This window comes from Tachypleus tridentatus, chromosome 10, assembly GCF_004210375.1.
Source record: "Tachypleus tridentatus isolate NWPU-2018 chromosome 10, ASM421037v1, whole genome shotgun sequence".
NCBI lineage: Eukaryota > Metazoa > Arthropoda > Merostomata > Xiphosura > Limulidae > Tachypleus > Tachypleus tridentatus.
In genome coordinates this window covers 106,229,701-106,339,102 of record NC_134834.1, presented here as the reverse complement: position 1 = coordinate 106,339,102, position 109,402 = coordinate 106,229,701, and the positions used below count along the sequence as shown (strand labels likewise).

Here is a 109,402-nt window from a genome sequence, read left to right as displayed (position 1 = left end):
AAACAATAAAACTTCACAAGGTTAGGAGCAGTACAACAATGTTTTAATTCTAATATTATTATAGTTTACCTATGAAGTTTTTATTGAGATCGTGACCTTTATACATCTTGTACAGTAAAGTTACTTTGGCACACAATACATAATCTTACGATACAAAGTTATTAACCCACAAACAAACGGTAGTTTCGTCATATTATAAACCACGATGAAGGAAAAGGGACGTCGTGCACAGAAAACGATCCATCATCTTGATCAGATTGAAAATAATTTCTGGCAGGACAAGGAACACTTGACCAACTACGGTGATGGAGAGAGTTTCAAACTTGGAAGACTAATGTTACAGTTAAGTTTTCTAAAATCACTTCTGGGGACATCTACAGATGTTACACGAACCAGGTAAAGCAATTAAAAACATACTTGAAGTCTCCAAATCTTTTGGGAAAGAGAGAGAAGAGTAGCACATGTTCTGTAAAGTACTGGCTACAACTGTCTTATGAACAACCATGAGGCTTCATAGTGTGTTTATACACACACAGTAAATCTTAAGGTAAAGGAACACAAAAGATATACAGACATTAATACCATATCATATTTGTTATTCATTTCTACACCCAATCTCTTTCTGACTTCATAAGAGCTCTGTTATAATTACAGTACTGGGACTAGAGTCAAAATGTGTTGTTACCTTAACGATGCAATGAATATTGTTTAGTATATATTCTAGTTTTCAGTTTTATAACACTGTTTCAACACACAACTGTTTTAATAACAATACAAGTCAGAAAATGTTTTTTACAAAACCGTTTGTTCTTTTTGAATGGAGGCAGTGTTTGTAAAACAAAGTAATTTTGTTATTAATTGTAAGCTGATGATAATTGGGGTGTTTCTTTCTTTTGTTTACTTCTCATAAAGTCCCAGTGTTGCTTTGTAGTACAAACAAATAGTTGAAAAAATTCAAATGTTTACATGTGGATTTAAGATTATTAAAACAAGGTGTGTTAAACACAGAGGATTTGCACACCTTTTGCACATGGGTGCAATGCCATTGGTTAGAACTTCTTATTCACATGGATAACAATATTCATGTGCAAACTATTTGTTTACACAATAAAATGCATCTTTAACAGAAACTAAACAGAATTACGATTAACAAGACGAAATAGATTATTCCAAACTTTAAAATGACTACTTGTCTTTCAAGTTTCTTTAATGTAATATAATCAGGTTACATCAGGGAGTAAACAGAAATTAGAATCACTTGTATAATGAAGCTACAAGAACCATACATTAACAAGAAGTTAATGGATAAATTAACTTAAAAAAATATTTCCTGACAGCCATCACAACTTTGTTTTACTGCAGGTGAAACTGAATTATGCTCAGTACCAACTGGAACAAAAATATCTATTATAATTATTGTAAGTTATCCATCGTAATAATATTTGTTTATATTAAGTTTTCTAAAGATGAAACAAGCTTTTATATCTTACACAACAGCAAATGTTCTGCAGAGATTCAAAAATACGTCACAGTTTGACGAAACAGTTGTTCAGAACTGTTTTGTTACTGAAACCTGATTCAGGTAGTAAATTTTACTTCAACCATATTTATTTTATTTAACTTGAAAGCCTGGATCCTAAACACATGAAGCTACTTGTGACCTTAGTTAAAATTACGGGTACCTGTGAATTGTATCCAAATGTTTGTCAGTCAACACTCTTGAGAAATGGTTTTGATGGGACAACCATTTCAATCACTACTAAAAGATTTCTTAGGCGAGGCTTTTCTTCATGATTAAAATCAACTTTACTCCAATAGAAAAACAAAAGAAAAAATTCACTCCAGTTTTACAACTTTTTCCTGTGCTTGGTTTTTTCAATAACTTAATACTTCATAGTAAAGACTCTCCAACTTTCGTGCCTAGAACTAATTGTTAGAGAACAGTAGATATGCAAGCTGAAATATTCAAATTATTTTACTCAGTTTTCTCAGGTAAAGAATGGGTTACTATAAGCTGCTTTTTTTCAGAGGTGGTTGACCAGCTCCGAAGTTTTATTAGTGCAACTGTGATGAAAATAATACTGCAGTGGATTGCACAAGTTCACAGAAAAAAACACATCAATAAGTTTAGACATGGATGCCTTTTGCTTTAGGCTGGTAAAATATAATTTGAATGGTAATGAACAGTATAACAAAGGCACACTATAAGATACAGGAAGTGGCTAGAGGTTGTTCTGTCTCATCTCTCTCCAGCCATTTTTAAAGTTGGTCCCCAAAAAGCATGTGCAAAAGCAACATATAATAAACATTCTTTATGAGAATCTATACTAATATGTCTTATGAAAGTAATGTGCATATTAATTTCTAAACTGAGAAAGTTTGTGTCGGCAACTAAACTATATACCCCATGCACATTCTAATATAACTCTAGAAACCAAGTACTGTTAACAGTTGCAAGTATTAGCCACAGGCTGAACATTTATTTCATATAAACCCATATCACTGCAATATCACATCAACTGACCCATCATCACCTTGACCATTACAATTCTGCTGTAAGGCCATGACAATAAGTCCAAGCAAAAAGCCATTTTGCTCTTGTCAAGAAAAAAAACAACAAAAACCAGTGACTACAGCTCCTGCTCATTAATACACTGAATACTCATACAATCAGGTGTTAGCTGACGGCCTGCAGTGGTAACGTGGTGGTTACTGATGTGCCTGTAGTTTCTGGGATGTAATAACGACTGAAAGTGTCCTCTATCAGTGAGGCAACTATCCCATGGTCACCCTAGAAAATAAATCATACAATGTAGGCTATTTATTGAAGAGGGTGAGAGAACATTAGACATTAGAGATTTTAAAAATTCTTACTGAACAAGGTAAGAATGTTCAGACAATACATCACCAACATGACGGTTCTTCATATTTCACTAAAGTTTATCAGCACACTTTTTTTTATTACTTCTACCTAAGAAATAACTGATATTTGATTACATGTTCTATATATTTCATAAAGTATATTTTGAATGTTATAAAAATCAAATACCTATAAATTGTAAGCTCCAATGATGTGTTAAAAGCATGAAACCTAAGGTTATACAATGTGTGAACTCCCTCAATATGGGCTTGCTCCCAGGAACCAACCTCGTAATCATTTTACAGTGGTTATAGTTTTCAAACTATAATTTTTAATACAGTAAGCATATCTTTTAAAAATTTTGTAGATTATCATTAAACATTACAAGGCTTTTGTTTACAAAATATTGAATTTTTAAATTAAGTTTAAAGAGTTGTTTTTAAGTAATGATTTACCTGTGCATGTTTTATTTTTGATTTTTTACTGTCCAACATGTGAAGGAATTTTGATACTGAGATTAAAAATACTTTTATAATTACAAAAATTGTCAAATTTCACCTGCTAAATCACTATAACCTCCAGATAATTATCAAACATTTGTATAGAATAAACTTGTATATTTTGTCTATTATTTTCAATAGGTTTATACAGATTTGGTCAATTTGTTTGACCTCATAACCAACATAAAAAATTTGGAAATAGATACAAGTTACACTTTTCTCTTCTACAATGACTACTAATCATAACACAAAACCACAAATGTGTAGTCATAACAGCCTCAATCTCATGACATTATACATCTATATATATTTTACCGATTCTCCAGCTACGTCTAACTAATGTTAAGAAGATGCAATATGCACTCATGTTACCACATCCAATATTATGAAACTGTCCTTTCAAAGTGACCTGTCTTTGATTTGCTCCAGTGAACAAGTATTTTATAAAATACTGTCACATTTTAGTTATAATACATTACACATGTACATATATTATTACTATATTATTATTATACATATATTATTACTACTTAAAATAGGTTCCTATATTTCAGTTATGTTTCTAAAAACATAAAGCAGTGAATAAAGAAATAGATAAACAATAACTTTTTTGTACTGATAAACTTTGTACTCGTTTGCCACTTGTAATTTGCCAAGCCTTGTCAAATTTCGTACATGGAGGATGTAAAACAAAATAATTTTCTTAGGATTTTACATTTGGAAATAACCAAATTGTCATACATTACTATATCAATACCACAGAGTTCCACTGTAATTTATCAGGCTTACTAAATAAATTGTATTTGGGTAAAAAAGAAATGTTTTTTATGCAACACTTTCACATAACCACTCCCCGATATTTGAGACAAAGAAATAATACTGGGAACTTCCCACCTCTTAGAGACTGAAAGAACCACATGGGAGATATTCTGAGCTTTCAATTGGTTATTCACATGTCATAAGACAGAAACAAGTGTATGTAAACAAGTATTGGGGCCTACTGTGTTTGATTTACTAAATGCTGTGATAGCTTATAGAAAAGACAGGATGTTCTTGTTTTATATTCTGATTTGTCAATATTGGTAATTTGGCATTTTAATTCACTAGAAAATATAGACTTTGTATGTGGACATCACAAACACCCAATATGAACAAATACTGCAGTTAACATACTACATGACACACAAAAACTGACATCTAAGAATTTTGTTTTAATATCCACTTTTAAAATAAGAAATTAACTTAACATATGACACTAACATTTAAATTATAACCTAAAGTTTGATACCAAACTTATAGATATACATTCATAAAATAATAGATCAATAAAATTTTGAATACAAGTCTACAAACATCACGACACACTTTTTGAGGTCATATGTGCAAGCTCTGTAATTATGATAAAACAACAAAATCATATCTGTGTGAGAAACAAAAGGTGTAAAATGCTGGGAATTTCTCTCATTCATCTTCCTATTAAGATTTCTACTTATTTGGTATTTTTATTTTATTTTATCCTTAAAAATAATAATTTATACACTTAAAAAAGACAGTATCTTCTGTAATGAAGCACTGTTATAATCTCTCACTTCTCAACCAAATATGTAAAGTATTTTTACACTGAATGAAAGTATTTTTAGGCACAGTTAAATAATGATGGGGTTGAACTTGTACAGCCTCAAATGTATAAATGTTAAGATATATTTCAGCACAAATAATCTCTGCATCTAATTTATTTAAAAAATAATAATATTTGACTACACTTTCATACTAAATGTTTCAGGTATTAATAATTTTGTTATACAGAATCAAAGTTTAATGATAAATAACAGGACATTGGCAACAACAATGAACATCTGATGACACGTGTATGTACAGTAAAAAAACATTTAATTTTTGGGTGTTTTGGAATATGCATATGTACTGAATATGGTACAGACGTAATATAAAGTTTAAAGACTCTGTGGGAGTATGAAGTTGAACTGGTAAAAATTATTAAAATCACCTGACTCCACAGTTCATGTACGTTGTGAAAACACCAACCATCCTGTCTTGATTATGAATTTCAAAATCACCTTATTTGGATCATCAAGTGCTGAATTTTTAATTAAAGAAAATTCATTTATTTTAAATAAACTCCCAAATTTAAATCATAACACAAATTCGTTAAAATTAAGTCTGTTTTAAATACATGTAGAATATTGTTGCACTTTTTTATTCTCTGTTTACTTTATTGTTTCTTAATTTATTTCATATTTTATGATGTACTGTTTATAACATGTCTGTACCTAATAATGTACCATGTTCAATATAGCTAGCTGAAGATAGAATATGTATATTCTGAAACATACAAGAATTAAACGTTTGTTGCTAAACATATGCATACCATCAAATGTTCATTGTTGCTTCCATGGTCCTGTTATTCATGACAGAAGAAAGAATAATGACTCAACAATGAAAAAAACAAAACAAAACAAAACTACATTTGTGATTAAATCTGTATATCCACAATCACTGAACTAGTCAGCACTATAAATGTTTCAAATATCCACCACTGTTATCCATCAAAGGAACTGCTGTATATTATGAGTGTTTGAAATATCCACCACTTATCCATGAAATGAATCAGTCAACATTATAAATGTTTGAAATATCTACCACTGTTATCCATGAAATTAATCAGTCAACATTATAAATCTTTGAAATATCCACCAATGTCATCCATGAAATGAATCGCTCAACATTGTACATTTTTAAAATATCCACCAGTTTTATCCAAGAAATGTCAAGTTCCAAATATCACAGATGTAACAATATCTTTTACAAACAACAAGTAAAACATATGCAAGCTGTGTTTATGAAATACTGATGTCCCACTAATGTTATACTGTGTAGGAAACTCACTCCAACCTCCTCTTTCACAGACCTTAATTTTTGAAAGTTAATCACGTCTAGAGATTCGTAATGTAGTATCTACTGTAAAGTTTGGTCAGCATCTATTTAGCCTTTATTGAAATATCATGCCCACAAAACTGAGGAATATTTTCTGTTTACCAATGATCTTTTGACCTATTATCTACCAAAGGACAAATAGCTATGTCCTCCTGACTACCCCATGTGGTACATCTAACTAGAACATTTTTGCTATGGGTAGTAATAATGATGAAAATATCCTTGTGTGAAGTCAGATCTTGCACAATATCATGCTAAATATCCTTGTGTGAAGTCAGATCTTGCACAATATCATGCTAAGTTTCTCAGTGAATTAGTAGCTATTTAACCAAACATTCACTTTTCTTACTTTGTTGATAAAACCATAATGTACAAGTTCTCCAGCTAAGGCACCAGATGTATCTTGGCTGGTCACTTCACATGACAGCTGACGGTGAATTTTATCATCCATCTGTAGTAACAGGGTCATCTGGAATAACAAAAATGGCAAAATGCAAAACTGATAACTAACGGCGCACACAAACATACAGTATGTCAATACCACTAGTAGTACTTAGTAATATAAAGAATTAGTTTAAAAAACAAAACAGGAAATCTTTATCATTACTTGGTTCCAGTTTTACAAACATTTTTGCTATGTGGTAGTTTAAAGACTGATACAATTAATCAAGTCCAATATTTTTGGTGTTAGGGTAGAAAAATGTAGTAGATAAAATTTTACTGAAAATATACCTCTGATATTAACTCTTTTCACATGGGCTAGTTTTCACTGACTGACTTTTCACATGGGCTAGGTTACACTGACTGACTTTTCACATGGGCTAGGTTACACTGACTGACTTTTCACATGGGCTAGTTTACACTGACTGACTTTTCACATGGGCTAGGTTACACTGACTGACTTTTCACATGGGCTAGGTTACACTGACTGACTTTTCACATGGGCTAGTTTACACTGACTGACTTCGTTGCCACTTTCTACTTGTTATAGTTTCCATACTATGACTTGTAATACAGTATGTGTATGTTCACAGACTTGTCAAGCTTTCAGTAAACATTACAAGTCTTTTGTACACAAAAAAATCAGATATTTTAATTTAGGATTTTTACTGAAGATTTTTCCATAAATGTATCAACTATTGACTAGTCCAAGTGCAAAAGGATTTTCATGCTAAAATTTAAAATACTTTTCTTCCTCTCAAAAATCTCAAATTTCATTTACTTAACCTCTGAAACCTCCTAAATAAACATGAAACATTTTCAGTAAAACTTTATATTTTACAAGTTATTACTTTTACCTCAACAATATACTTGATTCTTCAGCCTATAAATGAATCATCACAGTATAATGAAAAGTTGTAAAATTAACAATAAAATTATCAGTTATGGCTTTTCTTTTTCCCTTACTGTTTAAAAGTATTTCTCTTGAGAGTTTCAACTGCTAAACATTTCAAATATATTTTCTGTGTTTATTTCACTGTCAAAGAAGGAAGCAGAAACCCACTGAGAATAAAGCAATAAATTGTCACTTGTATTACTGGATTATCTATGTTGCACTGTAATTCAATACTCTCAAAAGCAACAAAGCATATGCGAAGAGATAATCGATTTGACCCCCTGTTCCGAGAACACTATGTCAAATGTATTAGACTGTATATCCAAAAATATGTTTTGGAAAATTCGGAGTAATCATAATGTACTAAGAATCAGTGAAAATGTTTATGCTGACAACAGGATGTGGAATTTATCAGCTTAGGTATGTACCCTACAGACTTTCCAACACAAATTCTTCAAAGTAATAACAATGCACTTGGAATGTACCAAAATGTGTATTATGTGGTTCAGTGCAGGTACAATTATTTGGATACCAGTAATCCTTTTGGGTTGTTTCAAATTTAGCACCATAGGTGTACAAAGATGTTATTTGCACACATGCTTATAAAATCATATTTCCCTTTTCAGTACATTACCAATAAACACTCAAGTTTCAGTACTACTATTACACTTTTTTAATTTCACAAGCCTTATAAGTCTAGTCATCTTTAGAAAACATTGATTTTTGAAGCTAGAGAGTAGTTTCAAAGTTCCCTTGCAGTTTTACAAACTATCTTGGGTTGTTACCAACTTCAAAGTAATCATAATGATGTTTATAGATTTAACAATTTAGTCTAAAAGCTATTTTTTTTAAAGTTTTACTATTTTGTAAGTGGAAAGATTATTTATAATTACCCATGGTGCCAGTACATTAGATTTATGTGTGATGTATTCATGGTGTCATATCTGCACCCTGAGAATGGAGAAAAATAAGGTATTTCCATGACAAAATCAGAGGCAAAATGGGAAATTCATGACCCCATATTGCAAATTTACATGCACACAAGATAAAAATTACTTGAGGTTGGCAGTTGTACATTGCATAACAAAAATGTTTTTCCAGTATCATATAAGCAATAGTTCCATAATAGTACAACAGAACTACATCTCTTCTTTGCCAAGTTCTGGTTTTCTTCTTCAGCTCTTTTGGTTTATTTCTCAGTGGTAGGTTAGATTCCATTTTTAGAGAAAAAAACAAAACAAAAACACTACATGTACAATATATGTATTCTCTGTTGTGTATCATCACACGTATATTATTTATTATGTTTCTACTACTGTGTATAATTAAATATTATGTATATTCCAGAAAGTGTTCCATAGATTTCTAGAAGCATTACATAATATGCTAAAATACAGAAAGAGCTACACTAGATTTAGTCTAACAACCATACAACAAACTTATTTTACAGATATTTGTAAACCTTTTTTCTGAAAATGGAATATAACCTACCACTGAGAAATAAACCAAAACAGATGAAGGAGAAATGTAGTTTGTTAAATGTATTGTTATCAACCAATGAAGAAGAGATTCTAACAGGGAAATCTGATGCTGAGAAAGTTCTGATAATGTTTCAATGGCTGTGACAAAATGTCTCTACAAAATCAAAAATCAGTTCTTCTTGATTCTGCCTTATGGACAGGTCAGGTGAGTATGTTGTGGAATTACTCAGGCAAGGTATGTCAAAGTAACATATACCATCACCACAGAGAAGAGGCAGGGAAAGAGCAGAGCTCGTGTCAATCATTACTGTTTCTTCTCAGCAGAAAAGGCCTTCACCTGTGTGCAGATTGCCAAAAAGTACCCTTCCCACATATTTCCATTTAAAAAAGGTGAACCTGTGTCCTGCAAGTCACTTCTACAAACAAAATTAGTGATTTTTTAAACTTTTATGTGCCACTGAAACTTTAACCATACTATTATTGAAACAAGTCAATAGCCACAGTAAGACGATGAATCCCTAAGGGGAAGTCAAATGGACTAAAATGACTTGTGAAAATATTTTAGATATATTTTGGATTAACAACAGCTATGAAAGCCTTATCCTTCTCTTTCAAACTTCTGTTCTACCTGTCTTCCTTTTCATAATCCTTTGTTCTCTAACGTATTCATCAGGGACAGGTTTTTAGCTATCCATACTAACTTATGTTTGAATAACAATACCAATACTTTTCCTAGATCTGACCTTAAGTGTTACAAACATTTTAAGGCTAGACCTATTAAAGACCATTTACACTAAACTATTTTGTTTAGCACTACTCTCCTAACATGGAACTAACTGAACATGAGAAGGAGTTAGGAATAAAATTTAAAATAGGTGTTACAAATATTTTAAGGCTAGACCTATTAAAGACCATTTACACTAAACTATTTTGTTTAGCACTACTCTCCTAACATGGAACTAACTGAACATGAGAAGGAGTTAGGAATAAAATTTAAAATAGGTTTTTTTCTCCAGTATTCACCAAAGAAACCTGGAAATAATGATCGACAAATTCTCTTTTTATTAGCACAATATTTTTGCAGACAATGAACCCAAAACAAGTTTGAAGATTTCAATCAGGAAATGGATGAGTCTTCAGGCAGGTTCTTCAAAACTCAACCAGTACTGGATTATTTCCTCAATAAATTCGAAACACCATACAAACCAAAGCAACAGTGTTATTGGATGAGGACATGATTCAAGGGGCAGGATGTCTAAGATTCCCAATCTATAACCCTACAAAAATTACAAAGTATTGCCTGCTAGAGAGCCTGGTGTATGAGAGTGACACAGGCTATATTTGAAACATGAAGATTTATAGTGGTGAGGGTAAAAATTGTATAAAACTATTCTTTCAGTTTTTACTCTGAATCTTGGATTGTCGCACCAAGTATACCAGGACAATTATTACAATAGTACTTCATTGTAGAACATAAAACATCCTGTGGAAGAATCAGTGTGAATAGAGGGTTGCTGCCAAGCCTGAAAGCTTAAGTTTCGACAATGAAAACAAAAGGTAAAACAACTTACTGTAGAATAGGTGATGCTCTCATTTGTAAAAGGAAAGATAAGAGAGAAGTGAGAATGGTTTTAACCATCCATGACTCATCAGTTTCTACCACAGGAAAGAATAGAATAACTGGAGAAGAAATAAAAACAAACAAACCTGTATTTGTTCTTCAATACAGGGCCCACATAAAGGGATTCTTATGAAAACAGTGAAATGGACAAAAAAGTAGTACTTTATCTAATAAAATGTGGCATTTTTCAATTCATATATAATCTACAAAGTCCTGAATAAACAAAACAGAATAAAGTATAAGAAGTTCCTCCTCTCACAAGAAGGGATTACTGAGAAAGAGAAAGAAGTCTCACTGGAACTAGAGAGGAATAATCCATCACCTCAAGGTACAAAGGATCCCCCAGAAAGTCTGTCTTGTAACATGAAGCACCGTAATCCTGTGATTCAACTACAGGAAAAAAAGGAATTTCCTGCAGAGTTTGTACTGTCCATGGGAAAAGAAATGAAACACAAGATACATGCAAGTTGTGTGAGGTTCCACTCTATGTACGAAAACTTTTTATAAGACAGCACACTTTACAAATTTACTAGATGTCTTCATGTACATACTGTGTAAGTTTGAAATAAATAATACAGTTATGAACAAAATAAAATCTAACTCTTTTCAAACTCAATGCTTTAATAAATGGCATGCAAAGTTGCTCTGCACAAAACATGAATACACTTGTGACCTATCTGTGCTGTGTTAAGAGTTATAATATGCATAGCTTCACAGTTTCATGGTGGTTACAAGGTTGGTCATAGTGATTAAGTCCATACAGAGAAGGTTAAGAAAATTAAAACTTGTATGATATTAAAACTTGATTTATAAACTACATTTTGATGACAAGTTTATTGGCATACACTTATAATAAAGCAATTTACATTTTGAATATAAAAAGGTTTTGATATATGCTCATATACACAGGGTTTAATATGTTATACTGACATAATTTTGAATATCCAATCCGTAAGTCATTTGACAGCCACAACTGATATAAAAGTACAAAGAAATTTTGAGATTCTTTGGCATTTTGTAGGTAGTTAGTGGCTACCTAAAACTGAAGGATCTATAACAACTCTTTTCAGATACTGAATATTCAAAACCATAGATTATGAAGATGTGTCCATATCAATCAGTTAGAATTTCCAAGATGTAGAAACTCTGGCATTGGAGAAAACAGAGTATATCCCAGAAAAGTAAAGTGGGGTATCTTATCACATGTGAGAATCCACAAACATGAAGATTAATGTCAAAAGTAATCCATGCACCCCAGGCAATAGCATGCAATATAATAAAGAAGAATCTCTACCTGGAAAACTACATATGTAACACATACTGTATTTCCTGGTGTCAAAGATGCTATTTTACCCCCAAAATAAGTCTTAAAAATGTTACATTGAGTCTTCCAGGCCGAAGATTACATTGCTCATAGGCCTAAACCTAAGCCTAGAGGAAGCATTTTGATACTAACCCCTTCATATGACCCAAGAATAAAAAGTACAAGTTAGTTAGTATTAAATAACACATAAATAAACAAGAACAGGTCACCGTACATATGGTGCTGTAATATCAGCACTCTTTGTAACTCCTCAGGCTTAGAATAACATTATTACTGGTAATAATATAGATACTGCAGTGGTAATATAAGGTATACACTTTCAAAGGTAGATATGATAAACATATAACTCACAGAAAATGAGAAGAGGACATGAGGATGTACGCACTGTAAGTTACTAAATAATCTACAAAACATCTTGGTAAGATTGGTGGAAGTGCTGCAACCTTATTATCATGTTTATCTTTATTTTCAAGATTTAGCTAAACAAAATGGGGTGTGTCTTTAATGCCGGAAAATTCGGTACTTTTACGATATAACCATTACCCTGTCACATGCCAGTAACACTTGTGGATGCAATGCCAATGGATTTCTGACAAATCAATCTATTGAAGTGGGGGATGGCAAATTGCTGACCTTATACACTAGACATATGATGAAATGCATGCAGGGAGGACTGATGTTCTTTGAACATGGTAGTCTTACAATTGAGCCTTTTTCACTGAAAACTATGATCCGGCACTAATGTCAAAATGCACAGTTCACAGATAGAACATGACTTAATGTGACAACATGGTTTGTGAATAATGATGTAACAAGGTTACAAAATAATTTTAATATTTTCAACCTGTTACATCTCTCACATCATTCAACCTGTTACATCTCTCACATCATTCAACCTGTTACATCTCTCACATCATTCAACCTGTTACATCTCTCACATCATTCAACCTGTTACATCTCTCACATCATTCAACCTGTTACATCTCTCACATCATTCAACCTGTTACATCTCTCACATCAGCACATGCAAACTAATAAGATGCATCTTTTTCTGTTCATTAGCCCATTCTTAATGATGAATAATGTTTAGCTCCAAAGTAATAAACCAAGTTCAGCGTACACAGTTTTAAGCATCTTTCTGAATAAGTGACACAAGTACAAATATATACACTTACTAGTAAGTTTTGTCCACTCTCTTGTGGTTTCACGTCACACATCAAAGTTACAATACGCCGAGTTTCAACATCTACTGATTCAGGAGAAAAGGACTTCACTGATTCTGAGGCGGCAGGAGGGCAAGGCCGTGGCCTAACTACAGGAGGCTGCGGCATAGCGAAGGCAGTAAGTGGGTATATACCATTTCTGGACATGAAAGGGAAGAAATGGTAGCTTAATAAAGATATAACAAACTCAAACAACTGTAACTGTTTCACTCCCACATCTATAGACAACTCTCTTAGTGATAGGTTTATTTTCATATATAAAATAAAAAGCTATGCCTTAATACTGGTAAATTATGTAAAGTTTGATGGATTATCCATTTACTTACAAAATTCCCAACTAATGCAGCAGTGCTCTAGAAGTAACTGCCCATGCTTTAAACAAGCTTAAAACCAGAAAATTCTAAGTTCATCAAAAACCAGTCTATAAATATAATATTGTAAACAAGTTCTAAACAAAACAATTATCTGTTGATTGTTTTTTAATATTTATTTCATTTTAGATTTAAGGAGCCAAAAAATTAGAAGAAATAAAAACAGAATATCATATTCATAAAACGTGCAGATAATTTTAATCAAGTGATTCCATTTGTTCTTTGTGTTGGGTATCTACATATTCACATTTACCTGGTCTTCACACTTGCACATAAACCAACACTGAAACAAGTACACGTTGGTTTATGTAACACTATATCCTTGCTCATGTTATATGGTACTATCCATGACCTGCAAAACACTTGTTGCAGTTTTCATGCTCTTCACTTGAATTTTCCTTATTCTATCATTTTCATGCACAGCCTTTAAGTTATGCTTTCTTGCAAGTACTCTGTGTTAGATTGATAAATCATAGTACATTTCAAAAACTTTTACGCGATCAAACGAACAATTTAGTGAACACAACTATTTAATAAAACCACAAGTAAAAGTGAACAATAAGGTAATGGAATTTATAATACTGTAAAGGATATGAAACAGTTATAAACATTCATTGTTTGACATGGTTTTATTACTTGAAACAAAAAAATAAACATTTTAGTCAAAATACACCAACAGAATTTTTAGATATGCCCACAAAATTGAGATGGATTCTCTATGTACCACTGACCTTCAAACGTTAACTAGGTCTAGATCTTTGTACATAGTTTCCATTACATAAGTTTGGTTAAAATCCATCCATACAATCTTAAGATATACTGCTCACAAAATTAGAACGAATAAATAAACAGGGGCAAACCATGAATCCCTATTTGGCTCTACAGTGAGAGCATAATAATAATAAAGGATAATAACAACTTTTCTTACAAGTTTGATAAAATATAATTTGTTTTTATGTGATTTACTTGTTCGTCTGATATACGCGAGATGATACTTCTTGTGAAAGTCACAACTGAAAAAAAAATTGCATTAACACTTATCCAACTAACAATCATTAATTAAGAAGCAATGATCCATGAGTTAAAGTTTTGAGATACATGTAGTTGGTTCCTAAACTAATTATTTTTAATTAATATTAGTTTCCCAAAGAGTGAAACAGGAATTCCACTAAAATAAAAAGATATATTTTACATACTGTCCTAGCAATAAGAAATGTTTTAATATGCACTTGTGCAAAGTAATGTTAAGCCTGAATCAACATCTACAACAGACTAGTTCATTGAAAACTTAAAACCAAGATGTACTAAAATAAAAACACAATAGTGACAGCTCCTGTACATTTAATAAAAAAGTGATGCTTAACCCATAAAAACTAACAATGACCAAATCTCATTAAAAACAAATTACAATTAATTTACATGACAGTAAATCAAATATTCTGTGTGTAGCACACACAAGATAGTAATTTCTAAATAACAACACTTCTACCCATGAGAGCTATAATTGATTAATGAATTCTCTGATATCACTGATTAAACACATGATTCATTGATACATATAAGAACATATCAAAAACATAACTTTTACAATCTGATATTTCAAATGTTTTATGTATGTTAAAACATGAAATATGGCTTCAAGGTGGGGAATAAATTATATTTTTCATGTTATAATCAGAAGAAGAGCAGTTACCTTACATCTTCTAACAGCTTTTCAAGCTCTAACTTTGGAGCATCACTCTGACAAAAGATGACTCCAGGTCTTCCATCTTTGTGTTGGATCTCCCCAATTACATTGTTTTTACTGCATCTTGACTTAAAAGCTTCGTCAGTTAGCTGATCTGGCTGGAAAGCTAATTAAAAAGCAACAAACAGAGATAAAGCAGTCAAGCTTCACCTTATTTCTTAAATGAACGTATTACAAGATACATCAAGTATTGGTAAGCTTAGACTAGGGTAATATGGTATTGGAGTACATCTTCGTAATAAACAATCATTCTGAAATTATACTAATGACATTTTTAATTGCTTCTTATAGTAACATTTCCTCTACTCTGGACATCTGGAGATTTTGAGGAACATGCCATTTTTCACTGAAATTTCAGATGTGTAGACACTACTTACAAGCATGGTTGATGATAGTATTGGCCGTAAGGAGGCATAGTGAATGCACTTCAAATATTAGAGGATGGAAGAGAAGTTCTCTTGCTTTTGGACGTTCAGCTGGGTTTTGACTGAGACATCTTCGAATAAAATCCTTAACACATAAGAAGAAAAACATTACTGCTGCACCAAAGTAAGCTAATACTTCCAATATAAACAACCTGTTAGGCTTAAACATAAAACAAGAAATATCCTCCCAAACACTACCTTCTGCAAAGGATCCTCCAGGCAGTCTATAGTGTTTTTAATAACCTCACTGGTAATCTGTATTCCAGAATCTCCATTTCCTGGAATTATTAGTGCTGCCATCTAGATAAAAATAAATAATTAACCTATTTCAATCTTTTGACATTTTTATGGCAGTAAATTACAAATTTCAGGCAGTGTTCATAGTGTACCTTTGTTAGTAAGACTAAGATATTTAAAAACAAATTGTCCTGATAGCTTTAAGAGACAGTAGTTTAACAGCTTACATATATCATTTGATATCACCACTCATTTCAAGTTTCAGTTCCATAAACATGGAGAATGGTTCGTATAGTCCAAAAAATATGAATCTTTAGAAAACATCCTGATACAAGTTTTTTGTGACCAGGCTTGATTAGTGAAGGCTGTGTGGAAAAAGCAAAGAAAAAAAAATCTATTTCAATGAAAATATAAAACTTCTGAGCAATTTAATACAATTCTCCATACAACAACTGTAAACAGGTAGCTTCATTAGTTTAATAAACAATAAATAACAAATTTGTTGAGATTATCCAAGCAAAACCTACCGAAATGAAATTTAATGATGAAAGTATAACTTATATAGACCTATAAGTCTATCATGAGAATAATACATTTTAATTCATTAAGAAAGTCCCCCATAATGCTTCATATATATATTTTTCATATAATTGCAATTAATAAACAAATATATAACATTACATGCACTACAAATCATGTAGAAAGTCAACTAGTCCATACAACTACATGAAGGAAATAAATTAACAACCTGGTCTTGGTCAAATTCCTCTTTAAAGAAAGAGAAACACACACATAATACATATTTATGTATTATATTTTTACCTTTCTAAGTGGGTAACTGTTATAAGAAAAACTACTAGTTTTGCTTCTAGTACTTTTGTCCAGATATACAGTAAAGAAGACATCAACCACAATGCCATAATAAAGTAGTGCAACCTGTGTTTGAGAAACAATCAACCCCCTCCAACTAACATTAATCTATATATTTAAGTCCCCCAAACTAACTGTTTTTAACATTTAATCTTCAAAAGTTAATCAGGTCTATGTGGTTCCTGTTCAATAAGTTTGGTCATATACATTCATTCTGTAATGAAATACAATGAACATTTCCTGTGTTTCAGTTACCTTCCGATCTACGAATGTTAACTAGTTCCACAACTTTGTACGTAGTACCTCTTGTACAAGTTTGGTGAAAATCCACCCATACATCTTAAAATACCTTGTCCATAAAATCAGAATGGACATATAGGTAAGGGTAAATTAATATGATCCACTCTGATTTGTAAAATAGTGGAAGTATAATTAGCTTACAAACACAAGAAGTAAATCTGTGCTGAAACAGAAGCACAATCAAAGTGACACACTTCAATACTTCATTTCAGACTATTCAAAACTGATAGTTTTCAACTATTCCATGCAAGTGGATCAAATGAAACTAATTATATGCATGCTTTCACATAGAATCATTCTGTTATAATACAAATAAGTGTTAGACACACAAAAATGTCATTCTTATTAAAAATAATTAATTATCAATGTTAAATTCCTAGTTCAGGCTAGTTCTCTATTTAAAAAAAAAAAAAGTGCATATCTAATGTTGAGATGACAGAAGACAAACTAATTAACATTATATTTCATGCTATGTTTGTCTTATACCCAAGGTTTGAAGGGCTCTTTTGACACATTCACCTTAACATAGTTGATTAATAACATAGATTCCTTCTAACAGATTAACTATTGATGACAAAAATCTTACTTGAAATAAAAATGTATCTCAGAATGGCTGGTATGGGTATTAACACTTTTATTGATAAGGAGAAATGTTGTTCTCTTCTTATCAATAAGTGTTTGTACCCATATTAGTCATTCTGACACACAACAGATTGACTGTCAACATACAAACTGTTAGAGCATTTTTCAACAAGTTTAGCCAGTAAATAATATAATTACAAGTATTTATTTAAATAAGTTTGGTAAAAATGAAATAGAAACCCTATAACCCAAGCACTTTAGAAAGTTGGGACTTTCTTCTTCAGGGGCAAACTGAAAGTGGTAGCATGATTGAATAATTGAACAAGTGACATATATAGAAGGTATTTAATGGCTTCATGGGGGTCATCCAGTTTTCTGGGAATTATTTCTTTCTATGAGTATTGTTGCGAGTGTCTCATTTCCAGTGCAATGTAGCTGGTGGTGAGAATGCGTGTGAAAAGGTGTTAGTGATATTTTAAATTTGAAATGACTAAGTGCATGTGTATTTTAAAAAAATGTATGCTGAGGTGTTTATGTAAAACAAAATAAAGATAACACATCGATAGTGATTGAAAAAGATATGTTATACAAATCAATTTTAAAAAACCAGCAAGGAATAAAGGTATTTTTCTTTTTCTGACAGAGATGAAACCAATGAATGGAGATCGCTGATTCCAGGATCTGTGTTAATTCTGAAAGATTGAACAATGTTTAGAATAGCAATCCAATAAGCTTCTTTTATTTCTCCATCTGCTTTAGTGTTAAATCGTGTTTCAGTGTCAATGAGAGTAACACCATCATCAATAGAATGACCAGGTTGGTTAAAGTGTTGAGCAACAGGAAGAGTTTTATTTAGTGTTAACAGAAGATATATGATTGTTGAAATGTTCTCTAAGAGTTCTTTCTGTATGTCCTACATGCTGAGGATTGCATTTTTAAACCGTATAAGATAAATGGTGTTTTTTGTTTCACAAGTGCTATCTTTACATGTTTTAAAGTTTTTTCAATTATGCTTATCAGAAAATTATGCATGGGTTACAACTATTTTGGGGTGAGATGTAATTTATTTTTGTGTTCATATGTTTTAAAGTTCTGTTTTTTTGTTTATTTTTGTGTGCATATCTTTTAAAGTTCTGTTTTTTTGTTTATTTTTGTGTGCATATCTTTTAAAGTTCTGTTTTTTTGGAAGAAGACAACATGAACTTCAGGAAAGATCTGTTTGAGACAATGGTCAAGCTGTAGCAAATGAAAATCTTTTTTTTTTAGAACTTGTAAAACATTTAAGTTTAAAAAGATAGTTAATAACAAGAAGAATTCTATTTGAAAGTTTAGTATTACTCTGGTTCAGGATCTTTCTCCACTGAGTGTTAGCCTTCTCTATTTACTTTTCAATATTTTATACCCTCTTTGTAACATGGTTTGATTTAGATCCTTAGTGTGTTTTTTGTTGTCTGTTTCATCTGAGCATATTTTATTTATTCTAAGAGCTTGACTGTAGGTAATGTTTCACTTAGTGCAAAAGGGGTGACAGCTTTTATAGTGAAGATACTGTGGTCTGTCTGTATGGTTTCTTTGCACAAATCAGTTTGTAAAGTTTCACTTTTTAAAAAAATTGCAACATCAAGGAAGTTAAGCTGTGTAGGTGAATAATCTCAAGTAAACTTGATTGTTTCAAGAAGGAATTTGCAAGTGTGATAAATTCTTTAAATGATTCATGATTATCTGTCCAAATGAAAAATGTGTTGTCCATGTAATGTTTCTATATATGGAGTTTTACAATATAACCCACAGAAATGTTGGCATAATTAGGAGCCAATTTGGTACCCGCTGCAGTACCGTTAACCTGTATGTAGTGCTCATTATTAAGTTTGAAGCTGTTCAGAGTTAGAACTAGGCTGGCAAGATCTGTTTACTGTTTGAGATTCTGATGGGCTAGAGAGGTTTAATGAGGGCTTTAGAGTTTCTAATCCTTTATTAAGTGGGATGTTTGTGTAATGAGAAAAAACATCCATTGTACAAAGAAGACTATTTTGTGGTAACTACGTGCCAGTGTTAATATGTTCTATGATGTTGAGAAAGTGGGTAGTACCCTTTGTGTAAGAGGATACAGAAAATACTTTTACGTGTTGGTCAACAAAAGCAGACAGCTTTTCAGTAGCCACGTTTATATTACAAATTATGGGTCAACCAGGATTGTTTGGTTTGTGTATTTTTGGTAAGAGATAAAATTTACCACTTGAAAAGCTTGTCTGGGTATTAAATACTAAAAGGTTTCCTCTGTCAATTTTTTGAGGAGTTTTTTTAAGCTTATCAGTTATGGTTTTAGCAAAGTGAGTTGTAGGATCATATGAGAGTTTTTTTTAAAGAAGTTAATGTCCTCTAATTGCTAGTTGGTTAAAAATAACAACAGCTTCACCCTTGTCTGCTGGCTTTATTATGATATTGTTGTTTGATTCAAGATTGTTTAAAGCATTTCTTTCATTGTGGTTAATGTTATTAGGACATTGCTTGGAAGATTTTAAAATCTGTATTATGTCATTTTCTACTGCTTTAATGTAACTTTCTAGAAGTGGTTCTCTGTTTGGTAGAGGTGTCCATAAAGACTTTTCTTTAAAGTTAGGTGTATGTTGATTTTCAAATGGAAAGGGGTTTGTTGTGAAAAAATACATTTCAAATAAGTTTGATCAATCAACAGATTAAGTATTAGAAATTATTTAAAACGATGGATGATCAGTCAGCATGTAACCATTAGAACTTGTTTCAACAAGTGAAAAGTCAACATATTATGTGTTAAAAACCCTTTTAACAAGGATGATAACTCATACCAAACTGTTAAAATCTCATTCAATAAACATAACCAGTCAACACAATAATTTCTATGATCTCTTTAAATATGTTTGACTAGTGGGCATAAATTGTTGGAATCTCTCTTAAACATATGGTCCTAGCTCTTTTGTGCATGTCACAACATTTCACAATAAGTGCATTTAAAATGTAAAGAACTTAATGATTAATAAATATCGATCAAATCAGCAACAGAATATAGTCTATAATTGCAATCTTAATATTCTTTATGTTTCAATTAACTCATTTCAAAAGCAAATGTCAATAAAAATTCTCAATATCTGTACCTCACGTGATGCACCTGCATTCTGAAATCTCCACTTTTAGTTTATATACCTTCAATATTAAAGTGACTATACTATCTGCCTTGCTTGGACACAATAAATAAACAATTCCAAAGTCAAATTTACAGGTTCAATCTATTAACTTCTTCTAGTAAAAAGTAAATAAATCTTCTCAATAGCATAATAACTTCTTCCAGCAGTGAGAAATAAATTTCTTTCAATTCAAGACAGATGACAGCCCATCTCTATGTAACTACCAAGACAGTCTTCAAAACAATGTGCTTGATATAAATGTTTATAATCATTTGAAATAGCTTATTCTAAACTACATGTATTCAATGATCCTGTTGAAAACTGTGCCAACAGATGTTAGACAGTAGAAAATTTGATTAGGTGTTTAACAGTAAGCCAGTTGATGCTCAGAGAATTTAATAACTTTTTTTCTACCTTAAGTAGCTTTATTATAAAAATCAGTCAGTTTACAGTTGTTTTTAAGACATTCTGTTTTAGTGATTTATGTGTTTCACAGTGCATATCTGAAAGGTAATTTTTCTGTCAACAAAGACTTAGGGAACAAATAAAGTTAGGGTTAGGTAACTACAAGTGCATGAGTTTCAAACTAAATGTGCATACAATGTAGCCACATGGAAATGTTCCCACTGTGAACATCATATGGTTCAGACAATAAAATTATAAAGTAGAAGCAGAATATAAGAGAAGAGGTATAAAAGTTGAAATTCTTAAAATAATGAAATTGAAGATATGGTGATTGTTAAGGAGATTATAAAAGCTATGTAAATGAAACATGAAAGCTTTTTTTTTGTTTTTGAATTTCGTGTAAAGCTACACGAGGGCTATCTGCACTAGCTGTCCATAATTTAGCAGTGTAAGGCAGCTAGTCAATCACCATCCACTGCCAATTCTTGGGCTACTCTTTCACCAATGATTAATGGGATTGACCATCACATTTAACCCCCCCATGGCTGAAAGAGCGAGCATGTTTAGTGCGACGGTATTCGAAAACCACGACCCTTGGATTATGAGTCAAATGCCTTAACCCATCTGGCCCTGCCGGGCCCCATGAAAACGTAAGGAAGTATTCTTATTCTTAGCATGAAAATCCCATTTTACTCAGATTCAATCAGTAAAGGCTTTGGAAATTCACATACAAACTTTTACTATAGGTACTTCATTAAAAAATTCAATTTTTTGCACATAACAGACTTGTAATTTTTAGAAACACGTTGTCAAATACATCAGTTACTGTAATAAAATGTTTCAATACTTTTATAATTTATGTAGCTTTTTAAGTAAATTATAAAAAAAACTTGAGAACTCTGTTAGCCATTTGTATCAGAAAAACATTGTATATTCATTAAGCGAATAGCTTTTTGCCAAGTTCAGAATAATAATTACAAACTTCATATGGAGAAGGATCTATTCATTCAGTTGGTTACAAACATGTTTATTAGACATGTGAAGTTGATTAGTGAACAATTACAAAAGTCAGAGAGAAGAAAGTGGTTTGATAAATTTGACTTCTTACCACATAAAGAAATTAAGAGATTTAAATTTTAATTATTGTTTGTGCTTTTGTATACTTTGTTTTTCTAATTGGTTGGAAATTGAAGCAGCTTTTTTTATTTTATAAAATAAAAATTCTTAAGTAAATTCTAAGCTCAAATGTTTCAAGTGACACAAAAATTAACACTGAGATATTTTGTAGCATTTATTTTTGAAATTAAAACTTTTTTATAACATAGATATATGGATTTTAAACTACATTTTCCTGCAAAGTTTATTAATATGCATAAACAATAAAGTTATTAGTTATATTTTGATTGTAACACTGCAAAATTATGACATGCATACTTTCAACCTGCCACAAGGAAAACGCTAACAAAATATCTTTTAACACATTTAATCAGTAAAGATGAACTGTTAGAAGATCTATCAACAAATAATGTCCAAAGTTAAGAAATTAACTGTTAGAATATCTGTCAATAAGTAATGTTCAGAGTTAAGAAATTAGCTGTTAGAATATCTATCAACAAGTAATGTCCAGTCAAGAGATGAGCTGTTAGAATACCTATCAACAAGTAATGTCCAGTCAAGAGATGAGCTGTTAGAATACCTAACAACAAGTAATGTCCAGTCAAGAGATGAGCTGTTAGAATATCTATCAACAAGTAATGTCCAGTCTAACAAATGAGCTGTTAGAATACCTATCAACAAGTAATGTCCAGTCAAGAGATGATTTGTTAGAATATCTATCAACAAGTGATGTCCAGTCAACAGATGAGCTGTTAGAATATCTGTCAACAAGTGATGTCCAGAGCTAACAAATGATTTGTTAGAATATCTATCAACAAGTAATGTCCAGTCAAGAGATAAGCTGTTAGAATATCTTGCACGAAGTTGTATCAGAACATTTACCATTATTAAAACACAAGCTGCTCAGACATAATCAGGCTTTCAGCAAAAGTCCAAATGTTTAAGAACAAATGAATTTCTATTAAATAAAATGTGTAAATTATCTAATATATTTTAGTCTACTAACAAGAAAATTACTGTTAATTTTACAGAAACTTACTGTTAGGTAGATAATGTGAGTGGGAACTTATGCCCATCACAACTGCCATAAATAAGATAGTTGCAAAAAAGAGCTACCAAATGCAATTATAACACAGATGTAGTGCTTACATGAAGCTATAACTACAGTGGATAACAGAATTTAAAACATACATCATCAACATCTGTAATATTTCATAAGTTTTTAAATGTTCTTTTTTCAATAGAGATCACAAAAACTATACAACTATGAAAGTGTAAGTCAGCAACTACATACAATATTAATGAAGGCATCTTAAGTGGACTGAACAAGCACACATTAACCCTATCTGTCCAAGCATCATTTACTGCATCTGACAAGTTTTAATGGCTTATATTCAAAATTTGATTAAACTACTACTTATGTTATACTACAGCATAAAATCACATATAGTAATATATATTTCAATAGTACCCAAGTTTTAACTTCTTATTTTTATAAAGCAATATATTACAAAATCCTGAATTTCCCCAAGCATGAGAAAGGTGACAAATTTTCTGTATGTATCCCATCTTCTATGCTTTATTCACCAGCCCTCCAAAAGGTATGAAATTTAACATAAATTACCCACTATAAAATCATCATTGTTCAGACAAACCATAATTTTCAATTTTGTTTGGTTACAGAGTCATGAAATAGGAGATCAGATTCCTCTTGCTATGTTGAACTAGTTGTACACTGTTACAAGTTTAAAACTACTTAGGATAAATTAGTGTAGTTTCACATTACATTCTAAAGGTATTCTAGAAAAAAAAGGAGGGTAATATAAAAAACAAACATTTAAAATGGATTTAGGAGGTTATAAAGATTAGGCAAATGAAATTTGAGATTTTTGACATGAGGAAAAGTATTTTTATTCCTAACATGAAAAACACTTTGCACAGGGGCTATTCAAAACAAAGTGTTGAAATACTCAATATATTCAAGGACAATATTTTTAAGACTTTTCTAAAAATACTATTTTTTGTATGTAAAAGACTACCAAATTTCATGAGTACACACACACACACACACACACTTATTATAAAATTAGTAGTATATAAACACTTTAAATAAGAACAAAGAGGTCAGGTGGGGGGGGGGGTCAAATTGAATGAATTTGTATTGAAAGAGTTAACACGTCTCTTAGTTTATCTTCTAATATTTGTTTCAAATGAATTTATACCTACCTCTAAGGCACATATTCCAAAAGAATAGATATCCACAGCTGGAGTGACTACTGAGACTGTAAGTAAATATTTGATTGTTATCAAAGTTAATCATTGAGATGGCAACAACTACAAAAACATCACAGGTCATGAAATCAGTATCATTTCTGTCTAATTTAAAACAAAAATTGAGTTATCAGTTTGCAACAATGGAATGTACCTCATACACTTTTTATAATTAGCTTGCACCATCTACTTTATAAGTAATACTGACCACTACCAGTTGACTTAACAGAAACATGTATGCCATGGAAATATTCATCAGCTTCTACTACATAATTTTGAATAATACCTTGGTTCTATGTAAACTATGACAAACTTTTCAATACATGTAGGCTTACTTCAATCAAATTATTGTTGTTCTTTAATAAAGTTCACATTTTCACAGCCAATAAAGTCAGGGCTATGAAGAGTACTGAAGATCAAAATGTTTCTTGTTTGTACACCTGTTACCATTTTAACTTCTCACATTCTGATAGTTTAATGTATTAACTTGTCACTGTACCTCATCTTGCATACAATAACTATCATGATATTCATGTACAACCGTTTAATATCTAGAACTTATTAAATTTATATTTTTCCATTATTAAATTACTGTTTTATTTGATATTAGTAACTATATCATAAAAAATATTAACTGTAGTACATATTCTATGATCTCCAATAAAAATGAAAAATAACCCCTGTTGCATGTACAATTGAATTTTACTCTTCCATGTTTGCAACCTTTGAAATAAATACCTTTAAATAAATTTTGCAATCCATGGTTTCGACAAGATACTGGCACAAGTAACATGCACCACTTAAAAATTGTATACTGAATAAGTGCAATATTAATCACTTGATATATAAAACAAAGTGTTATAAATCAAATATAACTTTGAACCTAGTGCTTTTCTTTGGCTAAAATTGGAAGTGTGTTAAATGATTTGCCAAGTTATATCAGGAAAGATGTAGTTATAAATTTTTTGTTAAAAATTCTTTACATTCAGACTTTTCAACTAGTATAAAAAGAAAAAAACACAGTATGTAAGGCGTTCCACATTTAAAATAAAAAAAAATTATGTTTCGTTAAGGAGAAAAGAAAAATTATTTCAGTTTCAGATATTACCAATATGTAGACAGTTGATAAAACAACTTTCATATTTATTTTCTTGTATGCACCGAGAGGCCCAGTGGCATTAGACGCAAGGCCTGGCCAGTAACATAAGTAACTAATTCCACAGATGTTAAAAGACTAATTTGTCAATCACCCACAAACACACTCCAATTCTTTTCTAACTCCAGACTTAATTGGATAAGACGTTCAGAATAGTACTAGAGTGAATACCAGTTTAAAGGATGTTGTGATACAAAATAGCACAAATGACATGGAGTAATATTAATGTCACTTGGAAACATATTTATTGTTTGTTTGGTTTTGAATTTTGTGCATAGCTACACAAGCACTATCTGCACTAGCTGTCCTGAATTTAGCAGTGTAAAACTAGAGAGAAGGCAGGTAGTCATCACCATCCACTGCCAACTCTTGGTCTACTCTTCTACCAACAAACAGTAGGACTGTTTGGAGCATATTTGGTGTGATGGGGATTCAAACCCATGACCTTCAGATCATGAACTGAGCATTCTAACCACCCAGTCATCTGGGCCGAACACATTACTTTTCCTGACATTTTAAGTAGATTGCTCTTCCTGAAGTGCAGTAGAACCTCACATATCAAGGTAAACTAAAAATTTAATTTTGTTTGATAATACAACAAAACCACAAAAAGTGTAAAAAGCAAGTTATTAACATTGAGATAAAGAAAATTAAAACAGTATCCTAACAGATATGTACAAATAAGGTATTGCTTTAGCTTTTAGTAAAAAGAAAATTTTGAAAAAAATTAAAATTTTCATAATATTAATATGAAAAACTTCACTTCTAAAAAAATTAAGTTGTAATGATTATAACCATGGCAAAAATACAGAAGTAAACACCAGACTTAAAATACTTGAAAGTATTTTAATATATAAAATTATTTTTTAATTTAAGAAGTAAAAACTAATAATATAAAATAATTTGGATTGGATTTATTTTATTTGATAACAATGATAATTCAATTAAAATACTTTTACAACTGAAAGTCAAAGTTCAATGCATATTACGGACTTACTTCCAAATTCTGGAGCTATAAAGTGAACATTAGATATGTCTTGTCTCCAGGTCTTTACATGTCGATGAATAGAATCAGGAGCAACTGGTGTAAAAAAGTTGACCAAAAACAACCAGACCATTAGGTATATATCCAACTAAGATAATCTTACTGATAAAGTTTACTGTATACAACTACATCCAATTAATTTCTGCATTAAAAAAATCCCATCCAAAACTGATTAGACAATTTTTGAAAGACAAGACACAATGTATTTATAAAGTTTACTTCACTCCTTTATTTTTTACAAAGAAAAACAACAACAATATTTCAAATGAATGACTTCTTTGGGCAAAAAATGTACATTTAATTCTCATGTGTTTTCACATTTTACTCTAAAATATCTATTTATGTAATTAAAATGAAACAATGTAATCCAATGGCAAGATGAACTACTAAACAGGTCACTCAGACTATACTGAAAGCATTTCTACTAGAACAATTAGGGTCAAACCCTGACCTATTCAGATGATACTTGAGGGTATATAAAACCTTAGGGTCCAACTCCAACCTTTTTAAACCATACTGTATACATATTTAAAACCTCAGTCATTCTGTTGTAATGGTTAACAATTGCACACACAACCACAAAGTGGCTTGACTGCAATATGCCATAACTAATTCAATTTTGTTAGATGATTATAAATTAAAAAATTGAACGTAAGATCAAGATCCGACAGAAGTGATCTACTCTGGTAAACTAAAATGTCAACAGTGGTTGAAATACGTGCATAAAAACTTAACTAATGTCTTACTCAAACCTGGTGTATTAATTTATAGAATGATAGAATAATTCATTTGATAAATAATGAGTTTTCACATAAAAAATAATACCCCTCTAAAATAAAAAACAAACTTTTTACTTTCTGACTGATGCCTTTTTGGTTTTTTGAATACACAAAGATTCACCAAATGTAGCTGGTTAAAAAGACATTTGGTAAAAGTCTTACTAAAGCTATTAAAATCTATAATATAAATTTTGGCAAAATAAATGTTAAAGTTTTCCTAAACTAACAATGTATTTCCAATAATACCTCCACTCACACTATAGCTAGGAAGGGACTACTTTGTGTTTGGAATTATGAGGAGACAGTGGATAGAGAATTAGTGCTCTGGAAATCATGAAATAGATGAACCAAGTTCCCTAAATTTTAAAAAGCAAAACATCCAAATTTATTCAATCCAAAGATTGGCAGTAACAGACAGAATCCTCTTTAGCTTTATTCATTTGTCCAAGACAATACAGTAATACCATTTGATAAGTGCCTAGAAGGTCTTACAGAACTTCTTATTTTTATAGAGTCTGTGCAACCACTAGTAAGAATAATAAACCAGTTGATAGTGTGGAACTGGACTGATAAAAGGCACACCTGTCTGGCCAACACTTGCCACAAAGTGGGATCCAGTAGCAGCAAGATGTAAGGAACTGTAGAAAATAAAGAGACAAGATGATGACAAAAATACTCCCTCCTACTTTTAATTCAGCAGATATTGTTAAAATGGTCATGGGGATAGTGAAAACCTCCCAGAAGAAAGCTGACAGATCATGTAAGGAATGTGAAAGAGAAGTGTGGGGAGAAGTCTGATCATGTAAGGAATGTGAAGGAGAAGTGTGGGGACAAGTCTGATCATGTAAGGAATGTGAAGGAGAAGTGTGGGGAGAAGTCTGAATACCAGCCAATAAAATGTTCCCTACTGGATAAATGATATATATAGCAAAAGATGTAAATGTACTGAATCTGATGAGATGCAGTTCAGAAGATTCCTCACTGTAAAGATCAAATTATGCAATATGGCTATTTGTAAATCCACTTCTAAGGAACTGGGGAAATCTTGGAAAACTGAAGGTTCCCAACAAATACAGTATATCAAGAATATCACCAAAAAAAAGGAGGTAAAGTGAGTCACATAACATCTCCACGCCTAACATGCCAAAACAAATGATCAGATCACAATTAATTGCAGATGTGAGAAACAGACAGCCAAAGAATTATGTAGATAGATGTGTCCCCTTCCCTAATTGTCAAAGACTAAGAAAAAAAGGATCTAAGGGGAGAAAGAAGGAGTTCTTTAAAGGTAAAACCTAAATAGATATTAAAAAGGCCAATGGCCTGTAAAAAGCTAAAAATACAGTCAAGATGGATGGTGTCTCCATCACCAAAGGCACTGCCCAAAGTCAATGGTAAATTATGTGTATAAACATATCTAAAATGGTGCCACTTCTCACAGTCATAACAATGCACAACAGTAAACTGTGGGTTACTGTGACGTATCACAAAGGCCACACAATAGAGCATCAGTGCCAGATAAAAAGAAAATACGAAATAAAAAGCTGTGACCAATGAAGATCCTTGTCAGGACAAATTTCTCTTCATGATTACTGCAGAAATTGAACAGTCAAAGAGCAAAAGTAGGTTTAATCTGGAAAACCTTGTTGGAATGTTCTTCAGTCTAGGCTAACTGCCAATTGGGGTGAAGCTGAGCCTTGATTACAGAACTGTAGTTCATATATGGAACAGATCTGGCTGTAATGGCACCAGAAAAGACAGATTTAGCAATTTGGTGTTGGCAAACTCTTTCTACCTAATGTTAATGTGGTCCAGCATCAAAACAACTGGATATGAACTGATGACCAAGAAAATTAGACTAAGCAGTTCAAAATGCCAATGAGAACAGGGCAAGAAGTCATGTGAAGCAATTCTAGGGCCTGTAGATAGCTAAGAATCAGTGTAACCAGTACAGTCAAAATACTGGTTAGTTGCTACATGATCCAGGGCAAGAGAAATGAGATACAAAGAAAAGCCCCAAAATTTCACAAATACAAGAAGCTACTTGATGAAAAAGAATAGGAGGTGTTTGATCCAAACTGGACTTATGAGAACCCGAGTTAGTATAGAAAGATGTCAGACAACACAGTCCAGAATCAACAACAACAAAAAAAAACTTCAGGAATCCTAAAAGAAAGCACCCTGAGCTGAATGGATGTTTCCATCTCCAAAATAATCAAACCACAGCCAGTATCAACTGAAAGTTAACCCTTCTCCAACCACAGAGACACTAGATAACAAAGAAGTAATAGGAGAGGTTGATTAGCCACCATGTATATAACAGTAATTACAGGAATTCATACCCACAAGTATCACTCGTAATTTTGTTGTTTTTTTTAAAAAAGAAAGTTATAATTACAAGAAAATCCACAAAATGCTTCAAACAAATCCCTATCCATACCTGAACATCTCCCTACACTTCAGAAAACCATGCCCAACATTCTGTCAAGAAAAAGTGATTACATTAGCTAAGTAAGGTGCTTGTATACAGTACCAAGATGGAGGGCACACTGATACGAGTGGAAAGATTTGCAAATAAGGTACTGCCATGGGCATTGAAGTAGGGGTATAAAAGACTGGAATATGCAAAACCAATGCTCAGAGAGGCAAAGCAAATGTTGAAGAACAGCTATAGTGTCAGTGGATGGTATGTATGCTTTGGAATAATGCTTTCCAGTTAACTAACATCAGGTAGGGTCAAAGAGTACATCATGATCTTTCACTGATATTAGAATCAAATTAAATTGCTTTATTGTCAAGACTACTGCTACCAATACAGTATCACTCCAATTTTTAAACCAAAATTGAAAGACTTGTATTATATAATAATTACTAATTTACAAACATGTAATGGAACATGCATTGAAAAAGTACTGAAAAAAAGATGAATTTGACCAAATACTATAAGCATTTGATTTAAATTTAACAAACGATCACTGACAGTTTAGGGTTAAAAGAAGTTAAAAGCTGGTAAATGTGTAAGCTGTTAAATGTGTAGAGAATAAAGAAAAATGTAGGAAATTCATTAATTTGTAAAATGAACACATTAATTTGTAAAATGAATGTATGTGTGTATTTTTCTTATAGCAAAGCCATATCAGGGGCTAATTGCTGAGCCCACCGATGAGAATTAAACCCTCAATAGCATTGTAAATCCGTAGACTTACCACTGTTCTAGCAAGTAGCTTTTAAAGCGAATGTAATATCAAAGTTTAATATAAATACATGAAAACATAATAAATATTTTTAACCACAATTTGATGTGTAGGAAAAGTGTACATTTACTGTCAGTACTGTATAATGGAATAAGAATGATGAATGGCCTTGTTAAACTAAAAATGTTAATATTTTGGTTCAACAAATTCTCAAAATAAACTGTATAATATTTCAAAGCAACAACTTCCTTGAATAAGAAAAAAATTCATTTTATAGTCTTTAGAAAAAAAACTGCTTTGATCATACATTGAAGTTAACTATCTGAAAACCTGGACTAAAATGTGGGGCATAAAACAGCACCTTGGATTACGTTTATCTATAATTACATATTTGAATGATTTAATGTAATGAAAAAAATAGTTGAAAAGGACATTATTCTCTCATCTTTAGGTTTTACAGAAAATATAAAACAAAGGTGTAAAAATGGTCTGGTATGTTCTAGGTTTGAAACAAAGAAGTGTACATACCACGAAATGTCATGGTTTTATTAATATTACCTTACACCTCTAGAGAATTCATTTAAAGAAAAATGAGTGCTCTTAAAAGTTAGAGGCATGTTACTTAAGAGCAAAGGTGGAACAGTTTATCTTACCCAAACTTATTACACATAAACAACTAAAACTGTCTTATGGTGAAATGTTTACACAAGAAACCCATGATATCAAAAACAAGATTCACAAAATCCCATTAGGGGTCATCAGAATTTGAAGTAACTTCAGAAAGCCTTATTTCTATAGAGTTATTCATATAAATTCACAAGTATAAATCACTATGGTATAATCACACATCTTCATATCAAAGACCATAAAAACTAATCATAAATGCAGCAAATTATATGTATAAAATCCATTTTAGGGCAAATTAAACACAATGAAACATGACCAATGAGAAATAAACTGTAAGCAAAGACCACACACTTGATAATAGCTTACTTGTGTCCTAACTTGATACTAGCCTACTTGTGTCTAGTACAAACTTGATACTAGCCTACTTGTGTCTAGTACAAACTTGATACCAGCCTACTTGTGTCCAGTACTACCTTGACACTAGCCTACTTGTGTCTAGTACAAACTTGATACTAGCCTACTTGCGTCCAGTACTAGCTCAATAAATTACTTACTTGTGTCCAGTACTAACTTGATACTAGCCTACTTGTGTCCAGTACTAGCTCAATAAATTACTTACTTGTGTCCAGTACTAACTTGATACTAGCCTACTTGTGTCCAGTGCTAGCTCAATAAATTACTTACTTGTGTCCAGTACTACCTTGACACTAGCCTACTTGTGTCCAGTGCTAGCTCAATAAATTACTTACTTGTGTCTAGTACTAACTTGACACTAGCCTACTTGTGTCCAGTACTAACTTGACACTAGCCTACTTGTGTCCAGTGCTAGCTCAATAAATTACTTACTTGTGTCCAGTACTACCTTGACACTAGCCTACTTGTGTCTAGTACAAACTTGACACTAACCTACTTGTGTCTAGTACAAACTTGACACTAGCCTACTTGTGTCTAGTACAAACTTGACACTAGCCTACTTGTGTCTAGTACAAACTTGACACTAGCCTACTTGTGTCTAGTACAAACTTGACACTAGCCTACTTGTGTCCAGTACTAACTTGACACTAGCCTACTTGTGTCCAGTACTAACTTGACACTAGCCTACTTGTGTCCAGTGCTAACTTGACACTAGCCTGCTTGTGTCCAGTGCTAGCTTAATAAATTACTTACTTGTGTCTAGTACAAACTTGACACTAACCTACTTGTGTCTAGTACAAACTTGACACTAGCCTACTTGTGTCCAGTACTACCTTGACACTAGCCTACTTGTGTCCAGTACTACCTTGACACTAGCCTACTTGTGTCCAGTACTACCTTGACACTAGCCTACTTGTGTCCAGTACTACCTTGACACTAGCCTACTTGTGTCCAGTACTACCTTGACACTAGCCTACTTGTGTCCAGTACTACCTTGACACTAGCCTACTTATGTCCAGTACTAACTTGACACTAGCCTACTTGTGTCCAGTACTAACTTGACACTAGCCTACTTGTGTCCAGTACTAACTTGACACTAGCCTACTTGTGTCCAGTGCTAGCTTAATAAATTACTTACTTGTGTCTAGTACTAACTTGACACTAGCCTACTTGTGTCCAGTACTACCTTGACACTAGCCTACTTGTGTCCAGTACTAACTTGATACTAGCCTACTTGTGTCCAGTACTAACTTGATACTAGCCTACTTGTGTCCAGTACTAACTTGATACTAGCCTACTTGTGTCCAGTGCTAGCTCAATAAATTACTTACTTGTGTCCAGTACTAACTTGACACTAGCCTACTTGTGTCCAGTACTAACTAAATAAATTACTCACGTGTGTCCAGTACTAACTCAATAAATTACTTACTTGTGTCCAGTACTAACTTGACACTAGCCTACTTGTGTCCAGTACTAACTCAATAAATTACTTACTTGTGTCTAGTACTAACTTGAGACTAGCCTCCTTGTGTCCAGTACTAACTCAATAAATTACTCACGTGTGTCCAGAACTAACTCAATAAATTACTTACTTTTGTCAGTACTAACTTGATACTAGCCTACTTGTGTCCAGTACTAACTTGATACTAGCCTACTTGTGTCCAGTACTAACTCAATAAATTACTCACGTGTGTCCAGAACTAACTTGATACTAGCCTACTTGTGTCCAGTACTAACTTGATACTAGCCTACTTGTGTCCAGTACTAACTCAATAAATTACTCACGTGTGTCCAGTACTAACTCAATAAATTACTTACTTGTATCCAGTACTAACTTCATAATAGCCTACTTGTATCCAGTGCTAACTTCATAATAGCCTACTTGTATCCAGTGCTAACTCAATAAATTACTTACTTGTGTCCAGTACTACCTTGACACTAGCCTACTTGTACAATTTGGGGAAAAAAAAGAAATTCATGAACAGAAGAAAGTTTAAAAGTGTTTATAAAGTTCATGATAACAATAATAAAAAGCATATTAATTTTTTCCTCACCGGATCCAATTTTAATAAGTCCATCGTGCTGAATAAATATTGTGTCACAAGTCAAGTTTCCATGAATTATTGGGGGTGAACAAGAGTGTAAGTAGCTGTTGAAAAAAGCAAAAACAAAACCTTAGCAAACTCCATTAATAAAATATTACAATTATTCTTTTTCTTTTTAATAAAAGAAAAACTCTTTGAACAAAGTTTTAAAACCTTTTAATGACAATGTTTAAGCACATAAAGCAATACTTTACTGAGTACACCAGTTCAGATATACTACATTCAGGATGATACCTGTGTCAGGTGTCTTTCACTTTTTTGTAAAACAGACTAAGAAACTTAAAATTAGTAAAAAAGGTATATTTTTATCTAAAACACAATGCAATGATAATTGTGTAAGGTTTTCTAAATGACAAATTTCAAAGAGAAAAAAATTTCACAAAATATCACAAGTTCGTAAATCACGCATCAGTTACTTACAAGTTGTAGCCTAGTGTACAACAGATTAGAAAACTTTTCACAAATGACATACTATCAGCTATCAATAAAAAGCATCCACAGTAAACATATTACCTAAATTACACACAATCACTCACTCTTATTAAACTTATTATAGTACATTTTGCCTGAAAAGTACAATATCACTCACTTTAGGTAAGCTTCTGCAACACGTCATATGATATAGAACAGTAGAGTATTAAATTATTTGCATGTAATATAGAACACCACATTAAGTACTTTATACGAACAATAAATAATTAATTACTTATCAATCATAAGTTCATGAAAACTAAACACTTTACTTGAATACAGGCAAGATGGTTTTACATGTTCTACAGTAACTTCTGTATCCTAAATCCTTAATAAACTGATGTACGACAGATTTGAGAACAATGTACTACAACTTACCTATAATAAGATGACATACAGTAGATATGTGAACAATATTCTAAAACTTACCCTTAACAAGTTGACTTACACCAGATATGTGAACACTAGACTACAACTTATCTGTAATATGCTAATGTACAGTAAATATGTTAACACTAGACTACAACTTACCTTTAATAAATTGATGCACAATAGATATGTGAGCATACTAAAATGTACCCTTTATAAATTCACTTAACACTAAATATGTGAACAATATACTACAACTTACCCTTCATAAGTTGATTTACACTAAATGTTTGAACAGTATTCTTCTACTTATCCTTAATAAGCTGAAATACAATAGATATTTGAACAATATACTACAACTTATTCTAATATGCTAATATACAGTAGATATCTTACATGAACAATATGGCAACAAATATCTTTAATGAGCTCTCCGAGTATACACCTTACCTCAAAAATACAGTATTGCTTACTCATAATAAGTTATCAGTTGCTTCTAATAATTCTAGTATTGGTTAGTAAAGCTTTCCTACAAATACTATAGATTAGAGGTCACATAATGCTTGTGGAATAGTTAACAGTTTAGAAAGTCGTAAATCTTTATACAAAATTTATTACTGTTCATACAATACAAAAAATTGTGTTTTGTACATTATGCTAAATATCTATTAGTTCATAAGTTATAAAGACAGAATCAGTACAGATATCAAAATATAATGAGCATTAAGTTAGAGAATTGATCAAGCACTCAAACTGACATACACCACAGCATTATCATATAAAAGATATACGTTTAACAGCTTATTTAGGACTAACAAGATTTATATATATTTTTATTTTATTTATAACTTGTCGGCAAATTATACCTATACAATTTCCAAATGGTTGTCATTTTTAGTAGTTATACATGAAAATATAATGATATCATGTGGATTTCACATGCAATTTTTTTTTAACAGAAATAAAAGTGATATAAATATATTAAATTTTACCACTGCCAAAGAATAACAATTCACAGGAAATAGGACACAAAGAAACAAACATTAACAAAACAGAAACACTGTCTGATAGACTGAAAGTGGTGCAATGAGATTGATACATATCAAAGAATACTCCTGTCTTGTCTCACCTGAGTGCGGACAAAATCTGAGTACACCACCGTTTCCAAGCCTAGAAACAAAACACAGTGAAAATTACCTAGCCATGATGGCATTAACAGTAAGGTAATCTTATTTCTGTGTAATTATAAAGCACTGGTGTATGCTATTCCCCAAAAACAAATACTTCACTTTTTATAAAAAAATGTAATTTTCCATACGTTTTTTCTGTCAACAGAATTCGATTATTATTGTTTTGTAATTATAAAAAAAATTATATATATATAAATATAATTTATACATTTATTAAAAAGTCAGTTTATGTTTAAAATTTGTAAACTTTTCATTCATAAATAATAATTTGAACCGTTTTTTTTTCATGTATTTTATTACCATACAAGCAAAACTCAGTTTCTGAAGTTATTAGTGAAATTTAGTCAATTTCTACAAACAGTTGTCTTTGTTTCATAAGTATGTTAAGATGTAACCAACATTTGTACTGCATTATTTAACAATAATCACTATATGTATAAAGATGAAAATTCCAAATACCTTAGGTTTCGAATCTAAAACAACTGGTTAAATGAATGCATATAACTGAAACTGAAGAATTTCTTTAGGTAGTTTTTCAATTGTTGCTTTACAGAAACTTTTATGTATGCAATTATTCTTTGTAAGCCAATAATTTCATTAGTAGTTTTATTAATTTTCCCATAAACTAACACGTCATTCCATTTAATCCATGTTTATTCAGGTCTGTCATACACACAGATTTGACGTTGCAATCTAAAAAGTCAATCATAATTTTTGCCATTTTCATGGGTGTGAAAAATAGAAACTGGAGATAGAAGCTTCTGTAAACTTTACCACAGACGTTGAAAGAACACCAATTTTTATCAATAAATTATTGCAACAGTACATGCCAGTAACACCTTAAACAGCTTTTAGAGATTTAAATAATTCTACTTTTGTTTTTCAATACCTCGTTTATAATTATCAAATTATGGTACGGTTTCAGATGGAGGGGGTTGAGATGTCATGAAAAAGTGAACATTTTGTATATTAATGAAAATAATTGCTTTGGCTCTTAAATTCAGGTTGTAATTATAGTACATTATACAGAAACTATTTATACTTTTAATGTTCAATACAAGTGATTCACATTAACATTGGTATACAAAGAACGAGTGCTCATCCTCCCCAGTGAGCATTTATCATAAATGTTCCGAACCATTTCATGAAAGTGTCTAGTCAAACTCTCCACTTATTTTTCTGTGTTTATTTTACCAACCCATGTTGAATGATCCAAGTTTCTATAACTTTAAAGCTGTTTTTTTAATAAATGATTGACCAAACCTCTTGGAGATCTTTAATTTTCTCAATATACAGTATTATGTATTTGTTTTTTAAATTCTCAAATCCCACAAAAAAGAAATATATTCTTGTGTTACCAGAGTACAGTAAGATACAACATCATTTTTCTGTTAAATAGACTGCTAAGTATATGACAATAATTATAACGAAGGATACTGTACTATTAAGGAACACAAATCTGTACTCAGCGGTGAGAACAACAAAATAAATTTTGGTCCTAACCTGTGAAGGCTTATATGTTCTGATGCATTCTGAGCCATTTTATGGTGTTAAATATTCACATTACTTACTGCTAGGATGACTTGTGAACTTTGAACTTTGACCACTATAACTTGTGATCCAATGAATAAAGTTTTAAACAAATTAATATACAAACAGCTCATGCCATGGAATATTGAAACAAATACTAAACACAAGTACTTGGATCTGCAATAATTATACTAGTAAATATAAACTAATCACTTCATGAAATATTGAGACAATATTTGTAAAAATGAGTTTTCACTATAACAAGTTACTGAACAATCATTTAAAAACCAAGTCTTTTAAAATGTCAGACAAGAAATATTATGAACGATCATTTATGAACCTCTGTTTATCCTTCTAGATTTTTTTCATTTATAATTTCTTGCTTGTCCAACAAGTTTGTGCATTTTAGAGGTGATAATAAACATTCAGTTTCAAATTGTGTTAACTGGTCAGCTTTCCATCAATCAGCCTGTTCAAATGAACCACGCATAATGATTTCAGTTTAGCCATAAACATACGTAAAAGCAGGAAATTCAGTTTTGATCTACACTAATATTTTGTTGCTAGCGTTAAAACAACCCACCCAATATTCTCCCAACATTTTCTGAACAAATTTGAGCAGATTAAATAGATAACCAATATGGCAACAAAAACAGTAAAACTCTGCAAACTGGAAGCTAATTCTCACCCCTGTAAACTTATTTATTTGAAAGTAGTTCTAAATTCTTGTTGATTTAACCCTAAAACAGTAGGAATGTTGTAGGTAGCAGTATCGAGGATGGTTACCATTGTAAGTTAAATAAAGTTAAAGATACATATTTCCTTAAAGCTTTCAAACACACTTATGTTATAGAATATAGTGACTAACTTTACATAAGGAGAGAGTTAATACCCCTAATTCTTAAAATATCAATGATTTGTTAAATTCCAAAATATCAAAATGATTATATTTTAATTTCTAAGTTTAAACAGTAAAAGAGGTAAATAAAGACATCAGATACTGATTGAAAAGGCAATAACTGAAAAAACATTTGGGATGTAAATTTGAAATTTGAAAATTAGTTTAACAATTTGCCACACAGCAAGTAGCTCATAATATAATACAGTGTGAATAAAGTAGGTAATACATAATCTAATGTAAAGTCTATGAAAGCAAAGCTATCCAAGGTTTTTCATATTTGTACATATATTTTCTAAATACTTAGCGCTTTCTTTACTAGCTCACTTGACCAGTGATTTATAGCAGTTTGTTTAACATTTAATTACAAAATTCCTAGTTTATTCAAAATTGTCTTTTTCTAAAACTTTAGATGCAGAATAAGTTTCAATTTCCCTTGTGAAAACCTTAAAGTTACCTACCCTTCAAATAGTTCATACTTTAGGAACTTCATATTTTCTTAAGTGCAAGATATAAGACAAGAAACATTTAAGATAATGGAATTTTGGCTGAAAATAGAATGATGAATAAATCCTTGATATACATTTATGTGCACACACATATTACACCTCAACAAGTAAGAGACGTGACTACATTAGTGATACTGTAATAAAACAACTTACCTTCAAAGAAAACTTTTTGACATTTCGTTTAGTTTTCTTCAGAAACTGTTTTAATGACCCACTAGACATGTATTCTGTGATAAATATTACCCGGGGATTTTCGGAATCTGTGTCCATCCAGTACTTATGAAACTTGACAATGTTTGGATGTTCTAACTGGGTAAGATTGTCAAAAACTTGGCAAATCTTTTCCTAAGAATCACATGATACAAAAGATGGAGAAAAACAACTTCTAAATAATAGTGTTAAATACGTTTGGTCTGCTTATCATTTGAAACAATATTTTAATTCTAATGTTCTAAACTACATTGAAACTGTTTATCTAAAAAATATAATTTAATTTAATACATATACTAAATTAGCATTTTTAAAGTCCTTGTATAATTAGACACTACAGCACCCACCTAAAAACAAAAATAATACATAGAAACCCCAATTCATATGACATTTAACATTCAATATTACCCTGTATATACATGATAATCTGAACTTTGCCATTGGCTAGGCCACATTTGAAGTATTGTGTTTAGTCTTGCTTGGGCTTCTTACCTGAAGAAGGACTCTGAATTGGTGGAAAGTGTTCAGTAAAGGGATAACAGGATAAATCAGGAATGGAAAATTTATCATAAGGAGACACATTAAGATTCATGAAATTGTTTTGTATTGAAGAAAAAAACAATTAGAAGAGATGTAATTGAGGTGTCTGAGATCGTTAAGGGAACTAATAGTTTGATACAACATTGTTTACATACTTAAACACAAGAACAAAAGGACAAGGGGATACAAACATAACTTTTGGCCAGGTAGGAGTCATTTTGTGCTAAAAACGATTTTATTTCTTAATAGGGTTTTAGGCCTACAGAATGGGTTGCCTTCAGATATTGTCAGTGCAGTAAATTTTAGAAAAGGCCCTAAATAACTATTTGAAAGATAAAAGCTAGCTTTAAGTACTATACTTTGAAATAAAAGTTCAATTTAATGGATAGGATGGCCTAGTTAGATCAATAGATCTCTTGTTGTCCTTAAACTTTATGTTAAATTAAACCTATTAATGTTAACCTCTTCAGACATGAAACTGTAAGAACATTCCCAAAAGAATGAAATCATTCACACAATGGCAAAATACTGTAGAATATTTACTATTGAAGATATCTGGAATAAATCTATTAAACAATGTAAGCTAATTACTAAAATGTGTCATCTTTACTCGGTTAGTAGGATGGTTAATTTATTTATATCAGTTTTTGAAATACTTAACTTTTCTGTATCCTGCTTGACAAGATGTCATATGGTCCATAGCATATAAACATGATGTTCCACAAATCATTCTCAATCAAAGGCCACACAAACCAAGAAAATTTTTCAAACAAAAAACCATCTACAATAACTGAAATAATGTACGCTTCTTCATCCATATGTTACACCATCTACTGTTTTAAAGCATGTTTTCATGAGACTTCAGTCATGTTATTACACCATCTACTGTTCCAAAGCATGTTTTCATGAGTCTTCAGTCATGTTATTACACCATATATTGTTCCTAAGCATGTTTTAATGAGTCTTCAATAATGTTACATTACACCACATGCTGTTTCTAAGTGCATTTCTACGAGTCTTCAATCATGTAATGTTACACCATATCTTGTTCCTAAACATGTTTTTGTAAGTATTCAATCATGTAATGTTACACCATAGATTGTTTCTAAAATGTTTCAATAAGCTACATTCTTGTAATCATATGGATAGGATTTATAACAGTGTAAAACTCAATAGGAAAAGTGGAGGATGTTTTGAATGGAAACTTTACCAAATATTCTGATAGGACTTGTCAATACAGAATACATAATTATATTCAGGTTATAAAACGTAGATTCATTTTTTTCATCCACTGTAAATTCAATCATGTAATGTTACACTATAGATCGTTTCTAAAAGTGTTTCCATGAACCTTGTAACCTTATAAAGTGTCAATGCAGTATAGGGAGTCACAAGCAACTAAAACTAACAAATACCTCGTTATTTTTATTGTGCAGTTGAAAAGGAGCCTGCAGGCACACTTATAACAGCTAATATTTACAATCTCAATCATTTATTTACTATATTATCATGAATAATTTGATATATTATGCATTTTTATTGTTAAAAGTTAAGTAGTTCAATACTGTATTTATTAATGGATTCAAACACTTGTTTCTAAGAGGAAATAATATGCAGTTATACGAGTCTATCAGGCTGCCTTAATGTTTCCTGCTTTAAGATTGCCTTAAAAGCTTTTATGTATTTATACATAGGGATTCAGTAGAAACTCAAACTGTTGATAAGAGAAAGAAAATGCAAGTAAGAAAAAAAATTAACAGTAAAAAAAATGATGTGTGTAATAATTGTTAAGGCTTTATTTCATAATGGAAGTGTTTTTTTTTCATTTCAGGGTTGGCCTTGCTGTTGTTTGAAGAAGCATCTGCATAGATTATGGGTGTGCCAGTAGATGACTAGTACCCTTAGTGGGGAGCAGTACTACATCTAGAACAAGTATGCACTTCACCCTAGGTTTTCTTTCAGTATCAAGGGTAACACTATACATGAGTGACCATCACTATAGGCCAGCCCCAATCAGATGGCTGAGGTTCCACTGTTTGGGCTTGGAACTAAGGGGCCTTGATCCCCATATCCCACACTGATGGCAAGGTCAACTGGACTGCAATGTTATTTATATATAGTTTTATTGGATCCCAACTTGTAGCCACAGAGTAGTGTGTTCCAATCCACCTACATCACGACTGGAAAATAAGCAATACTGAAGTATACAAACTTTTTCATCCACCTGAAGAAGCCCAAAAGGGTAACACTCCAGGCTCTGAACAACAGGATGTTGATGCCTCACTCAACCACAGGAACAGAACTCATCAGGTCTGTTATTATAACAGTCATTCTCATTCTCCAACCAACCGAGCAAGAAGCTTTCCACTTGCCTGTCCACAAAATTATTGGATGTAGAACAACTGTGCTCAACAACCAAGGACACAGGATGGAACCACACTTCATTCAGAATTACAAGGCAATAATGAACTCCCTTCCATGAACAATGTACTGAACTGATATTGATTAAAAAGAAGCCCCATGTATACCACTAAAGGCTAGACAAGATTCAAATCTGAACCAATATGACAAGTAGGCTCCCACATACGCTGGTGTCATTCATACCAACATACAGGAAAAAAAATATCAACAGACCTGGGTGGGAGGGCCCTCAACTCTGTCTTCTTCTCCAAGAGTGGAGAGGTTTACTCTTAACAATTTGGAGGTAAAGTTTTTATTTACCACCACAGTGACTAGAAACCAGATGTGGCAAGGATTGAACTTGTAGAATCTGGAGATGAAGCTCACTGGGAAGACCTGAGGAATAATGAAGTAGGTGAACCAAGTTTACTAAATTTTTAAATGCAACCATATTTAATCAATTCAATGACTGGCAGGGACTAGCAGGATCTCCTTTAGCTTTACCAATGATAATCCATGAATGATGGTCCAATATAGTATGGTAATACTACCTGGTGAGGTCCTTGGTGGTTTCTTGGAATACCTCATTCCTACATAGCCTGTTATAACTGGCAGTAAGTACAGTTAAACAGTGGTTTTTAGTGGAGAACTGGTTTGGTAGAAGTCCACCTGAGTAGGCAAATCTCAACAAAAAGTGGGATCCTAGGAAAACAAGGTAAGGGACCCTGAAAAGTAGAGAAGAGACAAGCACAGAAATGAAAATACTTAGCTCTCTGTAATCTAGTGCAAGCAGTTTAGCTGGCTAAAAGGGGTAGTTAAATACCCTCAGATGAAGATATTACTTGATCATGCAAATAATGGGATAAAAGTATTGGGGTAGGTCCACATACCTACTCACATAATGTCCTCCAGCGAGTAATTCAACCAGGCTGTGGAGGACATAGAAATGTGACTAATCTGATTAAATGTGATTCATGGCAGATACCTTGTTTTCAAAGAGAGTTAAGAATAAGTAATATAGAACAATGTCATACCCAATTTGTCAATGTAACCAGGGGTGAATACTAGGAAACTGAATGATCCCAATGAAGAAAAAGTCATTGTCTAGCCACTCTAAAAGTATTTATGTGGGCAACAAAACTTTCAAGACTAACTGGACAAAACAAATGATCAAAAACCTGACTGATCATAGAAGTGAAAAATAGTGGTCAATAGAGTTGAATGTAAAAACTGACATTTGAACCAATGATCATGCTAACAATGGTTCCAGCTTGTCAGCAAATGAAGTTGGAGATCTTGAGTGTCTTTCAACAAGATTTAGTGTTAGGAAAACAATACAATGAAAGTCAGAGTTTAAGTCCATAGACATACCCTTGACCCACCAAGGGACATTAATCTTTTCAGGTTAACTACCAACTCGGAACCCTGAATTTTAAGAAGCAGACATAGTGTGTGGTATTTGAGTCAAAATACACATCATCCTGTCAGTGGTAAATTAAATCACATCGTCCTGACAACTGTTGTAGTTAAAGACTACCCATCTCATCTCTAACTACACAGTAAACCTTTCTAAATATTAATGACCAAACCTTACAGAAATCAAGTAAGTGTAGGCACTGGGAAGTGACCCAAAACATCACACTCAATCTACTGGCTGAAGGAAGCAACTCATGATCCCAGAGTGTCTTGTAAGGACTTTTCTGATTACAGCTGTTAGGAACAATATGTCATACAAGTTAGTTGTGTCACAACACAACAATAATGGTCAGCTGCCATGTCACTGATAGGGAACTGAGCCCCAGACTTTATCATTATATGTCTATAAACTTATCACAGTCCCACAAGGAACTGAGAAGCAAACAAAATAAAAGAAGGCCCAGGAAAAAGTTAATACTAATTTCTTCCAGAAACATCCAGGATTGCCAGCTATTGCAGTTTCAGAATCCCCTGAAGAAACACCACTGAACCAAATATATGTCTCCATCACACTACAAATTAGATCACTGACAGCCTCAACCAAGAGTGACTTCCCTCCCCTGATATTATGCAATGCTAGATATCAGACGTTGGATAGGATACATGTGAATTGCCTCTGTGCTAAAAACAATAATCTAGGAATTTATACTGTATATTGGTTTGTCAGTGTATTTTGTTTAATTAGGAAATTCAACTACATGATGCTAAGAATGCTAAAAGTATCTTCAACAATTGTAGTACTAGTACAGAGAAACCCATTAGTAAGTGATTTGTTGAAGAAAAGTGATAACATTATTTGAATGAGATGCTCATATACAATAAAAGGATAGAGTGCGCATTGATATAGGTAGAAATTATTACAAGGCAGATATTGCTAAAGGCAACTGAGTGGGTATGAAAGAATAGCACAAGTGACAAAAAATCAGTTCAATGCTTAGATGGACAAAAGAAGAAACCCTTGAGGATGAATAATAGTTTTAAGTATCAGGAAAGGTAAGTACGTTTTGGAGATATAACATTTTGGGACAATATGGTAGCTATTGGTCCATCCAAGTTTTCCATCCTCTAAACTAAATTCATTTTTAAAAAATCAAAAATTCTTAAGGCCAGCCCTTATCACCAATACATGTAACTTTTTCTTAAGATCTCTTAAATTTACTGCCTCTACAACATCCAAAGGTAACCCATTCCAAAGACCAATCACCCTATAAGGAAAATGAAACAGTCTTAGCTGAAAATGATTCCTACCTTGCCAAAATTAACATGTGTCCCTCAGCCCTATTATTCTCACTGTTAAATATGAAAATCAGATGATACATTAATACTATCAATTCCCTTTAAAATCTTAAACACTTCAATCAGACCCCCCCAAAACTATTCTTTTTCCAAGAAAAAACAATTTGAAAGATTTCAACTTCTCATATGACAACCCTTTCATCCAAGGCACCATTCTTGGAACCCTTCTCTGAACCATTTCCAACAATTCAATGTCTTTCCTCAGGTAAGGAGCCCAAGACTGAGCACAATATTCCAAATTGTGCCAAACCATTACATGATGCATAATCAGCACTCTAAACTTTTTGTTGGCATTAGAACTGACCTCTGTATGTTTGTGCAGATGGATTAACCATTTAACCTCTCCAAGTTGTTTTTCATTTCTAGTCATTTTTAACTTTATCATCTGTGCAACTAAAATGAGCTCTTGACCTCACCAAGATCCCAAACGTATCTCCAGTATAAACATATAGAATGGTGTGAACATCGGTATCCAACCTTGGTTTTTGTTGTCCATGTTGGAATTGATATTCCAAGTTAGATAAGTGTTCAACAACTCTAGGTCAACATTCTGAAGTAAAAAAAATGACATATTTGGCAAGTGCACAGAGAACTTATGTTATGGGTATGTTTATGTCATTGGCCTCATCTGGGAGCCATTTAAGTAACTGGTGACCCAGTGATTTGGAGACATGAAACACAGTTAAATCCTACATCTTGAAGACACAGCCCTAAACCATTTACAATTGGAAGAGGTCAGGCTAGAAGTCTTCCTGAAATAACTGATTTGATATGGATTAACATGACCTAACATAATACCTTAGTTTAATTGGTAATATCACATTGATTACGTCACCCCATCAAACAGTTTATGATCTTCAGAAGTGTTGGTGGTGATATATTTTTTTGTAATTAATACAAAAATGTATAGTTTAGATTTTAACTAAAATAGTTTGACAATTAATATCCATTATAAAACTAGTTATAGTCCAAGTGCAAGCTGCTTTTTATCATGAAGTTTGAATAAGTTGCATAATATATATATTAATTCAAAATATTTTTCAATCATTAAAATTTTGTTCCTGTTTACCTCTAAGGTTTTCTATTCTTTACATACCAGTGAAAATGTAATAGATTAATTATAATACCTCTTGAGGTTTAAAACTTTTTCTTTCAGAAAACTTGACTTCATTCCAAACAACCTCAACACCATCTTCTGTGTCCATGGCCAGGTAAGCAGAATCAATGCCAGGAATGTCTCTTTGTTGGACCTGGATGAAACAACTAAGAACATGTGACCTGACCTTTATACTTCTTAAAAAAATATCTGTTTTATTAGTAGCAATCAAGGTACAGTTTTTCTTGTTTTAAATGACTAGTTAAAACACCTCTAATTTTGTTTTAATATCAAATTAAGTAGTTTTATTTGATTTAGACTCCACTATCCTACATACTGAGACATTACATTCAACATTAAATTATTTTCTCTACTAGTTATTTCATTCAAACATTTCCCATGTAAAAAAAATACATATTCTTATAATAATATGTTTTTAGGAATTTCATCATCACCTTGAGAGGGCAGTTTCCAACAAGACAAGACTGCTGTCCAAGAGCGCATTATCAATTAACACTTCACAATGCAATTATTTTAGTTGCAATATGAATTCTGTGTCTTACAAAGTTTACAATCCAATATTCTTAGACTGTGAATCACATGTACACAAAACCCAGCATGATGATTTACTTGTACATATTAAACAGCATAGTTCCATTCTGGAAATCAACTCAATACCAGTGCTTGGTAAATAAGCTTAAAATAAACTAAACGTTGACACCCCAATACAATTTGTACTAAGAATAAAGAAACTATGGTATTTATTCATGAGGACATTTACCGTCTCTAGACCCAATTACATTAATTCAGTTGACAAAATCTGAAAACAATTTACATTTGTAATTACAATGTTCTGCTATTACAACATAGGAAAACACTGACAGAGAATGTGAACCATGGAACAATAAAGCTCAGTGATTGATGGAAATTTCTAAGCAGTTAATATCTGTTTTCCTTTTTCAGTTACGTTTAATTATTCAGATATTTTCATGATGTGGCAAAAGTAAAAAAAGAAAAAAAAAACATTGGTAAATTAACTTAAAACCTGAACAAAGAAAATTTTATAATGCTACAAATCGACTTTCGATATCTGGGATGGGCAGAGTACAGACAGTCCATTGTGTAGCTTTGTGTTTAATAATCAAACGTAATGTTAATATTTCAATTAATTGGATAGATGGAATAATCTAAGACTATCATAACTGAAAAATTAGTCATGACATAAATTAATCATGCTGAACAAACTTGATTTAATGGAAATTAAGGAGAACATTGTAATAGCAATATTTCAATTACTAAATAGTTGGAGTTATCATAAACAGTAATAATCAAAAAACCTAGTTGTTTATTTTCATTAGATTTATTGCTTTGTTCATAACTTTGATTAAGCAATTATTTACATGACTAGAATTGTTAACAGAGCTAATAGCTCAGCTCTATGTAAAACCCCTTGAACACCATTTTAATCAGCTATTTATATATTATTGTCAATTTTAACTATCTTTGTAGCCACTCTTAAAAAACCCAACAATTGTAGTAGTTGTTACAATAAATGCACATATCACCCTCCACCTTATTTGAATAATTAATGACAAGAAAGAGAAAAACATTTAACGCTTTAAAAAAAAAATATTTAAAATCTATGAAAAACATAATTAAACTGAAAACTATAACACATACATACTTTAACACAATATGAAGAAGGTAAACATAATTTAGTTGACTGCGAGGAAGATTTGGCCTAGAATGCGACTGATTTTTTTCTTTTTAGTTCTAAACCTTCTACTAGTATGGAACATATTCCTACCTAATAATAACCAACATGAAATACAAAATAAAGTCTTTAAAAAACAACAGTCAATGTGCAGTGATTACTACAATAGACACCTTAAAATATAATCATGTCACTACAACCAATAATGCAATATGTTACAGTTTCATCCCAAATCCTGTTCAAATTTGGCAGGGATGCTTCATTTTTACACAAAGTCAGACAAAACATTTCAGACTAATATCCTAAAAAAGAAACACATAAAGAAAACAATATTTGAAAATGGGGAAGTGTATTACTCAGACCAACAAAGGACTGCTCTATTGCTTGTGGCAAAGGTAATAGAATTTTATTTAGTGTGCACCTATAGACTGATTACAAGTCTCTGTAAGATAACTCTTCTCAGAATCATCTTACTTGCTCTCCTCTAAACCATTTACAATAAATCAATATCATTTTTCATATAAAGAGACCATATCTATACACAGTGTTCTAAGTACAGAAATGACTAGACCTTTTGACTTGTAATCAACATGCCTATACCTACAATTTACAATCTAGCAACAGAACACTGCATTCATGGCTTTAGTGACTTATCTAAAACTCTACCAAGATCCTTTTATTCAGACATATTATTGCATTTTCCCATCTGTATCAGACATATCATCTAAATTATGATAATCCAAATGCATTACTCAACACTTACTATAATTCCAAATCATTTCCCAGCTTATCAATTGATACAAGACATCCTACAGTACCACAATGTCATCAACACGTCCTATACAATAAACTTTTATTAACTTATTAACTACACCTTTGCACCTCACCCAAAGATCACATCACCACTTGTATATAACAAAGGCCCACTTCAACTAGAATAACTCCTTGCTTTCTTTACAATCCAATTAACTAACATTTTCCAACTCCTAAAAACATGATATTCTTTGTTAGATTTCTGTGCAAACTATTACCTTATTTTTGAAAATTTATTAAATTACTCCAAATAGATACAGATTCCATAATTTATATAACAAGCAACATTCTCAATAGACAGATTTTTAATACTACTAACTTATAATTAGACAGCATGTTAAATTAACAACAGTACTTGAGAAGAATTAGTTTTAATTCTATTAAATGTAAAGTACCATGCTTTGATTACAAGTTATTAGGACATATGAGCCAGGGTTTATCGTGTTTCATTGGTTTGCGAACAATGGCAACGCAGATAACCAAAGTAAATAAAAGAAATAAGTTAATGTGCGTTTTTAATACAATACCATATGAGCGATAAAAATAGTATAATTACTTAAGTATTACTATATATTAATACCAATATGCTACTTTTCTTTCTCCATCATTGAATAAAATTAATGTTAATGTTAGGCTTAAGCCTTAACCGACCTCTTCTCTTCTTTTCAGCCATCGACCACAAGGACTTTCCTCTAAAATTTCACTTTCATCTTCAGAATCATCCCCACTTTCTCTTTCATCTGCTCGAGATTTTGCATTTTTCACGTCTTCTTTATTGCTACCTTTGCTGCCCAGTGGGTTCTGCATTTTGGAATGTTACTAACTACACTCTTTCAATTTTTGTTAGGTTTCAACAACCGAGTCATGTGCAAAAATACTATGACTCATGTTTTGATAAATACACTCTGACCTAAAATGATTCGTCACAACACCTAGCAACAATGAATGAACTATGTTAAAATCTGTGTACAAACATGAAAATCTAGTAAATTTAGTTATTTGTAGTACCAATAGCTACAACAACAACAAGACACCGAGATGAGAAATGGAGCAAGTAAATGAAAACATACCAAATGTAAAAGACACTGGCAATTAACTATATATACGTACATAAACGTTAGATAGTAAAACTAAAATAAAATTTCGTTTAATTCTAAAAGATATTCATTGATACCAAATGCTAAAATGTGCAATAAAGTGTTCATACTATGAACACTATTCAACAACAAATTACTGGAACTTAGATACACAGAATGAAAAAAGTGAGCCAAGCAGTAGATGTTTCATACAGCTGCATACAGAAGTTTGAAGGGGGGGAAAAAAACATCTCCCAAAGGATAGTAGAAATAGAGAACTGCTAAAAATGCAAGAAATTTGGCCAGCACATCTGAGATTATAAAGAGTTAATAGCTCAAAACTACATTATCCTAAGGATGGATCTTAGAACTCAAACAAACTGAAAGAGTTAACCAGACATCGGGAAATGATAAATATTTGAACTTATGGGGTGAAATTCTGTTTAGAATACCTTATATGTCTCAAATGAAATAAGAAATTCATTATTTCAAGAAATCAATTCATTGATCTATTGATGGGCAATCTTGCAATAAATTTATCGAAACTTGTTAAACAGCTGCAACAGTTCTGTCTAATTTGGTACTGAAAGATGGAAAAAGAAAATAAACTGATGTAAACATGAAGTTCCACCCAGAAGACAGTTAGAATTTACCCTATCTGTAGAAAGCTTCTCTACTTATCATGTGTACATAATCGACACCAACGAAGATTGCACGTATTCTGAGAACTGACTTTATGCACAAACGTGGATGTAAGGTTAAAATAGATTCACAGTTTCTAACTAAGAAATCCTTGCGCACTACATTTCAAATACTGCAGTGGCCAAGTTACGGGGAGTGGCCACTACCTCACTCCTATTAGGGGCGGAATTCTGAATCAACCTTGTTTGTAGAACAATTCAAATATACAGAATAGAAAAAAGACAAGAACAGTAGCCTTTTATCCTTTTTTACGATGGTAAAATGGACGGCTAACGCAGATAGCCCTAGTGTAGATTTGCGTGAAATTCAAAAACAAACAAAAAATCTTTGTAATTTTTATCCTTCCAGTGGCTCAGCAAAAAGTCTGCACCCTTAGGATGCTATAAAACGGGTTTCAATATCGTATTGGGCAGAGATCATGTAGACAATTTTGTACTTAATAACAACTAAATGAAAATAAATCCTTTACGTGAGTTAATAAGCTACGGATTTTGAAGTAAAATTTAGAGAACCAATCCGCTGGTGGTGACTTGAAACTTACTTTACTTTCGTCGTTGAACAAATTATCTCGGGACTGTTATGAATATTTGTAATACTATTTGCTTAAACATGTATGACTTGTTAATGTCTGTTTGTTTTTTAATTTTGCGCAAAGCTACACGAGGTCTATCTGTGCTAGTCGTCCCTAATTTAAAAGTGTAAAATTAGAGTAAAGGCAGCTAGTCATCACTTCCCACCGCCAACTAGTAGGCTACTCTTTTACCAACGGATAGTTGGATTGACTGTCACATAATAACGCCTTCACAACTAAGAGGGCGAACATGTTGGTGTGATGGGGATTCGTACCTGTGACCCTTAAAGTACGAGTCGAATGCTTAACCACCTGGCCATACCGAGCCTATTGTTAATATCATCATTAAAGCTTTCTTGTAATTTTCTTCAATTTCAAGCAAACTGATTTTTAAGTATCTGACATCTCTTTCACTTAGCGTATTCTTTCATTTTCCATCTTGTCTGATGTTATAGGACCAGACTTCTTGCATATGTCCAATCTTGGTGAACAATTAATGATTTTGTAATTTTTCTAAAACTATAAAGACAATTTTATTTTTATATTATTACAAACATTTTTTTAATATTTTTGTTTCCTGCAGCATCAAAATAATTTTCGAAGTATTTTTGTTTCTCGGTTCATATACTAATAATACTTAAATATTGTCCACATTTTAGAACACCCAATTGCTACTGTACTTTCATTTCTGTTGTCTATGAAATAAAACGACTCTAATTTTAAAATGTGGAAACAAAATCAAAATGAGTAAATTATATATTTGTTGTTGTCATTTTGTCTCTTTTAAATTGTATTCACTTATTGCAGAGAATATTTTTAGAAAAAGTAACACTCAAATTTGTTCAAGATATCAAACGTAAATATATAATTGTGGTACATCATTGTCACGGATGAATTCCTTTAGTTTTTGAACGAGTCGTAAATGACAAAACTGAAATTTTCATAGACATAAAAGGAGTGCTTGTTTTTCCGAAAACAATGTTCAGTACAACTAACATAGACTTGACTTCTTATTATAACACTTATTATAAAGAATCAACATCAACTGACAGACTGCGAGTCACATCTTTTCGTGATACTGACTGGACATTAGAAAATTAAAAATGAACTCAGGTGTTCACCAACACTGGACAGGAACAAAGAAAACCTAATTGTTTAATATCAAACAAGGCAGATTACAGATGAAAATGTCTGTGCAGGTGTTGTTGCTTTTGTCAAACACAATTCAACGTTTGCTAAAACATTGAAATGATACAACAAAGCAGAAAAAAAAACATTTTATAAAATCACCAATAAAAAAATTGCCTTCAAGAGAATAATATTTTTATTTTTAGACTAATTAGAAAAGTATTGATTTTTATATTAAGATATTCTGTTAAACTTATTTAATATTCGTATTTTTACAGAATTACCGTTTTTTGTTTTTAAATTTAAATATTGTTAAAATCAAACTTACTTCAGATACTGTTTACCTTTAAAATATTTTGTTACTATGCATGCAACTATTTTAGTTCGCTAAATAAATACTGAATCTTTATGAAGATATTTTCAGACTTATCCAATTACCAAGTTTGTCACCGAGTAATACTAAAACATAAGAACAGTTACAATATGGGTCTCAACTTTGTTACAGTAGTATGTAAAAATTGAATCAACATCTTCTGTGGAGATGTTCCATTATAAAAACGAATACGTCATTATTTTAGGTCTTGACTGTACTGTGAAGCTGTGTAGGACCTGCCTAAAGGGAAGGCAGCCAATCAGAAGCGCTCTACTATACTGAAGTGTATTCTTACACTTCTAATATGGAGGCTGGAAATTCTACAGGAAAATAAAATGTTTGTCCACTAAATTAGGTTTGAGAACAATGGTTGGTCGAAAATTTCCATAAAGTAGTAAGTTGGTCTTCAAGTAAGCGCGCACATGAAAAAAACAAAACAAAAAACATTATCCCCCCCTTTAAAAATACCAGTAATGTATGGTGGTAAAACACGCATAGAACGATGAACCATTATGACAGGAAAATACGTTAGCACCGTAAAGACCAAAATAAAATATAATAATGAACTAAAAAAAACGTCTTTATATTGTCCCGATAAGCAATTCTGAAGCAGTTTTAATCTGTAAGTTCATTTATGGAGACATACATATAAAAATTAGCCCCACCTTAAAATTCCAGAACCCAGGACCACGAGGTACCCGACTAAATTAAAAATGAACTGTCAGAATAGCGTGATACATTTGAGGAAACTAAGGCTGATCAAAATTTTCCAAAAAAGGCAGCTTATTTGATGAGACCAGAATTGTCAATACAAGACTGTTTCAGTAAGTCACGAATAAACGTTCTCCATGTAAAACTATGTTGATTACCATAGAGGAATGTAAATATGTCAGACGAAAAGAAGGTGTTTAACAGAGAAGTGAAAACCTAACGACTAGCATCGCGGTAAAATTTTATCGGTGATTTATCTAACGTAAAATTAGTGATACAGTTACAATCATTTACTATAACTAAATTTGTTGCAGTTGAAAAAAAATCTAAATAAACAATGTAAAAAACAAACCGTTTAGAAATGGTAGAAGGAATGTACACATTAAACAAGGCAAATGAAAAATTGTTAAAATACCATTAATAACTGTCACTCTACCGAAGTTATCAACATAGTGTAAACTCATAAACTGAGAAAGTTTAGGATAAAAAAACTTCCATCCCTTACACTCACCGCATTTGACATAAAAAAATGTCTGTGGTCATAATTTACTCATTAAATAATAATATTCGTCAGTAGGAAATGTACGTCTCTTGAATCCCGGTCGCACCAAACATGCTCGCCCTTTCAGCCGTGGAGGCGTTATAATGTGACGGTCAATCCCACTATTCGTTGGTAAAAGAGTAGCCCAAGAGTTGGCGGTGGGTGATGATGACTAGCTGCCTTCCCTCTAGTCTTACACTGTTAAATTAGGGACGACTATCACAGCTAGCCCTAGAGTAACTTTGTGCGAAATTCAAAAACAAACAAACAATCTTGTTTACTATCATTATCAACATGTGTCGAAACGAAAACTCTGATCTAAATTTGGATCTCGCAAATATAGAAATACGTTTTTTTTAAACGTTTAAGCAAATTCGTCCTAAACATATTTGTCTTTTTATGTAGATTACATTGCAAAATCTTTATTGTGAGAGAATCAATAAATTGTCAAAACAAGAAATAATGTGCCCAGAATTTTTTATTTTAATCATGTTACCGAAATTATTTGAAATAATCACTTGTTTGTAATAAAAAAATCAAACAGTAAGTTTTAATTATTACATAATATTTAAATAATCATTCTTTTTAAGGTGGTTTAAATATAATTGGTGAAGAAATGTATACAATTAACGAATTAGTGTTTTATACCGACGATATTAAATATAAAATTTGTGTTGGTTCCAATACGTGGAACTCTTACGTCATCATCGCCTGTCATGGCGACATAGCAACATGCTCTTTGGTGACATTTTGCGGAATTGTGACGTAATCGTTCTGGGTGACATCATCGACTCCACTCCCTCTCTGTTACTAGCACGTATCGCTCCCTTGCGGTGAGACTAGCAAATAATGCCTTGCAGAACACTAAAAGTAATGATAACAGTAATGAACAAAATGTAAGAGAAGATAAACGACAAGAAAGTAATAATTATTATTTCTTTATTAATTAAGTATTTCTTTACGTGGGAATAATTTCATTAATGTTATCTACTTAGCAAAAAATTATTTCGTTTAACATACTATCAGAAGTGTTGGTATTAGAGAAGCAATTGTTAAATAAATAATAAAAGAAATTTCATTTTAATTTATATCGATTGGAAGTTAATAATAACTTATATAAAAACTGCATTAAAAGTCGAATCATGTGATGTTGCTTAAAGAAAAGACTGTGTAATTTCAACACTTCCAAAAGTTACTTTGAGTTAAACAGCTTTCTGACCTCCTGTGACCTAAAGGATTCGGGTGTCATATATATAGGTTGACTAGTTTTCCTGCCAGAAGACAATGAGTTTGAAGAGGACTGAAGAATGTGATGAAAATAATTATTAAAATATCAAGCCTTCTAACAATTTGTAACAGTCACTGTGATGACGTGATTATTTGCCCAAGTGGCACAGTTATAAACCAGGTTTTGATACTCGTAAAGGACAGCACACAGGGAGTCCGATATGTATGATAGCTTTGTGCTTATCTTTAAACATACAGTAACTGATACACAGTTATGATGTTCTTTTATTATTTATGTAAGCTAAAGTACAAACGTGGGGATTGAAAACGTGTTTAGATAAGACAAGCTGACCATCTGTTTAATGTTGAGTAAATTCAAAGCACCTGAATTTTAAGATATAAAATCGACTACAAGCAACTTGCAACGTGCAAACCTAGCTGAGAAACTACAGCAATTTTTCATTTATTTTTTCTTGTTTAAGTTAACAAGTTTCTAATTTTTACATTTTATTTAATTATGCGACAATAAATATAAAAAGCGCACAACAAATATTAAAATTTAATACTTATTTTGGCTTATTATTCTTTTACTATGCTCTAAAAGTTTAGTTTACAATAAACTCTGTAGGTGACGTAGCGGAAGTTAAACGTAAATCTTCTTTGTCCACAAAAACGAGGACACTCAAACATCAACCTGTCCAACATTAACACATTTTAGCTCCTTTATACAAGTACAGATAACGGTCCAATCCATTAATTAAAGTATTTGATTACAGAACCAAAAGGACAACGTGAAGCTACGTATGCTCTACAAGGTTAAGTTTGAAATCATGGGTTTTAAAAGTACTGGGCCCGGCATGGCCAAGCATGTTAAGGCGTGCGACTCGTAATTTGAGGGTCGCGGGTTCGCATCTCCGTCGCGCCAAACATGCTCTCCTTTTCAGCCGTGGGGATGTTATAATTTGACGGTCAATCTCACTATTCGTTGGTAAAAGAGTATCCCAACAGTTGGTGGTGGGTGGTGATGACTAGCTACCTTCCCTCTAGTCTTGCACTGCTAAATTAGGAACGGCTAGCACAGATAGCCCTAGAGTAGCTTTGTGCGAAATTCAAAAACAAAACAAACAAATTTAAAAGTACTCACATTATTACAGTCTGCTGAATAAATCATTAGCCAAATGCCACTTATTTTATTTGAAAGATGTAGTTAGAACAAGAAAAGACATAAAAATTCTCATGCGAAACTAGGAAGTAGAAAACGCAGCAATGTGTAGAATATTGTAAATCATTTGGATAATTTGCATTGTGAACTTTTTAATTTTGATTTTTTTATAATCTAAACCAACTTTTAAACTTATGGTTTCCTGTTCTAAAAAAACATGCTACATGTGAATGAGCCTAGGAATATTTGTTCCATATTTTGTCAAATTACTTTTGGAATTGTAACACTGTTATATTTCACCAATAATACATACAAATATTCATATTAGTACCAACAAGAAAGTTTCAAGTTTATCCTTATTATAACACTACTTAATAAAAGTGTTACAAGAACTTCGTTTTTGTTGTTAATGGGCAGAAATACACAATCTCTTCTCTCCATGGGTACGACAATCCCATACACCCTCTGACTTACTGCTGATTCACTGATAGATAGGTCCAGAGCCTTTCATGAGGTTAATATATCATGACTCAAACAATTGTTGTTTTTTAAATTATATTGTGTCAAATACGATTATCAATTATGGTCGTAATTACTTTTTAGCCTATTTTGTTTGTTTCTTTATGAATTTCACGGAAAGCTACACGACGACTATCTGCGCTAGCCATCCTTAATTTGTTAGTGTAAGACTTGACGGAAGGCATCACCACCCACCGCCTACTCCTGGGCTACTCTATTACCAACGAATAATGGGATTGACCGTCACACTTAATGCTCTCACGGCTGAAAGGGCGACCATGTTTGGTGCGACAGGGATTCGAACCAGAGACCGTCAGACTACGAATCGAGTGCCTTAACCACCTGGCCATGCCGGGCTAGCCTATTTTGAAACTTAATTTCTGCTGTCCAAAAATTCTTAATTAACACATTAATTCTAATAATCACATTTTTTGTTATTGATGATAAAGTGTAGCATTATCAATTGTACGCGGTAAAGACCCTGGGCATCAATATGTATTGCTAAGGTTTACGTTAGACGTGTATATAATATAAAAAAACAGCACGTTTGTTACACACTCGGTGATTAAACAATGCACTTTCATAACAGATATTCAACTATGTCATTCGTCTCCTACTAAAATTACACACATATACAAAGAGCAGTTAGAAATATAACATATACAGAAAGATATTTACACTTATTAAGTTAATACACCTATAATGGTGATCATGTTGCTTCAGCAGACATTCTGTCTACTGACTCATTGAAGTGGTCTTACAGCGGCATTTCCACGAGATTTGGCTTTTTTGTCAGAGAAGAGTTATATCAATGGCTCCTCCTTTTTTCACATGCTTCTTTCCAAACACCAGATAATGTATTATCTTTATTACTTTCAAATTTTCATTCACCAAAGCAGACAGAACCTGCGTCATGGTTATTGACAGATATGTAGTCGACAGGAATTCCATGATTCCAGTGTTTTCTTATCACCAAAGCGGACAGAACCTGCGTCATGGTTATTGACAGATATGTGGTCAACAGGAATTCCATGATTCCAGTGTTTTCTTATCACCAAAGCGGACAGAACCTGCGTCATGGTTATTGACAGATATATGGTCAACAGGAATTCCATGATTCCAGTGTTTTCTTATCACCAAAGCGGACAGAACCTGCGTCATGGTTATTGACAGATATGTGGTCGACAGGAATTCCATGATTCCAGTGTTTTCTTATCACCAAAGCGGACAGAACCTGCGTCATGGTTATTGACAGATATGTGGTCAACATAGAATTCCTGCTTATCATATTATAACAGTAACAGGAGATGGACTTAGTTTTATTTCATTGGTATTTTGGTCAGAGTAGGTTTCGACACCCACGATAGGCGCGGCACAGATAGCCATTGCGTAGCTTTATGCTTAACAATAAACAAACAGACCAAAACACTCTCTCGGCAGAAGTCTACCGCTTGTTTTAACAATAAACAAACAAATCAGAACACTCTCTCGGCAGAAGTCTACAGCTTGTTTTAACAATAAACAAACAGACCAGAACAATCTCTCGGCAGAAGTCTATCGCTTGTTTTATTGGATTCCATCAAAATAGTTTTTCCTATTTTTTTTAAATACATCAGAAGAAATGTGACGCAAAACTACTCGAAGGTCAATGACCTTCACTTTAATCGGTGAAGCGGAGAGCGGACCGCAGGGTCTTATTTCCCAGCTCATTTCTCCAAGCCCGTTCCCTTGGCTGTGGTTTCGCTAGATAGTAGATAGGGACAGTGGGAATCTCGTTAATCCATTCATGCGCGTCACTAATTAGATAACGAGGCATTTGGCTATCGATATAATACAATTACCCAATTTTACGTCAGGGTCGACGATATCGACAGATGCCGATAGTGAAAGCGCTAGTTACTCCTATGAACACATACTTATACTACATCTATGTGTCATAGTTACTCCTATGAACACATACTTATACTACATCTATGTGTCATAGTTACTCCTATGAACACATACTTATACTACATCTATGTGTCATAGTTACTCCTATGAACACATATGAACACATCTACATAGTTACTCCTATGAACACATATACTACATCTATGTGTCATAGTTACTCCTATGAACACATACTTATACTACATCTATGTGTCATAGTTACTCCTATGAACCATACTTATACCATCCGTGTGTCATTTACCCGCGCTACATGTGTTGAATTTCTTCACTTTCCTATGAACACATTCAGATAGCACTGGGCAGACCATATCTAGTGGTCTCTGAATGTGAAGTGACAAACTAGAGCACTGGGCAGGCAATCAAACGAAGAAGGCATCCAATTACAACTCGTGAGATACTCTAATAAAATAGCAGTTTAAAAACCACCTAATAACTCATCCTTGATCCCGAATTTCGGAACGATTTTTCAGGGGGGGGAGTGATAACGGGTCTCAAACCACGAACCCCAATTACCACAGTTCGACACACTAATCATGGACTGCAATTCAGGAAAGATAAAGACAGAAGAAAGCATAGAATCAAGAGTTAAGCCAACTGTCCCACAGCAATAGTGCTATAATGTAACATTAATGAAGTTCAGGTAATTAAAATAAAGTTTCCTTAGAGTGTCAGGGTACGGATTTAAAAATATTAAAATATGGATTGCGATCTTAGCGTTTAATAAAAAACACACAGATAATCCATGATGTATAACATTTCGACCATTACAGACTGGCATGGTTTTGATCCAATTCTATGTTGTTAGATGTGTCGAGTTTTGCGGCAACACAATACAAAAATAAACTTATTTAAATAAAAAAAAAAGAGTATAATCCAGCCCATTCTAAGGCTCATAAATCACTATTCTATCCGTGTTGAAATCCGTGATCACTAATATAATATTCTAAGAGGGTTGTTATAAATAGAGTTGAGTCAAACTGCAAGTGATGTACCTCAGGGCTCAGTCTTAGGATCATTGCTGTTTTTTATTTACATTAATAAGATAGATAAAGGAATAGTCAATAAATTATTTAAATATGTCGATGATATCAAGGCCTTGAGTGTTGCTGGTCGTGAAGAGGATGCTGCTGCTTTACAAAAGGATTTAGATCATTTAGTGAGTTGGATAAACAAATGACAAACGGAATTTAATTATAACAAATGCAAGATATTGCATCTGAGTTATAATAATTTGAATTATAGGCATACTTTGAGTGGGAATAACTTTAACAGTGTAACAACAGAAAGGGATCTTGGTGTAATAGTTGATCAGTTACTTAAAGTTATCCAAGCATTGTGTTGTTGCTAGTGGTAGGGCAAACAAGATTTTAGTTTGTATCTACAGAAATACTGAATACAAGTTTAAAAGAGGTTATAATTTCTTTGTATAGGTTACTGGTTAGATCACATTTGGAGTACTGTGTTCAGTCTTGGTCTCCTTACCCAAGGAAGGGTATTTACTGGTTGGAAAGGTTTCGGAGAAGGGTCACTAAATGGTTCTTCATACGAGAGGAGATTAAGATCCTTCAAATTGTTTCCTCTTGGAATAAAAAGAGAGTTAGAAAATGGTTCTTCATACGAGAGGAGATTAAGATCCTTCAAATTATTTCCTCTTGGAATAAAAAGAGAGTTAGAAAATGGTTCTTCATACGAGGGGAGATTAATATCCTTCAAATTGTTTCCTTTTGGAATAAAAAGAGAGTTAGAAAATGGTTCTTCATACGAGGGGAGATTAAGATCCTTCAAATTGTTTCCTCTTGGAATAAAAAGAGAGTTAGAGCGGATCTGATTGAAGTGTTCAAGATTGTAAAAGGAATCGTGAATGTTGATGGATGAACATTTTTCATACTTAACAGCGAGAATTACAGAACTAGAGAACACAAATATACAAATATATGTATTTACGCAATGCATAAGCCGTCTTCAGCTAAAATAATTTTATTTTTCAAATAGGGGTGGTTGACCTATGGAATGGTTTGTTTTTGGATGTTGTGGAGGCAGTAAATATGAGTGAGTTAAAAAGAAAGTTTGATAGATATTTGAATGATAAGGGCTGGCTTCAATTATTTTTTTATCAGTTTTGGTTAGAAGATGGGACAGCAGAAATGGACCAACAAGTTTCTTGTTACTCCTAAACATTATGTTATGTTAGTAACACCGACGTGCAGAATCCTGCAATTATAAACAACTTAAAAGCTTAGCATACGAAATGAAGAAGCTACCTGAGTGTTTTAGTCAAACAAAATATAGAATGCATTCAATAATGTCTAGAGAAATTGTAACTACATTAGGTGGCTAATAAGTCTCAGAAATTAAAGAGATAATAATGTTCTATAAAATACAAAATGCTTTAAAGCTATGTAAAGTTTAGGCCATTTCATGTTATAACGAACAAATTAAATTGCTGTTACACTGGTTCAAATACACAAAAACGATTGTTTGTTTTGAGTTTCGCTCAAAGCAACACGAGAACTATTTGCGCTAGCTGTCCCTAATTTAGCAGTGAAAGACTAGAGGGACAGCAGCTAATTATCACCACTCACCACCCACTTTTGGGCTACTCTTTTACCAATGAATACATTTAACCCCCATACGGCTGAAAGGGCGAGCGGGTTTAGTGTGACGAGAATTCGAACCAGCCACCCTCAGATTACGAGCCGAACGTCTTAACCACTTGGCCATGCCAGGCCTATTAAAACGACGAACAGTCCGTATATTGATTTGAATAAATGGTTTAATAATTCCTTATTTTTCTGATATCTGACCCAGTCCTAACTAGCCAGTTTTTATGCTATTCATTTAAAATATTTCTCTAATATCAGCCTCTTGATAGACTTTCTGAAGACTATTTGATTCCACAAAACGTCACTTACAGTTCTTGTACTACATACGTATATACATCGTGATGAAAACTGAGTGTAAGAATTTCACCAAACGGCGCTAAATTAAAGAAACTTCACTTTTACAATCGGTTCGCATCACCGTTTCACCAAACATACTTGCCCCTTCAGCCGTGGGAGCGTTATAATGTCAAGATCAATCCCACTATTCGTTGGTAAAAGAATAGCCCAAGAGTTGCCTTCCCTCTAGTCCTACACTTTTACGGTGAGCGCAGATAGCCCTCTTGTAGCTTTGTGCGAAATTTAAAACAAACCAATCGAACAACATTGAACGTATTGTTTCTCTCTAACACTATTCAAAACACAGATGATTGATTGTAATATATACTTTTTTATAGAAAGGAAATGTAATTCAGATACGTCTTAAAACAACACATTATTACAATTTTTCACAACATTACTTTCTGTCTCTTGGAAATTTTGTTTGAAGTCAAGGACAGACTTGCACGATGGGCCATCTGTGCTCTTCCCATCACTTACAATGAAATCCGGTTTCTAGGGTTAAGTTGTCAAGCATATCGCTGTGCCACTGGGAGGACACCTGGAGGCTTCGTGAGTAAATATATCTAAAATTGTATTTTACTAATCCTTTATTTTACAATTCTTTCATTTTTATAACTTGTTTGAATAATTCGTTATGTTGACAATCACTTTAAAATTAAGCATTGTACCGATTTAGATAGTTCATTTTAACAAGGTATTTAAGTAAATACTTTGTACCAATATTTGTGAATATAAATATATTAATAAATTATGTTTTATATACTGGGTATTTTCTATTCATCTTAAAATAAAAGAAACTAATATCTATGATTCTACCTATGACGTAAGGTAAATAACGTAAATATCTGGAGATAACTGAAATTGGTATTTACGAAACGCGTCCACTCTTAACTATCACAACACGTTTGATGTTTGTAACATCATTACTGATTAATAATGTGATTAATTATATGTAGTGTTGAAAATATAAAAAAGCCTAACACGACCGCTTTATGACATGTATAATTAATTAATCGTAATTATGTTTCGCCAACTTATAAAAAGGCTTTCACAGAATAACAGTTTTAAATGACACTAGAATGTCAATCATCTCATTATCCAAACGCTCACACAACATAGATTTAAGTTTAAAAAGACCTGTTTGAATTACTGATATATAAAACAAATCCTAATTACTCCATTGACACAAAAGTTACACTCAGACAAACTTGCCTATATTGGATATACTAAAAACAAAACCTGCTGACTGAGGTGAAAAATCATGTTAACTGAGGTGAAAAATCATGTTAACTGCAGTTACTTCTTATTTTAATGCTGCTCCAGCTCACGTCGTTCAAACCCTAACTTCTAATGTCGGATGTGAATGTTCTTATCATATTTACTTTGAGTTCACTTAACAGTTGCAAACATTCTCATAGAACGTCTTCAGCTGTTTTATTATTACTATCAGCTGCTGGATTTTAACATAACAAATGATACTTGCTGCTATAAAAAGACTTAAATTATCTTCATATTGTTTGTCTTCTAAAGCCAACCATTTCGTCATGTTGGCTCTTCTGGTGGTTGTAGCTCTGGTTGGATCCAATGCCTCACCCGTGGAGAGTAAATATGTTTTTTAAGTAGCTAGAATTATTATAATTTGGATCTTAAAAATAAACGTTCTTGTTTGCTGGGAGTTTTTAAATAAATGTTTTGTCAAAAAGCTTGAGATGAATCTTAGAATCAACCGTTTTGTGTATGTTTTGTATTAAGCGTGTTTGTTCAAGTATTATAAAATTGTGTTTCAAGTAAGATTAAGATGTAGATATTAAAAGATAAGGTTATTCTCACGGGAACGTAAAAATTATTTATGTTCATGGAAACGTAGCTCTAGGTTTTGATGGTAAAGTCGATTTTTAGTTTTATAAACTCGTTTGTTTTGAGTTAGAGGGTGTGGATACTGAGAAGAGAAGAAACCAGGATTTTAGTATTATAAGTTCGTTTGTTTTGAGTTAGAGGGTGTGAATACTGAGAAGAGAAGAAACCAGGATTTTAGTGTTGTAAGTCCGTTTGTTTTGAGTTAGAAGGTGTGGATACTGAGAAGAGAAGACACCAGGATTTTAGGGTTATAAGTTCGTTTGTTTTGAGTTAGAGGGTGTGGATACTGAGGAGAGAAGACACCAGAATTTTAGGGTTATAAGTTCGTTTGTTTTGATTTAGAGGGTGTGGATACTGAGAAGAGAAGACACCAGGATTTTAGTATTATAAGTTCGTTTGTTTTGAGTTAGAGGGTGTGAATACTGAGAAGAGAAGACACCAGAATTTTAGTGTTGTAAGTCCGTTTGTTTTGGGTTAGAGGATGTGGATACTGAGAGGAGAAGAAACCAGGATTTTAGGGTTATAAGTCCGTAGACGTAACTCTTCCTTCGGTGGACTTTTTGTTGAGTTAGGTTTGAGTTGTCACTAATTTAGCAATGCAACACTAGAGGGAAAGTAGCTAGTCGTAATCACCCATCCCCAACTCTTGACCTACTCTTTTATTAACGAACAGTGGGGTTGACAATTGACATTATAACGCCCCTTTGGCTGAGAAAGTGATCATGGCTGGTGGGACGGGGATTCGATTCCGCGACCCCCAGATTGCGAATCCATCGCCGGTATCCAGCTGGCCATGTCATGAGACCTGATTTGAACCTTGTAATAAGTTATAATGCAAATGTAATTTGTTTTCGGTATTTTTGTTATTATTAACAACATATTGAAATACGTGGAAGAACTAAAACTTAAGCTTTGTAAATACTAACAATTTATGTACTTAATCAAAACTTCTATTTTTTAATTTCGTGCAAAGCTACACGATGGCTATCTGTACTAGCCGTCAATAATTTAGCAGTGTAAGACTAGAGAGAAGGCAACTAGCCACCACCACCCACTGCCAACTCTTGGGCTACTCTTTTACCAACGAATAGTGGGATTGACCGTCACTTTATAACGTCCTATATAAACGCCAAAAGGACGAGCATGTTTGATGTGATGGAGATTTTAACCCGCAACCCTTAGAATACGAGTCGAGTGCCTTAACCACCTGGCCACGCTGGGCCTAATCGAAACTTATCAATGTGTCTGCAGACTAGACTTATAGTGTTAGGAAACGGGATTTTATACTCGTCTTTGGGAAAGCACAGATAGCTCTGTCTGTAGTTTTATGCTTTACTATAACTGCAGACGAAACTTAATAAATATCATCAAATTCAGATGTTAGTTTAAATAGTATGTATATTTTAGAAAAAACAAAACGTTTTGCTCAACTGTTTTTTTTTGTATCATAACATAGATTAAATATTTTTTCTTCAAATGCTTTCACTGTTTTGCTTTAATTCTACTTCAGATGAGTCACAAAATAATCAAAATGTTTAATCTATTCCATACCGATAAGAGTACTTTAGAGCCCTCTAGGAAAACGCTCAAATATAAGTGGTTTAAAATATTCCCTGTTTAAGATAAAAGTAAGTTATTTATGGTTTGTATGGTTACAAGAAAGTTAATGTTCACGTGTGAGGTTGAATAGCATATATTTCGGCCCGGCATGGCCAAGTGTGTTCAGGCGTGCGACTCGTAATCTGAGGGTCGCGGGTTCGCATCCCGGTCGCGCCAAACATGCTCGCCCTTTCAGCCGTGGGGGCGTTATAAGGTGACGGTTAATCCCACTATTCGTTGGTAAAAGAGTATCCCAACAGTTGGCGGTGGGTGGTGATGACTAGCTGCCTTCCCTCTATTCTTGCACTGCTAAATTAGGGACGGATAGCGCAGATAGCCCTCGAGGAGCTTTGTGCGAAATTCGAAACAAACAAGCATATATTTTAGAACAAATACAACATATTGTTCAGCTGTTTTTATGTTGCAACATGTATGAAAAAAAAGTATTTTAAATACCTTTGTTTTGCTTTAATTCAACTGTAAATGCATAATGAAAGACCCGAATGTTATTTTATATTGATAAAACGTTTTTAAAGATTACGTTTTAAATAAAAATATTTTATTTCTGCAGGAAATATAGAGAGTATTGGCGACGATAGCCCACTCTACCATTCACGTAAGTATCTTTTATCAAAGAAAAACGAAACAAATCGCTGGGGAGAAACATAAATACAAGTAATATACAATACGTGTTTACACTATTTATATGTATAGTTTTAAACGTGAACAGAACTGTACAAGAGTAAGCACGTGATATAAAGTCATATAAAAATAGCACTTTAAATAAATAGTAGCTTCTGGATTTGGCTGATTTTACTTGAAGATCGAAAAAACATTAGATTACAGAGAATGTATATAAATAAAGAACAATCCACACACAAAGCAAAAAATCTTTGTTATTACTTGAAAAAACAATAAATTATAAACCTCACTTTCTTCTTACAAACATATGTGTGTGTATAAAAACACACATTCAAGTATACAGACAAATATAACACTAACATAAAGTACCGAGAGTAAAAAAACCAGTGTATGGTATGTGGCAGTACGTTTATCAATATTTTCACTTTTTTCCACGTGAATATTGTCCAACAGCTTGTTTAATTCATTAGGTTTCTGTTTTGTTTTTATTTTGGTTTTCAAACATTAATCGTCTCGTATCCTTAATATAGATCTCTTTGAAGGTGATATTGCAGGAGTGAGTCCTAACACAGTAAGTTGAAATGTTTTAGAAATGTTACACCTTAATACGACATAGTTTTTAAGAAATTAAGATAGTTAAAAATACTTTGCTAAACCTTTACAGGTTCTATTTATTTAAATAAAAGTTATCTTAATTCGAAAATAATTCGGTCCACTGTTTTGCTTTATATTATGGCCAAGCTAAAATGTCATCTAGGTTGAGGAGAAACTTGACACTGGCGAGTTCTATTCGAAAAGATTTATTCTGCAATAGGTAAACATATGAATCAATGAAACCACGCTACAACAATTGCTATTGGTACATTATTAGTCCTTCAGTTTAGATTCAACATTATTAATGTGTACCTTTGTTAAAGTCAGACTATAAAAATGAAACACTGAACTTGTCACTGATCATGTTACCTGCAACAAATCTCAACATAGGACTGGTAAATAAATCTAATTATGTTTTAATTAACTTTGAAACTGGTGATACATAAAAGTATTTTTAAGTCTTAGCTCTCTAAGACTATGGACAGATTTTATCGAATTTCTTTTTTCTTTTTTGAATTAATGTCTCAAAGCAACAACTAGTCTCTCTCACTATTTATCAAAGTTAACTTAATCAACAAAGCGCTTTTGATATGATCAAACTGATCTAAACCTAGGCAAAAGTTGTAGGTTAATGTGTAAAACCTATCCTTGAGTATCATATAGTATGGTAGTCAACATTAGAATTACGTTGTGCATTGTAGTCGTACATGGAATGTAAAAAAATATTTTTAATGTTTTCTTAATCAGTAGACAGTGAATATATCACAGTTAAAAGTCATAATCAACGTGTTTCCATTGTTACAACAATACTGTTTTCCCAATCCTGTACAGGAAGGTATCAATATATTCTAAAATCTTTAATAAATGTATATACTTCAATATACGAAAGTTAACCAGTCACAAGAAAACTACGTATATATAAATTGTAAAATTAGTGTATTTATTGGTTAGAATTTCACAGACTCTTGGTTAATTAATTTCTCTTTATTATACTACAGGACAGAAATGGCATTGTTGATGATAAATATCTCTGGCCCGGTGGAATAATATATTATGAAATTGGAGAGTCTGTAGGTAAGGCGATTAGTCCGAAATTATCTAACTTAGGTTAGGTTTTTGGAATTTCAAAAACGAAATTCCAAAACAAACTTTTCGTGGCGGAAAGTGCTGGCGTTTTGTGTAACGGATTTTTGTAATATATATACTCTAGCACTGCCTTGTGCTTTATTGCAGTAGTGTAACAAAGATTATTTGTTTTGTTTTTTTTAATTTATTAGTAGGAAAAAAGAAGTTAAACGTATTTAAGTCCAACTTTACGAAATTTTAAAAACTGAAAAGATCATTTGCATGGGCTGATGTATTAAACTTTGTTTATGCATTCATTTTGTTAAGTATTAAGTGATTTAACTAAAACGTAAAGTGACTCCTTTGAATGCTTATCTAATATTAAGTTTTCATTAATCTTGTTAATGTCTAGCTTTAAGCCTTCTTTATAATTGTTGATGACTACCGTTAAGGCTTATTTAAAGCTTATTAAAAGCTACATTTACGTTCAAGCCATCTTTATATTTGTTAACACATAACAATAAGTAATTTTTGTATTTACGAATACATAGCTAAAATGGCCTATTCTTGAGTACAGAATGAAAAATAAATTTAATTAATTCTGGGCACGTTCATATTTTTAAGAGCGAAGTTTTTACAATTTCAACATTATTATGTAAAATTTACTTCACTAATGTATTAAAGCATTCGATAGTATAGAATAGAAAATTATTTATTTCAATTTAGTACAATCCCATTCTACATTTAATATTATTCCCATAAATTGATTTATCACTTTATTAGCCCTCCCCTGTCTGACACAATCACGATGTTAGGGCACTTGACTTGTAAGCCGAGGGTTGCGGATTCGAATCTCCGTCCCACCAAACATGCTTTCCCTTTCAGCCATGAAGTCATTATAATGTGCAGTTAATTCTACTACTCGTTGGTAAAACAATAACTCAAGAGATGATGCTGAATACTTACCTTCTCTGTAGTTTTTACTGATAATTTAGGGACAGCTAGTCCCATTTTGTACATTTAACCGAAAGTAGAAATATCACGGATCATATGAAACCTAGGGGATGGGTTTAATAGTAGTTTGACACAACTAGAGGTCGCTACGAAGATGTACAAAACAAAACAAAACCTGGAGTAATTTGAGCTTTCTTGCTAAATAAGAAGAAGTGGATACATTTGAAAAGCAATAAAACGTATTTATTTTGTGCTTAACAACAGTTGATATTTTTCTGGCTAACACACTTTCCTTTTCATTCCTTTTCACCATGAAGTAAAATATCCTAGAAGTAGAAATATCAAAAGACTCAACAAATTCACAAAATATGTTTTGTTTCATTATTAAATGGATCAACTGATATCGGCGAAGAATTATAGCGATAGATGTAACATTAATTTAATTGCAAATAGTATACATCTTACTGAGATTCGGTCCGCCATGGCGAGGTGGTTGAGGCACACGACTTGTAATGCGAGGGTCGCGGGTTCGAATCCCCATCACACCAAACATGCTCGCCCTTCCAGGCATGGGAACGTTATAAAGTGACTGGCAATCCCACTATTCGTTGGTAAAAGAATAGTCCAAGAGTTGGCTTACACTGCAAAATTAAGGACGGCTAGCGCAGATAGTCCGTGTGTAGTTTGCGCAAAATTCAAAAACAAACAAACCAGCTGACCAAGATTCAGCGAGTAAGTCCTCAAATAAACTTCGAACAGTCAAGTGCAGCAGATTGTTACAAATAATTCGTTATTTGGTCAACAGATCAAAACCAGAGTTTATACAGTTTAAATTATACTCCAGCCATCTACAAAAACTAACAATAGTCAATATTCTCAAACCTGTTGTCCATACAGTAGATTGAAACTGTAAATAAACCACCTATGTTAGATGTTCTTATGTAAATTAAATAAATACCTTCTATTTGTGTTACTAGAGTTTATTAAATCAAATAATTTTCTTCGTGTTTTTTATTGCTGTTTTTGTTTATTTTTTTAGAAAGGATACGTGATGATATTTTGAAGGGCATGAAAGAATACCACCAAAAAACTTGTGTTGAGTTCAAAGAAAAAACCTCTGATACAAAAGACTATGTAAAGATCGAGTGGTATGATGGGTAGGTAGCGTCATCTGGTGATTATTTATTGTCTAAACCTCCGATACAAAAGACTATGTAAAGATCGAGTGGTATGATGGGTAGGTAGCGTCATCTGGTGATTATTTATTGTCTAAACCTCCGATACAAAAGACTATGTAAAGATCGAGTGGTATGATGGGTAGGTAGCGTCATCTGGTGATTATTTATTGTCTATGTATGCAAACCCGGATTAAGACATGGGCTTACTGGGCTGAATCCCAAGGCCTCACACTAATTAGGGGGCCTCAAGGTATGACTATAAATGTATTGAATGTTGATATTTCGTCTCGAGTGGGGCTTCTATAAGCTGAAAAGCCTAGGGCCAATAAAACTTTTAATCCGGCTTTGTGTGTATGTCTTAGTACTATTTCTATTAGGTAGGGTGCACATAACTCTAATCGAAGTATGTATGGATAGACTTATTTCACATACACTCCTACAAGAAGCTTTGTTTGTTTGTTTGTTTTGGAATTTCGCACAAAGCTACTCGAGGGCTATCTGTGCTAGCCGTCCCTACTTTAGCAGTGTAAGACTAGAGGGAAGGCAGCTAGTCATCACCACCCACTGCTAACTCTTGGGCTATTCTTTTACCAACGAATAGTGGGATTGATTGTTGCATTATAACGCCCCCACAGCTGGGAGGGCGAGCATGTTTGGCGCGACTCGGGCGCGAACCCGCGACCCTCAGATTACAAGTCGCACGCCTTAAGGCGCTTGGCCATGCCGGGCCTCTACAAGAAGCAATATCAATCTTACCACATACGTTTTGAAAGGCAGAAACGTAACAAACGTAACAGAGGGCCGACGACAGACACCATGTGATGAGTACGGGTATTACAAGATTAACGACCGATGTTGGACTTTGGGTCCGTCAGGGCGGCGGGGATCTGTAGATCATATGCTAATTGAGTTATATGAAATGGAACTCGTCAAGTTACATAAGAGCATTGTAGGGAAAACCGTCTATAACCAGAAATTTAAAACTTCTCAACAAAAACTTTGGAACTTTATCCGAAATTGTATTTCATTTCACAAATGGTGGATTCACACAAAAAAGGAATTTCTATTACATTATAAATTATATTCTATTAGATATAATAATAAATAAGAATCTTCTCTAGACATATAAAGTTGGTGTAGCATAGTATGTGAAAGAGATTTTGTGTGCCTTTGTTTTTGTAACGTCCCAATGAAAAATAATAAGCGTCATTTCTAAGTTGTAGCTTCGCCCGAATATCTAGTTTTGGTTTGTTTTGAATTTCGCGCAAAGCTACAGGAGGCCTATATGCGATAGCCGCCCCTTATTTAGCAGTGTAAGACTAGAAGAAAGGCAAGCTAGTCATCACTACCCACCGCCAACTAGTGGGCTACTCTTTTACCGAAGGAGAGTTGGATTGACTGTCACATAACGAACCCCCCACGGCTGAGAGGGAGAGTGTGTTTGGTGCAACCTGGATTCAAACCTGCAACCCTCAGATTACGAGTCGAGTGCCTTAACCACCTGATCATGCCAGGCCCCGAATATCTCAAACAATAAACGTTTTTTAACTGTGCATGAGAAGATAGGTTCCCATTATGGTTAAACTCTAAAATAATGTAAAATATGAAGACACTTTTCAGTTTTCACAAGAGTGTGGTAGCGAGTGTCTTTCTAGTACACATAACAATGTAAAACATATAACCTTAAGTGACTGTATCAAATGGGAGCAAGTATATAACAAGGTATAACAATGTCTGTAGATCGCTGATAACACATTAACAAATAATACTATTTGACAAACCTACATACTGAAACGGGTACAATACTTTGTCCAAATTATTGTTTAATGGACAGCATTTGTCTATCCCCAGTTGTACCATGACATACAGCAGTCAACAATTAGTTGACAAAACGTTTAACTGTGATCATTGCAACATAGTTGATTTTGTGGAATTTAGAACACAAATTAATATTTTGTCTGTTTCACCAAAAACAACCTCATCATGAGAATGAAACATAATCGTTAGTAGTTATTATAATTATAATTATTATTATAATTCGTAAATACAGATTCAATATATCAAATAAAATAAAACAATAGATAAAATATTTAATACATGACACTGTTCAATATAGGGGACTAAATGCATTTATTATGCTGTTCCATGACGTTCCGCCAGGTGGATTAAGGCGTTTGACTCGTAATCTGAGGGTCGCGGGTTCGAATCCCCGTCGCACCAAACATGCTCGCCTTTTTAGCCGTGGTGGCGTTATATGTGACGGTCAATCCAACTATTCATTGGTAAAAGTGTAGCCCAAAAGTTGACGGTGGGTAGTAATGACTAGCTGCCTTCCATCTAGTCTTACGCTGCTAAATTAGGGACGGCTAGTGCAGATAACCCTCGAGTAGCTTTGTACGAAATTCAAAAAGAAACAAACCATGACATTTGGTTTATAATTTATCTTTAGTAACGAAATGACAATGTTTATAAAGTAACGTAAATTGGACAATTAGTTTAATGTATAGGGGAATTGAAATAATATACAAATATGATAATTACTGAAACAAGTGATCTTTTAAGGTCCCAAACAAAAAATGGTATTCAGTATATTCCATTACGTTACGATCATGTTTTCAGTATCCTCGTAACTATGGATATAAATTACTGACTGGTACTTTTCAACAACACAATCGTACATACAATTTTAATTGATTAAGAAGCTCGTTGAAACTACAGGTAGAAAACACGTATTCTATCAACAAATATTTAACTTCTAGTTATGGATTATATTATTTGAAATAGATTAGTTGTTCTCCAATGGCATAGTGGCATGTTTGCGGGTTTACAACGCTATAAATCGATTTTTTAAAACCCGTGGTCTACGTGTTTTATAGCTTTACGCTTAAGTACAAATAAAGAAAGAAGTTAGTTAGTAACAATCTTAAAAAGTGCACTTATTTGCTGAAAAATTAATTTATAAACAGTGCTAACAGACAAAACACATTCGTTAATACTCTTAAAGACATGAGTGACAGAAATATTGTTCGACCTTAAGAATGTTAATAATTATTTCAATTCCTGGTTGCAATAATTCATTTGACTTGGATATCTTGAGAGGAAAACTTAAGTTGTTAATATAATTATTATATACTTGTGTTTTATCTTTTACAGATGCTGGTCAATGGTTGGTCGTCAGGGTGGTATGCAAGAGTTGTCCCTCGGAACCGGCTGTCACTGGAAGGGTCTGGTTGTACACGAACTGGGTCATGCCGTTGGATTCTGGCATGAGCAAAACAGAGCTGATAGGGATGAATATATTGAAATAATTTGGGATAATATTTGGCCAGGTATAAAGCTGAAATAATATAAACTAGAATTTCCACCAAAACCGGAACTAATAACTTTGAGAAATCAAATAGTTTTAACTAACTAATGAATGAAAACTTAATATCGTGTTTTAAGTTTAACTATGGTTACACAGAGTGCTGGCGATTGATTTCAGCCAACACTCATCCTTAGTAGTAATACTAAAAATATTTTATGGGCGTGGCATAAAATTTGAATATTAACTTCTAAATATTTAGCATATTTCTCTGAGGGGATTTTGTTTTAATATAACACTTGCTATATCATTAGACAAACAAAACCATACTTGCATAATCGCCATGTGGATACACTGAATACTGGCATAAACTATAAAAAATATCCAGTTCATACATTCATGTTTATTTATTTGTTCATTTAGAAAAAAGTGATTATCCGTCTCTCAAATGATTTTTGTTTCTATTTCTTATCCACTTTTGGGTCGAGTGCAGCTTGGTGGTGAGCATGTCGAACTGTGTTTCTGACGTTCAGTGGTTCGTGCCTTGTTACCGTCTATAAATAAACTCGAATCCCGCACTTTGGAACCATAGGATTAGTACAAGAGCAACGATCACTTCTTACAGTTAAGTCTAACAAGAGCTGCTGAATGGTATTTACTAGCTGCTTTTCCTCTAGTTTTGCGCCAAATCCAACAAAGAAACTTCATTCACTCAACGCTCTGTCTAATCTCTCTTTGGACAACTTGATTTTATTACTATTACTAATTAACACTTATATGTCTGCCATAATTTATGTATTAAAGGTTTCTCGGAGACCCTGATATAGCCTGGTGGTTAGAAAACAGGACGCACAATCTTCGTGTCCCGAGGTCGAATCTCACTTCTGGAGATGCTCGCCTGTCAGCCACAGACGTGTTATAAGGTGAAAATAAACTCCAGTTGGCTGCAGGTGATATTCAATAAGTTGTCTTCCTTCTAGTCTATCGTTTTAACATCAGGCACAACTCAACTAACTTTACGTGATATCGAAACCATTTAACGTTATTCACTCCAGCTTCTGTCTAAGGTGAATTCGTCAGCTGGGCTCCACATCTCTTATTTCCGCTGGGTAAGACTTTTAAGCTCTCCACCTCAGCTATTATAGATATTCTAGTGTCCTCTCGGGGCCTGTTTCACAATCACAAAACTAGCATGAATTTTTCACCTAGGTGACGCCACTATATTGTCCAGGTGAGTGAAGATTAGCTTTTCGTATCTAGTCGGCTTTCCCCACTGCTAAAATTCAGGTGGCTAGTGTAACTTTTTTGTTCTGAGTTTCAATAGAAATATAAAAATAATTCTCTAAAATACATTTCAGAAATTTACTTTTGACACCCCATTTTTTTTCTATCGCAGGTATGGAGTACAACTTCGATAAAATGCCATATTGGGACACCAACTACTTAGCCGAAGAATTTGACTACAGGTCAGTTATGTTGTATGGTGAAACGGCCTTCTCCAAAGATGGAGCGTCTCCAACTGTTATTCCTAAGAAATCAGGCATTACAATTGGGCCTGTGTGGAAGAAGCCAGGGTTAAGTGAAAGCGATGTCAAGAGAGTAAACAGGCTTTACGAATGTTTCGGTAAGGCTTGTTCTTTATGTACGTATGTTTTTATGGGTGTGTGTATGTTTATTGTTAAATATGCGGCTCAGTTACCTCAGGTAAAAATATATTATCCTTACTATTTCAGAATTTTAAGCAGGTTCTGAAGTATAAAAGTTAAAAACAAGTCCATGAAACAAAATCGTTTCTTTGAAGATTTTAGCAGTATAAGGTCGCAAACATACCAACGGGTGATTAAAGTGATTTTATGTGAACAACTTGCCAGATAATTTATGTTAGGTGACGTCATGAATCACTTTCTTGTTTGTTCTTCTGAGCGGTGTTTCTTCACCGTAACTCCCCATTTCTGAGTTGTATTCCAACATCGAATGGTTGAATGTTTCATCTTTAAACTACGAAAACCAGTTATTAACCACAAGATTAGAACATTAACACTACATGTAAGTAAAGAGTAAAACTTTGATCCGTGATGACGAGAAATCCCACTTGTAGAGAACATTATTTATTTAACAACGGTCTGGTATGGGTAGAGAAGTCACTAATAGAGGTCATACCATATATTCCCGATATCAGCAGAAAAATAACCAACATTTGGCAAAAACTAGTAACAAAATATGACATTCCAGTTAATATCAAATTTATTCAAAAACCAGGCATAAAACTAAGGTCTATATTATGTAAAAACTACACTGACAAACACCACACCAACATTATTTACAAAATACAATGTGATAACTGCTACGACTTCTATATTAGAGAAACAAGTAGAAAAACGGAAGCCAAGATTGAAAGAACACAAAAAGTCACCTTCACACGTTTCAAAACACTGCAAGTCAAATAAACACAGCATAACCATAGAAAACACCCAAATACTAAATAAAGAAACAAAGATAAACAAACGCAAAATTAAAGAAGCCTTACTTACACAACAACGCAAGCCCAAAATAAACCAATACAAAGGAGCACCTTTATACCTACATTAATAAATGTAATCCAACATTTAAACATGCCCTCTACATTCCTACACTCAATTACACAACTGCCTTCAAACATATGGTCAGCTACCGGTCAGTAACCCTTTCTTTCTTTGTGAACTTTACGATGACCAAAGAAGGTCGAAACGTTGTTCACTCCTCTATTAGTGCTTTCTCTCCTCATACCAGCCGTTTTAAAATATATAACAATTTTTGATAGTTAAATATGAGATGGAACAAGCTCTTCATAATGTTCATAGGAATCCACAGTTCTCAGAAGCAGGTATTAATAGCTCAAAGAAATCCATTTCAGATGAAAATATTTGTATTTATAAACAAAAAAAGAAATAAAAACAAAGAAAGAGCTAAAGCTTAACTCAGATATAAAAATTATTAATTTACTTTTAACGACACAATATTGTTAGACGTGATATGATACGTCATTCTATCGCTCTTACTGCTAGACTGGGGCCCCATCCATTTCCAGTTGCTATGGGAAGAAATTACAGGTTATTAAAGGTAATTGTAGCGGTCTTATATACTTGCGATGGTAGAGAACAGGTAGCTTTATGCTCAACATCAAACAGTCAAAAAGCTTTTAGTCTGGTCTATAAAACGTAGATGCAGTAAAACGTCAGAAAATTCCTTTGTGAGCCAATCAAAATAAAGGTTATTCATGGAGTGAATTCGAAGCGACAACAAATAGAATAATTATAGGTAAAAATAAGTTATTCAACAACTTCTAATATTCAAAAAGCCAGGGCGTTTTGGTAACACTACGACGTTTCAACAATAGCTTTTATGTCATGTTGCTTAGCAACAAAAGTATAACCTAATATTAGTGTTAATCCATATGGTAAAAGTATAAAATGAAATATTTAGAAAACAACTTGAAAACTATTTGCTCATTTTAATTTAGTCTCCGGTGATTGAAAAGATTTAAAGATAAATTATAGCACAAAATGGCTCAGTTCAAAAATAATTTAAGATTAAAACTGAATCAATACATATGAGGAGGTGATTCCACAATACATCTTTACTAACACCACTCTCTTATAAGAGGGTGTCATGTCACTCCCTCTCTCACGACTCTCATGCATCACCATCACTAAATTCGTAATGTATAAACAGCAATCGAACTGTTCTATCTGAAAAAGTGCACTTTAGCTTTTATGAATCCTCCTATTTTGAGAAATCAAGGGTGACGTGACGTAACACACGAAAGCTTTTATATGGGTTTGTAGATCTGTGAAAGGTATGATATATTTTGCAGAAAAGAAAACAAAATAATATTTTGAAACACTTTAAAACCATGTATGAAATGATGGGTTGGAATTCTGTTAAAAGCAAACAATAATGAAAAACAACTAAAAATTAAAAACAAAAACCGGAGCCTTCTTCCTTCTTTGGGCCCGGCATGGCCAAGTGTGTTAAGGCGTACGTCTCGTAATCTGAGGGCTGCGGGTTCGAATCCCAGTCGCACCAAACATGCTTGCCATTTCAACCGTTGGGACGTTATAATGTTACTGTCAATCCCACTATTCGTTGGCAAAAGAGTAGCTCAAGAGTTGGCGGTGGGTGGTGATGACTAGCTGCCTTCCCTTTAGTTTTACACTTCTAAATTAAGGATGGCTAGCGCAGATAGCCCTCGAGTAGCTTTGCGCGAAATTCAAAAACAAACGAAACAATCTTCCTTCTTTCAGTGAGTTTTCTTCAATTATCTTCCTTCATCACACACAAGAAAAATAAACAGAGAAAATTAAAACAATTTGTAAGTACATCTTAAAATTGTCAATAAGAATGGTACAAGCTTACATATAGAATTACCAAAATTAATAGGCCTAAGATTTGTGATAAACATTCTGTCACAAAGTTTAAACCTGTAAATTTATTTCAAGTGCCATCGTTACAATAGGCCTAAGATTTGTGATAAACATTCTGTCACAAAGTTTAAACCTGTAAATTTATTTCAAGTGCCATCGTTAGTTAATTAAAACCAATGACGATACGTTTGATATAGAGAAAGACAATTAACGATTTATCCAAAAAAGTAACAATAAACCTTAGCGAAAACCTAATAAAATATATGAATTAGGGTTAGTAATCTCTAATTAAGATGCTTTTAAAACTCGGAAAAAAACTTTGAAATGTTCATGTCAAACGAAATTTATGCATAAACTGAAACCATCTGGACAAATGAAATTCTCGTTCCCGTGAACGTTCGAAGTATTATACACAATATTTAAGGCACGGTTATAGTTGCTAAGCGACACAGACGAATGAAACGTTACCAAGTTACTTGTTTTTACCTACACTCGATATTTATGTTTGCTTTCACATAAAACACTTTTCTACTTGAAATTAAACTACTACTTTCACAAACTTTTCTAATTTTATTATAAAACTTGTTTTTCCTGAAATCATTTGAAACATTTCCTTGTAATCTGTTTCATAAAGTTTCGGCATTTCAAAGATTGATATATCTCAGAATAACCCTTTAATTTTAAATATTCTGTAATGTGGCATTACGCTTTTGTTATCTGCCAATATATTATTTGATTTTTGTATTGCAGGAGAGAAGAGACCTCCCCCGCCCCATGTACCCGACTTTGAATGTAACTTTGAGGAAGATGACTGTGGAATCGTTAACCAAGAGGGTATGAGTTCACGTTTTGAGCGCTCATATGGAACCTTAGGGGGAAGAACAGGTAAGAAATAGTCAAACAATCGTGATGAAAGGAAATGTCCTTAAAGCCCTACTGATCCCCCAGCTAATACAGTATATCTTTTCATTGTTATCTTAAATTTATTAAGTAGAACTGATCTTTGCAACACGCAACAGCCAACAAGGCTCTTGTTGGATGCATTAAGTTATCACCATTTATAAGGAAGTTGTGTAAGTTAAACTGACTCTCTCTCTATGTATCTCCCTTTTTATTTTCTTCAAACTTCATTTGCTACATGTAAAATTATCGATACCTCTTTCTTTTGCAAGGTTATTCGCTGAAAATTGAGGTTAAGGCAGATGGAGGTTATGCCGGTGGCCGTCTTATAACACCATACTTTAAAATGCATGGAAAAAAGAAAGGATGTCTTTCAATGGATTTATTCATGAAGGGAGATGGAGCCGATAAGTACACCATCTTGCGACAGAATGGGGAAACTAAAGAAATATACGTACAAGAAGCGCCAAAAAACGACGACTGGTGGGAAGTGATCAATCTGACTTTAGATATAGACGATGATCTACGGGTGAGTTCAGATTTTATCAAGTTTATCAGAAAAACACTGTAGTACCTCTTGGATTGTGTCTTTCTCCACCCTTCAGCCACAAAATTCACTTTACGTGAACATAACTATTAGAGAACAAATACATTTTCTGCAAGGTATCCCTTTTTCAGATTTTCAACAAAGAAACACAGTTTGCGTAACCTATTATTTTTGTACATTGGACTAAAAATGTTAATTACAGGTTGCATTGGTGTTTATTAGCAAAGTGACAATAAAGGTTAAAAAAAGCGACCCTTACAATACATATAATTATAAACGGTAATATAAGTATGAACAATGCGGTTCTTGCATAAAAAATAATTTGGCCCCTACATTTATTTTCCCATAACTGTAGTACGATTATTTCTGATTTATGTCGTTAATTTGACAGAATAGTACATTCGCATTTTAGATTAAACAAATTAGGTCATAATTCTCTCCCTTTATTGGCAATTCCTGAGTTTGTTGGGCCCTTCTGGCCCCCTTGCAATTGTCACTGATCATATATAATTTTTTTACCGACCTTTCGCCTTTGTGGCTTCTTCAGGGATAGTACACCAGCACTCTCGCTATCAACAATATGCTCTCCATTTTTTAAACGTGTTTATTTCTTTGTTTTGTTTATTAAGCGTAAAGCTGCACAATCGACTGTTTACCTTAGGCCAATATTATATATAGCGTCTTATGCACTCGTTACCACTGGACCACCGTGATGTTTTCTTCAAAATTAAATATACTTTTATAGATATTAAAGCAACGCTTTATATACTTCATAACAGAGATTTCATACATGAAAATAGTATCACAAAACAGCACAAGTGTCGAGTTTCAGATTGTAATAATTACTAAAACTTTTACGTTTTATTATGACCTGTGAAGAGCATGCGTAAAATGTTATTTTTTTACGCCTTTAATAAATAAGTTTTTATTTATTGTTTTATAACATTTAACTTTAACCTAAATACGAAAATAACAATTTACTATAAAAATAAGAAAATTATGGACTTCCAGACATTTAGACATCGCTTCCAAGTGTTATCTATCGGCAGATACCTTTCAGTATAGAGACTAGAATGTCTGTTGAAATAATATTTTATCAACATTAGCGTTTGTCCACACTTTGAAGGTAAAATCTCGCACCCTAATTGTTGCCCTAAACATTTTAACGAACTTGTAGCTTCGTATTGTTTTTATCCAATTCATTTTTTATGTCCTGCTAGAAAATCTACGTCCAGAGATAATATATATTTTACGCTCATATTTATATATTTTCCATACATAATAGAAATATTGTTGATATACATACTTATCTGAAAATATGTATGAGGTTTAAGATGGTAATATTTTTATTCTGTATTTCTACAGTTTTTCTTCGAGGGCTTGTTGAATGGACACAATGGAGACGGAGTGATTGCTATTGATAATGTAAGGTTCCAAAGAAAAGATTGCTAAAGATATGAAAGGTTTTGCTTCTGTAGTTAGGATGGAATAAGTGATTGCGTGTATCGGTTAAATATTAGATGAATAAACGAAATTGTTTTAAATGTTCAACTGCGTAAGTTAAAAACACAGTAAAAGGAAATGACGTTTGAGGTCGTGACATCACTGTTCTTTACATCCCGCACGTGAAACTATTACAGAGTATTTTTTGAATTATTATTAAGTAAAAGAGCTGTGTTTAATGTGAGTACTGAAACCCGATTTTAATTATGCTAAACTCACAGGTTTACTGGTGAACCACCGAAAGGGATACTTATGTGTTTTGGTATATCATGAGGAACATTTCTTACACTGTTATTCTGTTTCATGCTATCCACTATCACTGGAAGAACTTTGTATACTTATACACATTTGTATACTTGAATACAATAACTAATATTTTAGCGAACTCATTTTTGTTCTCAGACGGAACAGTGGAATATTTATAGATTTGCAATGTTCAAATCCGGATTTTGATCTCTCTTACACCACTCTTAGTGGACCCAGCAGATGGCCCAATGTGGCTTTACATCATGACACAAAAAATGTAGATTAAAAGAGATGCATACGATGGCCAGGAAATCATAAGAAGTGTGAGAGAGAGATACAGCACGAGAGATAGTACCGTTCTGAAAATGTTGAACGTTAAATTCAATGATTAAATTATCTCACGAAATGACAAAACAAAATCCCTTAATAATAAAGATGGTGAATGCTCATACCCTTAATAATAAAGATGGTGAAAGCTCATACCCTTAATAATAAAGATGGTGAATGCTCATACCCTTAATAATAAAGATGGTGAAAGCGCATACCCTTAATAATAAAGATGGTGAATGCTCATACCCATAGTGAGAAGTCTTGATTGCACTTTTGTTGCAGTTCAATTGAAGTTTGGTTATTTCAAAATATAAATTTATTTCAGGTTTGGCTCGTTTTCATAGGCTACATTATAGAACTTTCGAATGAAATTTCTTTCTAATCCGTTATTGAAAATCATCCATGTATGAAATTTTAGGATTCAAGCTAAGGTTATAAGTGTTGTCGAACTATAGTGGTAGGTCAGAAGAAAACGTGATTACAGCAGGGAATAACGGAGTATTCCTTGACCAAGGACACAACTACAAATATAACTAATTGGATCAAGCCTGGAAGCCTTCCATAGTCTTTTGAGTCACTTGGAGGTCTTGACGACATGTAACAACAATGATTAAAGGCTACCATATAACTTTACTCTATGGGTCACAAGTGATAAGTTAAAACTTTCTACAGCCTGTCCACATTAAGTGTCAGTGACTGTCACCTTTCTCAACTTAGAAATTCCAATGTCTCTCTAAAGGTCCAACTGAACAAGTGTCCATCAATGGATACGAAACATTGGATTTTTTCCATGGGCCCAGAAATTCCTTCCATTTACTTGGGGGTCCTCACAAAAGGTAACGACTATGGTGAAGGACAACAATGTAATTTTACATGGTGTTCTAAGGGGTATGAATGTACCACTGTCTTGAATATAACAGACATATAATAGAAGTATTGAAAAAAGTTTATAAGCTGTCACCAAATGTATCTTAAGATATGTATAGAGGTGATATAACCATGTTCACAAACATTTTTAATAGAACGCAGCGAAAGAGCAATTCAACATTTAAGATCTGGACTAGAAGTAGATACATGGTTAGTGACAAATGGAAGATTGTTATGGTGATGAAACATTATTACTGTAGAGAGAATGTTCCAACAGTGATTGTGGATTACAGGTACAACAGTAACTTAAACATTACTAACTGTTGAGAAAAATGGGACTAACAGTGATTGTGGATTACAGGTACAACAGTAACTTAAACATTACTAACTGTTGAGAAAATTTATATGGTAAATTATTCATATTAGCAGACTATCATGTTTACACCACTATACCACACAAAAAAATTCTTTATTTCAACTAGATGTCAAGTCAGGTAGGTCTCTATTAAGACAAAGCGCGTAGCAACATGTATAAATGGAAAACCAAAATATCTGGAAGAAGCTATTACAGGTGAAAGTTCTTACTGTATTATTTGCACATATCTCGTATGGATTTCTACACCTCACAAATAATTGAAGAGCCCCTCGAAGTCATCATATGAATTTGGTTGGTAGGGTTTTAATAATATGTGAAAGATGAATTGAGACAACACTGCTCTTTGAAGTATTCTGTCACAAAGAAATTTCAAAGTAGAGTTCGCACTGAAAAATTGTAGTCCATAACTAGGGTTTTTTGGTTCGGTCAAAAGATAAATATTTTTGGTTTGAATTTCGCTCAAATTGGTATGAGGGCTATCTACGCTAGCCATCCCTACTTCAGCAATGTAAGACTAGAAGGAAGGCAGCTAGTCATCACCACCCATCGCCAAGAGTTGGAGATGAATTATCGTTATAACGCCCTTATGTGTGAGGGGGATTCGAACCCGATACCCTTAAATTACGAGTGGAGTGCCTTAATCACTTGGCCAAGGATAAATACTATTTGGTTTAGTTAAGAGCGATACATTTATGTACAGTCTCTCTCATGATATGAACAAATTGTTATGTATTTTAAATTGGATGACTTTACAGATCAAAGTGGAACATGGGAGGTAGGCAAATATACCACGATCCTTCATGTGTACGTTGTGCTCATAACTCAGAGTTAAGTCACCAATGTTTAGCTAATGAGATTTACGTACTGTTTTTGAACTTTGTATCGCATCATTCTGTGTGATGAAAACAAGTAAACCAGGTGAAAGATCTAGAATTTCATAATAGTTTTATCTAATTTAGGACATTAATCTTAGTGAAGTGATAACTTAAGTGAACATATAAGAACTGAACACTTAAATACAGAGCGAATATTAGACACCATCTTCTGTAAATTAATATTCCACTTTAATCGTTTATAACAGTGTAACTCTGGAAAAAAATATGAGGGTAAAACAAATGATTTCCTTGTTGCTGGAACAATGGAAATATGTGGTATAGTGGGTATCGCATTCGTCAAAATACGCTGAATGTCTCATATTTGATTCCTGGCAAGCACACTTATAGAAAATAACGAAAATTTAAATATTAGTTTATTGTATCATATTCATTCTGATCTCGAAATTCAAATATTTTCATCTGAAATGCATTTCTTTGACAAATTAGTGCTTTTTAGAAATGTGTAACATATAAACATTATGATGGTGATTAAGACCAACATATATATTAACAATCCAAGTTTATGTTCTTCTCTTTTCTTACATTTTTACAGTTGAGGATTGTTTGTTTGTTTCTGAATTTCGCACAAAGCTACTCGAGGGCTATCTGCGCTAGCCATCCCTACTTTAGCAGCATAAGACTAGAGGGAAGGCAGCTAGTCATCACCACCCACTGCCAACTCTTTGGCTACTCTTTTACGAACGAATAGAGGGATTGACAGTCACATTATAACGCCCCCACGGCTGAAAGGGCGAGCATGTGTGGTAGGACAGGGATTCGAACCCGCGACCCTCAGACTACGAGTCGAACGCCTTAACCCGTCTGGTCATGCCGGCTCACAGCTGAAGATGTAGTGTTGGTGTGTTTATCTTGTGGTTAAGAGTTGGTTCTCGTAAGTTAAAGATAAGACGTTCTAACATTTGAAGTTGGAATACTGCTCGGGTGTGGGTAGTTACGCTGAAGAAACAAGAAAGTGATCCATGACGTCATCTAACATGAATTACCTGGCGATTTGTTCATATAACATCATTTTAGTCTTCCAGTGGTACAGCGGAATGCCTATGGGCTTATAACGCTAGAAACCGAATATCAATAACCGTGGAGGGCAAAGCACAGATAGTCTTTTGTGTAACTTTGTGCTTAACTTCTAACACACATCACTTTTCAAAATATGTAATACTTCAATGGGTAGACGGGCGTTTCTCTTTTCAAAAAAACAAAACTTTCACAATTCAGTTTCTGTCTATAGTTAACCAATCACATGCAGAATTTCCAGCCTCCATATTAGAGCTACTCTTTTATCAACGAATATGAACAACCGTCGTTCATTCGTGACTATTGTTAATTAATTATCCATCTTTATTATCTTATATTTACACCATACGAGAATTTAGTCAGCGACGTCATCGTGACGTTTAAGGTTCTGTAACAAAGATAAATAATTTTCTTGTTAGCAAAACTTCAGTCTTCTCTGTTTTAATCCGTATATCACTAACTAACAAAGATATAACAAAATTTACCGTCACTAACTATAACTTTGATTATATTAGGTTTTCTATGTATGATACAACGGGAATACAAACTGTTCAGACTTTTTCCACATAATGTATAGAATTAACGTTGTAAGTATTTTACTTTACTCATTATCCATTGGTTAATATTATCATATCTTTATATATTGTTTCATCAACCCCTCAATATCAAAATTCATTTGGTGGGCATTGTTTTTGATATAGTTGTTTAAAAGATATGTAGATGTATGATATTATTCTCTTTGTTCTGTCTTCATCACGTAAAGTCCAGGTGGCTATGGCGTTGGACTCGTAATCTGAGGTTCACCGGTTGGAATCCATGTCACAGTAAACATGCTGGCACTTTCAGCCGTGGGGATGTTATATATATGACGGTCAATCCCACTATTCATTGATAAAATACTATTTATTGGATCCTTCTTCCTCCTCAGATCACCCCACATGAGATCTTAAAATCACACCCTCTATCAGCTAAACATCCAAGTCTGCAACTCGGCCTCTACATCACAGAGTTTAAGGTGAAACCAAAAATAGCAACATGAAACTAAGGTATGTTCACGTTCTATAGCTCTCTACATAACAATCTCTGAAAGCCCGAGCTCGACGGGGACTCTAAACTAAATTGTTGTATAGCCTCCAACTTCACATACCACTGGCAAATATCATTATGGTAATCAGGCCAACTACATGTATTAAAAAGATGTATCGTTTCAACATAATCCATATCTCTCAACAGGCAGGTATTAAAATGACACAACCCAAGATCGCCAGGTACCCGACTAAATTGAAAAAAAACAACTGTGAAAAAAGTCTGATGCGTCTGAGGAAACCAAAAAACTATCAAAAGCCCCACAAAAAGGCAGTGCAGTTGGTATGACCAGAATTTTGTCAATACGAGAGTGTATCTGTAAGTCACGAATAAATCTTCTCTACGTAATACTGTGTCTATGGTGACATAGAGGAACCAAAACTCGTTAGATAAAGAAAAGGTGCTTTACAGAGAAGTGAAAACAAGGCGACTAGCATTGTTAGAAAATGAACGAAATTGTTGCAATTCCAATTAAGGCTAAGTAGCGTAGATTATTTTGTGGGTAAACTGCTGCTTCGTCTGTGAAGAATAATTACATTTTAGGTGTAATTGTCAGTTGTTAGGTATCTGTTGGAATACGTATTACGATATGATTGTACTGTGTTTTGTATAAGCTACGGTAAGATAGCGAGTTAATGTCTTCATTTTTGTTTCTTTACTTTAATGAATAACTGGGTTTGATGCTATAAACTGCATAGTTTTATTCTCATTTGTAACAATATACGTTAAATGTTCGCTTTTCCAATGGTGTAAACGTAAAAGTGCTGCTCTATAATTAGCCAGAAAGAATATTTCTATTCCCAAGTGACATTTTAAGTACTCACAGCGCCCTCACACCAATGAGCAAAATGATCTTGCTTATGACAGCTGCGACAGAGCAACTGAGGACTACACTGTACAGATGATTCTCTGTGAGATACAAGTTACATACGTGAAGCTTATAATCATAAATTATAATAAAGATACTTTCAATCAAAGGATCAAACACCGTAATTGCATACGGCAAAGATGTATTAGAACCAGGAAAGGTAGCATGCACAAACTGAATACCATTATAGATACCATGTATCCTTTTCCATGTAAGAGTATTTTTAACATTATAATAAAATTCATGCAGCTTTAAATATAGCTGTAAGTGATGTATTTCAGAATGCCTAAAAATGAACTAGTGAAAGTACAGCTTGCCATTGCTAGAGCCACATCGTTTGTGCCGTTAATAGTCAATCCAAAATACACCAGAAATTCAAGGTCGTTATATAATATAAATGGTAACCTCATAGAGTCTTGGATTAGAAACTGTAATTGTAACCAAAGCAGCACAAAGTGATAAATAACAGAGTGCACAATCACACCATGAATGATACACTGCACATCCATAAACACTGTCTTATTCATAATATTTAAAGAGCTAAGATACCAGTTAATCAGAAGAAACCCTCCGTCACACCATCAACACTGATATCAGCATCACACAGACGAGCAGAGTAACTTAATGTTATTGAAACAAAACACAAGACTTCATCCAGAGCCGAATCTTCGACATCCTCTGACCTATAAAGTACACAATAATATTCGTGTGAAACAGCACCAACGTCTTTGGCACCAAAAAGTAACCTCTTCTCTGTTTGTGTAACAACTCTTAACACAACATCATAAGTTCTAAAAATGTTAAGAAACAACAAAACACGAACTTTGATCGTTCAGAAATGCATAGTTATAAGAAACATATGTTAATAGCTGAAATTTGATTGGTTGGTTTGGTGTTTTATGACGCAAAGCAACTAGGCTATCTGCGCCAATAATAGCTGAAAAAATTCCATTTCTAAAATGATTTTTTTAAAAAATTGTAATAGCTGAAAAAAGTGCATTTCAAATAAAAATATTTCGTTTAGAATATGATTTAAGAATCACAAAATTTTAATAATTAATTATTTTATAAACAATACTCTAGAGATGTGCCTCCCACGAACTAAATTTGTTCATTTTGATTATCTAAGTACAGGTTCATAAAAATCTACATCTAGGACTAAGGTTTTAATAAGCTTCGTACGCAAAACACTTTTATCTACAACGATATATTTTGTTTACGAACTTTCCATAAATTTACAGTTTTTTGAATTAAATCTAAATACAACAAATACATATTCTGATTGGAAGGTTTGTATTCTTATAAACGCAGAGAAATATCTGAAGGATATGACAATATAGAAAGAAAGAAAGGACGAAGTAAAAGGAATATTTTACTGAATACAGAAAAGTAAAATAAAAAAAACAGAAAAGTAAACGCATTGACTAAAAATTAATCCTTAACTGACAAGAAATATTTGTTGAAGGACATTGATAGCGTATTGGAAGCTGTTGTATATCACCGTTATAAACGTATCTTTCAATTTTATCTTGCGCCCAACATTCACAAGAAACTTATTCGATGTTGAGTTAATCAAAATCACATCAAAATAACAATTATGTTAACCCATGGTCAAACTTTTCGCTGCATTATCATCATAGTGCGTGTTGAAGTAAATTAGAAAATTGTTTTATATAATTTAGAACAACAACTTTAGTGAGAGAATAACAATACAAGTTAAATGATAAAGAAAACACTGGATAACGTTTGTCCCATGGCCCGGCATGGCCAAGCGTGTTAAAGCGTACGTCTCGTAATCTGAGGGCTGCGGTTTCGAATCCCAGTCGCGTCAAACATGCTCGCCCTTTCAGCCGTGGTGGCGTTATAATGTGACGATCAATCCCATTATTCGTTGGTAAAACAGTAGCCCAAGCGTTGGCGTTGGGTGGTGATGACTAGCTGCCTTCCCTCTAGTCTTACACTGCTAAATTAGGGACGGCTAGCCCAGATAGCGCTCGATTAGCTTTGGGAGGCTGGAAGTTCTGCATGTTATTGGTTAACTATAGACAGAAACTGAATTGTGAAAGTTTTGTTGTTTTTTTTTTAAAGAGAAACGCCCGTCTACCCATTGAAGTATTACATATTTTGAAAAGTGATGTGTGTTAGAAGTTAAGCACAAAGTTACACAAAAGACTATCTGTGCTTTGCCCTCCACGGTTATTGTTATTCGGTTTCTAGCGTTATAAGCCCATAGGCTGTACCACTGGAAGACTAAAATGATGTTATATGAACAAATCGCCAGGTAATTCATGTTAGATGACGTCATGGATCACTTTCTTGTTTCTTCAGCGTAACTACCCACACCCGAGCAGTATTCCAACTTCAAATGTTAGAACGTCTTATCTTTAAATTACGAGAACCAACTCTTAACCACAAGATAAACACACCAACACTACATCTTCAGCTGTGAGCCGGCATGACCAGATGGGTTAAGGCGTTCGACTCGTAGTCTGAGGGTCGCGGGTTCGAATCCCTGTCCTACCACACATGCTCGCCCTTTCAGCCGTGGGGGGGCGTTATAATGTGACTGTCAATCCCTCTATTCGTTCGTAAAAGAGTAGCCCAAGAGTTGGCAGTGGGTGGTGATTACTAGCTGCCTTCCCTCTAGTCTTACACTGCTAAAGTAGGGACGGCTAGCACAGATAGCCCTCGTGTAACTTTGCGCGAAATTCAAATACTTTACATAAAGGTCTATGGCTCGATTCTTGGCAGACCCAAATACAATTTTGTGATGATGAGGCATGACATTTGAATTTTATTTATTTAGTTATGTAATCATAATAACAGTCTATGTCGGTTTCTCTGTGTGTATATGCATATTCATTCATCTGGAAACCCATTATACCTTTTAGCTAATTGTAGAGGAGTATATTTAAAAATATAAAAGAACAATTGTGAACAATGGTTGATTGCTAATGACACCGGGGTCCCACACATCACCTCATTCATTGCCCAATGATTCCAATGACGTTATTTGCTGGTGATTGAAGTGTAAGTACAATCCTTAATTTTATAAATGTTTGCCAATACTGATGGTGGTGAAGTCAATGCCTGAATCTAAAGCATTACAACTGTTTGGCTCTGGTCTATGGTGCTTTTTTGCTACTGCATTGAAGTAGCTGGTTTTATTGTTAGTAGCACCAGTTAAGCATCGACAGATATTTTATTCTTACTTACCTTGAATGTGATCATCTATTCATATGACTTCAACATCAAGATCTGTCACAGGGAAGATCGTCAGATGTCTTCATCCTCCTCATTTTAAACGCTGTCCAATTTGGAACAATTCGGGAAATGTTCCTGATCTAGAGATGTCCACCATATTTTTTGCTTTAATGGCACAGTAAATGGTGTCAGGAATGCCCTTAACTCTTGGGTTGCTTACAGACTGGTTTTCTTTATCACTGTGTAGTTACAGGCTTTTCTGTTGTTATGTGAATCATCTCCACTAGCCAAACTATAATATAAATGGGCTGCATGACAAAACTGTCAAAGCAATATTTCTGACATGAGGTGGGTATTTTCCGTCTTTCTAATAATCATCACTAGAAATGGCCAAGCTTTCCTTGAAAGGTGGTACTTCAGCAATGGCTGCATCCTTTGTGTTTCAGGAAAGCCCATGTGTGGTTGTATAATCACATCTATACCACATTTATCTGTATGATATTTATTGACTGGTGTTCAATACAATTAACTATCCACTTTAATGAATACGTCCACCGACAAATCACAGAATTACTACTTCTTGTTGAGTTGTGACTGTCTGCGCAATTCTTAACTATTTATCTCAGAGGTATGGATAACCATTCATTTACCATCAAATGTGGTTCAATGGATGTAAACCTGTGTGTATTTTCTTATAGCAAAGCCGCATCGGGCTATCTGCGGAGCCCACCGAGGGGAATCGAACCCCTTATGTTAGCGTTGTAAATCCGTAGACTTACCGTAGTTGCAGAACAATGCTAGTGTTTCATCCCTCTTGGACAGCTAATTAATCAAGCTAATGCTACTTACTCTCTGATAGAAAACAGTCTATTTGATGTATGGACCATATGACCTCATTACACAACAGCGGCACACAAAACTCTGTAACTGAATACCAGTGTAGTCCCATTAAAATGTTGGGACATGTGGGTAGTTGTTTGGCTCTTGGCTCGGATTTCAACCTGATGTGTCATAGATACTTTTGTAAGATGGTCTGTTTGGAGAAAAGTTACTGTAGCTGCCATTACAGATTTTTTCTTCTCTTCTGACTGATTCGAAATTACACCTCATACCATGATATGGCAAAAACTGCTTCAGAAGAGGGTAAAAGGTCTCTCACATACAGTTAATACTATGTGATTTCATTTTGTAGTTCTTTTGTATATTTGTCGCTAAGGGTGTATCTTCATGATCCACTTAAAGGAATTAGCTGTGAGACTATGAGAGATCTATTACCAATTTGTATCAGAGTTTTAATCTCGTGAAAAAGCCGGTCCGCTGCACAAATTCGATATTCAAAAGAGGGGTACCATGGAAAGTTTGAAAATATATGAAAATGGTTTGCATCTTTTACATGAGAAGACGTACCCTGCAATGGCCTTAGTGAATCATAAAGATAACCTTGGTATCATATCTGTAGAAGAACTACTAAACGAAATCATACAATATTCACCACATGTGAGAGACCTTTTATCGTTTAAAGTGCTTGATGAAGTTTAGGCTTAGACCATCTAAATTCAAAAACAGACATTGTAAACCTTTTATGATTATAGGATGTTACATACTTGAAACACATGAGGAAATGCTTCAAATCCATTTTTGCCGGACCTTTGAAATGTTGACAGAATAATTATTTTGTACCACTCACAATGAACCATGATCGTGGCCAGATGTTTTATTTCATGTCTTTCCAGCCATAACATTTTCATTGGGCCAGTCTTAACCAGGTGATTAAGGCACTCGACTCGTAATCTGAGTGTCGCATGTTCGAATCCCTGTCATGCTGAACATGCTCGTCTTTTCAGCCGTGGGAAAATTATAATGTGCTGGTCAATCCCACCATTCGTTGGTAAAAGAGTAGCCCAAGAGTTGGCAGTGGGTGGTTATGATTAGCTGCCTTCTCTCAAGTCTTACAGTGATAAATTAGGGACGACTAGCGCAGATAGCCTTCATGTAGTTTTGGGCGAAATTCAAAACAAAAAAAGAAACATTTTCATTCTATGTGCTTTCAAGGACCTTAACATTATAATGAGTAACAGACCTTAATACAGTGTGGCAAAATCCAAATTGGATTCAGCAGCTCGTCCATTGACTCTGCATGACCCAATACTTGTTCATGATCCATGAATGAGCAATATACTTTGTGACTTGTAAAGGTTCAAGATTGCTATATGAGTTATGCACTTGGCCATTTAGTGTCAGCCATCTCCAGCCATCTGCTGGAGTACAGTTCCTTTTGGGAAACATTGCCCTTCAATAACACCTTCTTTCACTTTCTAATGTTCATCAGTGGATTCAACAAGAGCTGCAGTTGAATTGCTCTGGATAGCATAGAACTAGGAATTTTTTACAGGCCACCTCATCTGGTTTGACATTTGCCAGATATAACACAACTACAATGATTCACAGTCATCCAAGTTTCCCTTACACTAAGGTCAGTCCTCAAAGAAAGAGCATGGAAGGTAATTTCAAGTGCACCCAACAACACTCTTGTCTCTTCTTCTTGAGTGATCATGCCTATCAACATAAAAGTAAATGGACCTTTGCAGCACAAGTGAAAGTCCAACATCCAGGAAAGAACTTTTATTAGACCTCAGAACTCTCTTTGCCAACCATCTTTCCTCTGCGATTGACTCTCTCTCTCAGTCATAAGTTCTTCTAGTTGTGTAAAATGAAATTTCAAAGTACAAAAATAAAGATGTTTTTTATCTTGAAGCACAAGTATTCAAGTAATTGAGTTATTAGAATTGAAATGACACAGCTTAATTTGATATTATTTCCCTAACAATAATTTTTTCGTCATATCTACTTTTGACATCGCCATCTTAGATTTCACTGTAGAAAGATTTCAATCGAAGTTGCGTTGCATGAGAAAGTCGGAAATACAGTGAATATTTTCAAAACTCTTAGACATAACTTTAGCAGTTAGTACGGGCTCAAACTACATTTTCGTGTATTTCAAATGCGAACGGTTTTTGATTTCAGAATTAGTGTTTTAAACTTATACTTTTGGTCCTGAAACTGAAAAAAAATGAAGTTGTGAAACTGAATTTAAATAAATATTAAATGACTTAACAGTACTGATCGCAATAATAATAATAGCATTAATATTAATAATATACTATATGATAAATAATCAGTGACACAGAATTAGCAACATTATCCGATTGTAAGCTTTTGAATTTCGAAGTAATTCAGTAAAAAAAACAACAAAATTTATGATTTACCATTTGCCTATAAGTTATAGTTCAACTAAACGGTAAAGATCGTGTTGTGAATTTTTAATTTTATACAAGTGTGTATTACAGAAACTTATGTTATTAGTGTTAGTAGTATTGCTCTTACCAGTGTTACTGTTTGCGTAACAACTAGTCTAAATCAATGGAGTTGATAGCTTCCAGGAATTTCTGGGATGTGTGACGCATACTCAGCTTACAAGTGATATATTATATTGTATTAATACAAGTTACAGCTTTTAAAGTAAGTAAGATTTCCGTTTAGAACAAATTCTCCATGTCGATCATTGGTGCGATCATTCTCATTTGACAATAATTTGTAAAAGCCGTAAACTTAGTTATTTGGAACGTGAACTCAAAACGAAACTAATATAACAAGTGAGTTGTTTTATTACTACATATTTATAATATAAAGAGTATGAAAGGTGTAATTTGATGAAATGACAAGGGTAACAAAGCTGTTAATCACCATCTAATAAATAAGTGTAAATTACTAAACAATATGATACAATTTTATGAAATAATAAGTAAGAAAGGCTACCAATAGTATTCGCAGAACTGTTGTTTATGTTATTATCATTGTTCATAGTGAATAATAAGGCCTGTGAATCTCATGTCTATAGTGGTATATAGGCTTGTTTCCATGTAGAATTACTAATGTAATCACATATTTTGATTAGATTAGTTTTGAGTAACATGCACTTTCGCTCAAACTTAGCATCACGTTGATACAGAAAACGCACCATTAAGCTTGCAAGTTACAGCAATTTACTGTGAGTTAAAATTTTACTTTGCCAAAAATTTTACTTAAACATGTTCCAAAGAGTAAACATTTGCATCCCTGAAGTGAAATTATAGAATATTAAAAAATGTAAACCAGCATTATATTAGTAAGTAGAAATAATTATCTAAATAATTACATCATTGAAATAAATAAAGTTGATTTTTCTTTGGTTTTTATGCCTAAATTGCAGGATTGAAAGGCAAAAAAAAAGTTAATGTTTGAAGAGGGTAGCAGGTGTATATTTCATTAGTTTAAGTATAACAGTGAGAGAACATGAAGTTACTTAAATAAAAAATATCAATGATCTTACAATCTATGATCCTTTAGTGATTCAAGAGTTTACATAATTATAGAAAAAAAGCAGTAACATATTGTATGGATCGAGTCCCCTCGGTAAACTCCATATCCCACTGTGGTTTTGCTATAATGAAACACAATATGTGCACATACTGTATGGATTCCATTGTGGTCAGCCAAAATAAAACATTAATTCAAGTGATCCATGGTTTGGAATGGTGTAGAAATTATTAAGGTGATTGTTCTGTGTCCTATCTATAGGAGAACAAGAATGAAATATAGAATTGTAAGTTAAGGTTTATCTTTAGGATAAACAATGTGATTTTATACAAAGTTCTATATTTATGGAACAAGGTTCTTAGTTCTGTAAAGCTGGAACTTTCTCAGGTTAACTGATACATAAATGATAAGAATGCACTGAACAACAAGTTAATAAAATTAAAAATACATCACCTATTACAGCAGTATGATACTTAGTAGTATACGGAATTACAGTGATTAAAGGTGAATAGTTGTCTTGAGAGAATTGTTACACCAGGGTCTTACAAATACATGATATTTCATTAATGAAAAGAACATTTCTTCAGTGTACTTATGCTACTTAACTTTCTTGTTGGATTTATATCTGCACTATCATTCAGTTTTACTTAGTTTTATATGACATTTAGGATTTAAAACTACAATGGTTTGTAATGTGGAAATGACCATGTCTTCAATGGTAACTTTATCTTTGTAAAGTAAGTAACTTAAATACAAGGAAAAGGCCTAGCATGACCTGGTGGTGTGGGTGCTCAATCTGCAATATGGGGCTGCAGATTTAAATCCCCATCACCAAACATGCTCATCCTATATGTTTGTCTTCTAGGCCAGACACTTAACCGTAAATATTTTTGGTCTAGAAGATTATAGGTTAACTCCATATTGAAGTTACAGAAATTATTTGAAAAAAAAACTTGAATCTAGAGAAAAATATAGAATTAATATGTCCTTTATATCTTTCCATCAGATATATATTTATATGCCATGGGAACCAGATCTATCGTGTTTGTGACTGGAAATTTGAAAAAACTAGAAGAGGTCACAGCAATACTTGGAGAAAAGTTTCCTTTCAAGGTATGTGGACTTATATCTAGCAAAAACAATTATTTGGCCACTATCTTACTGAAGCCATATAAATTACAATATCAGGTGGTGACTTACAGAAAGTTATAAAAGTGTGAAACAAAAATTATGATTGAAGATTTAAATGAATTAAGGATCTCTTTGAGATTTGCATGAGCTAACATTTGAATTGCAGGAACTCAGTGTCTGTATGAACTACAAAAAGAAGAGTGAAAGATAATTTTGGACCATTGAAAATATAATATGTTAGAACTGACATGTTTAAATGCCAAATCACTTTTTATACTAAGTGTGGTAAAGAAATGTACAAACCATCTGACATTGGCTCTTCCTTAAATTCTGTTTAAGTCGAAAGAGTAGCCTTTTTCTTTTCAGTAGAAATGTGATAGTCTTCCAGAGGGTATACAGGTCTGAGAAACTGGTTTAGCTTCACTTACCTTGGCAACTGTTGCTGGTAACCCTAACCTTTCAACATGGTACACCACCAGCAACCTTGTAACAGACAACCTACTTAATATGATGGAAAATGTTTTGGTTAGTTTTATTTCCAGCTTTAAGACACCCTGTCAAAAGGCTCTACATAAAAACTGTGGTTATTTCAAACAAATATTTATCTATGATATTAAGGTATATTGGTATAATAATACCAAAATTACAGTAAAGTGTTGATGATCTATGGAAAAAAATCAGTTTCAGCATATGTTGAGAATTGAAATTTCTGGTGACAGAATAATAGAAACTTATTTCACCTACAAAGTTTGGTAAGTGCATACAATTCGATCATGTATTAGTGATGAAATACTTTGTTAATGTTGTTAAATATTGTTTGGTAATTTAATGAAGAACTTTGATGACATACATAATACAATGTTTTGCTTCAGAAGAGAAGTATCATCACATATGTTTATTTATATAAGCATGAAATGCAAATTATATTTTTATTTATTTATTGAGTTGACTAAATGGACAGTGCTCTCATGTCATTGCATTAGTGAAGTTAGAAGGAGATTACAAGAATAATTGTAAAACACAGTGAGACACCTACAATATAGGAATGTCAAAACTACGTTTTACATTTCTATAAATGCTGTTTTGCTGTGTGATATTATTTAATGTAAGAGATTAAATACACAAAATTCTCCAGGTTTGAAAATAGTTTTGTATATGTTTTATTTTTAACAAAACAGGAAATATTAATTTTACAGTTATTCTAAAATTTCATGTTAAAATATTCAGGTAAGAAACAAAACACTTAATGCTATAAAGTATTTATAAATCACCATTTAAAACATATAAAATTAGATTATGTCATGAAACTTTGTTTTGTACTCTATTAATTCAAAATACTTAATTACTAAATCAGATATGACATTGCAAGACTTAAAAGGAACCCATCTGGAATATAAAAGATTAACAAATGTTTACAAAAACACATACACCTCTTGGAGAAGTACATTTTGAATTAGAAGTATTGGATACAATATCAAGTGTGTATAGTATTTAAATAACTTAAACATTCACTAGGGCTCTAAGATTCTTTTATTTAGAGCTGCAAGTGAAAATATACAATGTTTTTTATTTATTAGAATTTTGTTTTTATTTCAAAGTACTTAGTGTGAAAATTTGTGCTTTTTTCATGCATTATTCACTATTGTTTATGCATTTGAAATTTTACTTCTAATTGTGCATTATAAATATATCTTGAAAGGGTCGTGTTAATGACACACATACTACATGGGTTTTCAAAATATTCAGTTTTAGTCCTAACTAAGCTAGTTACTTCCTTATGTTAAAGTCATATCAGCCATAATGACATTCCCTTTAGTAATATAAACACTAGTATGTATGTAAAAATGGCTCTTTTGGGTTGAGAAAATTTCTTATGTAGAGGATGAACAACGTTTCGACCTTTTTCGGTCATCGTCAGTTTCACGAAGCAGGTCGAAACATTGTTCACTCCTCTACGTAAAAAATTTTCTCAACCCAAACGAGCCGTTTTTACATATATATTTCTCTACAAGTGGGTTTTCTCTACATCACTGATAAACACTAGTGTTGATTCTTTAACAAATCGCTTTCTTCTGGAAGCTCTCTTTCTGAAGTTGAATATGTGAATAGATGAGATATGAATATCAGAGATCTGTTAGGCTCACATGCTCTTGAAAATTGTGATATTTGATTTGTAGTCAATTAAAATTCAGTTTCACCAGTTATTGCTATTGTTGAAAATTCTTTTATGGAGATTTTGTAGGACACTGTTAATGGTTTTATCTTTGTGCAACCTAAGTTGAGATATGTGTGTTCAATCCAAATGTTGAAGACAGTTCTGCTTTATTGTGTTAAAAGTCAATGCTTACAGACAGATCTTTCAGTTCACAGCTGTGCCTAAGTTTGCACAAAGATAGAAAAATATCTTCTTAGTGTCTGAAAATATGTCAGTTCAAGAAGTCTTGATACAAGAATTGACTTTTAACACAATAAAGCAGTACTTTCTCAGTATGTCCTTGAGTAGAAAGATCCATCTTTTGAAAACACTTGAGTTTTTATCACTTTCATAAAGAAAAACAAAAAACTATCTTCTAAGGAAAGAATTTTAATGTCTCTTATTCTATATTCTTATTGTAATTTGTAGAGGTAAATAATTAGTGGAATTAGCTAATCAGTTAATCATAAGTATCATTTAATGTTACATTTATCCACTCAGTTATTTTCATGGGAGACTAAAAGAAATTTTGATTGTTCTAATATGAATTAACTTGGAACAATGTTGTACAAATTAGATTTTTATTACCATTTTCATAGCTTTACACTTAATGACAAACAAACATAAAAAGTGTTATTTCACTTGCTTATTAGACAGTTGGAATGATCTAAAACAGTAATAGTAGGAAAACCTTGTTACTTATTTTCATAAGGTGTTACACTAGCTAATTAAGCTTAACAAACTTGAATTAATCAAAATTATAATAAGAATATTTTAATTACTAGAGAACCAGAATTAGAAACGAATTTTGATAAAGCAGATTATTTCATGTTAAACTAATTGATGTCATCAGTGCTCATGGATAATTGATTATATTGAAGTTATCTCTCAACTCTAGTGATGGGAGTCTTTAAAGTATGAGAAATGTTAGTGCTAAAAATCTGATACATCTTGTACCAGTGTAATACTTGAATGAGCCCTTTACTTTTACTTCTTGTTTTATCTCAATAATTAAACCAAACATTTCAAATTTCTTTCTTTCTGAGGTTAATATTTCCTGCAGCCCATTTTGCAGTCTTTCAGCAATATCACTTTGTTCCTTGATTTGATTTAAAGACTACCATTATTATCAGTTAGGACAACTGCTTCCAATGGTGAAGCTTATAAAAAAAAAAAAAATATATATATATATATACAATTTATGTTTTGTAATAGGTCGCATCATTGCATTTGTTGACTGCATTTAAAATATTATTGAACTACTATATTATGAATTTATGTCAATAAGTTTGGAATCAGATTGTAGATTATAATTCAAACTTTAATATTTTATGAGTTAAATTCTTAATTTAAAAGTAAATGTTAAATAAACAAACCTAAATCCTAAATATAGATTTTAGTAAATCACATGGTATAGTGAATGTAGCACTCTTTAAAATTAGATTTTGTAATATCAAAATACTAAGTCTATAGTTTTGTACAAATTAGGAACTCAAGTTACTAAAATTAACAAGCTAGAATGTAAGATAAGAACTTCGTATCTTTTTATTTTGCTGAGGTATGGCTTATGTACTGAATCAAACAGGGTTCACTCCTTTCCATTGTTGAAAGCGGTTGCTTATATGCACTTATGTCAATATATATACCAATGAAATAACCAATTAACAGCTCATTATGTCTCCCTTATGGTTTCATCAGTGATTTCAATCTGTAGAAAGGCTACCATGTTCTTTCAAACCAAGATTTCAAGGAGGTAAGTTGTGTTTTTAGTCTGCTTTCAGTTTCATACTTTTTTAGACCTAAATACAGCTTAGTTACAAAGGTTAATAAATTATAGTGGAATTCTGTGGTATCAGTATAGTTATTTATGATATTTTTGGTTATTTAACTGTACATATAAAACCTAAAAAGGTTTGTTTGATATCTTCCGTGTGCAAAATTTTAAGAGGCTTAACAACCTAAGTTCAGCAGCAACTGACAACAAAGGTTGTAGTGAGAAGAGATAATTGTTCACTTCTTGATTTATTGTTCTATATTTTAAGAAAATTAGTTTTAATAATTTATTTCTAAACAGTAATATGAGTATATGTATATAATGTATAATAATATGAAATGTAACTGTATATTACAAAATACTACTCCATTAAAACACAGACAAGATAAGGAAGACTAAAGGTCAGTTTTATATTACTGGACATTTAACACGAGTTCACGTACACCACATCAGTACAAGTTATTTAATGTTAGCTTGGCATGACTGGAAGGTCATTATAATCCAAAATAATAAATATATGACTTTATGAGCACTTAGACTAAAGATTTGTATTTTCATGTTTAATGTGTGTTCATAAAATATATTCTTATTGAAAACAAACATTTGAAATATTTTTTGGATGTTTTAGAGATTGTGCAAATATATAAAATATTGGAATACTAATATTTGTATTTTATCACAATATGAAATTACTTTGCACTCTGACTATAATGAAATGGACTCGATAATTTCACAGATAAATCTTCAGTAAAAATATTTCATTAAAAATCTATTTTTTTATTATCAAAATGCATGTAATCATTACTAAAACTTACCAAATTTTGTGAAGATGCACATGCTATATCAAAATTTATGGTGCAAATACTTAGCCCCCCAGTGGCACAGCAATATGTCTGTGGACTTGCACCATTAAAAACTGGGTTTAGTACCCTGATGGGCAGAGCACAGATCCCTCAGTGTATTCAGCAGATAACCCAGTGTGGCTTTACTATAAGGAAAACACAGACACAAATACTTAATGTGTGCAAATGAGTAAACAAACTTGTGTATGCCAAGTCCATAGCAAAATTGTTAAGACACCCAAATATTATGCTTATCAAATTAAAAGATTTTGATTTTATTTCAAAAAGAAATATAAAAACCATTAAACCTTCAACAGATGGTGGTTGTAAGCCTTCATCTGCATCAGTTAAGGTACCACCAAAACTTAAGAGATTTTAAAGCAGAGCAATTGGATATTCAAACCAGTGAAAAAGGCAGAAGTAGGTTATGGATGAAAGAACAAAGAGACCTTTAACATCAAATTTTGGAACAATTTTAATTAAAAAGACTGTATATTTACATTATGTTAAAAAGATAGAAAATTGAGGCTGTTTCACTGGAGTATGGGAAGAGAAATAAAAGAAATTTAAAAAGAAACTTCATTAAACTTACAAAAGAAATGATTAGAGACATTTAAATATGGACCTTTATCCAGATGGAAAATTATCATAATTATAATCAAATGTCTATATGCAACAATGAATTGCTTGAAGGACCTGAAAAACACGTCTGCTTTTTTACATTCAGAAAGAAATGGTGGTTATTGTGCACAAGTCCAAGATAAGTTCATGATAAATAAGGCTGAATTTTTCTATGTTTATTTACAAACAGAAGATGTCTTTGTGAAATAATTTTAATATATTCCACATATGAAAAGTTTCATAAATGTTTTGGGGGCCAGACAAGTTTGGCCTTTAAGTAAGACATATGAGCTTCATTTGTCTTCATGTTGAATGCTATTGTTTATTTGAGATTCATTAATTTTATTTATGTCATCTGGTGGTTATAAGAAAGTAAATGAAAAAGTAACAGTAGTTTCCTTTTAAAAATATATTTTGTGTCTAGTGCCATTTGTATTTGACATATGTTATTACTTGATATATATGCTGTATAACAAATTAAATATTTTTGTACTAATTGTATTGTTTTCACTATCAAAACACTTTTATCACATTTACAAACAGAAGTTATTTTAAAATCAAATAGAATTACCTCCCACACCTTTCAGAGACCAGGTCTGGAAAAAAAACTATTTTTGGAGGTAGCTGAGTTGGAGTTTTCAAATTAACACATGCATGTACGATTAGGTAAATTGTCAGTTGGCTAATCACCATCTAGAGTATTGTCTTCTTAATATGCTTATGTATAAGATCTAGCTGGTTAAAATATAAACAGATCTAGTGTTAGCCTTGGGATACTTACTTTTACATGTCTGCCTACATGAATGTAGTTTATGATAAAAGTTAAACGTATGTAGACTGATTTAAAAAAACAAAAAATGCTGATCTTCGTACATAAGGTTAGTTATGACTGAAGTTTTATAAACTTGTCTTGAAACATTCTTATCTGTGTTTATTGATATAATAAATGTTTAATTTTGTGTAAGATCTACAATATGCTTGAATCTATTGCAAATATTTTGATACTGTAGATATTTTTCAAACCATAGTTTGAAAATGACATGAAATAGCCATTAAAATGTTCAAGATATCCAAGTTCCCCATGCACACTCCTTTACTATTGTGAAAGATCAAAAACTAGAACTGTATTCATATTCACTGTTTGTAACACTTTTTATCAGCAGCTTTTGGAAATTGCTCTGCAGTCAGTGAAAAGCTCTGATGCAATTGGTGATGACAAAATAGTTTAACTGTGAAGACATATCTGTGCATAGCATTCAATATCCTTGAAAGATTTTTTCTTAAAACCCTGTGAAACAGAATTGAGATATGAATGCTTTACCTGTTACTTTTGGGAAGTTCTTTTGTCACCTGATGGTTACAAGATTCCATTGTGATTCTGCTTTCTAAAAGAAGTTGAATGAACAATGATCTACAAAATCGTAAGCCTACAGTAATAGTTCTACTTCTTTTAATAGTAGATCTTTTGATCTGTTGTCAGAAGTCATTTGATAAAGTTTTTGGAGAATTTGACTTTTGTTAATGGTTTTTACAACAGCGTGGCTTTAAAAAAAATATTTTGTCCTGCCAACTTGAAGTATTTACATAAGTTTCCTCCTTCTGAGATGACAGAACACCTTCACATTCAGAAAATCTTTGATAATTGCTCCATAAGGGATTAATTTTTAATGTTTTGGATGTGTATGAAATTTATAGAAAGTTTAAACAGTAGGTAGAAAGTGTCCTTAGTTACTGTAAACATTGAATGGTAATAGTTTCTTACTTGAAGAATGTGATCTATTTTAAGTATGCAGGAGTATTAAAAACAAATAGTAAATTTTAAAATGAAGTAATAAAATAAGAATTAAAACTACAGTCACAAATTCATAAAATTGAATCTCACTTTGGCCTACAGATAAGTGTATAAAGCTCTATCTAAAAATTGAAGGCCAAACACCATGAATTACTAAAGAGGTACTAAAGAACTAAGCCAGCAAGGCTCAAATTCTACTTGCAGAGATTCCCCTGCTTTACATTTAGAAACCTTGATGTGATAGATACCACACACACACACACACACACACACACATATCTAAGCCTAATGACCTGTTTTCAGGTCCATAATCAACTTTTATTTCTTGTGTTTAATACTATATTAGACATAAATGCTGGTTAAAATTATAATCTGCTTAGTTCAATTGGCCATCAGACATAGCACACGATGGTCACTTGGTGGTAGCAGTGGTTAAATTCCATGCTGATAGCTTCTGACTTTAACCATCATCCAGTAACACACACATTGCATACTTTCGTAAATGTGTTATCTTTGTCGTAATGTATCTGAAAGACTATTCTTCTTTATATGCTGTTTTGCCTTTCATTATACAGGAATGAAAGTAAAGTTTCACTGAACTTTTTGGATGTTTAAAAATTCAATAATTGTTCATAGATGTATTTAATGTAAAAATTTTAAGGATCTGCAAATAATGTATACTAACCAAAATTCAAGGATTTTAAACTTTGCAAGTATTGTTTTTTTTATAATGTTGGACTCAGTGTATCTTCAGTTAATAACAAATAAATATAAAATTAAAACATCTCATTCGTGGTGTTTATTTCCTAAGTTTTATTGTAATGATGTTTATATAAGGTCTTCTCTTGTGTTGGTTTAAAAAGTTCTTTATTTTGAATGTTTATTTACAGTTTTAATAATTCTATCTGTAACCCTATAGATAGAGAGCAAAGCCATTGATTTACCAGAATATCAAGGGGAACCTGATGAAATTTCTGTTGCTAAAGCAAAAGCTGCTGCTGACATCCTCCAGTGTCCTGTAATTGTAGAAGATACATGCCTATGTTTCAATGCATTGGGTGGTATGCCTGGGCCATATGTCAAGTGGTTTTTAAAAAATATAGGTCCAGAAGGTTTACATCGACTCTTAGAGGTAGGAGATACCAATACATTTTTGTCATTTCAGTGCTTGAGAAAAGACAAAAATATTAGTGTTGATTCTGGACTCTATCATATGTGGGTTTAAGTACGTTATTGGGAACTGAATATAGTAGTAGAGTATGGTATAAATATTACCAAGAATTATTAATTGCAGTGAATATCCCAAGAAACTTGTGGAAACCCAACAATTTGAGTATTTTTGTAAATTAGACTTTTCTTCAGTGAAAAATGAACGTTTTTTTTTTTTGCAGTTCATCTTCTAAAAGTACATGAGTTATGTTTTTATAACAATAGGTTATCTAATTTTTAATGTGCAGCATTGTAAATGTTTAATTAAATACATATCATTGTACGACACTTTCCTGTTATATGTATGACATATTTTGACATTTTCATCACATGCAAAACTAGTTTCTGAAGAAGAAAAATATAAACCTGTTCAGGTACTTTTTTGTTTTTATTAATAGTGTTTCATCATAAGAAATACCTGTAAATATTTAAATATAATTCATAACTGCAGTTTAAGTAATAAAACTGTGTCAATCTCAATTTTCTCAGGTTCCTTGATAAGTTGAGGCTTTAACTTCTATAATATAAAATTATTTTTTAAACACAAGTTTAAAAATTTTTGAAATGCAAATTAAAAGTAGAATTACTTTATCACAAAAATGGTAACTGAAGAAAAATGAAATGCAAGATTTACTTATCAGTGATGCAATTTACTGGAACTAGATAAAGAACACAACACATAAATCTTAATTGCAAGGTATGGCCATACATTCCAAACCCCACTCAGATGTTTCCAGTATCAACAGTTCAGTCACTCGAAGACATCATGTCGTGGCTCCTTGACAAGTGCTTGTTGCAGTAGCAAGGACCACGATGCCTGTGAGTTTGAAATGGACCCTCATTGCATCAGTTGCAATGGCTTTCACCTGTTTTACTTTCGTTCTTGCCCTGAATGGTTGAAAGAAAAAGAGGTGCAGTATTTGAAGATGATTCAAAACATTACTTACCCTGAGACTGAAAAGTTGCTGTCCACCACTTCATTTTGGATGTAAGCTGCTGCGCTTCATTCCACTACTACAATGGGAGTGCAGACAGATCTCTCTATGCCTCCAAAAGAATCGTTCCCAGACCAAATGGAAAGTCTTTTGACCTCCATGTTTAAAAAAGTTGATGAATTAATGCCGACACCCATCTCTGTTGCTAACATACATTCCAGCAAACCCCAAGATCCACTTCCTTTAGTTCTGGGTAGGGGAATTCCTCTGACACATCTTCCTCCCCCACCCAAAGATTCAAAACGATCATTTGTTCATGTCCTCAGTCACTGATATCCTCTTCCAAGAACAAAGACCTGCCTAATCGACCTAGGGCAGGATCCAGAAGGTCAACAGATTTCCCTTGAATAAAGACAATAAAGAAAAAAGACTTAGTTGTGAACAGAAGGGCTCTTCATCCAGTTCGCCTACACATAAGTAAAAATGGCCACCTTGATACAATGGAACTGTCAAGGTTTACGTTCTAATGTGGATGACATCAAAGCACTGATTGCCTCCTACCATCCTGTATGTCTTTCCTTACAGGAAACATTTCTGAAACCTGCTGATACAATCACCTTTCGGCAGTTTTCTTTGTGCAGAAATGACAGGCTGTGTGATGGACAAGTGCATGGAGGAGTGGCACTGTTGGTTGATCAGCTTGTGTCCACCCTCTCTTTATCGTTCAACACACCCTTGGAAGCCATAGCCATCCATGTTTCCTTAGATTGTACCATAACTGTTTTTTGTTCTCTTTACCTGTCTCCTGGAAAGACCTATGATCAATCAGATCTTGATGCTCTCATTGAACAGTTGGCATCTCCCTTTTTACTCCTGGGGGACTTCAGTGGACATCATCTCCTCTGGGAAAGTGTTGAAATAGATGGGAGGGTCGCTCCGTAGAGCGTATACTCTCTGATCACAAACTTTCTCAATTCAATACTGGTTCTTATACTTATTTTCATGTGCCTCGTCCGTCCTTTACTGCTATTGATCTCCTAGGTATCCTAACCTTTAATTGCATCTCTTTCCAGCAGGCCTGTGCACATGCTCAGTAGGTAAGATGTCAAACCAAGAAGGACTCTTGGATTAAGTTCACAACCAGCATATATATCACCAGTTCCAAAGTCATATGGGACAAGATTCATAAAGTCAGTGGGCAATATAATTTTGTCCCCCTCTCAGTCTTGCTCTCTGATGGCCAGGAAGTAGCTGATACCTTAAGTATCACTGATACTCTAGGTGAAAGCTTTTGCCAGATGTCTAGCACTTCTGCTCCATAGTCCACCTTCTTAGCCATCAAGACTTGGGCAGAGAAATTATCTCTTTTCTTTTGGAACTCAAACTTGCCCTTCATCAATCTGGTAGTACATTGGTCAGACCTGATGATGTTCACTACGAAATGCTGCACCATCTGTCTCCTGCTTCTTTTGCTATTCTTCTGATTGTTTTTAGCTGGATCTGGCAGAAGAAAGTTTATTCTGATGCCTGGTACCAGGCTATTTTCCTTCCTTTCTCTAAGCTTGGGAAAGATCCCAAGATTTCTTCAAACTACCATCCAATTGCTTTGATGAGCTGTCTCTATAAGAACTTAGAGAGGATGGTTAATGTTCATTTTGTTTGGTTCCTCAAATCAAACAACCAATGTGGTTTCTGACAACAGCGTTCCACCATTGACCACCTGATTTCACTTGAAATGTCAATCAGACAAGCTTTTCTCAAATGACAACATCTTATATGAATATTCTTTGACATTGAGAAGACTTATGATACAACATAGAGGTATGGCAGTTTGTGAGAGCTCCATTTATATGGGTTCCATGGCCATTTGCCCATTTTTATTACAAATTTTTTAATGGATAGGCGATTCCAAGTTCATGTGGGTTCGACACTTTCCTGTTCTTTTCTATAGGGACTTGGAGTTCTTCACTGCTATGTTGTGGGTGTCACATTTTTCATTATAAAGATTAATGCCATCACTGAACAACTCCCTCTTACTGTTGCAAACAAGCTTTATGTCGATGACTTTCACATCTCATGTCAATCGTTGAACATGAGATATGTTGAGTGGCAGCTACAGACTGCCCTCAGTTGTTTACTGAAGTTGATTACAGCAAATGGTTTTAACCTCTCTCTCTCTATAAAACTGCTTGCATGCACTTTTGCCACCAACGGGGTATTCACCCTGATCTTGAACTTCATATCGGTCAAGTTGTGCTACCTGTAGACCCTGAGACAAAGTTCTTGGGGCTTATTTTTGGCCATAAGCTAACCTCTATACTAGACATCAAGCAGCTACGAGTCAAATGTAAAGGTGCACTGAACATCCTCCATTTCCTTTCCTCCACCACTTGTGGAATGAATCAATGTTCTATGCTAAAGATATATTGTGCTCTTATTCAATCAAAACTCAATTATGGATCACTGGTCTGTGGCTCTGCCAGGACCTTGACCTTGAAGATGTTGGCTGAATATCAGTTTCACAAGTATTGAATTTTTGTCACAGGTTTGGAGTGACAAGAGTGCTTATGCACTGTGCACCTTTGCAACTGTCTTTACTTTATGCTTCGAAACTTCGTTCCTTACCAAAGCATCCCACCAGGAGTTGTGTTTTCCTTCCTTGGTGGGCCATGCTTTTCAAAACAGACAATCTGCCATTGCTCCTTTTGGCCTTTGTCTCCAGGTGCAGTTGGATTATTTGGGTCTGTCCTTGGATAACATTACTGTATCCACTGGTCAGCCCATCCCACCATGGAGTATTACAATCCCCAAATGTGACCTGTCTTTAAGCCATCTGAGAAAAGCAGATACTCCCACTTGGAAGAACTGTTTGTTGTTTGCTGAACATCTTTTGAACCATCCTTCCATTCCTATTTATACAGATGGTTTGAAATCAGGTAACTCTGTGGGCTCTGCCATTGTTTGTTGTGGTTTGGTGGTTACATGCAGAATCCCTTCCACATCTTCTGTGTTCACTGCTGAACTGTATGCCATTTCTCTTGCCCTGGATCACATAGAAACTGAGCAGTACTCAAACTGCACTATTTATACTGACTCACTTAGTTCTTTACTGGCTCTGGAGTTGCTTCATGTTAGTTCTCACTCTGTTCTTGCCAATATTCAAAACCAAGTGGGCCACTTCTCTTTAACACCTACTTCTGTCCAGTTCTTCTGGAAACCAGGTCACGTTGATATTTGTGGGAATGGGATCACCGACACCATAGCTATATTTGTCTGCTCTGGTACCTTCACTGCTGTGCCTGTTCTATACATGGGCTATGGTCCATTCAAGGCTTGGCTCCATGCCAGTTGGCAGTTGATGAGCTACATGAAAACAAGCTTTACCAAATAAAACCCTCTATTGGACTTTGGATGTCTTGCTTCATAAGGATTGGAAAGAGGAAGTTGTCCTAACTAGGCTATGCAGTGGTCACAGTTTTTTAACTCATTGTTTTCTTTTATCTGGGACTGATGCACCAATGTGTTGTCTATGTAACACTCAGGCCATGATAAGCCACATTTTACTGTCTTGTGTTGTTACAACTCTTAAGGATGGCACCATTATAAACATGTTTTGTGCCAAGGTTTATCTGTAATGTTTGACAGTGTTATTGGCGATGGTGACACTATCCACCTCAGAAATGTTTTTAGTTTTTGAAAAGCCATTAATCTTTTTAATGCTGTTTAAGCTTTTCACTTTATACATTAGACCTTTTTTTAATATGATTCCCTTTTAAGAATCAAAGCACATCTAGTTCGATTTGAAATTAGAAAATGGCCAAAACATCAAATAACTCAAAACCAAGGCTGGAAAGGCCAACTTCAAGTGTCTCATGCTGCTGTTTGAACTACCCGTTAGTCATCCTGGAAAGTTATGATAATTACAATTATGCTACAAAAAGTCTTTTGCAACTTGTATTACTGTAGTTTTTCTCTTACCACTGTTGGATTTAATGCTATTTATGTTTTTAATTTAAAAATTAAACTTTGTTTTGTTGTACCTTAATTTCCTTTTATGAATTTTAATAGTTTTACTTTAATTTGAACTTTTTACCAGATGTTTGGTGCAGATATTCTAGTTGGTTTGTGCCATAAAACATCAAACAAACCAATCACATAAATTTATACAATTTCTATTTATTTATAAAAGTAAGAGTTTGGCATGTTGGAACCACACAGCTTTTGATTTAAAGTAACATGTTTACCAAGTCAAGGAACTGAAACTGGAACTCAGTTCAAGTGTGATTTGAAGTAATAGAAACACTAATGTTTTATTTTGTTGTTGACACTACTGTGTAAACAAGTTTCTGTAAAAGTTTACTTTTTGTGCTAGAATATCAGTTTCACAAGTATTGAATTTTTGTTACAGGGTTGGAGTGACAAGAGTGCTTATGCGCTGTGCACTTTTGCATTTAGTGAGGGACAGGGTCATGAGGTAAAGTTGTTTCGTGGAAAAACAGATGGTGTCATTGTTGCTCCTCGAGACCCAAGAACCTTTGGTTGGGACCCATGCTTTCAGCCTCTTGGTCACATCCAGACGTATGCAGAAATGACGAGTGAACTAAAAAACAGCTTGTCACACAGGTACAAAGCTCTTGCAGCTTTAAGGGACCACTTCTGTTCAGAAAACAATTGTGGAAGTAGCTAATAAAAACAGATCCAATAATTGCTTGTGTATACAAATCTGTTCTGTTGAGAAAAGTTATTTATAAAAAATGAATCAATGAAAAAGTTTTCTTATAAATTTTGTTGTAATAGTAAGTAATTAATTATAATAGCTAATTGTTATGTTGTTTGTGTCATTCATTTGTACCAAATAATTTACTTAGTCATGATCATTTGAAGACTGATATCTGTCATACATTATTTAATAAACTGAAATAAAGAATTCAATATTATGAAGATCCCAGTTGCTAAATAAAACTCTTTCAAACATAAAAGTCAAAGTTATTGTTTCACCTAGTGTTCAACAGTAGTTACAATTCTAGTGAATAGTAGTACTAGTATTAACTAATAGGGGACTTTAATATTATATATGTGTACAGTTTAATGTAGAAACTGTTAAATAGCTTGATATTACCTATATTTACCATTATGGGCTGGCTGACATGGAAATAAAGGTTAATACTGGCAAAACTTCCTTATTTTAAAAAACAATGCACGAATAAATGGGTGGATTTTTTTGGGTTGTTTGATAAGGTGTACAATGAACTGTTAGATATCAGGATGGGAATATGTCTGAAAAATGCAAGCGTAACTTCAGTTTTCAGGTAGCATAGAAAGGTACATACATATATATGCATATAATATATGAACAACAAGTGACCTGTTGATCCATATAAGACATCCTATCCACTAAACATTCAATAAAGATAAAACACTTAATGCCAGCTCTTTCAAATATTTATCAAGCTTTATCTTAAATCAATTACATCTACCATATCCCATGTCAAAAGTCAGCTTCCCCATTAGAAAACTAAACTGTTTTAGTTGATGTTGGTTCTTATATGCAAACATTTTTGTTTCTCGCAGTCTAAAATTCTCACTAATAAATATGAAG

General features: G+C 33.1%; 3 protein-coding genes across 5 annotated transcripts; 2 read left to right on the top strand and 1 right to left on the bottom strand.

Annotated features, from left to right (window-relative positions):
* Positions 1-1,164: 1,164 nt before the first annotated feature.
* On the bottom strand, positions 1,165-49,667 carry LOC143230040 (nuclear receptor-binding protein-like). The gene is made up of 13 exons (XM_076462995.1): positions 49,266-49,667; positions 46,119-46,241; positions 39,223-39,414; positions 36,072-36,112; positions 34,052-34,146; positions 26,936-27,019; positions 24,738-24,793; positions 16,039-16,140; positions 15,793-15,925; positions 15,362-15,521; positions 13,250-13,436; positions 6,662-6,781; positions 1,165-2,791 (listed from the first exon to the last, which is right to left on the bottom strand). The coding sequence occupies exons 1-13, from the start codon at positions 49,419-49,421 to the stop codon at positions 2,678-2,680; spliced, it is 1,563 nt and encodes a 520-aa protein (XP_076319110.1). The 5' UTR covers positions 49,422-49,667; the 3' UTR covers positions 1,165-2,677.
* Positions 49,668-62,988: 13,321 nt separating this feature from the next.
* Positions 62,989-80,110, top strand: LOC143230039 (astacin-like). The gene is made up of 10 exons (XM_076462993.1): positions 62,989-63,118; positions 65,544-65,588; positions 66,145-66,185; positions 67,207-67,282; positions 69,267-69,384; positions 72,559-72,734; positions 74,106-74,333; positions 77,863-77,997; positions 78,285-78,541; positions 79,925-80,110. Exons 1-10 carry the CDS (start codon positions 62,989-62,991, stop codon positions 80,009-80,011), a joined length of 1,293 nt encoding a protein of 430 aa, XP_076319108.1. The 3' UTR covers positions 80,012-80,110.
* An 11,686-nt stretch (positions 80,111-91,796) lies between these two features.
* Positions 91,797-108,519, top strand: LOC143230038 (inosine triphosphate pyrophosphatase). Of its 3 annotated transcripts, none has more exons than XM_076462990.1 (4): positions 91,797-92,602; positions 94,312-94,418; positions 102,579-102,791; positions 108,212-108,519. In XM_076462990.1, exons 2-4 carry the CDS (start codon positions 94,329-94,331, stop codon positions 108,488-108,490), a joined length of 582 nt encoding a protein of 193 aa, XP_076319105.1. In that variant the 5' UTR covers positions 91,797-92,602; positions 94,312-94,328; the 3' UTR covers positions 108,491-108,519. The 3 variants fall into 3 exon arrangements, with proteins under 3 accessions (XP_076319105.1, XP_076319106.1, XP_076319107.1); XM_076462991.1 differs by having other exon boundaries at positions 92,309-92,468; XM_076462992.1 differs by lacking the exon at positions 91,797-92,602 and adding an exon at positions 92,803-92,997.
* Positions 108,520-109,402: the final 883 nt, after the last annotated feature.

Coding starts and splice junctions, on each gene's coding strand:
- LOC143230039 (XM_076462993.1), top strand. CDS start 62,989: ATGATACTTGCTGCTATAAAAAGACTTAAATTATCTTCATATTGTTTG. Junction 66,186..67,206: donor CAGGAGTGAGTCCTAACACA/GTAAGTTGAAAT, acceptor ATTATACTACAG/GACAGAAATGGCATTGTTGA. Junction 72,735..74,105: donor TTGGGATAATATTTGGCCAG/GTATAAAGCTGA, acceptor TTTCTATCGCAG/GTATGGAGTACAACTTCGAT.
- LOC143230040 (XM_076462995.1), bottom strand. CDS start 49,421: ATGCAGAACCCACTGGGCAGCAAAGGTAGCAATAAAGAAGACGTGAAA. Junction 24,794..26,935: donor TATAGCTCCAGAATTTGGAA/GTAAGTCCGTAA, acceptor ATTTACTTACAG/TCTCAGTAGTCACTCCAGCT. Junction 6,782..13,249: donor AGAGTGGACAAAACTTACTA/GTAAGTGTATAT, acceptor TTGTTATTCCAG/ATGACCCTGTTACTACAGAT.
- LOC143230038 (XM_076462990.1), top strand. CDS start 94,329: ATGGGAACCAGATCTATCGTGTTTGTGACTGGAAATTTGAAAAAACTA. Junction 94,419..102,578: donor GAGAAAAGTTTCCTTTCAAG/GTATGTGGACTT, acceptor GTAACCCTATAG/ATAGAGAGCAAAGCCATTGA. Junction 102,792..108,211: donor GTTTACATCGACTCTTAGAG/GTAGGAGATACC, acceptor TTTTTGTTACAG/GGTTGGAGTGACAAGAGTGC.